Genomic DNA, 144,179 nt, shown 5'->3' with positions numbered 1-144,179 from the left:
AGTACTATTTCCTTAACTAATTGGGTTTGGCAATATATAAAAATTAACAATGTATGCTTACATGTATTAGAACATTACTGCTTTAAGAGCTAGTATTATAGATTGCCACAAGGGGGAGCCAGTAGAGTGATTCTCCCTTTCTTGGCTATTCTCTGCTATTTCTGTTTTGTTGTTGTGACTATGCTGTAGTAAGAACTGTGTGTTCAAATGATGGTTTATCATTTGAACACACAGAGTTGGCCTTCTCCGGGTCCTGTCGACCAAACAATGTCGTTTGGCGGGCCCCAGGGGAAGAGCCCTCTCTGTGGCAGCCCCGGCCTTCTGGAATCAACTTCCCCCAAAGATTAGAACAGCCCCACCCTCCTTGTCTTTCGCAAATTACTCAAAACCCACCTTTTATCGCCAAGCATGGGGGAGTTAAGATATTCTTTCCCCCTAGGCCATTACAAGTTATGCATGGTATGTTTGTGTGTATGTTTGGTTTTACTATAAGGGTTTTTAATTGTTTTATTAATTGGATTGTTACATGCTGTTTTTTTATCATTGTTGTTAGCCGTCCCGAGTCTGCGGAGAGGGGCAGCATACAAATCCAATTAATAATAATAATAATAATAATAATAATAATAATAATAATAATAATAATAATTTGTAAGCTGCACAAGTAAGCTTATAGTATTGTATATGTATTGAGAGTTATTGACTGATTTAACTGTATATGACTAGGACATTGGGATTAGGTTGCATAGAAGTTGGAAGGAAGGAAGGAAGGAAGGAAGGAAGGAAGGAAGGAAGGAAGGAAGGAAGGAAGGAAGAAAGAAAGAAAGAAAGTCCTCAGAGAGAGGTGGCATAGAGATCCAATTAATACATTGTTCCACTGATAAATTGTCCCCACCATCAGGTAATTTCTCCTTAGTTCTAGGTTGGATCTGTCCTGATCCCCACAGTGATTCCATCCCAGTCATTTTAAAAAATAGCACTAGCAATAGCACTTACTGTATATACCTCATCATATCCTTTAAAGCAGGGCTCTCCAAGCTTGGCCCCTTTAAGACTTGTGTTGCTGGCTGAGGAATTCTGGGAGTTGAAGTCCACAAGTCTTAAAGGGGCCAAGCTTGGAGATCCCTGCTTTACAATCCCTTCCCCCACACCCATGCGCGTGCACACCTTCTGCCCCTGCACTTGTGCACAATCCTCCCTTTCATCCCTGCACATGCGCGCATGCCTCACTCAAGCCTGGGATGTGAAAAAAACCCAGCCAAATGGGCAAACCGGAAGTTTGGAAAACACACTTTCCGGTTTGCCCATTGTGTGTTTTTTTTTGCACTCCGGGGGCTTCCTGAAGCCTCGGAGTGCAAAAAAACAGCACAATGGGGAAACCGGAAGTGCATATTCCAAACTTCCAGGTTTCCCATTTGTCCGTTTTTGGCATTTCCGGGGTTGCAAGGAAGATTCCCTGAAATGTCCCGAGGGCGAAAATCAGCTGGCTAGTGTGCCCATGTGTGCTGGCACTGTGCCACCTTTGCCACGCATGCCATAGGTTCGCCATCACGGGCCTGGTGCCTCCAATAACCCGAGTCCTCATTTTACCAACCTAGAAAGGATGGAAGGCCGAGTCTTTTTGCCCCTGCTTTGGAGTTCTCAATTTAGTATAGCCATCTTTCAGCTGTGGCGAGGGGGGCATTTGCCCAGGTTCGCCTGGTGCACCAGTTGCGGCCCTATCTGGACCGGGACTCACTGCTCACAGTCACTCATGCCCTCATCACCTCGAAGTTCGACTACTGTAACGCTCTCTACATGGGGCTACCTTTGAAGAGTGTTCGGAAACTTCAGATCGTGCAGAATGCAGCTGCGAGAGCCATCGTGGGCTTTCCCAAATATGCCCATGTTACACCAACACTCCACAGTCTGCATTGGTTGCCGATCAGTTTCCGGTCACAATTCAAATTGTTGGTTATAACCTATAAAGCCCTTCATGGCATCGGACCAGAATATCTCCGGGACCGCCTTCTACTGCACGAATCCCAGCTACTGATTGGGTCCCACAGAGTTGGCCTTCTCCGGGTCCTGTCAACTAAACAATGCCGTTTGGCGGGACCCAGGGAAAGAGCCTTCTCTGTGGCGGCCCCAACCCTCTGGAATCAGCTCCCCCCAGAGATTAGAACTGCCCCCACCCTCCTCGCCTTTCATAAACTCCTTAAAACCCACCTTTGTCGTCAGGCATGGGGGAACTGAAACATCTCCCCCGGGCCTATACAGTTATGTATGGTATGCTTGTATGTATGTTTGCTTTTAATAATGGGGTTTTTAGTGTTTTTTTTAATTATTAGAGTTGTTGTATATTGTTTATTATTGCTGTGAGCCGCTCCGAGTCTACGGAGAGGGGCGGCATACAAATCTAATAAATAAATAAATAAATAAATCCTCAGATATCCTAGTTACAGCGACTTCTAAACCAGTGACAGCAAACATTTTTTTCCTTGGGTGCCGAAAGAGTGTGGACGAACACTATCGCACATGCGCGAGTGCCCACACCCATAATTCAATGCCTGGGGAGGGTGAAAACAGCTTTCCCCATCCCCCAGAGGACCTCTGGAGGCTGGAAATGGCCTGTTTCCCAACTTCTGGTGGGCCCAGTAGGCTGGTGTTTTGCCCTCCCAAGGCTCCAAAGGCTTTCCTGGAGCCAGGAGGGTAAAAATGCCCTCCCATATCCCCTGGAGGCTTTTTGCAAGCCAAAAATCAGCTGGCTGGCACACACATGCGCACTGGAGCTGAGCTAGGGCAACAGATCCCAGCGACCGGTTAGGTCCCACAGAGTCGGCCTTCTCCGGATTCCGTTGACAAAACAATGTCGCTTGGCGGGACCCAGGGGAAAAGCCTTCTCTGTGGCGGCCCCGGCTCTCTGGAATCAACTCCCCCCAGAGATTAGGACTGCCCCCACCCTCCTTGCCTTACGCAAACTCTTGAAAACCCACCTATGTCGCCAGGCATGGGGAAATTGATTCCCCCAGCTGTCCCGCATTAGGTATTGTTTTCTGAATTGTGTGGTTGTTTTTAATAAGTTTCTTAATATGTTCTGGTTTTTATATTGGATTTATAAATTGTACTGTTGTTGGAAGCCGCTCCGAGTCCTTGGAGAAGGGCGGCAATCAAATCAAATCAAATCAAATCAAATCAAATCAAATCAAATCAAATCACATCACATCACATCACATCACATCACATCAATCAGCTCATGTGCCACCTGTGCCATAGGTTCACCCTTCACTGTCCTAAACCATTGGTTGAATACCCGTTCTAAGTTAATGGCCCAGAAAAAAGCGACCTACGACCGTTGTTCACCCTTGTGATTGTTGCATCACCCTCTTGGTCACGTGATCAAAATTTGGATGTTTGGCAACTGACTGGTATTTATGCCAGTTGAAGGCTTTCGAGTCAAATGATAATCTTTTATCTGATGAGCAAAATCAATGGGAAAGCTAGATTCACTTAACCTTGTTACTAACGTAACAACTGAAGCGATCCACTTAACAGTTACAGCCAGAAACACAATAAAATGTGGCCAAATTCACTTAACTTTTGAACTTTTGGGCTACCTCTATGGTCTATCTATCTGTCTATCTGTCTGTCTATCTGTCTGTCTATCTATCTATCTATCTATCTATCTATCTATCTATCTATCTATCTATCTATCTATCGACCTACCTACCTACCTACCTACCTACCTACCTACCTACCTACCCACCTACCTACATCTATCAATCAATATCATCTCTCTATATTATCTATCTAACCTATCATTTTTCTATCATTTACCTACCTACCTACCATCTTTCAATCAATCAATCATTATCATCTATATCCTTATATATTATCTATCATCTATCATTTTTCTATCATTTACCTACCTACCTACCTACCTACCCACCTACCTATCTACCTACCCACCTACCTACATCTATCAATATCATCTCTCTATATTATCTATCTATCATTTTTCTATCATTTACCTACCTACCTACCATCTTTCAATCAATCAATCATTATCATCTCTATATATTATCTACCATCTATCATTTTTCTTTTTTCTATCTACCTACCTACCATTTATCAATCAATCAATCATTATCTATCATCTCTATATTATTTATCTATCATTTATCTACCTATCTACATCTATCAATCATTATCATCTCTATCCTTATATAATATCTATCATCTATCATTTTTCTTTTTTTCTACCTGCCTACCTACCATCTAGCACTCATTATCATCTCTATATATTATCTATCATTTTTCTATCACCTATCCATTTGTCTGCCTACATACCTACCTACCTACCATCAATAATTATCTATCATCTCTATCTTTATATATTATCTATCATGCACCGTATTCATTTTTCTATCATCCATCCATCCATCTATGTATCTATCTATCTATCCATCCATCCATCCATGTATCCCTCCCTACCTACCACCTATCAACCAAATCATTATGTATCATCTATCTTTATATATTATCTACTATCTATTCATTTTTCTATCACCTATCTATCATCTACCTACCTACCTATTTACGTACCTATCTATCATCTATCAATCAATCAATATTTATCTCTATATGTTATTTAACATCTATCATTTTTCTTTCTATCTTCTACCATCATCATCATCATCATCTCTCTCAATTGTGGTTAAAGTCGAGGACTGCATTGACCAGGTTAATCTATCACCTCTATATATTATCTATCATCCATCATTTTTCTATCTTTTACCTATCTATCTGTCTATCTCTACCTACCACTTAGGTTTCAAAACATTGGCCAAGCTGAGTGTGTCAATAGTGCTTGAATATCCCTCTGACACGGTTCCACGCAAACACGTCCCAATTTTAAAATTTATTTTATTTTTTTTTCAAACTTCAGTCCATAGGAGCTTCTCTAAAGCAAAAAAAAAAAAAAAAATCCATATAAAATTGAACGCGTATCTAAATACAAGGCATCTCTCAAAGCCCTTTGCAGGAACCTTAGTTCATTCCAACTATAAAACTTTTTTTTTTTAATCAGCTACAAATCACAGTTACCATATCAAATAAAACAGCGTCTTATCAAATCCAAATTAAACACACACAGAAAAAATAATCGGTGGAAAGAGCACGAAATATATTTCGTCCTGCTGGGATCCGTCATTCCTCAAACGTCCTTGGGTCAAAAGCCGGTGATTGCGTCATCGTGTGTCTCCCCCCCCCCCACCCCCAAAAAAATCCCCTGCAAAAACCCTTGGCGTATTCAAATAACCCTGAGTATCTAGTGCAATATAGTACAAAGGTCGGATTCCTCCTAGTTGTAGAAGGAGGAGGGAGAGAGAGGAGAAATATATATATAAATCCAGGATTGGCATTTTATTGCGGCTGGGCAAGGGAAAAAAAGTTTCTTTGGAAGAAAGCGAAAGTTAACGGCGGTGTCCTGGGGGGGGGGAGTGAGGAAGCCCCCAATGGGGGAAAAAGTGAAAGTTCGGAAAAGACTTTAGAAAGTTTGCGTCTTTCTTTTCGCCTTCCTCTTCTTCTTCTTCTTCTTCCTCCTCTTCCTCCGTGCGATCCGAACGAACCAAATCCGCCCCCCCGGCTCGAAATAAAAGGGGAGGAAGGGAAAGTGGGGTGGGGGTTTTGGGGGGGGGGGCAGAAGCCAGCGCAGTCTCGGCCCTTTTAAAGTGCATCGCCCCGGTGTCTTTAAATATATATATATACCGTATATATATCTACTGTATATCTATTTTTTTTAATAAAAGGGGATCCGCCCCGCCCGTCCAGCTCCCCCCCCTCAAAAAAACGGGTCTTGTAAATAGCTGGAAACACGGGTCTCCTCGAAATGGAGCTTTCGAGGTTGTGAGTTCGATCCTGGGTAGAGGCAGATGTAAAAGATTTCCCCCGCTTGGGCAGGGGCGGGCGGGGTTGGACTAGATGACCCGCGAGGTCCCTTCCGACTCTTGTCAATCTGAAGTCTTCCGAAGGGGGAGGACGAGTCTGACAATCTCGAGGTTGTGAATTCGAGTCTAGGCAAAGGCAGATCCGGGGTCGAGGCGGATGTAAAAGACTCTCCCGCTTGGGCAGGGGTGGGGTTGGACTAGATGACCCGCAAGGTCCCTCCAACCTTGCCCACTGAGGTCTTCCAAAGGGGGAGGACGAGCCCGACAATCCCGAAGTTGTGAGTTCGATCCTGGGTCGAGACAGATCCTGGGTGGAGGCAGATGTAAAAGACTCCTCCGCTTGGGCAAAGGGGGGTTGGACTAGATGACCCGCGAGGTCCTTCCCGACTCTGTCCATCTGAGGTCTTCCGAAGGGGGAAGGCGAGCCTGACAATCCCGAGGTTGTGAGTTCGATCCTAGGTAAAGGCAGATGTTGCTTGGACAGGGGGGGTTGGACTAGATGACCCTGCGAGGTCCCTTCCAACTCCGAGGTGTCTTCCGAAGCAGGAGGCCGAGGCGATCCTCAAGGGCAGGCCGGTACCTGGATGCGGCGCAACCTCACCACGGGCGACAGGTTGACCCGCCAGAGGTTTTGGGCGCGGCGCCGGGCGGCTTCCAAGCAGCGCCGCTTCCAGATGTCGCCGCGCACCTTGAGCGGAGGGAAGGCGGCCAGCGGGGCGGCGGGGCATCCCGTCAGGATCGGGCCGGGATCGCAAGCAGAGAGCTCCGGGGAAGACGGGTCCGCCTTGCGCCTCTTGGCCGCCCTTCCTCCTCCTCCTCCTCGGCGGCCCTTAGGGCGCTTCTTCCCCGGGCGGGTGGCGGTTCCTCCTCTTCCTCTCCTGCCGCCGGTGCTGCTGCTACCACCGGCCCGGGCTTCTTCTTCTTCTTCCTCCTCCTCCTCCTCCGCCGCCCATCCCCGGGGCGCCTCGGGCACGAGAGCCCGGCACGAGGCGTAGCCGTAGACGTCCTTGCTGCGGAGGATGACCGGCGAGAGCTCGTGCCGGAGGCTGCAGAGGAAGTCCCAGAGCTCGGCCTCCGAGTGCAGGAAGGCCGTCGAGCGCGGCACCAGCGCCTTCAAGGCGTCGCCCAGGGCGGGGGGGGCCGCCGCGAGAAAGCGCCTGCGAGCGCGAGTGCACCACTTTCTCCGACGGCCCCGGGGCCCCCGCCTGCATCCTCGCTCCGGCGCCACGGCGGCGGCGGCGGGCGTTGCTGTTGCTGCTGCGGCCGCTGCTTCGGGCTCGCGTCCTCGCCAGCGCCGCCCCGGGCCGCCCGGCAGCTCCGTCAATGTCAGCTCTGCCCTTCCTCCTCTTTCTCTTTCTCCCCCTCTTCCTTTTTTCCTCTTTCTCCTCTTCCTCTTCTTTTCTCCTCCTCCTCCCCCTCTTTATCTTCCTCCTCTTCCTCTTTTCCCCTCCTCCTTTTTCTTACTCCTCCTCTTTATCTTTCTCCTCCCCTTTTTTCTCCTCCACCTCCTCCCCTTCTTCCCCCCTTCCTCCTCCTCCTTTTTCCTTTCTCCTCCTCCTCCTCTTTATCTTTCTCAACCTCCTTTTTTCTCCTCCTCCTTTTTTTCTTCCTCTTCTTCCTCTTCTTTTCTCTTCCTCCCTCTCTTTATCTTTCTCCTCTTCTCCTTCCCCTCCCTCCTTCTCCTCTTTTTCCCTCCTCCTCTTCCTCTTTCCCCCTCCTCCTTTTTCTTACTCCTCCTCTTTATCTTTCTCCTCCCCCTTTTTTCTCCTCCCCCTCCTCCTCTTCTTCCCCCCTTCCTCCTCCTCCTTTTTTCTCCTCCTGCTGCTCTTTTCTCCTCCTTCTTCTTTTTTCTCCTCCTCCTCCTCTTCTTCCCCTTCCTCCTCCTCCTCCTCTTTTTCTTTCTCCTCTTCCTCTTTTTCCCCCCTCCTCCTCTTCCCCGTTCTCTTCCTCCTCCTCTTCTTCTTCTCCTTCTTTCTCCTCCCCAGCGAAAGTCACTTTCTTTTTACCTCTTTCGCTTTCCCTTGCCAGGCGCAACTTAAAGCGCTACCGACAGGGCGACTCTCTGTGTGTGTGTGTTTGTGTGTCGGCTGGGCCGATCGCTGCACACACACGCACCTTCCCCTCCCCTCTATCTCTCCCCCACCCTTCACGAACGCCCGCCCCAAAATGGAGCTCTTATTTAAAGCCCCCTGCGGGGAGGTGCCTTTCATCGCACGCCTCTCCGAAGTCTTGGCTGGAGGGGATTGGCCCGTTTGAATTGCGTCACGGGCGAGAAGCCCCGCCCCCTGGAGGGGCAGCTCCCCCCCTCGGAAACTCCCGAGGAGTAGGTTGCTTGGAGGAGGATCCGGATTTGTTTATTCCTTGTTTACTCAGTCTGTCTTCTCCCTCTCCAAAGAAGCCACCAGGAAGGGAAGGTGGGGTTATGGAGTGGCTTCTCTCTTGGGTTCCATCCACAATCAGTAGTAGGTGCCTACCAGAATGGTAAAGGACGCCACACCAGTAGTAAAACTTGAGTTGCGCATGCACGGAAGCAAAAATAAAAAGCCAAAATCTGCCCCTGTCCACAATGTTGGGGAGATCTGGTTGGGGAAACCCATAAGGCTCTTTTTGCTCAGCTTGGAATCCGATCCACGATTTCTAGGAAGTTGGAAATATTGGCTTAAGTCAAACTTGAGGTTTGATGCTCGGAACCTATGAGGCCTACTCTTCACTCCACTCTGGAGTCTCCAAACTTGGAATTTTAAGACACGTGGACTTCAACTCCCAGAATTCCCTAACTTAGGTCTCTAGACTTGGTGACTTTAAGATTTATGGACCTCAACTCCCAGAATTCCCTAGCTTAGGTCTCCAGACTTGGCGACTTTAAGATTTGTGGACTTCAATTCCCAGAATTTCCAAACTTAGATCTCTAGACTTGGTGACTTTAGATTTATGGACCTCAACTCCCAGAATTCCCTAACTTAGGTCTCCAGACTTGGTGACTTTAAGATTTGTGGACTTCAATTCCCAGAATTCCCTAGCTTAGGTCTCTAGACTTGGTGACTTTAAGATTTATGGACTTGAACTCCCAGAATCCACCAGCTAGGTCTTTAGACTTGGTGACTTTAAGATTTATGGACCTCAACTCCCAGAATTCCCTAGCTAGATCTCTAGACTTGTCCCAAAGGTGCTTTTTCAAGAGGCAACTGGACTTCCTGGTTTTTCTTTGAAGACGTTTCACTTCTCATCCACGATGCTTCTTCAGCTCTGAAGATTTCTCCAGACTTGGCAACTTTTAAGATTGGCGAACTTCAACTCCCAGAATCCCCCAGGGGATTAAACATGCCTGGGATAAACATAGGTCCATCCTAAGATCAAATACAGGAAATAGTATAAGGGCAGACTAGGTGGACCATGAGGTCATTTTCTGCCGTCAATCTTCTATGTTTCTATGAAGTCCACAAGTCTTAAAGTGGCCAAGTCTGGAGATCTAGCTGGGGAATTCTGGGAATTGAAGTCCACCAATCTTAGTTGCCAAGTTTAGAGACCTAAGCTAGGGAATTCTGGGAGTTAAAGTCCACAAATCTTCAAGACCCCCTGCTCTACTCCATGACACTTTCTAAGACTTGAGGGGCAACCAATCCAATGTAAACTTTGGATGTCCAGCTAATTCACATAGAAGACCCAACCTGGTTAAATGGGGTTATTTCAGAGAATGCAGCAAACCTTTGTTTCGAAAGGTTCTGGCACGGGACGTAGGTACAACGTGTCCTTAGGATTACAACAAAGGCTTATCAATTCCGACAGCTCTTTGGCGGGTTATAATTTAACTCCTGGACTTTAAGAGAGAGTAGTCTGTCTACAATTTCAAATTGGGGCTGTGGAACTGCAAACCATGATATTAAAATGTAGCATTTTCCTTCCCAGATAACTCAACATTTCAGTTTGGGGGACATTTGAGGATACCGTATTTTTTTGGAGTATAAGATGCACAGGAGTATAAGAGGCACCTTAGTTTTGGGGGAGGAAAATAGGAAAAAGAGTCTGCTTACCAGGTATTCATCTGGCTAGCATCCTTAGTCTGGTCAGCTTCAGAACATTATTTTATCCCCTGGTTAAGGGCTTTAAAAAAACCTTATTTGTAGAGAGTAACAATGAAAGAGCTTGCAAGCCAGTAAGAGCTGGGAACATCATTAGCATCTGGAAAGAAACAGTCAGAGCAAGTAGAGCAATGGAAAAAACCCTACAAAGACTTAGGGCTTGGAAAACATTCTTCTTTACAGAGAGTTGACAATGAAAGAGCTTGCAAGCCAGCAAGAGCTGGGAACATTGTTAGCACCTGGTTAAGGCTGGAAAGAAATATTTGGATCAAGTAAGGCTCAGGGAAATCCCAACGCAGCGGAAGTCTGGAGGCAGGCCATCCCGGCGGCAGCGGCTCGGGTTCGTAACGTGAAAATAGTTCGGAAGAAGAGGCAAAAAAATCTTAAACACCAGGTTCGTATCACGAAAAGTTCATATGAAGAGGGGTTCGCAAGACGAGGTATCACTGTAGTTGTAAATTAAGTAGGGGGTTTGTTCGAAATAGTATATACAGTGATACCTCATCTTACAAACACCTCGTCATACAAACTTTTCGAGATACAAACCCGGGGTTTAAGATTTTTTTGCCTCTTCTTACAAACTATTTTCACCTTACAAACCCACCGCCGTCACTGGGATGCCCCGCCTCCGGACTTCCATTGCCAGCAAAGCACCCGTTTTTGTGCTGCTGGGATTTCCCTGAGGCTCCCCTCCATGGGAAACCCCACCTCTAGACTTCCATGTTTTTGTGATGCTGCAGGGGAATCCCAGCAGGGGAGCCTCAGTGAAATCGCAGCATCGCAAAAACACAAAGGTCCGAAGGTGGGGTTTCGAGGACTTCGGTGTTTTTGCGATGTTGCAATTTCACTGATGCTCCCTTCGCTGGGAAACCCCACCTCTGGACTTCTGTTGCCAGCGAAGCGCTCATTTTTGCGCTGCTGGGATTCCCCTGCAGCATCGCAAAAACACAGAAGTCCAGAGGTGGGGTTTCCCATGGAAGGGAGCCTCATGGGAATCCCAGTAGCGCAAAAATGGGCGCTTCGGCTGGCAAAAGGGGTGAATTTTAAGTTAAGTTATCAAAGCAATCAAAATGTGACCGGTTTTGCGAGCAACTGTAGCAAACTTTGGCTCTCTTTATAGAAATGAATCATCCTGGTTTGAGAATAAGTTAATAACAACAACAACAACAATACGGATTCTACGGAGAGAGGCGGCATACAAATCTAATAAATAAAAATAAATAAATAAATAGATAATAATAATAATAATAATAATATATTAGATTTGTATGCCGCCCCTCTCCGAAGACTCGTTGAACGTACACTGCTCAAAAAAAAAATAAGGGGAACACTTAAAAAACAGAATATAACTTCAAGTAAATCAAACTTCCGTGAAATCAAACTGTCTACTTAGGAAGCAACACTGATTGACAGTCAATTTCACATGCTGTTATGCAAATGGAATAGTTGTGCAAATGAAATATTCAATGAGAATATTTCATTCAGATCTAGGATGTGTTATTTGAGTGTTCCCTTTATTTTTTTGAGCAGTATAGAATGAATTGTCTGGGTACTTGCTTAAATAAGGAGTTACAAGGCAGATCCTTGCATCCTTATAAACTTATGGATTCAAAAAAACAGAAAGAAAGGAAGGAAGGAAGGAAGGAAGGAAAGAAAGGAGAAAGAAGGAAGGAAGGAAAGAAAGAAATAAGGAAGGAAGGAAGGAAGGAAGGAAAGAAATAAGGAAGGAAGGAAGGAATGAAAGAGAGAGAGAGAGAGAGAAAGAAAGAAGGAAAGAAAGAAAGAAAGAAAGAAGGAAAGAGAGAGAAAAAGAAAGAAAGAAAAAAAGAAGGAAGGAAGGAAAGAGAGAGAGAGAGAGAGAAAGAAAGAAGGAAGGAAGGAAAGAGAGAGAGAGAGAGAAAGAAAGAAGGAAAGAAAGAAGGAAGGGAGGAAAGAGAGAGAGAGAGAAAGAAAGAAAGAAGGAAAGAAGGAAAGAAAGAAAGAAGGAAAGAAGGAAAGAAAGAAAGAAGGAAAGAAGGAAAGAGAGAGAGAGAAAGCAAGGAGGAAAGAAAGAAGGAAGGAAGGAAGGAAGGAAAGAAAGAAAGAAAGAAAGAAAGGGGAGATAAAATAATGGCCTACAAATTTCTTTTTAAAAGGCAGTGTAACCTGTTGAACTTATTCTCAGTTAAAAATAATAGTAAAAATGTTTAAATTTAAAAAATGAAAATTCAGGCTGGGAATTACTTCTTGCATGAGCTGTTAAGCAGTGGAACTTTCTGTCTGGTTCATTGGTGGCCTCTCAGGAATTGTAGATTCTCAAAGGGGTTGGGAGGTCACCTATCAGGATTGGGTTTAGTCGATTTTTGCAGAGACCAGAAGTTTGGACTAGATAGGTAGCCTACAGTTCATCCCTTCTATTATCTCTGGGGCCCAACAATGAAAAATTACTAAGGACGGTCTAATCTAGACCAACAAGTGGATTGATAACGATAACAAAAGTATGGTTGGCATGGAATTATTGCCTTAAAAAGGCAGAACATGACGGTTGGTCCAAGATAAAGGAACTGCCATTTCATTATGCAATCAATTAATTCTTTGGAAATTAATTCTTTTGTGCTGAATTTCTGGAAACAGCCATTAATTTTTGAAAATTGCAGTTAATTTCTGGAAATTACAATTGGTTTTTGAAAATTACAATTAACTTATGGAAGAATGATTTTCAAAAAGAATTAACTAAATTTCTGGAGGATGGGATCTTTGGCCAATTGCAATCGATATCCACACATAAACAATGTACAACACAATACTTGATAATATATAGAAATATAATCTTAAAGAACGTACAACAAATTAAACCTATATTCAGCATTGTTACCCAACAAGGCATTTGGGTAGACAGAAATATCTCTTAGAAATTACTTTGGAAATAATTGGAAAATAGAGACTAAATGTAAATAAAACAATCCTTTGATTTCAAATATGGAGATTTCCTCCAACTCTGTATCTACATCTATTGTATTCAGACATTTTAATGTGCTCAATTCTTAAACTCAATCAGGAGTTAAAGATGAATTCCTCATCCTTATCTTATCTGATTTTGCATGGAAACCATTGGGACTTATGGACCCTAAGGGTTAACCTATGACTCATTCTTCAGCAAATCTTTAATCCTATCAAAGGATTAGTGGACATTTACAGAGAAACATTTTGGCTTTTTGCATTAAAAAAAACTCCCCAAGGTCCATCAAATCAAACTCAAGGCCAATATCTTAATCTCTCTGACATTTTCCTTTTTTTTAAAATGAAAAGTTTTTTATTTATAAAACAAATAAAAAATAGACAAGACATACTTATAATGTAGAAACAAATATATAATGGATATTCTAGTATACACGTTTAAATTCCATTAGTTCTCTGATATTTTCTTGAGAATAGCATAGAAATGATTCACCATTGTCGTCTTCTTCCACAAAGTTTGTTAAACATCTGAAATATTCCTGGTATTTCTTGGCAAGTCGTCTTCTACTCAAATGTTAACCAGGTTTGACTTGGCTTAGATGATTATTTTTTTTTTTAACTCCACCAACATCAAATATGTCCTGGCTTCTAGTTGTGTTCTTGGTAGGTTTAGGGAGTGATTGATTATATTGGAGGCTCTGCCAAAGTTTGTTAGGAAGAAATTGTTGCAATTCCCTAGGATAATTTGAAATTGTTGCAATTTCCTAAGATAATTTGAATACATACAATTATAGTTTTAAGAACTTATTTCCATATTAATCTCCCCCTTCCTTTTGAGGAAATTTAAAAAACAGACCTTGCAATTATTACAAATTTATTATTAGGTACAAATTTTGATTCATTTATTTTCCTCTTTAACCAACTCCACTACAATTGCTTGAAAAATAACTGCACATTTTAAAAATCGGTTAACTCATTACAAAAATAACGTAACCACTAAAGACTTGGATTTGAAAAATAAACAATAAACACCAAAACGTAAAGTTACTGTTACAGTACTAATTAATTAATTTAATTCTACAAAGGGGGTGGCTTTTTTTAATTAAGAATACAATATTTTGGGAAATATTTTGGGAAGTATTATACTGCTCGCTAGAGCTTACAAAACATTTGTTAGGCCAATGTTAGAATATTGCCCAAATGCTTGGAATCCTTACCGCATATTGGACATTAATACAATCCAGTGAGTTCAAAACTATTTGTCAAGAGAAGTTTTGCACTCTCCTGTGCAAAATTTGTAGATGACCTTATGCTATTCGGCTTGAAATTCTTGGTTTGCATAACTTAAAACAACAACACTTGCACTCAGACTGTTGTTATATACAAAGCTGTACAAAGTGTTCGGAAACTTCAGATCGTGCAGAATGCAGCTGCGAGAGCAATCATGGGCTTTCCCAGATATGCCCATATTTCACCAACACTCCGCAGTCTGCACTGGTTGCCGATCAGTTTCCGGTCACAATTCAAAGTGTTGGTTATGACCTATAAAGCCCTTCATGGCATCGGACCAGAATATCTCCGGGACTGCCTTCTGCCGCACGAATCCCAGCGACCGGTTAGGTCCCACAGAGTTGGCCTTCTCCGGGTCCCGTCGACTAAACAATGTCATTTGGCGGGCCCCAGGGGAAGAGCCTTCTCTGTGGCAGCCCTGGCCTTCTGGAACCAACTCCCCCCAGAGATCAGAATTGCCCCCACCCTCCTTGCCTTTCGTAAACTTCTCAAGACCCACCTCTGCCGTCAGGCATGGGGGAATTGAAATATCTTCCCCAGGCCTATATAATTTATGTATGGTGTGTTGTGTGCATGTTTTTTAAATTATGGGTTTTTAACTTCGTATTATTAGATTTGTATTGTACATTGTTTCTATCACTGCTGTGAGCCGCCCCGAGTCTACAGAGAGGGGCGGCATACAAATTTAATAAGTACGGTAGGTAAGTAAGTAAGTAAGTAAGTAAGTAAGTAAGTAAATAAATAAACAAGTAAGTAAATAAACAAACAAATAAATAAATAAATAAACAAACAAATAAATAAATAAATAGCAGTGCTTTGCCTGTAAATGACTTATTTTAGTTTTAATCATAATGTAATGTGCAAACAACTGCTTTAAACTCGATGGTAAAAAAATAATAATCCAATTTTTTGTTAACAGAGTTGTTAAAAAGTTTGGAATATATTACCCAATTGAATTGTCTCACTTGCTAACTTTCCCAGTTTTCATTTTAACTTCATTTCTAAAAAAACTTCACTCCATATTTAAGAGGTCCTAGGACATAAGTGTTCTAAGCTGCCAATTGTCCCTGTCACATTTTTTCTTTTTTCTTTTCTTTTTTTAAAGTTTAGAAGATAGACTTTATTAAACAATTAAAATAAAACAAAGTTGACAAACATGCTTCACATTGGTTAAAGTTTTTAGGCTTACATTTCAGTAGTTTACCATTCTTTTTTTCTATATAGATTAAATACTGTATATTTTTTTAATAAATTTATCACAAAGGCCTAAGCTGAATTTTCACATGATAAAGAAAAGGGAAAAGGAAAGGAAAGGAAAGAAAGAAAGAAAGAAAGAAAGAAAGAAAGAAAGGGAAAGATAGAAAAAGAAAGAGAAAAGGGGAAGAGATATTATTGGTCAACTGTTTCCATTGATTAACGTATTTAAGCGAACTGTTTCCAAATAGATTTATGCTATCATTGAATTCTTAATTTGTATAGACATAGTTTTTGTACAGTAAGATACAATTATAGAATAGAATAGAAAAGAATAGAATAGAATAGAATTTTATTGGCCAGGTGTGATTGGACACACAAGGAATTTGTCTTGGTGCAGATGCTCTCAGTGTACATAAAAGAAATTTAGAGTAATATATACATATAGATAAAAGCAGAGGTGATATGTAGTCAGCTGGTTATTAATATAGTACAGTACAGTATTTGTTAGTTTCTGTATTTGAAGTAAGAGGTTTATTTCTATCGGTTAGTGTCCTGGTCTATTTTTTTTTTTCATTTTGTTTGCTTGGGTTTGTAATCTTGATATGACAAATAAATTTAAAATAAAATAAAATAAAAAATTATTTATTTATTTATTGGATTTGTATGCTGTCCCTCTCCGTAGACTCGGGGCGGCTAACAACAATGATAAAAACAGCATGTAACAATCCAATACTAAATCAACTAAAAACCCTTATTATAAAACAAAACATACACACAAACATACCATGCATAACTTGTAATGGCCTAGGGGGAAGGAATATCTCAACTCCCCCATGCCTGGCGGTATAAGTTAGTCTTGAGTAGTTTACGAAAGACAGGGAGGGTGGGGACAGTTCTAATCTACGGGGGGAGTTGGTTCCAGAGGGCCGGGGCCGCCACAGAGAAGGCTCTTCCCCTGGGGTCCGCCAAACGACATTGTTTAGCTGGATATTGATACACATTTTTTTTTACATTCTGACAGATATGATAGTTAAATAGGACTCATTTATTTTCTACCAGTAACCTCTCCAGCAGATGTCACTGTCTGATGATTTTTAATTTAAAAAGTCAGAGCCGACCTCTGTACTCATAATTTTAGGCCCACAAAATGCCAAATACAGAGTTGGAAAGGTCCAAAATCATTATCCTTGTCCTTACTAAAGAAGACAGTCACTAAACAAGGACTACTTCTAGAGATTGCTTCCTTACAAAGGAAACAGAGGTGATGCACTTATGAGCAAACACTCTTTTGCATATGCAAAAGAAACAATCAATCAGCGCAAAAGAGAATAAAAAGACCCCAGGCGCTTTCCACCCAGGAAACTGCACCCAGATCAGCATAGATAAGTGTTTCCCAACCTTTTTTGAGCCGCGGCACATTATTCATGTTTTCAAAATTCTGGGGAACACTGAAGGGGGGGGGGGGGCTAAAGAAAAGTTTGGACAAAAAAAATATCTCTTCCTCCATTTCACTCTATTTCTCCCTCCCTCTTTCTCTCCCTTCCTTCCCTTCTTTCTCTCCATCCCTCTTTCTTTCTTTCTTCCTCTCTTTTTTGCTCTCTTTCTCTCTCCCTCCTTCCCTCCCTCTATGTCTTTCCCTCTCCCTCCTTCCCCCCTTTCTTTCTCTCTCTCTCTTGCTTTCTTTCCCTCTCTTTCTCTTGCTTTTTCTCTCATTCTCTCTCCCCTCCTTTTTCTCTCTCTCTCTTTCTCTCTCGTTCACCACGCCAGCAACAGAGAGAAAAAGAAAGAGCGAGAGAGAGCCGGAGAGAGAGTGGAGTGCGCAGCAGCCATCAGCCTCCTCGCCATCCCAGACGTCCCCAGCGCCCGGCCTCGCGCCGCCTCCCATTAGCCCGGCCGAAAGCCACACAGTCCCGGACTCCCGGATCGCTCGCTTCTCCGGCCAGCGCGGCGCTTTCCTGGGCAGATGGCTTTGCTGACCGGAGAAGCGAGCGATCCGGGAGTCCGGGACTGTGTGGCTTTGCGCCATGAAGAGAAAACGGCAGCAGGGAAAAGTCGGCCGTTTTCTCTTCATGGCGCAAAGCCACACAGTCCCGGACTCCCGGATTGCTCGCCCCAAGGCAGGAGGCAGTGGAGGAGGAGAGTGGGCGGATCGGGCGGGCAATGGGGCAGGGCGGAGAAGCCAGGGGCGCGTTTGGCCGGAGGCACCGTGGGGAGGCAGGGGCAGGGAGGTGCGGCAGTAGGTGCCTCCGGCCAAACGCGCCCCTGGCTTCTCCGCCCTGCCCCATTGCCCGCCCGATCCGCCCACTCTCCTCCGCCGCCTCTCGCCGCGGCACACCTGACGTTGTCTCGCGGCACACTAGTGTGCCGCGGCACACCGGTTGGGAAACACTGGCATAGATTAACTCCAAGATCAACTGCAGACCAACAATCAAGTAAATAATCCCCCAGTCAAGAAACTGCCAAAATGCCATCATTAAATGACACAAACAAAGAATCCCTAAGACTACTTTACTGAAAGAGTAGTAGATGCTTGGAACAAACTTCCAACTGTAACTGAATTCAATCTTCTATGTTTCTATGTTTCTATGCAGCTATTTCGACCACTGTAATAGCTTGAGTGCATTTTTCCTATGGGCAATGCAATTATAATTGGGGTGGCCCAGCAGTTAGAATGCTGTATTGCAGATAAATTCTGACCACTGCCAAGAGTTTGATCCTGACTGGCTCAAGGTTGATTCAGCCTTCTGTCCTTCCGAGGTCAGTCAAATGAGGACCCAGATTGAGTGGGATCGAGATCAAATCTTTATTGTTGCTTTCAAAATACAGTACATACTTTCTTTTTCCCCGGCAGGAATTTGGTGGTTTCTATAGCAGCTCAATACCTCCATCTCTTGTTAGAAAAAATTGGCAGCTTACCACTTTATGACAACAATGTCAAAAGTGAAGCTGCAAAGAAACTGGAAAAACTTTAAAAAAAAAAGCAGCTCTGACTCTAAGATAAAAACACTGTTGAAAAGTAATTGTTAACGACGGTGGAAATCACAACGTCATTTTCCATTGATTCAGTGTTTTTGTTTAACATGTAATTACTTTTCAGAAGTCAGCAAAAAAATACCCTGTTATATTTCCTGTGCTTTATATTAACGAATGCCTTTTTTTTTGCATGGCTAAATTTGATTAATCTGTGACACTATCGTGCATTTCAATAACGATCTTTAATCTTTGCTGTTGTTTTATTTAAATTCCGATGCGGTGGACGGTCATTATAAGCTCAAAATCCAATAGAAATTTGAAGCATAGAAACATAGAAACATAGAAGACTGACGGCAGAAAAGGACCTCATGATCCATCTACTCTGCCCTTATATAATTTTTTTATATTTTATCTTAGGATAGATCTATGTTTATCCCAGGCATGTTTAAATTCAGTTACTGTGGATTTACCAACCAAGTCTGCTGGAAGTTTGTTCCAAGCATCTACTACTCTTTCAGTAAAATAATATTTTCTCATGTTGCTTTTAATCCTTCCCCCAACTAACTTCAGATTGTGTCCCCTTGTTCTTGTGTTCACTTTCCTATTAAAAACACTTCCCTCCTGAACCTTATTTAACCCTTTGACATATTTAAATGTTTCGATCATGTCCCCCCTTTTCCTTCTGTCCTCCAGACTATACAGATTGAGTTCGTGAAGTCTTTCCTGATACGTTTTATGCTTAAGACCTTCCACCATTCTTGTAGCCCGTCTTTGGACCCGTTCAATTTTGTCAATATCTTTTTGTAGGTGAGGTCTCCAGAACTGAACACAGTATTATTCCAAATGTGATCTCACCAGCGCTCTATATAGCGGGATCACAATCTCCCTCTTCCTGCTTGTTATACCTCTAGCTATGCAGCCTATTTGCTTTCCCTACCGCCTGACTGCACTGTTCACCCATTTTGAGACTGTCAGAAATCACGACCCCTAAATCGTTTTCTTCTGAAGTTTTTGCTAACACAGAACTGCCAATACAATGCTCAGATTGAGGATTCCTTTTCCCCAAGTGCAACACTATACAGATTTGTAAGAAGTTGATAAGAGAAAATAGCCTTTCTTTTGTCGCCTGTTGATGGATACGTTCATAGTAGAAGCGGGATTCGCTTCCCTTGCCTGCCGGTTTGTAAATGTGAGCACATGCGCACGGCCTTCTGAGCATGCGCAGTGCTCATGCATTAGGACAGGGTGGGTTTATGGAGCCTCCCCCAGTCGCCGCTACCGGTTTGCACAATCTGGAGAAAACCACCTGAATCCCACTATTTCATGCAACACGTTAGAGCCAAAAGGAAGCAAACACACTACTAGTCCATCAAGACAGCACATCAACTAAAAAGAAAAGAGAGGAGCGCACCATTAACATTGTGAAATTTGAAACAGTAATTTAAGTTACTTGACTACTGCAATGCTCTCTACATGGGACTATCTTTGAAGAGTGTTCGGAAACTTCAAATCGTCCAAAATGCAGCTGCGCGAGCAGTTTTGGGCCTTCCAAAATGTGCCCACATCTCTCCATCACTCCGCGGACTGCATTGGCTGCCGATTGGTTTCCGGACACAATTCAAAGTGTTGGTTATGACCTATAAAGCCGTACATGGCGTAGGACCAGATTATCTCCGAGACCGCCTTCTGCCGCACGAATCCCAGCGTCCGGTTAGGTCCCATAGAGTTGGTTTCCTTAGGGTCCCATCAGCCAGACAATGCCGGCTGGCGGGACCTAGGGGAAGAGCCTTCTCTGGGGGAGCCCCGGCCCTTTGGAATCAGCTCCCCCCGGAAATTTGCATTGCCCCCACCCTCCTTGCCTTCCGTAAGAATTTGAAAACACATTTATGTCGCCAGGCTGGGGGTCCTTAGACCCCAACCTTTGCCCAATGAATGTATTTGGTGTGATAGTACGTATGTGTTTCTTTGATTTTAAATGTTCAGTTTTTATGAAAAATTTGAATTAATTATTATATTAATTGGCCTAGAAATGTTTTATTTCCTCGCCTTCTGAAAGACCTTAAAAACTCATCTTTGCCACCAGGCTTGGGACTTTTAGATCTTCCCCCTGATCAATGAATGTTTCAAGTATGAGTGTTGAATGATTGGTTTGATAGGTTTTACTTTCTTTTCTTTTTTAAATTTATTTATTAAATTATAAAAGGTAACAAAAAGGAAAAGGGTAAGAACCAAAGGAGGGGTACACAAAATCAAAAGGATATGGGAGCATAGAAAAGTTATTGCATAGTAATACGTAAAAATTTACATCTCAATATTATATTTCTTAAACTATTCAAATAAAAGTTGTCATTGTCATTAGAGTATATATCTTAATGTTCTATATATAATTCATAACATTTAGATTCAAATACATATATATATATTAGTTAATAAGAGGTAAATAAAAGTGATTTCTTTTAATTGAATTTAATGGTTGTTTTTAATGTAGCATTAATTGGATTTATATTATTGTTCTGTTTTTGTATATGCTGTGAGCCGCCCCGAGTCCTCGGAGAGGGGCGGCATACAAATCCAATAAAAAAAAAATAAAAAAAAATAAATAAAAATATATATATTTATTGTATTTTTACTAAAATGTTGTGAGCCGCCCCGAGTCCACAGAGAGGGGTGGCATATAAGTCCAATCAATCAATCAATCAATCAATCAATAAGCAACAGAGTTGGAAGGGACATTGGAGGTCATCCAGTCCACTCGCTTAACCACCGGGTTCCTAAATTAACAACTGCTGGGACTCACGTAACAACTGCGGCAAGAAAGGTGGCAACACAAAATGTGGGCTCAGTTGTAATCGTAAGTCGAGGACTACCGGCAGTTATGGGCTGCTGCTCCCATGGGGGGCGCAATGGGGCTAGTAGGTTTATGCACTATTTATTGAATACTTAATAGTTTTTTATTGTCCTTCCTTCTCTAGGACCTTAGTATGATCCTTCATTATTTTTAAAATAGGAAATAATTAGTTTGTTTTTACCCATAAACGCTTTAATCGTTTTCTAGAACTGAACTTTTACAGCAATTGAAGAAAACTGAGCTACTTGCCTAATCTGTTATCATACTGAACCTTGTGGGTTCAGTACAAAACCTTAAAAGGTGACTGTGCTCCTCAACTAATAATGCTGTCTATCATTTGTCCTTTTTGTGGCTATTCAAATAATGAGACTTAATCAAGTGTAAAAGAGTCCAGGCACTTGTTTGAAAACTTAACTTGGTCGGTAAGCCACTCCCAACCAGTCACATGATCTTTAAGCCACACCTGGTCACATGACTGTCAAGCCACTCCCACCCAGTCACATGGCTGGAAGCCGCTCCTAGCCAGTCACATGACCACCAAGCCACACCCACACAACAACCACGCCCACAGTGTGGCAGTAAAAATCTTAGCAGCCCATCACTGACTACTTGTAGTTCTCGACTTACCACCTCTTGTTTAGTGACCGTTTGAAGTTACAACAGCAATGAAAAATACGATGGGTGAACATATTTCACACTTACAACCTTTGCAGGTGACAAGGAAGCAAGTTCAGGTTTTAATCGTCAGGAGGAAGTTCGTGAGCAATCAGCCAGCAGAACCCTCTGCCCCAAGAAGTGTTGAGTTCACCTTTACTGTTTTCTTAAAAATGCCTTTGAGTCATTGCTGACATCTGGTGGCCACCTGGGCTAATCCCTGTTGGGGAAAATTAGCCTTGCTTGTTTTTGACAGCTGAGCGTGACTGATCCCAAGTTCACCCAACTGGTTCCATTCCAAGTCCAAGTTTCCTGGTTTCTAACGTGACCATTACACCAAACTGCTTTTTCGATCTTCGGGAGATGTCCTTCCAAGGAGGATTCATGTATCAAAATCTATAGGTCGATCAGATTGACCGCCTGTCAGAATTGGCCTGGTAACTTCTGAACATTTAAACAGGGTGGGTGGAGTAGATGACCTCAAGGATCCCTTCCCTTCTGATTCCAAGCCATAAATTAACAACAATTTTTTTTAAAAAAAAACCACTAATGCTTTTTTTTTGTTTTGCAAGTTTCCATATCTGTATGTGGGGTTTTTTTCACCAGAATTTTGTGTTTCTGACATTTCCTGTATTGTAATTTCCCTCAAAGTTTCACTGCTTGAATGCATAAATATCGAGTGGAGGAAAAAAAATCCCTAAGGGCATAGATGTAAACCGAGGACTATCTGCCTTGGACTTACAACCATTTTACAGGCAGTCCTCGACTTGCGACGGTTTGCATGGTTGACCGTTCAAAGTTACATTGCATCATCCCCGCAGTCCTGTGATATTTACATTTGGCTGCTTGGCAACCATCTCACATTTATGAGGGTTGCAGTGTCTGATGATTCGCTTTTGCGATCTTCTGACTGGCAAAGCCCAATGGGGATTCACTTAACAACCGTGTTACGAATTGAATTACAGCCGTCGATTCCCTTAAGAACGGTGGCAAGAAAAGTGCTCAGCTAACAGATGTCTCTCTTAGTCACGGAAATTGGGGGTGTAGTCGGTGTCGTAAGTTGAGGACTACCTGTCCTAGATCCAAACCAGTTTGAAGTCCAACGGGTAAACCCAATTCACTTAACGCCCATGTTTGTTTCAATTTGTATGCCCCCCAACTTCCAAGGAGCTCTAGGTGGTTGTGTTACTTACAATGGTGTTGATTTCCTTAAGAAGGTGGCAAGAAAAGTCATCCCCTAAGAAATGTCTCACTTACCAACGGACTTAGCCCTCTGCCTCCCTCAAGGTTATACGTTGAGAATCGCCTGTCCCAGATTCAAACCAGTTTGAAGCTGACGGGGAAACCCAATTCACTTAACGACCGTATTACTCAACAATGGCGTCCATCCCCTTAAGAAGGGTGGGCAAGAAAAGTCTTACAACTTACAACGGTGTTAATTTCCTTAAGAAGGTGGCAAGAAAAGTCCTCTCCTAAGAAATAATAATAATAATAATAATAATAATAATAATAATAATAATAATAAATAATGAAATCCAGCATAGTGATCTCGTTTGCTGTGTTGTATTGACATAATAATAATATTAATAATATTAATAATAATAATAATAATAATAATAATAATAATAATGTATGGATCATCGACATCGCAATCCCAGGGGACAGCAGAATTGAGGAGAAGCAGCTAGATAAATTAGTGAAATACGAAGATCTAAAAATCGAGCTGCAACGACTCTGGCATAAGCCCGTGAAAGTGGCCCCAGTGGTACTTGGCACGCTGGGCGCAGGGCCAAAGGATCTCAGTGGACATTTGAAAACCATCAGAATTGACAACATCTCCACCTGTCAATTGCAAAAGGCCCCTTTACTGGGATCGGCAAACATAATTCGTCGCTACAACACGCAGTCCTAGGTGCTTGGGAAGCGCCCAACTGGTGATGAAATACGAAATCCAGCATAGTGATCTCGTTTGCTGTGTTGCACTGACATAATAATAATAATAATAATAATAATAATAATAATTTATTAGATTTGTATGCTGCCCCTCTCTGTGGACTCTTGACTGACTAACTAACTAATAACAACAACAACAACAACAACAACAATATACGTATTAGATTTGTATGCTGCCCCACCCCGAAGACTAGGAGTCTTAGCAACGGCCCTGGCCTCCCTTGAGGTCGTAAATCGAGGACTGCCTCTCCTAAATCTGGGTTAAAGTTGGATTTGGTCGCTGAGGTAAAATTTCGGAAAGTCCGAGATTGCCTGCCAACAAAAGCAGCAAATCTCGCCCCTCCGCCCACCTAGCCCAGCCCAGCCCCGGCTGCTCCGCCTGGGCCTCCTCCCGGCTGGGCGAGGCCTGCAAGCAGTCAGCTGTCGGGGCAGGTGCCGAGGCCGGGAAGCCCGAGCCGGGGAAAAGCCCTTCGCGGAGGACTTCGGACCTCCGGGGGTCGCCAGACGCCTTTGCTCGTCCTTTGGACGGGTCAGTCAGCCAGCCAGCCAGCCAGTCAGAAGCCCGGCCGGCCTAATCAGGCTTCGACTCGGATTCCTGTCAGGAGAGCGACGCCTCCTCAGGAAAGAGCAGCTCCTCCGCCGCTCCGCTTGGACGTAAGTCTGAGGCGAGGGGGGGGAGACGGTTTTTGGACGGGCTTTCCAACCGCACGCAGGAGAAGTTTATTTTATTTTATTTATTAGACTTCTATGCCGCTCTTCTCGAAGCGACTAGTTTGCTTTCCGAAGTGTGTGAGGTAAAAAAAACCCACAAAACACGCGTGTGTGTGTGTGGGGGGGAGGTTTCCTCAACTTTCTCGGAAGGCGCAACTCGGCTTTGTTCCTTCTCTTTAATAACCGGGGCGGGGCGTGTGTGTGTTTTTGTGTGTGTATTGTGTGGACGCGCGTGGGGGCTTCCGTGGGATTGCCGCCCGCGGAGACATTGAATGGCGTTGGTGTGTGTGAATGTGTGTGTGTGTGCAGGTGGGCCCGTCCTTAGCAGCTGCGGCCGGTGGTTTTGGGTGTGGAGAACGGGGCGGCTTTTTAGTGGGGAGGGGAGCTGTAAAAGTTTAGGTGGGCCACCCAGGCGTTAAAGTTACTCTGCAGTAAGTTTGCGGGGAAGGTTAATGAAATAGGTACATAGATAGGTAGGTAGATATGGTAGGTAGGTTGTTGGCTGAGTGGATGGATAGATAGGTAGGTAGGTAGGTAGATTGGATTAGGATTAGGATAGGATAAGGATACGCTTTTCAAATATTCTATTGTTGAACCTATCCTTCTTGTGAGCTACCCTGAATCTATCTACCCTGAATCTATGGGTAGGTGGATAGGTAGATATAATAGGTAGGTAAGTAAGTAGACAAACAGATAGATGGATGGATACAATAGATGATGGATGGATGATAGAAAGACAGATTAAGGAGATAGATAGGTAGGTAGGGTGATAGGTAGGTAGGTAGGGTAGGTAGGTAGGTAGATAGGGTAGGTAGGTAGATAGATTATAGATAGATAGATACAATAGATGATGGATGGAGGGATGATAGACATAGCTTAAGGAGATAGGTAGGTAGGTAGGTAGATAGATATGATAGGTAGACAAACAGACAGACAGACAGACAGATATGGTAGATAGATAGATAGGTAGAGAGATAAATTTTATAGACATAGATAGATAGACAGACATAGATGATAGATATAAGTTTGATAGACATAAATTTGATAGATATAAATTTGATAGCGATAGATAGATAGATAGATAGATAGATAGATAGATAGATAGATAGATAGATAGATAGAAAGAATTTTGAGATATAAATGTGATGGAGATAAATTTGATAGACAGATATAAATTTGATAGATAAATTTGATAGATCTAAATAGACAGATAGATATAGACAGACAGACAGACATAGATGATAGACAGATAGATAAGATATATGATAGAGATAAATTTGATAGATATAAATTTCACAGGACAGACAGACAAATAAATAAGACGTGCACGCTTCCATAATGTTGCCATAAAGATTTACAAGTGAGTGCAAGTTTAGACAACTGCCCTTTGCATGCAGGTGCATGCACACAGTTGTGTACGTGTGTATGTGTGTGTTATATAAGAACGAGACAAAACAAAAATACTGGAGTGAACGATTTATTTCCACTGGGTTGCAGTAACTCCCTGACATTCCAAAATTCTTTTTTAAATGAATACATGTAATAAATTAATAAGTAAATAATCCATTTATCGCTGTCCTGTTAGTATTCAAACCATTTCTCATATCCAGGAAGATGTTTTAGGGTCCAGGGCTTTGAATCCTCTTTAACTACACCCATCTTTGTACCCTGAAAGACAGTCTCTGTCCTACTTTGCAGGGATGTCGCTGAGAAAATAAACAGGGAAACGGTCAATAATTGATACTGAGGAATAATAACTGAGCATTATAGGATTGTTTTTATGCATCTGTCCTTGGAAAAGGAAGAGGATAGCAGTCCCTGCTTTGCTTACCGTTGTGAAAAGTGGTATTATCTGGTGAAATTAAATAATAGGTGACTCACCACAGGCAAATTAGCTGTAGAATTGGCCTTGGTAGGCTGATATCTTTAAAAGAAGAAATTTGAAAAATACATGGAGGAAAGAGGCTGTCGGTATAAGTTGGCCATATGTTTAAACATCCACGATTTGGACATTTGGGCGTTATATCTGGATTGTGGACTTTATTGGCAGCTGTCTGATGACAGTGATAGAACGTCTAGGTAGGCCATTGATCCTTACGTTACATGAATATGACTTACACCAGTTCATTTCGTGACCTTTGGTAGTTACTTCAGCACTGAAAAAAAGTGATTCATGACTATTTTACTTAATAACCGTATGACTAATTTAGCAAGGGTAGGGATTAAAAACCATGGCGAGAAAAGACAAAGTGAAGCAAAACTTACTTGACCAACACTGAACAGCAGAAATGTTGTGCTCATTTGTGGTCGTAAGTCAAGGACTCCCTCAGGGTGTTCAGCAAACCTGGAAAACAGGGAAATCAAGGAATTATTAAGGAAATGGGCGGTTCAGGAAATATCAGGGAATTACAGTGGAACCCCGACATAAGAGCTGCTCTACTTAAGAGCAACTCGAGATAAGAGCTGGGAGGGGAGAGATATTTTTGTTCTACTTACAAGCCCAAATTCGAGATACAAGCGCCAAGGAGCTGTCTCCTGAAGCCAAACGCTAACTTCCGCGTTCGGCTTCAGGAGACAGCTGCGAAGCGGCGCGCGTGTTTTAAAAGGTTGCAGCCGGCCTGGGGGGCTCGGGGGGGTGCTTGCAGCTTTCTTTCTTGCTCTTTTTCTTTCTCTCTTTTACCTTCCCTTCCTCTATTTCTTCTTTTCTTTCTCCTTCCCACCTTCTTCCCTCCCTCCCTCCCTTCACTCATTCCTCTCTTACTCTCCCCTTTCATAAGTTTCCTTGCTTCCTTCCTCTGTTCCTGTCCCTTCCCTCTTTCCTTCCTTCCTTCCCACCCTCCGTCCATTCCTTCACCCATTCCTCTCTTGATCGCTTAAAGCCGGTCCCTGGTGCAAAAAGGGTTGGGGACCTCTGTCCTACAGGATTGGGTGGCAGACAAGTTGAACATGTGTAAATTTAAAAGTTTAAGAAAGTTTACAAGTTAAGTGAAAGAAACTTCATTATTCATTTATATGTACATGTACATTTCTTCATTAAAAACATGTCTTTCTGCATAATTTAGACTAACTTTGTGAGTTTTTTGAGGGCTGGAACCAATTAAAATTATTTACATTAATTCCTATGGGGAAAAGTCGTTCGAGATAAGAGCTGCTCGACTTAAGAGCCCAGGTCCGGAACGAATTAAACTCGTATCTCGAGGTACCACTGTATAAGGGAATTCATGAAAAAAATGGAATAAATCAGAGGAAAAAACCAAACTGTATTAAAATGTTTAAAAGTCAGGGGAAAATCATGTAAAAAAACCAAACAAACGGATCATGCTGCCTGGCAGAGTCAAGCAAAAATGAGCATAACTGTGGCCACAACTTGCTTCCTCAGCTGCTGATATTTCTCCACGGCTTAGCCGTTTGGTATGATGTCATCTACAACAGCGCCTTAACTAGATCTCAAGTTATAGGGAAATGTCAGGGAAATATCAGGGAATTTCAAAATGCTTTCCCACTAAACATTCTGCTCCCTGTATTTTGTATGAATGTTGTGGGGCGTGTGTGTTATTTTTACCGCTGACCCTGGAAATGGCTTCAATCCTCTTTTTTCTCCTCACCTGGGATGTGAATATTGTTCCTTTGGCCTAGCAAAGAGACCCACATAATTTTATTTTGCAGATTGGAGGAAACTAACCATCAATAGTTGAAGAAGAATTCAGAAGCGTATTCGTTTTATTGATTTTATTGTTGAAACCAGACTTAGTGTGTGGATAATAACACTCCAGAAGTGGATTGCTCTTGATGCGTGAATTGTGTTCACAGACAGTATTTGCCATGCAAAATTGTCCACTGTTTGATCTCGGTAGGAGACCTCCTTACTTAGGACGCCAGAGGTGCTCCACCGAGGTGCTAAAGAGACTCTTGTGGTACAGCCCTGTCCTGAATTCCAATCCAAACAAACTTTCCTGCTGTGCATTTAAATTTGTTTTCTCTGCTTTTTATTATTTAAAAAAACCCCAAAAGCATTGGATTTGCTTTATCTGTCTGCCCATGCTACTTAATTTGTCTCTGCAGTTCTTGTGTAACTAAGAGGTGTAAGCAACCCTGAAGGTTACGATAAGAGATATACATCTTTAAATAAATAAAGAGGGAAGGCAGGGATAAGAGGCTAGTCATCAACGAGTGGGGGGGAGGCAAGCAGAGAGGAATAATGATGACCTAACCTTTGTGTTATTTGGGTAGGGTTAAACTCTAAACAAGGTGATGTTGGCTTTTGTCGAATCTAACCTGGATGATTAGATCGGGTTGTTATTTGAATGGAAGACTTCCAAAACTTTACCAAGGGTGCAGGATGCAATTCCACAAGTGCATATTAAATGAGCGCTCTTTTTGTTCTGGCAATTATAGGTGATGAAAAAGGAGAACTACTGATTACAGGCCCTGTTGTTTAATCTTCACTTAGGAAAAATGAGTCCAAGTTAATGTTGCTGCTGCTATGCAAGGGAGCCCCACTAGGTGGCAACCCTGAGCTGATTTTGGCTAATCTGTGAAAGCTCAGCAGATATGATTTTGGAGTGGAGGCCACCAGGCAATTCCACGGCTGTAGCTTCAGACAAATAATCTGGAAGGTTACAGTGGCTAAATACTTTCCTAGAACATAAGAAGAGCCATGCTGAATCAGGCCAAAGCCCATCGAGTCCAGCATTCTGTGTCACACAGTGGCCCACCAATTGCCTTGGGGATCTTGAGAAGAAAGAGAAGGCAAGACCCTACCTTTCCCCTGACCACCAACAAATAGTACCCAAGGGAATCCTGCCTGCCTCAACCAACATAGAGGCGGCACATGGACATCCGTTTTAATAACCACCAATACACTTGGCATCCATGAATCTGTCTAATCCTGCCTTGAAGCTATCAAGGCTGACAGCTCTCACGACCTCTTCCTAGTGAGGCCAAGAAGGCTGCGTGGCTATAGTGGTGATTCTAGGCCACTGTGACTTTCTAAACTGGTTTTCAGATCTTCCAGTAGCATCAACTCTAAGGAAAGGGAGCAGAAATGGTGGGGAGAGAGACCTTAGCAGAATCTTTACTCCAGAACTTATAGAACCAGTAGTAACTTGGCCTGGATTATTAAAATCAGCAGCGACCCAAATCTGCCATACCCCCGAACCGATGTCGCCATCTTGTTTTTGGCTTCTGCACATGCGCAGAAGTTGTTTTTTGCTTCTGCGATACACAGAAACTGTGTTGTAAGCCCTGCACCAGTGTGCCCACATGTCCTTTTGGCGCATCACTGAGGAACTGGCAGCGAAGAAAACTGGAACCCAACCCTCATGTGAATCCTTGTGTGTTAAGCTGGACAACAAGAACTCGTGAGACATCCTGCTACTGTGTCATCCAACCAAATGCTTTGGTAGAGTCTATTTCTGAAATTTGGGGACTTGTTGCTAGGTATATGGGTGTATAGGAGAAGAGCAGGCAGCACTGGGGAGGGAGTTAAGCGAGTCAGCAGCCTAGAATTCTTGTGTCGCCACAAAGGTTTAAATCCACCCCTCTTGAATTCTACAGACCCTAATCTGGAGCCAATTTAGTGTTGAATTTTAGTTTTTTATTTTTATTTATTTATTCATTTGTCCAATACACAAATACATGGGAAGAGAATAGACATGAAGTAATATACATGTATAGAGAGATAAATGAAAAAATAGAGAAGATATATGAAAGGAAGAAAATATATATGATATATGAGATAAAGGAAAGACAATTGGACAGGGGACGAAAGGCACACTAGTGCACTTATGTACACCCCTTACTGGCCTCTTAGGAACCTGGAGAGGTCAATCGTGGATAGTCTGAGGGAGAAATGTTGGGGGTTAGGGGTTGACACTATTGAGTCTGGTAATGAGTTCCACGCTTCGACGACTCGATTGTTAAAGTCATATTTTTTACAGTCAAGTTTGGAGCGGTTAGTGTTGAGTTTGAATCTGTTGCGTGCTCTTGTGTTATTGCGATTGAAGCTGAAGTAGTCATTGACCGGTAGAACATTGCAGCATATGATCTTGTGGGCAATATTTAATCGTGTTTTAGGCGCCGTAGTTATACGCTTTCTAGACCCAGGATTGTTAGTCAATTTTCTTAGGGTATTCTGTTTCGAGTGGAGGAGTGAAGGGCTCTTCTGGTGAAATATCTTCGGACGTTTTCAAAGGTGTTGATGTTCGAGATGTGGTATGGGTTACAGACAGATGAGCTGTATTCGAGGATGGGTCTGGCAAAAGTTTTGTAGGCTCTGGTGAGTAGCGTGAGATTGCCGGAGCAGAAGCTACGTAGGATCAGGTTAACAACTCTAGAAGCTTTTTTGGCGATATTGTTGCAGTGAGTTGCATTTAGTTGATTAAATTTAGTCTACATTAGATATTAGATATAGGCTGGAGCAAGAAATCTTCTGAATTACAATTTAACAACGGGAGCTTTTCCAAGGCTCCTTGGTCTGGGGAACATCAGCCTCAGGAATTCATACCCTCCACGACAGCTGTGAACCTGTGGCAATTTTTGGCCCAACATATTTAGTTGGGCGAGCCTTAGACCTTTGTTTTTGCTTTGGAGCAGCTGATATTTTCTGGATGTCAAGGAGACAGGACTGAAACATTTAGTGTGGTCAGATTAGTTCCCCATTTCCCCTATTTTTATGAAAGTTTATTATAAGACAAACTACAAATAGAAACAAACATTTAAGGAAATTCAAAAAAGAATAAAATCCCAGAAAGAAGTTAAAAAAAAACCAAGCAACAAAAAAGTAGTGAGCCAACATCACTACCACCACCACCATATCGCAGGGTGTCGCACATTGGCAGTTGTGAACAGTGAAGGACTGCCGTCTTCGGCGCTACCGGTGTGCCCTCCTGGGCTATTGCGGGTGCACGCGAGATTTTGCTTCTGTGAATGCACAGCAAGCAAAATCTTGTGCGAGGATGTGCGTACAAGCGAACGAGATTTTGGAAATTTTTGCCAATATTTTTGCTTCCGCGCATGTGCAGAAGCAAAAAACCAGTGAAAATTGCCCAAATCTCATTTGCACGAGTATCTTCACCCAAGATTTCACTTGCTGCGTGTTCTGTCTGGGTCACTCCGGAAGCTATAACCAACCCAAACAGATAAGCCAGACACACCGATAAAATTCAAATACAGTTTTATAATGTTCAAGGAAAACGAAGCTAACAGAAAATGTCCTTACAAAGCAGGAAAACACTGGAACTCCAAATATGTACACGAAGGTAATTGTCCATACACCAATATAGGATTCTTGCTGCCAAGACGAGGCTGTAGATAACAGAGATACACCTCCCACAGTTCTTCAAGACTGCTGGGCCACAAGCCAGGAACAGAGACGCCGAGAAACAATGCAGGTTACAGGAACTCCAAACTGATAACACTCCACATGGCTTCAAGAGCTTGCCTGCCTTATAAACCCTTCCCTGCTAATGAGGACCACACCCAAACCCTGGTGTTCCTTATTCAATGCTGATAATATTTCCTCAATTGATCCTTCCTTTGATCTAAACGTCTCTGTCGCATGTCAATGACAGCTTGTGCCTCGTCACCTAATGACTCCAAGCTACTGGCTGGGGAGAGCCCCTCCCCGGGGCTCCCATGCTGTTCTTCCTCGTCACATTCCTGACTGGACCCTCCCCCGTCCGACTGCTCAGCCCCCTCCCCTTCGCTGTCAGCCTCCTCCGGGCATGGAGCCAGCAGAGACGCAGATGGCCTTTGATCTGCCTCAGGCTGAACCACAACACTGCGCATGCACAGAAGTGAAATCTCGTGCAGGGGCGCTCGTGCATGCGCTGGGAACATGCAGCTTCCCGAAAATCACTAGCAAAATGTAGCACCTGACCACTAGCAAAATGTAGCACCTGGTTGTGATGCATATTTGGAGCAACAGGGAGCCGCAGCAGAGAGATGAAAGAGCTGCATGCGGCTTCAGAGCCGCAGGTTGCTGACCCCTGGTATAGGGTCTCCTGCTTAAGCAGAGGGTTGGATTAGAAGACCTCCAGGGTCCCTTCCGACTCTATTCTGATTTATTGTGTCTGGGGAATCGCTTCTGAGCTTGCCCCTTGCTCTGAGTAGGTCTGAGGTGCTGCAAAGTCCCTGATCAAGACAATGTCTTCAGGGGGGCTAAGAGCAACCCAGCCAAGTGGGGTCATTCACGAACGCGAATCCTAGAAAGAAGAAGACTTGGACACATTTTCTCTCTGGGTGATGTGACACAGTATGGAGCTGTGTACCTCTTTTTATTTGGGAGCATAAGCAGATGGGGATAATTACACGTACATGTCAAGTGATATACAAACATCCAATAACATAACTTCAAACATGACATATCTTTGAGTCCTTCCTTTCCCCAGATATCACAAACCAATTTCCTTGAAACATTTCCTTTGAGCAAATGTTTCTCACACCTAATTTCTCTGAAGCCTTCTGCCTCATCACAACCAATCTCCTTTATCACAGTCTCGTCCCGTTTTGCTTCAGGCAATGTAAATTTTCCCCTTTGATCGTATAACGTCCTGTTTGGAGTGATGTATATTTGTTTATCAGTGAGATGTTTATTGAACCCTTTTATGGTCAGTTGTCTTCCTGTTGCAAATTCACCAGAAATGCAGACTTAAGCAAGTTAATACCGTCCTATCCTGGCTATAATAGAATCAGGGTAAGCAGAGCATTTTTATGCTAGAGGTCCAGATATATATAATATGATATACAGTAATACCTCATGATACGAACTTAATTGGTGCAAGGAGGAGGTTCGTATGACGAAAGGTTCGTAAGATGAAACATTGTTTCCCATAGGAAACAATGTAAAGTCAATTAATCCGTGCAACCAAAAAACCCCCCGCAAAAAAACGGCTTTCGGCGACTGCTGGGAAGCCTGCTGACAGCCGGCCTGGGGGGCTTCCCAGCACCCCCAGAACCCGGGTTCGGGGTTCGGGGGGGTGCTGGGAAGCCCCCCAGGCCGGCTGCGACCTTTTAAAACAGCCGCGCGGCTTCCCAGCTGTCTCCGAACGCCGAACGCGGAAGTTCGGCTTTGGCATTCGGCTTCGGGAGACAGCTGGGAAGCGGCGCGGCTGTTTTAAAAGGTCGCAGCCGGCCTGGGGGGCTTCCCAGCACCCCCCCCGAACCCCGAACCCGGGGTTCAGAAAATTTTTGCCTCTTCTTACGAACTTTGTTCGAGTTACGAACCGGCGTTCGGGAGGCTTCTGGGAAGCCCTGCCACCCGGCTGTCACCTTTTAAAACAGCCGCGCGGCTTCCCAGCAGTCTCCGAACGCCGGTTCGTAACTCGAAAAAAGTTCGTAAGAAGAGGCAAAATTTTTCTGAACCCCGGGTTCGTATCACGAGTTGTTCGTAAGACGAGGGGTTCGTATCTTGAGGTACCACTGTATTCCTATTCTAACATTTATGCTATACTGCAACATAGGTCCTGGGAATCTTAGAAACATAGAAACGTAGAAGTCTGACGGCAGAAAAAGACCTTATGGTCCATCTAGTCTGCCCTTATACTATTTTCTGTATTTTATCTTAGGATGGATATATGTTTATCCCAGGCATGTTTAAATTCAGTTACTGTGGATTTATCTACCACGTCTGCTGGAAGTTTGTTCCAAGCATCTACTACTCTTTCAGTAAAATAATATTTTCTCATGTTGCTTTTGATCTTTCCCCCAACTAACTTCAGATTGTGTCCCCTTGTTCTTGTGTTCACTTTCCTATTAAAAACACTTCCCTCCTGGACCTTATTTAACCCTTTAACATATTTAAATGTTTCGATCATGTCCCCCCTTTTCCTTCTGTCCTCCAGACTATACAGATTGAGTTCATTAAGTCTTTCCTGATATGTTTTATGCTTAAGACCTTCCACCATTCTTGTAGCCCGTCTTTGGACCCGTTCAATTTTGTCAATATCTTTTTGTAGGTGAGGTCTCCAGAACTGAACACAGTATTCAAAATGTGGTCTCACCAGCATTCTATATAGCGGGATCATAATCTCCCTCTTCCTGCTTGTTATACCTCTAGCTATGCAGCCAAGCCTCCTACTTGCTTTCGCTACCGCCTGACTGCACTGTTCACCCATTTTGAGACTGTCAGAAATCACTACCCCTAAATCCTTCTCTTCTGATGTTTTTGCTAACACAGAACTGCCAATACAATACTCGGATTGAGGATTCCTTTTCCCCAAGTGCATTATTTTACATTTGGAAACATTAAACTGCAGTTTCCATTGCTTTGACCATTTATCTAGTAAAGCTAAACCATTTACCATATTACAGATGCCTCCAGGAATATCAACCCTATTGCACACTTTAGAGTCATCGGCAATCTTATCGATTGAACAAGGGATTCTGGAGAAGAAGTGACACAAGAGAAACCTGGCGGGTGGGTGGAGAAAGATGGGGAGGAGAGAATATCTCCAAGCATGGAATGAGCTCATCTTCAAGCCAACACATACTGCCAATAAGAAATGATGAAATCTTCTCGGTTCTCCACCCTTGCTGTGTCAGTTTGTTGCCGTCTGGCAATTTTGTTTAAGGCTCATTTGGAAAGCAAAACATTAAAAAAGGGGCAATTGCAAACCACTTCCGTCCAGCTGTTTTAAAAAAATCTGATATATACGTAGATCATAGCCTCCAGTAGAGTCATTAATCTCAAGGACATTTCACTCTTTTTGCAGAATGTGGCACAGCAACCTACTTTGCTTCAGCCTTTTGAAAATCGGGTTATATTAATGACAATCTGGGTTGAGAGGAATATTCAGAGTGAGCCTTTGGGTTAGCATCCCATCTCAAGTCCTGCCAACCCAGGTCCTCTTGGTGCTATCTATCGCCTTCTGAACTTTTTCCAACTTCTGGAGGGTTGTTGTGATCTGTTTTGACAACACAATTGCAACACTCTGATCATTTAGCTCTTGCTCAACTTAAGTTTGTCCTGGGCTTTCCAGATTAATTGAGACATCGTAATGTACAAATGATTTGTGCCTTCCTTTGCTCACAATACCGATACGGAGAAAGTATCTGAGATACTTCCTAGGAAATGGGGCAGTCGTGAAATGCAACATTTGTTTACTACTAGTTTGATAGCGGTGGCAGGGGAAGGATACTGCAAAATCCCCATTCCCTCCCCACTCCTGGGGAAAAGATATTGCAAAATCCCCAATCCCACCCTATTCCTGGGGGAAGGATTACTGCCAAATCCCCATTCCCTCCCCACTCGTGAGGGAAAGATACTGCCAAATCCCCATTCCCTCCCCACTTGTGAGGGAAGGATACTGCAAAATCTCCATTTCCAACCCACCCCAGGGGAAGGATACTGCAAAATCCCCATTCCCTTCCCACTCCTGAGGGAAGAATATTGCAAAATCCTCATTCCCTTTCCACTCCTGAGGGAAGAATAATGCAAAATTTCCATTTCCTTCCCATTCCTGAGGGAAGAATATTGCAAAATCCCCATTCTCTTCCCACTCCTGAGGGAAGAATACTGCAAAATCCCCATTCCCTTCCCACTCCTGAGGGAAGAATACTGCAAAATCTCCATTCCCTTCCCACTCCTGAGGGAAGAATACTGCAAAATCTCCCTTCCCTTCCCACTCCTGAGGGAAGAATATTTCAAAATCTCCATTCGCTTCCCACTCCTGAGGGAAGAACACTGCAAAATCTCCATTCCCTTCCCACTCCTGAGGGAAGAATACTGCAAAATCTTCATTCCCTTCCCACTCATGAGGGAAGAATACTGCAAAATCCCCATTCCCTTCCCACTCCTGAGGGAAGAATACTGCAAAATCCCCATTCCCTTCCCACTCCTGAGGGAAGAATACTGCAAAATCTCCATTCCCTTCCCACTCCTGAGGGAAGAATACTGCAAAATCTCCATTCCCTTCCCACTCCTGAGGGAAGAATATTTCAAAATCTCCATTCGCTTCCCACTCCTGAGGAAAGAACACTGCAAAATCTCCATTCCCTTCCCACTCCTGAGGGAAGAACACTGCAAAATCTCCATTCCCTTCCCACTCCTGAGGGAAGAACACTGCAAAATCTCCATTCCCTTCCCACTCCTGAGGGAAGAACACTGCAAAATCTCCATTCCCTTTCCACTCCTGAGGGAAGAATACTGCAAAATCTGCATTCCCTTCCCACTCCTGAGGGAAAAATACTGCAAAATCTCCATTCCCACCCCACTCCAGGGCCAGTCAGAGGTGGTATTTGCCGGTTCTCCAACCTACTCAAAATTTCCGCTATCGGTTCTCTAGAACCTGTCAGAACCTCTCGGATTTCACCCTAGAAGTGAGGGTTGGAATGCTTTTGCAGATTGGTTTGGTAGTCCCTGACTCCTAGTGTTGTACATTGAGTTTCTGATTTTCTAGCACTCTTCCAGATGTTCCACCACTGTATTTTAAAAAAAGCTTTGTGTGCATTGCAATCTACCACAGTTTCTGAAACATTCTTTGTCTTGCAAAGTCTGACCATGGAGGAAGCTTGTACAGGATTTTACAATGAAAGCTTTGATTAGCTGAATCACAACATTTAAGAATCAGAACTTGTTCTGCCTAACCCCCCGGGAAGAAGTGTCAGGTACAAGTGTCAGGTAGGACGTACGTCTCGTGGTGGGGTGCAATTTGGGGATTATTTACAATCAGGACAGAGAGTCGGCGCATGAATTGTTTACTTCTTCCTGGGGGAGGCATTACGGAAAATAATTGAGACGCACTGACTTAAGTGAACATGTATCAAGGCTAAAATGTAAATTTGGGTACATTTTTCGTTTTTCATCCAGATTCATTCTCTGGACTACTGGGCTACAGTACAACACAGATAAAAATAGGTAAAACAGGTAAAATTTTAATCATGACATCCCTTTTCCCTTTTGCCCATACCTTGTAGACCCTCTCTTTTATCTTATTATAATAAGAAATAAACTGTTTCTTTTTTTCAGGATGAGCAAATAAACATCTTTTATTCCTCCCCAAAGCCCACGCAATGAGGAATGGTTAACCTCCAAGTTTAGTTCAATGCGATTACTCACTATTCCGTTTTATAGATCCATCAACTGAAAATTAATTGGATGAACAGCTCAAACTCTTAAAGAAACACTAGAGTTGAGCTCCAGATGGGTTAAATTTGATGTAAAACAGCTCAGCATTTAAAAGGCGCTGGTGAGAAAAGCATAAATTTTGCTTTTAGTCCATGAATGCTTAACTGTTGTAATTTTTTGAACTTTGCTCTATTGTTCATCCTTCATCCAAGGACAAATACTGCAGATGGGGTTTTTTTTTTTTACATATCCAGAATAATGTGCGGCTTGAAAGTGGTAAACATTTCAATATTCAAAACTGGCACAAATTGGAGATTGGATTTCCTTCCCCCCCCCCCAAAAGACACTGAAAATTTGGGTGTTTCTCATGCTCTGAATGTAGCTTTTTTGAAGCTTTTTTCCAACTTGCAGGCTTGTTTTCATTGTTACTTCCTCTGAAAAAGGTTTTTTCAGCCCTAACAAGGTGCTTGCAGGATATTTTCATTCCTACTCCATCCAAAGAAGTTCTCTTCCAGCCCTAAATCTCTGCAGGATTGTTTTCATTGCTACTCCCCCTGAAAATGTTTTTTCAGCCCTAACCAGGGGATAAAACAATGTGCTGAAGCTGACCAGGCTAAGGACCTTAGCTAGATGAATACCTGATAGGTAGATCCTCCCCCAATTTCCTTCCCAAAAACTAAGGTGCATCTTATACTCTGGTGTGTCTTAAACTCTGAAAAATACAGTTTATATTATAACACCTTAAAATCTGGGACTCGTGAAAAAAGTCAAAATTTTGAGTAGTTCGGAGAACCAGTAGCGAAAATTTCAAGTAGTTGGAGAACCAGTAGTGGAAATTTTGAGTAGTTCGGAGAACTAGTATCGAAAATTTTGAGTAGTTTGAAGATAGTGGAAACTTTGAGTAGTTCAGATAACCGGTAGTGGAAATTTTGAGTAGTTTAGAGAACTGGTAGTGGAAATTTCGAGTAGTTCAGAGAACCGGTAGAGAAAATTTTGAGCAGTTTGGAGAACTGGTAATGGAAATTTTGAGTAGTTTGGAGAACCAGTAATGGAAATTTTGAGTAATTCGAAGAACCAGCAGCGGAAACTTTGATTAATTCAGAGAAGTGATAGCAGAAATTTTGATTAATTCAGAGAAGCGATAGCAGAAATTTTGAGTATTTCAGAGAACAGGTAAATAACATCTCCAAATAGCCCCACCCCATCTATTCTTTGCCTCTCGAGTCCCAGCTGATTGGGAGTAAATGGAGATTTTACAATATCCTTCCCCTACTACACCCACCAAGCCATGCCCACCAAGTCACACCACACCCACCAAGCCACGCCCACAGAACCGGTAGTGAAAAAAATTGAATCCCACCACTGGCTGGAAAGGGCCTCAAAGGCTTTCTAGTCCAATCCCCCACCTCAAAGTAGAAGAAAGAGGCAGAAGAGGTCTGGGTTGGAAATGATTTTTGGATTATAATTTCCTGCAAAAGGTTTATTAGTGAAAAATTTGGATTTCCAAGCCACCTTTGGCGTTTACGTTTCTTTGGAGAAGCCAAAGTTGACATTCTTAGCAGGTTACATTTGTTAGCTGAGTTTTGCCTCATCCTAGCAAAAGTTCTTCTTTTTTTTAATGGTTGCAACTACGGCCGGGTTCTGTTTGACAGTTCTAACAGGAAAAGCATTTTTAAAAAAACAAAACAAAAAAAGTCCCACGCACAATTTTAAAGCCAACGTTCTTGTTTATAGCCGAGTGGCTTAAAGCTTCCTTCCTGGTTACCAGAAGACTTCCGTTTGCCTCGACAGATGAAAGGAAGTCAGCAAAACAGAAGATCTCACCCTTGAAGGAGCCAATTTCCATGTTGTGAATTGTTTGCCATTTTAAAATAGAGCAGGATTCGAAACTACACCAATGAGGTTTCCACAGAAATTCAGGTCCTGCTTCCCAATCAGGTAAAAAAATCTCTCATTCAACAGTTCACCGGTTGCTTTCGTGGATCGTGGGGGGAAATTTTAACAATTCTACTCAATTGTTGTCGGTCATATGTATCTGAAACTTTCCTGAGATAAAATATGGGTGGGAAATTTTGTTAGAAAAAAGCATCGCGCTATCGAAAGGTTTTTTGGAGGAAGTTAACCCCCAGTGAGCAGCGTAATCCTTATTAATGAAGGAGGAAGAAATTGAATAGCGTGTATCCGTTTAGCCTTCATTTCATCTCTAGGTATAATGGGGAAAATGGAAAAATTACAAGACAATTTTTAAACACTTGTCGTTGGTGATCTAAAATGTATTTTATGTTGTTTGAAACACACTGGAAAGTATTTTTCTTGCGGGCGTACTGGAGTGGATGAGTTTCGATTTAATCTAGGAAGACAACTGTTAATTGTTTTCATTATATAAAAATATTCTTGTTATCCCCCTTCAGTTCCCCACTTCCCCCCCAAATACTTTTTCTCCTTTGCAAAATGTCAAAGATGCTGGCTTTGAAATTGTGTTCAAAAATCAATAAAAATAAAAGGCATAACATGTATAGAGCAAGTGATGGGTTAAACGTTAATTATTTAAATACCAATGCTTTAAAACGCTTCAGATTTTAAACAGAAACAGTGTCTATTTAGTATTTGGAAATGGAGGAGGAAAATGACAAAAGATTACACCGACATCCTAAAATATGAAAAACAACCTGTCCTTCTGGGTTATCATGAATCTCTGAGTTAAACCCAGATTTAAGGGCATATGATTGGATTCTGTAAAATAGATTTCTAAACATTCTTCCTTTTCTATAAGAAACGTCTAGTTTCCCAAAATGCTACAGAGAAAAATGTGGAATTAAAAAAATAAAATAGAGAAATGACATTTATCGAGCAAATGGCATGTTAAACCCAAATAGTTTTTAAAGTGCTTCAGATTTTAAACATACCTCCGCAAAACAGCATCTACTTAAACATTTGGAAACAATTGTTGATGATTATTATAATAATAGATTAAACACGGCTTCGTCCCTCCAGTTATCGTGAATCTATGAGTTGAATCTAGATTGAAGCGCACGCAGTTGGGTTTAGTAGAACAGATTTTTTATTTTATTTTTTTTAAAAAGCTTTATTTTGTTTGACAGACTGCGGAGAAAAATATAGACAATTTTCACAAATTGCTTGGACTGTGGTACAAACATAAAATTGAGGGAAGCATCTAGTGTGCGCACAGGAAGTCCAATTGTAAGCTGCCTAGAGTCACCTCTAGGTAAGAAGGGTGCCATATGAGTTTAATAAGTCAATAAATTCATTTCATTTGGTAATGAACTGTTTGCAGCAAAACAACCTGTAGAGAAAACTAACAGGCACAGATCAACGTGCCACTGTTCTCACTTTAGCCATTGCACTTCGGGGGCAGTTAAGCTATGCTTAATACAGAATGTATTTGGATTGCTCTTAGCTTAGAATTTGCTATTATCTTTATTATCATTAATGGAAGGAAATCAAAAGGATTCAAAAAGGGCTTCCATTCTGTTCAACTCACTTTTATTACAAGTGTGCAACCTACCCCACCCCTCCCCGGATTTTCGAGATTGTATTTAACATAAACTCAGCACTTTTGTTTGTTTGTACAGTGTTCCCTCAATTTTTGCAGGGGATGCGTTCCGAGACTCCCCGCGAAAGTTGAATTTCCGTGAAGTAGAGATGCGGAAGTAAATACACTATTTTGGCTATTAACAGTATCACAAGCCTCCCCTAACACTTTAAACCCTTAAATTACAATTTCCGATTCCCTTAGCAACCATTTAGATTATTACTCACCATGTTTATTTATGAAAGTTTATTAAAAAAATATTTATTAAAGGTGGACGAAAGTTTGGTGATGACATATTACCTCATCGGGCGGGGAAAACCGTGGTATAGGGGGGGAAACCGCAAAGTATTTTTTAATTAATATTTTTGAAAAACCATGGTATAGATTTTTTTCGAAGTTCGAACCCGCAAAAATCGAGGGAACACTGTATATCTATTTATTAATTTAATTTTATCAAGCATGTTTAGATAACTGATATAAGTATGAACATAATTATGAATATATAAAATGGATACGAATAAAAGGGAACATTAGGACAGGGACAATAGGCACTATACCTATATTATATTTTAATTATATTGTATTATATTATATTATATTATAAATTATATTATATTATATTTATTTATTAATTAAATTTGTATGACGCCCCTCTCCGTAGACTCGGGGCGGCTCACAGCAGTAATAGAAAACAATGTAGAATGCAAATCTAATATTTAAAAAAACTAAAAACGCATAATTTAAAAAACATACACACAACATACCATACATAAACTATATAGGCCTGGGGAAGATATCTCAGTTCCCCCATGCCTGACGGCAGAGGTGGGTTTTAAGAAGTTTATGAAGGGAAAAGAGGGTGGGGGCAATCCTAATATCCGGGGGGAGCTGGTTCCAGAGGGTTGGGGCCGCCACAGAGAAGGCTCTTCCCCTGGGTCCCGCCAGATGACATTGTTTAGTCGACGGGACCCGGAGAAGGCCATGTTATATCATATCATATTTACCCGGACCCGGAGAAGGCATTGATAGGTATATAAGTCAATTGACATTGACTTCTCGGTCCATGGGAAAAGAAATAATCTGGCATTGTGTTGGATTTTCCTAGACTGCCTGTGGCATGGAGTTGGAGAGCAGCGATCAAGCTGTGGTTATGAGAGATGACAACAAGCGACGCAGGAGGAGGAGGATGAAGCCCTACTGTACAGCCAACACATTGTCCTCAACAGAGCTCATCTCTATTGAGTTTGTTTTCCCCACAACCAGCATCGTACTCGACATCCCTACCAACTGCACGGTGGAGCAGATGAAAGCCCAGATCTGGATGCGGGCAGTGGAAGGCCACCAGACCTCAGACCTCTTCCGCAAGATCACGCCGGATAAATTTCTCCTCCTGTATCAGAAGAAGGGCCAGTGGTACGAAATCTATGACAAGCACCAGATCATACAGACCTTGGATTGTATCTTATACTGGAAAGTCTTGCAGAAGAAAGTGGGCAAGATTCACGTGGTTGAGAAGCCCAACCCCTCCGAGGAAGTGCAAGAGTTCCAAAAACAGCTCAATTATTTGATTGGCTATGACGTCACCGACGTGAGCAATGTGCACGACGACGAACTCGAGTTTGCCCGCCGTAGGCTGGTCACTCCGCGGACGATTGAAGTGTCCTGCCGGGATCCAAAATTGTACTCCATGCCCGCTTGGACTACATCCAAGCCACTTCCGGAATATTTGCTAAGTAGAATTGTCCAGAATAATATTTTTCTCAACATCCACAGAGGAACCACCAGCCAGAAGATTAAAGTGGCGGTGGATGATACGCCAGAAATCATCCTCCAGAGCTTCTTCACGAAAATGGCGAAGAAGAAGTCGTTGATGAACATTCCTGAAGATTACAGCGAGCGCGATTTTGTTCTGCGAGTGAGTGGCAGAGACGAGTACATCGTAGGCGAGACACCCATCAAAAACTTCCTCTGGATAAGACAGTGTCTGAAAAAGGGGGACGAAATCCATTTGGTTTTAGATGAACCACCGGACCCGAATCAGGAAGAAGTTCAGAAAGAAGAATGGCCATTGGTTGACGATTGCACTGGAGTTTCGGGATATCACGAGCAGCTCACCATCCACGGGAAAGACCATGAGAGGGTCTTCACCATATCTTTGTGGGATTGCAACCGTAAGTTCAGGGTCAAAATCATCGGCATTGATATCCCTGTATTACCGAGAAACACGGACCTGACGGTCTTTGTGGAGGCTAACATTCAACACAGCCAACAGCTCCTTTCCCAGAGGAGAACAACCGCTAAGCCCTTCACTGAAGAGGTTCTGTGGAATGTTTGGCTTGAGTTTGACATCAAGATCAAGGACCTCCCGAAAGGAGCGTTGCTCACCCTGCAGATCTATTGTGGCAAAACCCCCGCCCCATCCGCCAAAGGCAACCTCTACCCTCACGACTCGTCCCCTTCCGACCCCAAGTACAAAACTCAGCTTCTCTACTACGTCAACCTTTTGCTGATAGACCACCGCTCCCTGCTCAGAACGGGGGACTACGTCCTTCACATGTGGAAAATCCCAGGCAAGGGGGAAGAGCAAGGAAGCATCAGCGCGGATAAATTGACTTCGGCCACCAATCCGGATAAAGAAAATTCAATGGCTATTTCGATCGTTTTGGACAAGTACTGTCACCCCATCGCCTTGCCCAAACACAAGATAGCGTCCGAGGCCCAGGGGAACAGGGCCCGAGTTGAAATGCCAAACCAGCTGCGGAAACAGCTGGAGGAGATCATAGCTACCGACCTGCTCAACCCGCTCACCCCCGAAGACAAGGAATTATTGTGGCATTTCAGGTACGAAAGCATAAAGCACCCCAAAGCGTACCCTAAGTTGCTTGGCTCAGTCAAGTGGGGGCAGCAGGAACTGGTCGCCGAAGCTTACCAACTGCTAGCGAAAAGAGAGGCGTGGGACCTGAGTGCTTTGGATGTCGGCTTGCCCATCCAACTTCTGGATTGCAACTTTTCGGATGAAACCGTGAGAACGATGGCGGTGCAGAAGTTGGAAGGCTTAGAAGACGACGATGTCCTTCACTACCTCTTGCAGATGGTTCAGGTAAGCTAGAGGGACGTTTCTGGTGTTTTTAGAGGACCCCCCTCTTGATTAGTACCTGGATGGGAGTCCATCAAGTGTTGCCACAGCTGATTATCTGGGATTTGTTTTTCTAAAGAGGGAAATAAAAAAGATAGATGAAGTCTATAGATCAGTGATGGCAAACCTTTTTTTCCTCGGGTGCCGAAAGAGCATGTGAGCACTCTATCGCGCATGCCGAAGTGCCCACACTCATAATTCGAGTACAAGTGCACTAGAGTGCCTTCCGTCCCCTGTCCTATTGCTCTCCTATATCTCCTATACCTTTCTTCTATTCCTATATCTCTTCTATTCTTTCATTGATATGTTTTATTACTATGCCTTCTTTTCTATTCTTTCTTAGATATATTTTACTATGAGTATCTCCTCTATAACGTTCATCATGTATTTTACTATGTGTATATACATATATATCCCCACTAAAACCCTCATTGTGTATTGGACAAAATAAATAAATAAAATAAAATAAATAATTCAATGCTTGGTGAGGGCAAAAACAGCTGCTCCTGCCCTCTCCCCAGGAAGCCCTCTGTAGGCTGGAAATGGCCTGTTTCCTAAATTCTAGTGGGCTCAGTAGGCTCGTATTTTGCCCTCCCCAGGTTCCAAAGGCTTTCTGGGAGTTAGGGGAGGATACAAATGCCCTCTCCCATCCTCCCGGAGGCTCCCTGGAAGCCAAAAATGCCCTCCAGAGCTTCTATCTAAGCTAAAAATCAGCTGGCCGGCAGACACATGCACACTGGAGCTGAACTAGGGGAACAGCTTGCGTGCCAGCAGATATAGCACCATATTCCACCTGTGGCACCCGTGCCATAGGTTTGTCATCACTGCTATAGATGAAGCAAGAAGACACATGAATGTGCACATGGAACTTGTTGTGGGCCCGCCAGTGGAGCTGGCAACAGATTCAGACAGTGAGGAGGTTGGGGAGGAACCTGAGCAGTGACGGGCTGCTACCGGAACGGTAAGGTCCTCCGTTCCGGTAGCGATTTTGGGGATGTGTGCGCAGCTGCGGGCCCCTGACGCTCGCATGGGTGCCCTGTGTGAGGTTTTGCTTCTGTACATGTGCAGCAAATGAAATCTTATGTGAAGACGCTTCTATGAGCGAGATTGCGGTGGTGTTTGCCAATTTTTTGCTTCTGTGCGTGCGATTGAGACTCAATCCCTTGAATATAGAACTGGATAAATAATAGTGATTGTTTAAATTAAAATAGTAATATTGTGAAGTGTAAATATGTTTGGATATGAAATAGCTGTAAAAGTGGTTATCTTTTATCATGTTCGCTTGTATTTTATGTATTTATATATTTTTTGTATATTTTGTTTATATGTTGTTTTTTAACTAGAAAACTTAATAAAGATTTTTTTTTTTTAAAAAGAGAGATACATAAGCCTCTCTGGGACAGTCATTTTAAGAGGAAAATATATGTGTATCTAATCTGAAGTTGTCTAAAATTCATACAAAATGTGCCACTTAAATCTCCTGGGGCTTAACAGCTACATGGTGTTTCAAGGCTGAAGCGATGAAGTTTTACCCTTTTCTTCAGGTGTTTCGCTAGCCCACATTCCTTCCGACTGAATTTCTTTGTTTGCCCAAAGCTTTAAAAAAGAAACCCCAACAGGCAGAAAATTAAAAATTAATCCTATTGTGTGTTAGGAGAAATTCCAGATAAGAACCCAAAAGTAAAGTGTGTTTGTATTTATTTTTCTTTTTTCCTTTATCTCAGGCAGTCAAATTTGAGCCATACCATGACAGTGCCTTAGCTCGGTTTCTTCTGAAGCGTGGTTTGAGAGTAAGTATTGGAAAAGATTTTGTTAGTACAATGTACAAGCAGTTGGGTTGGTAATATATAAACAAGCCAACACGGTATGGTTGTATGGATTAATGTGATATAGCTTTAAAATATATGCTATGTTCTGATTGACTGTAGTATTGCACGTAGCCATAAGAGGGAGCTAGAGATCATGGTTTATTGCTCTCTGATGTTTCATTCTGTTTGGACTTGGTAGTAATCTGTGTGTTATGCTCTGATATTCTAATGTGTTTGTAAGATGTAATATTTTTGTTGAATGCATATGACAAAGACAACCGGTGAGAAGATTATTGTACTAGAGATTGATCGATTTCTCTTCATTTTCTCACTGTTGTGCTAAAGCAATTCTCACTGCTGTTAAGACAGGTAAAATCAAACATGTATTCCTTTTATTGTACTCTTCTGGTAAAAAATATCCAACCAGACTTTCTGGGTTTACATCTAATCTAGATCAGATCGCTTAAGGCAGTGTTTTTCAATCAGTGTGCTGTGGCACACTAGTGTGCCGTGAGACATGGTCAGGTGTGCCGCGAAGCTCAGAGAGAGAAAGAGAACAAGAGAGAGAAAGCGAGAAAGAAAGCAAGAGAGAGAAAGAGCGAGAGAGAGAAAGAGAACAAGAGAGAGAAAGCGAGAAAGAAAGCAAGAGAGAGAGAGAAAGAGAGGGAGGGAAGGAGAGAGAGAGAAAGACATAGAGGGAGGTAGGGAGGGAGAGAGAAAGAGCAAAAAAGAGAGGAAGGACAGAAGAAAAAGAAAGAGGGATGGAGAGAGAAAGAAGGGAGAGAAAGAGAGAGGGAGAGAGAAATACAGCGAAAGGGAGGAAGAGAGAGAGAATTTTTTTGTCCAAACTTTTTTTAGCCCCCACCCTCCCCCCGATCAATGTGCCCCAGGGTTTCGTAAATGTAAAAAATGTGCCGCGGCTCAAAAAAGGTTGAAAATCACTGGCTTAAGGAACCTGTCTTAGATGTTACCCTTTCCTTAAAAAAAAAATACAATTTAAAAAGACAGTACATAATCTATAGAATTTGCTTCATACTTCTTTAAACTAATAATAGATTGTACATTGTCTTAAAATGAACGAACAAACATCTACACAGACATAGAAGCAAAAAACAAATAAGAAAAAGGAAAGAAAAACTCATAGAAACATGTAACAACCTCCCCCCGTTGCTATCTATCTTGACAGCTATTTCTTACATCTTATACAGCAGTGGTCCCCAATGTTTTTTCCACCAGGGACCAGTTTCAGCAAGACAATTTTTCTATGGCCCAGTGGGGGCGGAAAGGGGCGTGGTTGGGGGCGGGATTAAGCATGGGGGTGCTGATCCTCCCCGCCCCTCTTTCCCACCATCGTCCTGTGGCCGGCAGAACCTGCCTCCCAAGCCCTCTTGCCCAGGGGGAGCTAAGCGCTGGAGAGAGGGGGTCAGGCTGGCCCTCCTGCCTCCCCCCAGCCAAAAACGAAAAGCGCCCCACGGCAGAAGCCAAAAGAGGCTTGAGCCTCTCGGTCCTTCCCGCCCCTCTGTCCCATCCATCGTCCTGTGGCTGGCAGAACCTGCCTCCCGAGGCCTCTTGCCCGGCGGGAGGTGAAGCGCTGGAGGGAGGGGGTGGCGGCATGAGGGCCGGCAGCTGCTGACTCCACGGACCGGTGCAACATGCCCCGCGGCCCGGTACTGGTCCGCGGCCCGGTGGTTGGGGGCCCCTGTTATACAGTATATTATTTTACAACACTCGATACCAACAGTTTCATTCAGCTTTATGTAAAGCCTCCCCCCCCTTTTGGTATGTGTATATATTCTTATGCTTAATTTCAACAATAGCCATCTTGTATTTTTATAGTTATTTAACATAAGTATAGCTTTATTTCTGCTTCCTTTTTTCTACCCAACTATAGCATCCCTTCCATACTTCATAGTATTTCAATTCATCTTTATCTTTCAGTTCTTGTGTCATTTTGTCCAGTTTTGCACAATCATATATATTTTTTGATAATAGATCTTTCTGTTGGTGGTTCCTCTTTCTTTCAATTTTGGGCAATACAAATCCTGGTCGCTGTAATTACGTGTTGTATCAGGTAGTAGCGTTCCAGACAAATTATCTCGCAAGAACTCAAAATGAAACCTGAAATCTTCCTGTTAGGCATAACTGATCAGAAAATGAAAAAAATAAATAAAAAATAGACGCTACCCTTTCCATTCATAGAACAAGCGGATCGGACACTTCCTGTTCTGGTTTTTGAGAAGTGAGATTGCTCAATCCATGCACTACCAGCAAAGGTTTGCCGTGATCTTAGAAGCGTATCTGAGAGGTTGTGGCAAAGCGATGCTGAAGGACTTCCTCAGGCAGGTCCAAGTGACGGAGGTGCTACACAAGGTCACCAGGGAGATCAAAGCCATTTCCGCCGAGAAGTACGATGTCACCCCTCAAGGTAGGCAAAAGTCTTAAGAAGCACCGTTTCAGATGTCATGCATTCGTCCCCCTCAGTTTTTGGTCCCAGGCAGCAAAGTCCGTGGTATCTTTGCATAACAGTTGCAGTTTCCAGATGAGTCAGTTGCAAACCGGAATTTAAAAAAAAAACACAAGCCCCCCAAAATACTGTATTTTTCAGAGTATAAGATGCACCTAGATTTTAAGTTTAGGTTTGTTGGATTTATATGCCGCCCCTCTCCGAGGACTCGGGGCAGCTTACAACATATAAAAAAGACAATATATATCAAAATCCAAATAATTAAAATTCAGTTACAACTAAAAAACTAAAGAACCAATTAAAATAAAACTTCAAGTGTTCGGAAACTTCAGATCGTGCAGAATGCAGCTGCGAGAGCAATCATGGGCTTTTCCAAATATGCCTAAGTTACAACAACACTCCGCAGTCTGCATTGGTTGCCGATCAGTTTCCGGTCACAATTCAAAGTGTTGGTTATGACCTATAAGCCCTTCATGGCACCGGACCAGATTATCTCAGGGACTGCCTTCTGCTGCACAAATCCCAGCAGCCAGTTAGGTCCCACAGAGTTGGCCTTCTCCGGGTCCCGTCAACTAAACAATGCCGCTTGGCGGGACCCAGGGGAAGAGCCTTCTCTGTGGCGGCCCCGGCCCTCTGGAACCAGCTCCCCCCAGATATCAGAGTTGCCCCCACCCTCCTTGCCTTTCGTAAGCTATTTAAAACCCACCTCTGCTGCCAGGCATGGGGGAATTGAGATACCCTTTCTCCCTAGGCCTTTACAATTTTATGCATGATATGTCTGTATGTATGTTTTTTTAATTATTATAATGGGTTTTTAATTGTTTTTAGTATTGGATTATTGTTATACGCTGTCTTATTATTGCTGTTAGCCGCCCCGAGTCTCCGGAGAGGGGCGGCATACAAATCCAATAAATAATAATAATAATAATAATAATAATAATAATAATAATAATAATAATAATAATAATAATAAAAAATACATACATACATAAGCATTCAATCAACAAACACACTATACATTCATCGGCCGGGGGGAGAATCTAATGACCCCAAGCTTGGTGGCTTAGGTGAGTCTTTAGACTCTTATGAAAGGCGAGGAGGGTAGGGCAATGTGAATCTCTGTGGGGGAGCTGATTCCAGAGGGCCGGGGCCCCCACAGAGAAGACCCTTTCCTAGGTCCCGTCAAACGACATTGTCTAGTTGATGGGACCTGTAGAAGGCCGACTCTGTGGGACTTAACTTGTCGCTGGGATTCATGCGGCAAGAGATGGTCCTGTAACTAATCTGGTCCCATGCCATGTAGGGCTTTATAGGTAGAAAAGAAGGAAAAAACTATTCTGAACCAAATGGTGTAGTAATATATCATTTAATAAAATACCAGTGTAGCAGAATACCTTTTTACAAACGTGTACTTTTTACAACAATGTACACTTTTTAGAAACTTAAAACTTGACAGCTTTAAGACTTGTGGTATTCAACTCCCAGAATTCTTCCTCCAGTCATGCTAGCTCAGGAATGGGAGTTAAAGTCCACAAGTCTTAAACCTGTCAAGTTTGAAGACCCTTGCACCCTGAGTCCTTAACCTAGGGGGTCTTCAAACTTGTCAACTTTAAGACTAGTGGACTTCAACTCCCAGAATTCCTCCTCCAGTCATGCTAGATGGGGTAATTAGAAGGCAAAAACAGCCCCATTTTTGTGAAAAGGGCTGTTTTTCACTCATTTTTTCCGCAAAAATTGGGGCTTTTTTGCCATCTCCCAGCACCCAAGAGCTCTCTGCAGGCGGGGCATGAGGCTTTGGGACAGGAAAAATGGCTGCATTTGGTGTATAAGGTGCACTGACATTTCCACCCTCTTTTAGGGCGGAAAATGGTGCGCCTTATACTCTGAAAAATATGGTACTCTTGGATTGAACTCTTGGGCCCTTGGTGCTCTCTGAGCTGGGTGGGTTTCTCGCAGACATTTTGTTCTGATTAAGAGGGGTGACTGGTGGGCGCACGCACATGTCGGAGTGAGATTTGGATTCTGCGCATGCGTAGGAAGCAAAATCTCACGAGAGGACATGCAGGAGTGTGAGATTTTGGCGATATTCGGCGATTTTTTTTTCTGTGCATGCACTGAAGCAAAAGAAATCACCGAAATCTCACGCACCCATGCGTCTTCTTGTGAGATTTGCTTCCTGCGCATGCGCAGAAGCCAAATGTTGCTCTGGTGTGTGGTCGTGCCCGACAGCCTCCCGGAGCTGCGTGCGCATCAGCAGCGGTAGCGGAAATAAGTTGCAACCTCCGTCCGGCAGCGGCCTACTGCCGGCTGTGGCCTTTTTGCAACTGGCCTGCTGCCTCCAACACTCGCAGCCCTAAGGGCTTCACTCTTGAATGAGTTGGAGCTGCAGGTTCATGCGCAGACTGATTGCCTCTCTCCTTCCCCTGCCGGTTCGCAAACCCAGAGAGATTTGAGAACAGTGTCCTATAAAGAAGAAATGGAGATGTACCAGCAATTCCTCATTCCATATCATTCTAGCTGAATTTTGTTTCTGTTTTTTTTTTTAAAAAAATCTTTCTTTCCCCCCCTTAATTTTTTTTAGTCATCGCGCAGCTCAAACAAAAACTCGAGAGGCTCCAGGACAACAAGTTTCCAGAATGTTTTAGAGTTCCTTATGACCCTGGACTGAGAGCAGGAGCGCTGGTGGTAAATAAAATTTATTTAGATTCACTTAACAACTAACATATCGACTGCAGTGTTTTAGTTAGTGCCACAAGGGTCTGTTCTGGGTCCTATTCTTTTTAATATGTTTGTGAGTGACATAGGGGAAGGTTTGGTAGGGAAGGTTTGCCTATTTGCCGATGACTCTAAAGTGTGCAATAGGGTTGATATTCCTGGAGGGGTCTGTAATATGGTAAATGATTTAGCTTTACTAAATAAATGGTCAAAGCAATGGAAACTGCAGTTTAATGTTTCCAAATGTAAAATAATGCACTTGGGGAAAAGGAATCCTCAATCTGAGTATTGTATTAGCAGTTCTGTGTTAGCAAAAACTTCAGAAGAGGAGGATTTAGGGGTAGTGATTTCTGACAGTCTCAAAATGGGTGAGCAGTGTGGTTGGGCAGTAGGAAAAGCAAGTAGGATGCTTGGCTGCATAGCTAGAGGTATAACAAGCAGGAAGAGGGAGATTGTGATCTTGCTATATAGAGCGCTGGTGAGACCACATTTGGAATACTGTGTCCAGTTCTGGAGACCTCACCTACAAAAAGATATTGACAAAATTGAACGGGTTCCAAAGACGGTGGAAGGTCTTAAGCATAAAACGTATCAGGAAAGACTTCATGAACTCAATCTGTATAGTCTGGAGGACAGAAGGAAAAGGGGGGACATGATCGAAACATTTAAATATGTCAAAGGGTTAAATAAGGTTCAGGAGGGAAGTGTTTTTAATAGGAAAGTGAACACAAGAACAAGGGGACACAATCTGAAGTTAGTTGGGGGAAAGATCAGAAGCAACGTGAGAAAATATTATTTCACTGAAAGAGTAGTAGATCCTTGGAACAAACTTCCAGCAGACGTAGTTGGTAAATCCACAGGAACTGAATTGAAACATGCCTGGGATAAACATACATCCATTGTAAGATAAAATACAGGAAATAATATAAGGGCAGACTAGATGGACCATGAGGTCTTTTTCTGCCGTCAGACTTCTATGTTTCTATGTTAGCAACTTGGGCAAGGAATGTCATAAAATTGTCCGAGTCCTTGGAGAGGGGCAGCATGTAAGTCCAATTAATAAAATAAATCATAAAATAAAATGGGGAAACACTCAGTTAAGTCTCTCACTTAGCCACATAAATTTGGGGCTCAGTTGTGGCCAACGCCGGTGGGTGAATGGTGCGTTTATTATAAGTCTCCCTCTTTTTGCACAGATCGAGAAATGCAAAGTAATGGCGTCCAAGAAAAAACCTCTGTGGCTAGAATTCAAATGCGCAGACCCGACCTCTCTGTCCAGCGAAACCATTGGCATCATCTTCAAACACGGCGATGATTTGAGACAGGATATGCTCATTTTACAGGTAATGTGTCTACAACTGTGACGGGCTGCCAAAATTTTTTACTGCGGCACTGTGGGCGTGGTTTAATTTTGTGGATGTGGCTTGAGGGTCATGTGACCGGGTAGGAGGGGCTTGCCGGCCATATGACCAGGCGGGAGTGGCTTGACAATCATGTGACCAGGGGTGGCTTAAAGGTCATGTGACTGGGTGGGAGGGGCTTACCGACCAGGGTAAGTTTTCAAATAGGTTTTTCGACTCTTTTTCAGTTCATTAAGTCCCATTATTTGAATAGCCACAAAAAGGACAAATTTATTTATTTATTTATTTTGTCCAATACACAATGAGGGTTTTAGTGGGTATATGTCTATATACACATAGAAAAATACATGATGACGGTTATAGAGGAGATACTCATAGTAAAATATATCTAAGAAAGAATAGAAAAGAAGATATAGTAATAGAACATATCAATGAAAGAATAGAAGAAGAGATACAGGAATAGAAGAAAGGAATAGGAGATATAGGAGAGCAATAGGACAGGGGACGGAAGGCACTCTAGTGCACTTGTACTCGCCCCTTACTGACCTCTTAGGAATCTGGATAGGTCAACTGTAGATAGACAGCATTATTGGTTGAGGAGCACAGTCACATTTTAAGGTTTGTACCGAAGCCACAAGGTTCAGTATGATAACAGATTAGGCAAGTAGCTCGATTTTCTTGAATTGCTATAAAAGTTCAGATCTAGATCAGGATTAAAGCGTTTATGGGTAAAAACAGACTATTTCATTATTTCCTTTGGACCTGTTCTGTAGAGCTGATAGCAGGAAACCCCCCCCCCCCCCCGCTTGCTGAACGGCAGCGATGGCCAGCTGGACACGCCCCCAAGCCAGCTTTCGTCTGGTCACATCCATAAAACACGATTTAAGTATTGCCCACAAGATCATATGCTGCAACGTCCTGCCGGTCAATGACTACTTCAGCTTCAACTGCAACAACACAAGAGCACGCAACAGATTCAAACTTAGTATTAACCGCTCCAAACTTGACTGTAAAAAATATGACTTTAACAATCGAGTTGTCGAAGCATGGAACTCATCACCAGACTCAATAGTGTCAACCCCTAACCCCCAACATTTCTCCCTTAGACTATCCACGATTGACCTCTCCAGGTTCCTAAGAGGTCAGTAAGGGGCGTACATAAGTGCACTAGTGTGCCTTTCGTCCCCTGTCCAATTGTCTTTCCTTTATCTCATATATCTATTTTCTTCCTTTCATATATCTTCTCCTCTACTTTTACATATTATCTTTATATATACTATTACTTCAGGTCTATTCTCTTCCATATGTATTGTGTATTGGACAAGTGAATAAATAAATAAAATAATAAAATATCAGGGGTCAGTTCTGACTTACCTCGCTGCCAGTTTGCTTCCTCATGCCCTGTCGGCGCGTGGGCGCATGCCTGCATAGTGCTAAAAACCCGGTTATTTATTATTTATTTATTTATTTTGTCCAATACACAATGAGAGTTTTAGTGGGTATATATATACACATACATAATAAAATACATGATGAAGGTTATAGAGGAGATACTCACAGTAAAATATATCTAAGAAATAATAGAAAAGAAGATACTGTATAGTAATAGAACATATCAATGAAAGAATAGAAGAAGAGATATAGGAGTAGAAGAAAGTTATAGGAGATATAGGAGAGCAATAGGACAGGGGACGGAAGGCACTCTAGTGCACTTGTACTCGCCCCTTATTGACCTCTTAGGAATCTGGATAGGTCAACCGTGGATAATCTAAGGGTAAAGTGTTGGGGGTTTGGGGATGACACTATGGAGTCCGGTAATGAGTTCCATGCTTCAACAACTCGGTTACTGAAGTCATATTTTTTACAGTCAAGTTTGGAGCGGTTAATATTAAGTTTAAATCTGTTGTGTGCTCTTGTGTTGTTGCGGTTGAAGCTGAAGTAGTCGCCAACAGGCAGGACGTTGCAGCATATGATCTTGTAGGCAACACTTAGATCTTGTTTAAAGGCGTCTTAGTTCTAACAACCGTGCATGTCCTCTCAAAAATATTGCTTCCTGCGCATGCGCAGAAGCTGGGTTTTTAGCACTGCACACACATGCGCCCAGATGCCCATGAGGTATGAGGAAGTGAACCGGCAGCGAGGTAAGTCAGAACCCACCCCTGATACGGATGTGACCAGCTGTTCAAGCTTAATGATAAAAAGCACATGTCATCTCTTCCTGTGTCACTTGACAAATGTTTTATCTCATTCACCGAGCTGAAGGTGATGGAAACGAGCATAGGAGAGACAGGATGTTTATACGTTTTAGTCAACTGGATTATTACTTTTTTCCTTTTTGAATTCTGCTCCGCAAGCTGCTTCTGTTATTCGTCCTGTCAGGATTGTTTTGCAACATTTATATAGTATAATTTGGAGCCCAGGGCCTTCCAGATGTTTGGACTGCCTCAAACTAACTCCCTGATCATCCCCATGCTAACTGAAGCTGTCATTTTCATTCCGCCTGAAGGAACGTTATTTACTCACTTTATATTTATATTGTTTATTATTTAAATTTCCTTGTTTCTTAACCGCCCGTCTACCTTAGACAGGGGCTCTGCGCAGGGTCATAACGAAACAACTTGCTTGTTTGCTTTTGTGCGATCTGTTTTGCAACTCAACTCTCTAGCTTTTGTTTAGTAAAATTTACTGAGTCCATGTCACTATCCTGTGTTGTGAGTGGTCCACAACCGGGTCAGTTAGTGACAAATTCTGAGAAGGTTGAACCGGGCCCGTCTTGGTACCCTAAACCAGCGTTTTTTGCCAGCTGAATCAGAGAGTGAGAGAGAGATGGAGCCTGAGGAACCTCCAGAGACTGTAGAAACCCCAAGAACAGTAATGTCTGACTCAGAGGAGGATGAGGACATTGAGGATCAGGAGCCCCTATTAGATGCTCCGGTCAGAAGGTTTAGAAGCAGACAAGAACAGCTTTAGGGGAAAAGTGAGCCTATGAAAGAAGTCTAGTCAGTTATAGATCTGGGAAACAGTGACCACATCCAGACAATATAAAACGATTTCAGGCATGGTGTGACAGGTGTCTACTCCTGTTCAGTTTGGGGATTTTGCAGATTCTGATTTGGAAAGTGGTTATGAATTAGTAATACGGCCTGATTTACAGGCAGAAGAAGTAGGAGACCAACCACAGGATGTTTCTATGGGTTCAGATTCAAGCGAAGGAGAAGCAGATGCTAGATGGGTAAATCCTTATTTCAGACACTTGCAGAGTCGAAGAGAGCAAGTGTCAGGGAAGAAATATTAAGGAGAGGAACGGGTTAATTAATTAATTAAGTAATTAATTCATTACGTCCGCGTGTCAGCAGATGAGAAAGGTTGAGTTGTCAATCTGCTATTAAGAAATATGGAGGTTTCTTCAAGCGGTTCCGAAAGTAAGCTTTTCCTTGTGTGCTTTTAATTGCAGTTTGTATTATCCTGAGCTAACTCTGACTAGCCATAAATCTTAGAATGACTTGGGGAATGGTTTGATGATTTTGATGTTGCCTTGCCTACTTAGTTTAAGATAAGAGAGTGCTGCGTGCCGAGATGACGCAGTATGGAACAGAGGAAAGAAAAATAAAGATGATGTTTTGTTTTACAAATCTATGCATTTAGAAATCCTTTATCCCAATTAACAGTGGCCTTAGCCGGAGATCAGAACAACAACGAGTCGTAATGGTGGCAGTGCTAGATCTGGAGTTCCAGAAATTCAATTCAATTTATTAGATTTGTATGCCGCCCCTCTCCGAAGACTCGCTGGCTGTTGCCAGCGAGTCATCATCGCACAGAAATATAATTCTTTGAGAAACTCTGAAGATTAATAGGGTGTGTTTTGAAAATGCACGTAATCACTGTGGAATATTTTAATTAGACTGGCCTCCCGGCCCGCAGTCAGCTCCGTTATCTTTTGACTTAATTTGACCAGGAACGTCACCGGCAGAAATTACAAGAACGACTCTGCTTTGTAACGTTCATTTCTAAAATACAATTTTGTTCTGGTTTGAACTTTTTGCCTGTGGGTGGTTCATTGTTCCAATTCATTCAGGCCCAAAGCAGAACATCCTGTAATAAAGAATCTGATTTGAAAGAAATGATTGGATTCATATGAATGTTTCTAAGATTTTTTAAAAAGACAAAAATAGCCCCTGTCAGACCAGCTTGGGCATTTAGGAAAGGAAAACCCTTTGCTCCATACATAGTGAAAGGTATATTTTTACTAAAGCCAAGTGGTTACAGCCGGAAGAGGTATTCATCCGGTTCGGACTGGTTCGGTCAAACTGGTAGCAATGACTTCAGATGGGCCCGCTTACCTGCTTGGATGGAATGCCGTCCTATTTAGCTGTTTTTGAGGCTGGGCACAGGCGTGGAAGGTGCTCGCACAAGTAAAGTGTTGGTTATGACCTATAAAGCCCTTCATGGCACCGGACCAGATTATCTCAGGGACCGCCTTCTGCTGCACGAATCCCTGCGACCAATTAGGTCTCACAGAGTGGGTCTTCTCCGGGTCCCGTCAACTAAACAATGCCGCTTGGTGGGACCCAGGGTAAGAGCCTTCTCTGTGGTGGCCCCGGCCCTCTGGAACCAACTCCCCCCAGAAATTAGAATTGCCCCCACCCTCCTTGCCTTTCCTAAGCTACTTAAAACCCACCTCTGCCGCCAGGCACGGGGGAATTGAGATACTTTCCCCCCCTAGGCCTTTACAATTTTATGCATGGTATGTCTGTATGTATGTTTGGTTTTTATATTAATGGGTTTTTAATTGTTTTTAGTATTGTATTATTATTGTATGCTGTCTTGTTATTGCTGTTAGCCGCCTCGAGTCTCTGGAGAGGGGCGGCATACAAATCCAATTAAAAATAAAATAAAATAAAGTAAAATAAAATAAAATAAAATAAAATAAATAAAATAAAATAAAATAAAATAAAATAAAATAATAAAATAAAATAAAATAAAATAAAATAAAATAAAATAAATAAAATAAAATAAAATAAAATAAAAATAATAATACGCATACGCAGGAGGCGGTGCGCATGTGCGATGTAGTGTGCTCACATTTGCGAACCGTAGGGAAGGTACTGTATTTTTTAGAGTGTAAGATGGACCTTTTTCCTCCCTAAAAAATTCAGGTGCATATTATACGCTGAATGTAGCTTTTCCCCCAGCCCTAACTAGGTGCTAATGAACTTCCCAGCTCTTACCTTGCAGATTCTCTCATTGTTACTCTCTGCAAAGAATGTTTTCCAAGCCCTAAGTCTTTGCAAGGTTTTTTTCATTGCTCTAACTTGTTTCAAATGTTTCTTTCCAGTCCTTACCAGGTGTTAACAATGTTCTCAGCTCTTCCCGGCTTGCAACCTCTTTCATTGTTACTCTCTGCAAAGAATGTTTTCCAAGCCCTAAGTCTTTGCAGGGTTTTTTTTTCATTGCTCTACTTGCTCCGAATATTTCTTTCCAGTCCTAACCAGGTGCGAATGATTTTCCCAGCTCTTACTGGCTTGCCAGCTCTCTCCAAATAAGGTTTTTTAAAGCCCTAACCAGGGGATAAAATAATGTGCTGAAGCTAACTAGACTAAGGACGCTAGCCAGGTGAACATCCCTTTTTCCCTCCCCCCAAAATAAAGTACGTCTTATACTCCGAAAAATACGATAAGTGAATACCACTGGTGATTACAGCGTAAGAAAAGCCAGATCTGAAAGTTCCACCCGTAAACTGAATAATTTTCCCTTCTCCTGGGTCTTCTTGCAATTATTTATTTATTTATTTATTCATTTGTCCAATACACAAATACATAGGAAGAAAAATAGACATGTGGTAATATATATGAGGGTGAAAGTTAACTTAGAGGAGAGGATATATGAAAGGAAGAGAATATATATGATAGGTGAAAGAAAGGAAAGACAATTGGACAGGGCATGAAAGGCACACCAGTGCACTTATGTACGCCCCTTACTGGCCTCTTAGGAACCTGGAGAGGTCAATTGTGGAGAGTCTAAGGGAGAAATGTTGGGGGTTAGGGGTTGACACAATTGAGTCCGGTAATGAGAATTGGGTGGACATTTTCCTCCTGTTGCATGTCTGCATCCTTGGACCATTCAGCTGTTGTCTCAGGTTGGCCCTTTTGGTTCCTGACATCTCCCCCCCACCCAGTATCCTTCCGTCCCCTCTCCCCATAGTTTATGACATCGAAGCGAAGTAGAGCTGATCGATGTAATGGCAGATCTGACAGTTCTCTGATGCTGTTTGCCTTTTCTTTCTGTTAGATACTTCGAATCATGGCATCAATATGGGAAGAAGAGTCATTAGATTTATGTCTGTTACCCTACGGATGTATTTCTACAGGAAATAAAATAGGTAATGTATTTGTCCAAAGGTCGTAAAATAGGGCAAAACTCACTGGAGAGATGTCTCACTTAATAACATAAATTTTGGGCTCAGTTGTTGTAAGTCAAGAACCATGGTGGGTACCCGCAGGTGTTGAAATCTTTTGGTGTGGTGATTTACCTCTGAAATATTTTCTTTTAAAGGAGTTTCACTGAACATTCTGAGTAATAGGTGGGTGTCTTTTTTTTCATTTTTGGGGTATCCCAAAGATTTTGAATCTGTGCATTGCCTACTAGTACAGGCTCACAACGATAGCCATCTCACAAAATAAGCGTTATACGGAGCTCTCTTCATTTATGCGAATATAAATAATGAGACATGACACATGACAGTCAATCTTGTCAGCTTCTCATTTGGCCTGAAATACACACTTGGGAGTATTTAAACCTCCCCCCCCAAAGCCAAATTTATTTATTTATTTATTGGACTTTTATGCTGCCCCTCTCCGAGGAGTCGGGGCGGCTCACAACATATAATAAAACAATACATAACATTTCGGGTCCAATTAATTAAATAACCCACCTCTGTCGTCAGGCATGGGGGAATTGAGATATTCCCTTCCCCCTAGGCTTACAAAATTTATGCATGGTATATCTGTATATATGATTGGTTTTTCTTAAATTGGGGTTTTTAAAATTACTTTTAATATTAGATTTGTTTATATTGCCTTTTTCACTGTTGTTAGCCGTCCCGAGTCTGCGGAGAGGGGCGGCATACAAATCTAATAAGTAAGTAAGTAAGTAAGTACCGGTAAGTAAGTAAGTAAGTAAGTAAGTAAGTAAGTAAGTAAGTAAGTAAGTAAGTAAGTAAGTAAGTAAGTAAGTAAGTAAGTAAGTAAAATCTAAAATTAAAACCCCTAAAAACCAGTCATTCCCATATACTCAATTTCTCTCAGTCCATTCATCGGCCAGGGGCCATCAATTAATTTGTTGGCTGACCACTTTATTTCTTATTGCTCTGGAGAAATTAAATCCTTCCTTCACTTCATGTCTCCATTTCTTTTCTTTTTTTTTCATTTCAGTATAACATGATGGCAGGGCTGGGCCACTATGGCCCCTTTATTTTATTTATTTATTTATTGCATTTCCTTGCCCCCCAACTCCCAAAGGACTCTGGGAGGCTTACAACAGGAAGTGACCTACAGACTTCATCTCCCAGAATTCCTGAGCCAGCATGGCTGGCTGGCTAGCTGAGGAATTCTGGGAGTTGAAGTCCACAGGTTGCAAAGGGATCATGGTTTCCATGGGATTAAGTACCATCGCTCATGCAATGAGTAATGAATTGTGACATATTCCCATCGCTTCCCCCTTCAGCAGGCTTGTTCTATTTCAGAGGTGGATATTTCAGCTATGGCCAAAGCTGTAGCAGAAGGATTTTGTCACATGCAACTTATTTATTTGTTATCAATTTATTTTGGGTTTTCAAGGCAGCTTGTCTAATGCTCTGTGAGTTGGATTGAGTTGAAAGAGAGTAATTGGCCCAAATTTACCTAGATAGCATCTTCCCTTGAGATAAAAATCTGTCAATCCATCCATCCGTCCGTCCGTCCATCCATCATCTCTCTCTCTCTCTCTCATACACACACATACACCTATCTGTCTATCTCTCTCTCTCTCTCTCTCTCTCTCTCTCTCTCTCTCTCTCTCTCTATCTATCTATCTATCTATATCTATACTTCCATCAATCCATCCATCTATCTATCATCTATCCATTGATTGATCTATCAATCTATGAAACTTCTATTCCGCTCACCTTGCCTACAAGGTGACACAGTACTGTACTTAAGATATAGTCTAGACAAGCATGGCCACGATCTTTATTATGAGGTTATAGTAATAGAAACTTGCAAAGCTGAACGTGCCCCTGCTACCCATCACTTACTTTCCCCCAAACCTCTGATTGTAAGTTAAGGCCATACCTATTTCACACCGGCCTATTTTATAAAACCGACAGTAGCAGATCTGGAGGTAAGGAAGAAGAAAGAGAAACAGTATGGCTCTTCCACCCTGGAATGACACTATTGGTTCAAGCCTTGTTTTGTTTTTGTTTTTAAAACAGGAATGATTGAAATTGTAAAGGATGCCAATACAATTGCTAAAATCCAGCAAAGCACAGTTGGGAACACTGGGGCCTTTAAAGATGAAATACTAAACCAGTGGCTTAAGGATAAGTGTGTAATTGAAGAAAAGGTATGTGTTCCTATTATTGCTATGGCTATTATTTCTGTTTGAAAAAGTATTATTTCTTAGTAAGCCATTACAGCGAACTTCAGAGGTATCCAGTGTTGGCAACTCTAAGACGTATGGACTTCAATTCCCAGAATTCCCCAGCCACCATAAGACAATTATCTGGAACTCGGGGGGGGGGGATGACAGGATGGATATAGGAACATTCACTTAAGAAGAAGGAGGGATAATAAATCAAAAACTTAAAAAAGACCACTATTATTTAATACAACATATGATATGATTACTGTAATTAGAATTACAATAGCACAAAATTGGAAAAAAGAAGAAACACCATCAGAAAGAGAAATGATTAAAAAAAACCCGAAATGGACAGATTAACCCAAAAACTTAAAAACAAAGAAGAATCAAAATACTATGAAATTTTGAAGAAATTCTATGACTGGGTCGATATAAGAAAAAAAAAATAATGGTAGTAAATAAACCAAATGTTCCTAAAATCAATCCGAGACACAAAATTAAGATCAAATCAATCTGAATGTAGCAAATAGATTGGGTGACTATGTTTTAATGATTTGATTGGTTGGTGGAATCACATTCAGTTGAAGGATTGACATGGTGATGATTATGATATGTTTTTTTGTTTAAGGCTGGTTTCCAAATCTCTGGTAGGCGGGACGTGTCATCTCGTTTGTTCATGCTGAGGGGGTGTTTTTCTATCTCTATGGCTTCCATGATAATTCTTTTGTATACATTTTCTGTTTTGGAAAGTAATTTAGTTTTTTCAAAGTCAGTTTCATGTCCTGTTTTTTTAATGTGCTGGAAAAGGGAGGAAGTTTTTTCTTCTTTTTTGACTGCATTCTTATTTTCTGCAATCCGTGCGTTTACTCTTCGATTATGAAAACACATACACACACACATATATATATATATAAAAGAACTGTGTGGCTAACAGTTCAACGGGGAGGGAGGGGGAATTAGGGGCAGCTCTGCATATATTGTAGAATGATACAACATCATATGCCTGCTCTTTTTAATCTTTGTATTATAATAAAAATTTATTTAAAAAAAAAAAAGGAGGAGGGAAGGAAGGAGAAAAAGAGAGCATGTGTCATTTTTAGAATACCAGACACCAGTATCTGTATGTTTCACAGCTCTGTTTTATATCAAGAGCGGTCACTAAATGAAGTGTTGTAAGCCAAGGATTAACCTGTGCTACAGTTTGGCACAAACCTGATAACCTGAACCATTTTCTTAACAGTTTCAGGCAGCCGTGGAACGGTTTGTGTATTCTTGTGCGGGATATTGTGTGGCAACCTTCGTACTCGGAATAGGTGACAGGCACAATGACAACATTATGATTACAGGATCAGGTAAGTGTTGACGAATGACTGACAGCATTGTCTAGTCTAGGTGTATCGAACGCGATTTCATTGAGGGACGCATCATGGTTCTGTTTGGCCCTTGGGGAGGCTGGAATGGGCGTGGCTAAGGTGGGCGTGGCCAGTTCAATGTCATTATTGTAGGGGGGTGGCTGTGGTGGCTTGAGTGCTGTGACAGCAAAAACAGGCTCTGTTTTGGGCTGTGACGGTCTTCTGCTACCCCCTTCCAGCGAAAACAGAGCTCTGTTTTCTCTCCCAAGCGCCATTTTCACTGGCAAAGGCACTACGGCCCAGTCCTTCGTTGTTTTCAGGGTAACTCCAAGGGCCAGATCTAAGCACCTCGCAGGCTGGAACTGGCCCCTGGCCCCTGAATTTGACACCCCTGGTCTAGTCTGTAACAAAAAGCCCGTTTGCCCCGCTCCATCAAGAAAGGCATCATTCCTTCTGAAGGAGAAGTCATTAAGAAAATCTTGGATTGTGCAGAGATGAACAGGTTGATGATGAAAATTAAGGATAAAGAAGAAACTGTCAAAGACTACTTCAGCTTCAACCACAACAACACTAAGAGCCCACATTAATATTAACCACTCCAAACTTGACTGTAAAAAATACGACTTTAGTAATCGAGTTGTTGAAGCGTGGAATTCACTACCGGACTGTAGCATCATCCCCTAACCCCCAACACTTTACCCTTAGACTATCCACAGTTGACCTCACCAAGTTCCTAAGAGGTCCGTAAGGGGCGTACATAAGTGCACCACAGTGCCTACCGTCCCCTGTCCTATTGTCTCTCCTATATCTTCTCTTCAATTCCTATATCTTTTTCTGCTTTTCTCTCATAGTTATATTTCACTCCTTTATTTTCTCCTCTATTCCCCCTTTAATACATTCCACCTGATTATATCCTCTGTAACCCTCATTGTGTATTATTGTGTATTGGACAAAACAAATTAAAAAATAAAAGAATATTATAATGCATGGGTGAAATTTTATGGCTGGATAGAAAATGAATAAATAAATATATATTTTATATATATATATATATATATATATATATATATATATATATATATATATATATATATACACACACACACACACACACACACACACACACACACACACACACACATACAGTATATAGAAATTAAATCAGAATGACTAAAAAAAAGAAGAAAATGGAGAATAAATGGTGGTAGACCCAGGTGACAAAATTTGATTTTGAGGAAGCAGCATTAAACCGCCCTTTTCAATACCGGTAGCAGCACAATACTGGTGCCCTCCCTATTGGTCATAAAACGTGAAAAACAGTCACCAGTCATTTTCCTCTGTGCCGTTGTAACTTTGAACGGTCATTAAATGAACTGTTTTAAGTCGAGAACTACCTGCAAGACAAACGAAGAGAAGGTGACAAGAAATGCAGTCATTTAATTATAGAAAAGCAGATTTTGACAAAAGTTATAAAAGGCAAACCTAATGACGGGAGGCCCAATAAAGACTTCTTTTGGTTAAAAAGTCATCCTGGTTGATGTGCTTTTAATTGCCTGGCATAATATTGATTTTTTTATCCACCCCATTTCTTTCCAAGGTAATCTCTTTCATATCGACTTTGGCCATATTCTTGGAAATTACAAAAGCTTTCTCGGCATTAATAAGGAAAGAGTTCCTTTTGTCCTGACGCCCGATTTCCTTTTCGTCATGGGGACATCTGGAAAGAAAACAAGTCTGCGCTTTCAGAATTTTCAGGTAAGCTGGCTGTTGTGGCCAGGGGCGGATGGCTACTGGCGCACGTCATGCACAGCATGTTTTTGCTTCTGCGCATGCACATACTGGTGCACCAGTTGCGGCCCTATTTGGACCGGGACTCACTGCTCACAGTCACTCATGCCCTCATCACCTTGAGGCTCGACTACTGTAACGCTCTCTACATGGGGCTACCTTTGAAAAGTGTTCGGAAACTTCAGATCGTGCAGCATGCAGCTGCGAGAGCAATCATGGGCTTCCCCAAATATGCCCATGTCAGACCAACACTCCGCAGTCTGCATTGGTTGCCGATCAGTTTCCGGTCACAATTCAAAGTGTTGGTTATGACCTATAAAGCCCTTCATGGCACCGGACCAGAATATCTCCAGGATCGCCTTCTGCCGCACAAATCCCAGCGACCAGTTAGGTCCCACAGAGTTGGCCTTCTCCGGGTCCCGTCAACTAAACAGTGTCGTTTGGCGGGACCCAGGGGAAGAGCCTTCTCTGTGGCGGCCCCGACCGTTTGGAACTAATTCCCCCCAGATATCAGAGTTGCCCCCACCCTCCTTGCCTTTCATAAGCTCCTTAAAACCCACCTCTGTCGTCAGGCATCGGGGAATTGAGACTTTCCCTCCCCCCAGGCTTATAAAATTTATGCATGGTATGTCAGTATGTATGATTGGTTTGTAAATTGGGTTTTTTTAAATTAACTTAAATATTCAATTTGTTTACATTGTATTATTATTGCTGTTAGCCGCCCCGAGTCTGCGGAGAGGGGTGGCATACAAATCTGATAAGTAAGTAAGTAAGTAAGTAAGTAAGTAAGTAAGTAAGTAAAGTAAGTAAGTAAGTAAGTAAGTAAGTAAAGTAAGTAAGTAAGTAAGTAAGTAAGTAAGTAAGTAAGTAAGTAAGTAAGTAAGTAAGTAATTAAATAAGAAAGAAAGAAAATCTCACGAGGGGACGCGTGTGTGTGAGATTTCGGTGATTTTTTTTTTGCTTCTGCACATGCGCAGCAGCAAAAAATATCCAAAATCTCTTTCGTGCGCATCCCCTTGCAAGATTTTGCTTCCTGTGCATGCACAGAAGCAAAAACATGCTGGGACACGCAGGCACGCAAGACACTCAAAGCTGCGCATGCAGCCCAACTTTTGCTAACGGTTCGGCGTTCTTTACTGTTCCGGTAGCAACCCACTACCATAGGTTGTAGCTCACCAGCTGCCAGAAGAGCTGACAGCAGAGTCTGACAGTGAGGAGATTGGGGAGGAACATGGGCCAGTTCTTGAGGCTGGGGAAAGCTCGGAGAGGGCTCTTGGTGGGAGGCAGAGAAAGGGCCAGGGCCATCTGGCAGTGATCAGCTGCCTCCGGAGCTAGACAGCAGTGAAGTAGAGGAACAGCTGGAACCAGTTCCCAGTATGTGCATGTGCAGAGCTGCCAGAAGAAAATAATAGTTAAGGAATCAGGGTCGACTTGGGAGTAAAGCCACATGATCAAAGTAGAGCTAGATGATCTCAGAGGTCCCTTCCAACTCTGTTCCATTCCATTCTATTCCAATTTGACTGGCATGTTTCGTTTGCTCTACAGGATATTTGCGTGCGGGCTTACCTTGGCCTTCGGAAACACACCAATCTTCTCATCATCCTATTCTCGATGATGCTAATGACAGGGATGCCCCAGCTGACCAGCAAGGAGGACATTGAATATATCCGCGATGCCCTGACGGTTGGCAAGCATGAAGAGGACGCAAAGAAGTATTTTCTAGATCAGATCGAAGTTTGCCGGGACAAAGGCTGGACGGTGCAGTTCAACTGGTTCCTCCATCTGGTGCTCGGAATCAAACAGGGCGTTGAGAAACATTCCGCTTAAATACGGTACTACAGTACAGGCCGTCCTCAATGTACGACCGCCATGGAGCCCAAAATTTCAGTTGTTAAGTGAGCTCCGCCCCATTGCACCGTCTTTTGTTCTGAGCCAGCTCCCCTAACACGACAAATCCTCTAAAGTTAAACTCAAAGTTTCCTTTATTAGGAGCACCGGTAAAAAGTTTCTCTCTCAGTGCCGGCTGATAAATCCATCCAGCAGGAAGGTGAATACCTATTCATCTCCGCTCCCTGCCTTTTATCCCCCGAGTTAGGGTGGGGCTTTGCTAGCAGCGGTGGCTCTTTCATCCCAAGGCCTGGCCCATAGATTTCCACTCCTCTGCTCTCCTCTGCCTTTTGTGCATCCATGCTTCAGGCACTGGACCCAACTGTTCGTCTTCCTCATCAGCCATCTCCACACCTGGGGGCTGTTGACTCTCCATCTGGGGGTGGTCCAGGCTCCGCCTCTCTCTCTCTCTGATAGTTTCTGTTCTGTCGCAGCGTCGAGCCCCCTAGAAATCAAATGCGTACCAGCAGCTTAACTAATAAAGGATTTATTTGTGAGCCGCCCCGAGTCTTCGGAAAGGGGTGGCATACAAATCTAATAATAATAATAATAATTTATTAGATTTGTATGCCGCCCCTCTCCGCAGACATTTTACTATACATAATGTATTTGCAATTAAAGTCTTTTTGATAGGAAAGTACAGTCTCACAACAGCTTCGCCGTACTGATTATAAAGTCTTATCAGCTGGCCAGAGTCCCATAAAGAGATAAACACAACAATAATTACCAGATTCAGTAGTATAGATGTTCAGAAGTTTGCTGGAAGTCTGGAGCTCATCAGAACTCCAAGAATGTGTTCTTTAAACTGCAAGCCAAAAGAACAAGAACTGAAAACTAGATTCTCGAACGAACTTCGTTGTTCTCTGCATCGAAGCGGGGTGTGACTCACTCTTAAATACCCTGAGGGGGTTGGCCCAGTAGCCAGCAGTGCTACTCACAAGTAAAGCTCCTCTTCATTAACCACTCTTGCCTCCTAGAGGCCCTGCGAACTCAAGCATCAAGAAGAGGCTCCTCCTCTTCCCCTGAGTCACTCATTCCTCCAGCAAGGGTGTGTATGTCCTGTCGGTACCACTCCTTGTTCTGGTCACGAAGCCATTTCTGCACTGTGGTGGCCTCACCCTCTGTGCCCAGCGACTAACCGTAGTTCTGTCGACTGCAGATTCTCCATAAACTGTACACAATCCTTTGTGAATGTTCCCAACAGTTTCTTTCCTGCAGTGAGAAATTCAATGACGACACGCTGCTTGTAACATGCTTCACTTACAGATGCCATTTCGAAACACTGCTGCAGCTACGCTATTTGTCCGAAGAAGCGCAAAATTTACACACGCACTCCTGACAATTCAAATAACGTATATCTAAAGTTTTGCATTCGTACCATTACTGTAGGCTGAGAAAAAAAAAGGTGGTGCATTACTTTCTGGGCGATCCTCGCAAGTTGAGGACAGAGCCTGTATATAAATCCTTTGCAGATGACCCTACATTGCACTAAGCCAGCATTGACTGTACAGGGTTGGACTAGAAGACCTCCAAGGTCCCTTCCAGCTTTATTATTATGTGTGTACCTGGCAACTTTAAGACTTGTGAATTCCCAGCATAGTTGGCTGAGGAATTCTGGGAGTTGGAAGTCCACAGATCTTAAAAGTTGTCATATTTAGAAACTCCGGTGTAGTAAATACAGTGGGAACTTTAAAAGATATTACAACAGAGATATTTGATCCGCAAAAGAAACACCATCTTATTCTTATTTTACCAGCTCTTTAAAAAGGTGAAAGTTATTTTTTTCTCCAGGAGTATTTTTAAAATAATTTTTCAAATAAATACTAATGCCATAATTCCTAGAGAAATGAGGAATACCTGACAGTTTGCCTTATTCATTGTATATATTTAGTTTTCAATGCCATCTTGCTATATCGCACACTTTTTACCTTCTTTTAATACTCAAAGTGGTCTATCGGGCCATTTAAAAATTAATGTTTGAAAAAGAAACAGGCTCAAAGATCCATTTGTTTATAGGGCCAAATTCAGGAAGCTTACATAACCATGGCAATATGGTGCTTTGGCTCTTTTTATGTTTTAGATATATATATTTTTAAAAGGTATATTTATTTTCTAAAATGAGTCAATTCCTCTTTTTACCTCCATCCTGGTAATTTCATCTTTGCATAATCTATTGTACTAACTAAATTTAATAATGTGTTCTCTTGGTGGTTAGAACAGTTAGAACAATTAATCAGTGGAACTACTTGCCTCCAGAAGTTGTGGGTGCTTCAACACTGGAAGTTTTTAAGAAGAGATTGGACAAAAAGACCTCCAAAGTCCGCTCCAACTGTGTTTATTCTGGTATGAATTTGACTGACTTGAATTACAACAACGATTATTATACCTTGTGTGTGTACTTGTTTCTCAAAAGCAAATATAACTTGAAGTATATTTATTTATATGTGTCATGCAACAAGTCTTCTCATTAATATGTCGCATAATTTTTTTTAAAAAGCAGTAACATTATATGAAAAATTTGCAGGGGTAACCTCTTTGGACATAGATAAGAGCTGAAAAGATTGCTGGGTATTCTAAACGCTTTTTCAAAACTTCCCCCTATTTTCTTGGGGAGTGTGTAACTACAAGTGAAACTCGAAAAATTAGAATGCCGTGCAAACGTTCATTTATTTCAGTAATTTAACTTAAAAGATGAAACTTAATATATGATATTCGTACCATGCAAGGCAAGGTAGCCCCGAGTTGTTTCAAGAAGGGCAGCATAGAAATCTAATAAATAAATAAAATAAATAATAAACAAATAAACAAATAAACAAATATATAACATCAGGAACCGCCTTCTGCTGCACGAATCCCAGCGACCAGTTAGGTCCCACAGAGTGGGCCTTCTCTGTGGTGGCCCCGGCCCTCTGGCTCTGGAACCAACTCCCCCCAAAGATTAGAACTTCCCCCACCCTCCTTGCCTTTTGTAAGCTTCTTAAAACCCATCTCTGCCGTCAGGCATGGGGGAACTGAGATATTCTTTCCCCCTAGGCCTTTACAATTTACGCATGGTATGTCTGTATGTATGTTTGGTTTTTATAATAAGGTTTTTTTAAGTTATTTTAGTATTGGATTGGATTGTTACATGTTGTTTTTATCATTGTTGTTAGCCGCCCCGAGTCTATGGAGGGGGGCGGCATACAAATCCAATCAATCAATCAATCAATCAATCAATCAACCCATACCATGCCGCATTGAAGCAGTAATTGCTGCAAAAGAAGCCCAAACGAAGTACCGAGTACATATGTATGCTTATACTTTTCAGAAGTCCGATATTGTTCTATATACAATCCTTTTTTTTAATTGATTGCATGTAATATTCCAATTTTCTGGGATGGGGGATTTGGAGTTTTTATGAGCTGTACCCCATAATCATCACAATTATGACAAATCACGGCTTGAGCTATCCTGCCTTGCATGCTATGAGTATTTCTCATATATTAAGTTTCACCTTTTAAGTTACATTACTGAAATAAATGGACGTTTGCACGATATTCTAATTTTTCAAATTTCACATGTATATAAATATTGGATTCCATCCAGGGATGGGATTCCAAATCTTTTCCTTTGGGTTCTACGTTTAGCTCAGCTGAGGCATGGCAGTGCGCTCTGCGGTGCGAATCAGCTGAGCTAAAAAGAACAAGGGAATATAGGACGTGGAATGGCGAGGGTGGGAGCCAGCAAGAGGTGGTATTTGCCCATTTTCCAAACTAAAAATTTCCGCTACCAGTTCACCCAAACTGGTCCAAATTGGCTAAATATCACCTCTGATTCCATCACCCCTAATCACAATCCACGCTGCAACGGATAGAAGCTAAATCCAAGATTGTTCCATCATTGTGTTGGGATCTCCTATAAGAAATTCTACATTAGAAAACCTGGTTTGCTGAACTTTTTACCTTTTCTAACAATAATGCCTTTTTAAAAACTCGGTTGTTTGCATTGTTTCTGATCTGCAATTTTTAAAAAGTGATGTATGTTTTATATGCTCTGGATTAAAAAAACTCATCTTAATATACTTTGTTATTCTATCATTTTTCTGTTGCATTTTTTTGTGGGGTGGGAAATTCAGTGATCGGTGCTGTCCTCAGTTTTCATAAGCTGCAAGTCAATAATAATAATAATAATAAAGCCCTTCACGGCATCAGACCAGAATATCTCCGGGACCGCCTTCTGCCGCACGAATCCCAGCGACCGGTTAGGTCCCACAGAGTTGGTCTTCTCCGGGTTCCGTCGGCTAAACAATGTCGTTTGGCGGGGCCCAGGGGAAGAGCCTTCTCTGTGGCGGTCCCGACCCTCTGGAACCAGCTCCCCCCGGAGATTAGAACTGCCCCCACCCTCCTTGCCTTTCGTAAAGTTCTTAAGACCCATCTCTGCCGTCAGGCATGGGGGAACTGAGACATCTCCCCCGGGCCTATACAGTTTATACATGGTATGTTTGTGTGTATGCTTGCTTTTAATAATGGGTTTTTTAGTGTTTTTTAAATTATTAGATTTGTTCTTCTTACATTGTCTTTGTTATTGTTGTGAGCCGCCCCGAGTCTATGGAGAGGGGCGGCATACAAATCTAATAAATATAAATATATATATAAATAAATAAATAAATAAATAAATAAATAAATAATAATAATAATAATAATAATTTATTAGATTTGTATGCCGCCTCTCTCCGAAAACTCGGGGTGGCTCACAACAATAATAAACATACATATCCAATATTTAAAAAGAAAATTTAAAAAACCCTTATAATAAAATAATCACACAACCCAATCAAACCATACATAAACCAAGATAGTTAGGGGATATGTCAATTTGCCCATGCTTGGCGACAAAGGTGAGTTTTCAACAACTTGCGAAAGGAGAGGAGGGTGGGGGCAGTTCTGATATCCGGGGGGAGTTGGTTCCAGAGGGCCGGGGCTGCCACAGAGAAGGCTCTTTCCCTGGGACCCGGAGAAGGCCAACTCTGTGGGACCTAATCGGGCACTGGGATTCGTGCGGCAGAATACTGTCCCAGAGGTATTCTGGTCTGATGCCATGAAAACAGATTAACTCCTCCACCATCCTGTTGGGATGTAAGCAGGAAGGATTATTCCTCCACCCCCCCAAAAAAAAATCAATTGGAAGGTTATTTTAATTTAACGCAGAAAATCTACATTAGCGCCTCAGCGTATCCCTTGTGAAATTGACAACTGCCACTTTTAAGGGATTTTTTAAAAAGTGAATTCATATTAGGAGAGTTGGTTTAATCGTTCATAATAGATCAACAGGGGTGCTGAAGTCCGCACATCTTAAAGGTATTAAAAAGATGGAAATGCAACCATAAAATTGCTTCTGGTTCTAATCTTGTCCCGCTACTGAAACTTTAGATAAAAAAAGTTTAGATTAAAAAAAAGTTTAGATAAAAAAAGATAAAGCGGCATAGGCTATCTCCTTTTTGGACAATATTATTTTTCCATGTTGATAACAGCTTTCTGTCCCGTTCCCCCTTTTTAATACCTACCTTTGGTGTTTTGGAATTGGGCGGCACAGAAGCCAAATTAATTAAATTTTAATTTTTTGGGTCAGAATTTTTTTTTAATGCATTTCAGTTGCTGCAAACAGCATCACAACACTGGAATCACAAGCTTAGAATGAATAGACAGACAAGTGACTATCTTCACTTAAGGTACCTCAATTTGGATCAGCAACTCCTAAGCGATGTGGTCCTTAAAGGGAACCACCCATGGTCATTACTCCGAGCGTCTCTATTGACTCTTTACAGTACAGCGGTACCTCTACTTACGAACTTTATTCGTTCTGTGACCAAGTTCTTAAGTAGAAAGGTTTGTAAGAAGCCATTTTTACTATAGGAATCAATGTAAAAGCAAATAATGTGTGTGATTGGGGAAACCACAGGGAGGGTGGAGGTCCTGTTTCCTCCCAGGAGAGTCCTAGAGAGGCCCCACGGAGGCTTCTCCCTGCCTTTTCCGGCCCTGTTTCCTCTCAGGAGATTCCTAGAGAGGCCCCACGGAGGCTTCTCCCTGCATTTTCCGGCTCTGTTTCCTCCCAGGAGATTCCTAGAGGGGCCCCACGGAAGCTTTTCCCTGCCTTTTCCGGCCCTATTTCCTCCCAGGAGATTCCTAGGGAGGCCCCACGGAGGCTTCTCCCTGCCTTTTCCGGCCCTGTTTCCTCTCAGGAGATTCCTAGAGGCCCCACGGAGGCTTCTCCCTGCCTTTTCCGCCCGTTTCCTCCCAGATTCCTAGGGAGGCCCCACGGAGGCTTTTCCCTGCCTTTTCTGGCCCTGTTTCCTCCCAGGAGATTCCTAGAGAGGCCCCACGGAGGCTTTTCCCTGCCTTTTCTGGCCCTGTTTCCTCCCAGGAGATTCCTAGAGAGGCCCCACAGAGGCTTCTCCCTGCATTTTCCGGCCCTGTTTCCTTCCAGGAGATTCCTAGAGAGGCCCCACGGAGGCTTCTCCCCGCCTTTTCCGGTTACAGTTTCGGAGGCTCGGGTTTGTAAGTGGAAAATGGTTCTTGAGAAGAGGCAAAAAAATCTTGAACACCCAGATGTCATCTAGAAAAGTTCGTAAGGAGTTCTTAGGTAGAGGTACCACTTTATTGGCCAAGTGTGATTGGAACACACAAGGAATTTGTCTTTGGTGCAGATGCTCTCAGTGTACATAAAAGAAAAGATGCATTTGTCAAGAATCACGAGGTGCCACACTTAATTATTGTCATAGGGACACATAAACAATGATGCAGGCATGGCTGGCATTGAAGCACATTATACATAGAGACAGATAATATCTACATTTCTGATGTTCTGGGTTGCCTCTGCAAACGCAGCATCAGCAGCAAAACACTGCACATGCTCAGAGGCAGCACTTTCCCTTCCGACCCGGTCTTCATTGCCTTTTCCACCTGCAAAGCAGCCAAGCACTCTGCACATGCTCTGAGGCCACACTTCCCTCCCAGCGTCTGCAAACACAGCTGCAGCAGCCAAGCACTCTGCACATGCTCAGAGGCCACGCTTCCCTCCCGGCTTCTGCAAACGCAGCATCAGCACCAAAGCACACTCTGCACATGCTCAGAGGCCACGCTTCCCTCCCGGCTTCTGCAAAGGCAGCATCAGCAGCAAAGCACACTCTACAGAGGATCAGAGGCCGCGCTTTCCCCTCCCGCGCCGGCTCATCGCTCTGCCTTTTTTTTTTTTTTGCCTTTGCAAACGCAGCAGCGCGAGGCATTCGGCGGGCGCACGCGCGGCGGCGGGTTGCCATGGTTTCCCCGGGTGTCTCTCTCTCTCTCTCTCTCTCAGACGCGTGCGCGCGCGAGGATTTTTTTCTCCTCCCCCCTCCCACCGAGGAAGGGGGGCGTGGCCGCGCCTTGCTGGCGTCACGGCCGGGCTCGGCTCTTTTCTTCGCTGGCCGGCTGCACAAAAAAAAAAAGAAAGGAAAGGAAAAAAAAAGAGCGCGCCGGGGAAGCCCGTGAGGGGACGAAATCGCCTCAGCCGCCGCCTCAGCCTCAGCCGCCCCCGCCGTGGGTCTCCGGGGCTGGCCGGGGGAGCCTGGTGGGCGCCGGGTTGCCTCGGCCGCCGCCCCGCCCCGCTCGCCCGGCATGAGCATCTCGGTCCCGGAGGGGCTGCGGGAGCTGCTGCAGAGCTTCACCCTGGAGGTGCTGCGGAGCCAGCCGGCCGACCTGCTCGACTTCGCCCTCCGCTACTTCACGCGCCTCAAGGCCGAGGCCGGCGGAGGGGGAGGAGGGGGGCTCCCTCGGGGCCCCGGGCCCCACTGCAACAACGCCGGCGCCCAGCTCGACGGCGGAGGCCCCGGCGAGGCCCGCGGGGTCAACTTCTCCCCCGAGCCGCTGCAGAGCCCCTCGGAGAGCAGCGAGGAGGAGGAGGAGGAGGAATTCGCCGGTGAGCCCGGGCGGATGGAGGGGAGGGGATGGGGGCTCCCCGCAAGGAGGGGAAGAGGAGGAATTGGAGAAGGAGAAATGGGAGGAGGAGAGGAAAGGAAAGGGGGAAGGAGCAATGGAAGGAGAAGGAGAAATTGGAGGAGGAGAAGCAATTAAAAAATGGAAATTGGAGGACGGAAAAAGGAAAGAAGGAGAAAATGGAGGAGAAGAAACGGGAGGAGGAGAGGAAAGGAAAGGGGGAAGGAGCAATGGAAGGATAAGGAGAAATGGGAGGAGGAGGAGCAATTAAAGAAGGAAAATTGGAGGACGGAAAAAGGAAAGAAGGAAAAAATGGAGGGGAAGAAATGGGAGAAGGAGAGGAAAGGGGGAAGGAGCAATGGAAGGAGAAGGAGAAATTGGAGGAGGAGAGGAAAGGAAAGGGGGAAGGAGCAATGGAAGGAGAAGGAGAAATGAGAGGAGGAGGAGCAAAGAAGGAAAATTGGAGGACGGAAAAAGGAAAGAAGGAAAAAATGGAGGGGAAGAAATGGGAGAAGGAGAGGAAAGGGGGAAGGAGCAATGGAAGGAGAAGGAGAAATTGGAGGAGGAGGAGCAATTAAAGAAGGAAAATTGGAGGACGGAAAAAGGAAAGAAGGAGAAAATGGAGGAGAAGAAATGGGAGGAGGAAAGGAAAGGGGGAAGGAGCAATGGAAGGAGAAGGAGAAATTGGAGGAGGGGGAGCAATTAAAGAAGGAAAATTGGAGGACGGAAAAAGGAAAGAAGGAGAAAATTGAGGGGAAGAAATGGGAGGAGGAGAAAGGAAAGGAGGAGCAACAGGTGAAGGAAAAGGAGAAAGAGGAAGGAGAAATTGGAGGAGAAGAAATGGGAGGAGGAGAAACGAAAGGAAGGAGGAGGAGGAATTGGAGGAGGAATTGAAGGGGAAGAAGGAGATATTGGAGGAGGAGGAGCAATTAAAGTAAGAAAAAAGGAGAAATTGGAGGAGGAGAAAGAAAAGGAAGGAGGAGCAATGGAAGGAGAAATTGGAGGAGGAGGAGGAGGATCAATGGAAGGAAAAGGAGAAAGAAGAAGGAAAAATAGGAGGAGGAATTAAAGACGAAGAAGGAGATATTAGAGGAGGAGCAATTAAAAAGGAGAAAGAGGAGAAATTGGAGGAGGAGGAAGAGGAGGAATTGAAGGAGGAGAAGAAATTGATGGAGGGGAAGAGAAATTGTAGGAGGAGGAGTGGAAGGGAAAGGAGAAATTGGTGGAGAAGGAGCAATTAAAGAAGGAAAAGGAGAAAGAGAAGAAGCAAAATTGGAGGAGGAGGAGGAATTGAAGGAGGAGAAATCAGAGAAGGCTGAGGAAGGAGAAGGGGAAGAAGGAGAGTTTGGAGGAGGAGGAGGAGGGGGAATTAAAGAAGGAAAAGGAGGAAGGAGAAGGAGAAATAGGAGGAGGAAAAATTGGAGCAGGAATGGAAGGAGGAGAGAAAGGAGAAGGAGAAATTGGAGGAGGAGGAGGAGAAGAAATTGGAGCAAGAGGGGTGGAAGGAGGGGAGGAAAAGGGGAAGGGGAAATTGAAGGAGGTGGAGGAGGAAGAGGCCACTCCCCCTCCATTGAGCAAAACCCATGCAAAACGGGGGGCCCTCATTCATCCCTCGTCCATTGAAGCTCGTAGGAGCTCAGCCCAGGATGGGGGTTCATACTGCCTTCCTCCGTAACCCCAAAGCAGGGCCAACCCAGGCCTTTGCAAAATTAACCAGGTTCCACCTTAACCAACAAAGCCAAGAGGTTCTCTGGATTTTAAGGTGCATCGGAGGAGGAGGATTGCAAGCGTTGGGTGGGTGGCAACCAAATCTTACTCGCAGGAACACGGGGCTGATATAGAGCAGGAAACAGGGGGAAAAAAGATGGATTTTCTTTTGGCGTCACAGCCCGGAGCTCCATCGAGGAAGCACGGGGACAGATGGCCATTCACAAATGTTGGCGAGAGCGGTCGTTCCCCCCCCCCCCTGTGTGAATGAAAATGCAGCTGTTGTTCTCCGTGCCTGAAGAAACACACCCCTGCCATGCCTCCGCTGAAGGGAACGGGCATTCCTTGCCTTTACGACCGCGATGGAGCCTCAGGATTTCTGCCGTTCAGCGAGAAATCTGTGTTCCGCCATGTTTTTACGACTTTCCTCGCCGGCGTCCGTTGAGGGAATAGCTGCCGTCGTTTCAACGAGCAGCGCGGTTGTTAAGCGAATCTGGCTTGGACAAATCATCGACGTGGTTTGTCAGAAAGGTCACAAAAAGGGGACCGGGGGAGGCCGGGACCGTCATAAATACAAATCGGTTGTGCTGAACACTTGAATTTTGATCGTGTGACGGTGGTGGGCATGCTGCTTCAGTCATAAGTGTGAAAAGCAATTACAGTGTTCCCTCAATTTTCACGGGGGATGTGTTTCGAGACCGCCCGCGAAAGTCGAATTTCCGCGAAGTAGAGATGCGGAAGTAAATACACTATTTTTATTTATTTATTTATTTATTTATTTAGATTTGTATGCCGCCCCTCTCCGCAGACTCGGCTATGAACAGTATCCCAAGTCTTCCCTTAACACTTTAAACCCCTAAATTACAATTTCCCATTCCCTTAGCAACCATTTAGATTATTACTCACCATGTTTATTTATTAAAGTTTATTTTTTAAAATATTTATTAAAGGTGGATGAAAGTTTGGCGATGACATATGACGTCATCGGGCGGGGAAAAACATGGTATAGAGAAAAAGTATTTTTTAATTAATATTTTTGAAAAACCGTGGTATAGACTTTCCTCGAAGTTCGAACCCGCGAAAATCGAGGGAACACTGTATAAGTCTTTTTTTTCAGTGGGCATGTGCACAAGCCGCACTGAAGTTTCCGGACTTTCAGTAGACCACTTGGGCCACCAAGTGTCGGAATTTTGGTGGCATGGCGTGGGAATGCTTCAATGGTCGTCCATGTGGAAAACGGTTATAAGTCAGTTTTTAATGAGGCAACTTTGAGCAGTCACTAAATGAACCGTGGTAAGCCGTGGACCACTTGTATTGAAGGACCACCTAATGGAGAAGGATGTGTTTATACAGTCAGTAAAAATTTGAATGTACATGAGGTTAGATTTTCTTGTGAGCAGTGGCATGTCGACATTGTGAAACTCTATGCCAGCATTCAACCAACGTTGGTTGATTTAAACACGATCAAACCTAGTTATTTTATTTATTTATTTATTAGATTTGTATGCCGCCCCTCTCTGTAGACTCGGGGCGGCTAACAACAGTAAAAAGGCAACATGAACAAATCTAATATTAAAATTAATGTAAAAAACCCCAATTTAAGAAACCAATCATATATACGGACATACCATGCATAAATTTTATAAGCCTAGTTAGTACACTAGTACTTTGGTAGTCATTGTTAATTTGTTCTGGAAGGTACAATGAATACCAGCAACGATAGTACCGAAGAAATTCTTTTCTCATAAAGAATAACATAATGAGTCACAAGGCAATCGAGAGAGAAAAGTTCTAAGCTTGTGTCTTGAGTATTAAGAATTGAGATACGCTTTCCCCCTAGGCCTTTACAATTTTATGCATGGTATGTCTGTACGTATGTTTGGTTTTATAATAAGGGTTTTTAACTGTTTTAGTATTGGATTATTATTATATGCTGTTTTATTGCTGTTGTTAGCCACCCCGAGTCTGCGGAGAGGGGCGGCATACAAATCCAATAAATAAATAAATAAATAACCTGCGGGAGCACCTTCTGCCGTATGAATCTCAGCGACCGGTTAGCTCTCACAGAGTTGGCCTTCTCCGGGTCCTGTCAACCAGACAATGTCGCTTGGCGGGACCAAGGGGAAGAGCCTTCTCTGGGGGGGCCCCGGCCCTCTGGAACCAGCTCCTCCCGGAGATTTGCACTGTCCCCATCCTCCTCGCCTTTCGCAAGAGTCTCAAGGCTCACTTATGTCGCCAGGCTTGGGATAATTAGATCTTGGCCCCCTGGCCAATAAATGTGATGTATGGCTGTGATTCGAATTTGTTTGATTGATTTTTAATGTATTGGGATTTTAGCTTACGTAGTTTTTAATTAATTAGATTTGTCTTTGTATTTATTGTTTTATATTATATGCTGTGATCCGCCCCGAGTCTTCGGAGAGGGGCGGCATACAAATCCAATAAATAATAGGTAATAAATAAAATCAAACAAATGATGAGTATCGGGGGAAAACGTTTGCTTCAAAATGAGTACCAAATTTGATGAAACTTCAAAGCAATTGTCAAGACAGAATAGAATAGAAACAGAAGACTGACGGCAGAAAAAGACCTCATGATCCATCTAGTCTGCCCTTATATTATTTTTGTATTTTATCTTAGGATGGATATATGTTTATCCCAGGCATGTTTAAATTCAGTTACTGTGGATTTACCAACCACGTCTGCTGGAAGTTTGTTCCAAGCATCTACTACACTTTCAGTAAAATAATATTTTCTCATGTTGCTTTTGATCTTTCCCCCAACTAACTTCAGATTGTGTCCCCTTATTCTTGTGTTCACTTTCCTATTAAAAACCCTTCCCTCCTGAACCTTATTTAACCCTTTAACATATTTAAATGTTTCGATCATGTCCCCCCTTTTCCTTCTGTCCTCCAAACTATACGGATTGAGTTCATTAAGTCTTTCCTGATACGTTTTATGCTTAAGACCTTCCACCATTCTTGCAGCCCGTCTTTGGACCCGTTCAATTTTGTCAATATCTTTTTGTAGGTGAGGTCTCCAGAACTGAACACAGTATTCCAAATGTGGTAGAATAGAATAGAATAGAATTTTATTGGCCAAGTATGATTGGACACACAAGGAATTTGTCTTGGTGCAGATGCTCTCAGCGTACAGGTACCACTGTAACATTAATAGACGTTCAGAAACATCCCCCAAAATACTGTTGTTCTCAAGAGTCCCCAGCTTACAACCACAATGGAACCCAAAATTTATGTTGCTAAGTGAGATTAGATTAGATTTATTGGATTTATATTGGAGACATTTCTTAAGTGAGTTTTGCCCTTCCTTGTGACAATTGTTCAGCGAATCCTTGCCATTGTTCAGTAACAATGCGTGTCTGCTTTACCCTTTGGCTTTGCTTGTCAAAAATGACCTCTTGGTAACGGTCATCAATTTGAGTCAGTTTGCTGAGCGCCTGGATTTTGATCCTGGGAGCTGTGCGGATGCTGCAGTGGTCGTAAGGGTGAAAAATGGTCATGAGTGATATCACTTTGAACTGTCACTAAATGAACTGTTGTAAGTCATGAGCCATGGTGGCGCAGTGGTTAGAGGGTAGCAGTGCAGGCTACTTCAGCTTACTGCTAGCAGTTCAAATCTCCCCACCGGCTCATGGTTGACTCAGCCTTCCATCCTTCCGAGGTGGGCAAAATTAGGACCCAGATTATTGGGGGCAATAGAAACAATGTCGGTTGGCGGGACCTCGGGGAAGAACCTTCTCTGTGGTGGCCCCAACCCTGTGGAATCAACTGCCTCCAGAGATTTGCATCATCTCCTCCTTACCGGTTTTCTGGAAAGCTGCTAAAACCTGGCTTTTCCAGCAGGCCTGGAATTAAGATTGAATGTTAGGCTGCATGATTTTTTTTATGATATATGTGATTTTAGTAATGTTTTTTACTGTTTTTACTTGTATTTATAACCCAGAGTCCGTTTCAGAGTGAGTGGAATATAAATACAACAAATACAGAAAATAGAAACATAGAAACATAGAAGACTGACGGCAGAAAAAGACCTCATGGTCCATCTAGTCTGCCCTTATACTATTTCCTGTATTTTATCTTAGGATGGATATATGTTTATCCCAGGCATGTTTAAATTCAGTTACTGTGGATTTACCAACCACGTCTGCTGGAAGTTTGTTCCAAGGATCTACTACTCTTTCAGTAAAATAATATTTTCTCATGTTGCCTTTGATCTTTCCCCCAACTAACGTCAGATTGTGTCCCCTTGTTCTTGTGTTCACTTTCCTATTAAAAACACTTCCCTCCTGAACCCTATTTAACCCTTTAACATATTTAAATGTTTCGATCATGTCCCCCCTTTTTCTTCTGTCCTCCAGACTATACAGATTGAGTTCATTAAGTCTTTCCTGATACGTTCTATACTTAAGACCTTCCACCATTCTTGTAGCCCGTATAATAAATATAAACAAACAAACAAACAAATAAATAAATAGGCTGACTCTGTAAACCACTTAGAGAGGGCTGTAAAAGCACTGAGAAGCGGTATATAAGTCTAAATGCTATTGCTAAGTTGAGGATTACCTCCCAATATGAAGTCACCAAGAGTGTAGACTGCAAGAAATTTTTACTTTTATTGATCTTTACACATTGCAGTGTAGAAATGATATTTTGGGGGTCTTCGGAGAGGGGCAGCATACAAATCTAATAAATTAAATAAATAAATAAATAAATAAATAAATGCTTTTGAGTATCCCATCAGGGGATGGGGTGGGATTTCATGATGGTCTTCTATTAAAACACAATGGCGCCTTGATGCTCAACTGCTTTGAAACTCATTGAGTTTGGTACTTGACACATTTGGACGCAAACATTTTAGTCCCGGTACTTATTGTTGGTTCAATACTCAACGCACAAGCTACAACTCGTCATTATGGCCTGCCTTGTGATTCATTACATTAGTCCAGCCTGGAGAAAAGAGACATTGGGGTGACATCGTAGCTGCATTCCAGTATTTGAGGGCCTGCTCCAAATAAGAGGAGGGTCAACCTATTTTCCAAAGCATCTGAAGGCAGTAGATGGAAATTAAGGAGAGAAGCAATTTAGAACTAAGGAGAAATTTCCTGACAGTTAGAACAATTAACCAGTGGAACAGCTTGCCTCCAGAAGTTGTGAATGCTCCAACACTGGAAATTTTAAAGAAGAGATTAGATAACCACTTGTCTGAAGTAGTAGTGTAGGATGAAAGCAAGTAGGATGCTTGGCTGCATAGCTAGAGGTATAACAAGCAGGAAGAGGGAGATTATGATCCCGCTATATAGAATGCTGGTGAGACCACATTTGGAATACTGTGTTCAGTTCTGGAGACCTCACCTACAAAAAGATATTGACAAAATTGAAGGGGTCCAAAGACGGGCTACAAGAATGGTGGAAGGTCTTAAGCATAAAACGTATCAGGAAAGACTTCATGACCTCAATCTGTATAGTCTGGAGGACAGAAGGAAAAGGGGGGACATGATCGAAACATTTAAATATATTAAAGGGTTAAATAAGGTCCAGGAGGGAAGTGTTTTTAATAGGAAAGTGAACACAAGAACAAGGGGACACAATCTGAAGTTAGTTGGGGGAAAGATCAAAAGCAACATGAGAAAATATTATTTTACTGAAAGAGTAGTAGATCCTTGGAACAAACTTCCAGCAGACGTGGTAGATAAATCCACAGTAACTGAATTTAAACATGCCTGGGATAAACATATATCCATCCTAAGATAAAATACAGAAAATAGTATAAGGGCAGACTAGATGGACCATGAGGTCTTTTTCTGCCGTCAGACTTCTATGTTTCTATGTTTCTATGTAGGGTTTCCTCCCCAAGCAAGGGGTTGGACTAGAAGACCTCCAAGGTCCCTTCCAACTCTATTCTGTTTGATTGATTCCTTACAGGAAACCCACTGTTTTTGGTACTCATCCTGCCTCCCAGAACCAATGAACAATGAGTACCAAGGCACACACTCTACTAAACCAGGTTTGATCATGTTTAGATCAAATAGCTAACCTCTCAATTGCAGCTTTGGAGTCAAGTAAGTGTTATCGACTATACGTCTGGCCGATAGCTGTGCTCTTTGCTAAGGTACATTCTGCTGTGTGGCGTGCCCTGTAGAATTCCTTAAGTTGATGCACGGTGCAAAGAATGACATACGGCAAATGCCGTCGGTTTGGAAATGCGGCGATCTTGATTGGACGTTCGCACCGCCGCTTTGGAAGCTGGCCGTAATAACAAGCATTGTTGAGAAGAAGGCAACCAGGCACGACCCTTCATGTAGAAGACAATTGCAAAGTGAAAAACAAGAAGAAATGGCTACGGATTGAAAATATTGCCTTGACACACAATGGCTGTCAAATTTGAAACTTTCCATAATGTTAAGAAACCGGTAGATTTCACTGTCGGTGAGTGAGGTTCTTTTAGATTGCATTTGTGGGCATTTCTGTATTTAGATTCCAGTGTTTGCCTTGCCAGAGGTTGTGGAAAGAGATTTTATAAGAATTGTAGGTGGGTATTAATTGAAGAGTTTCTGAGAGATGATGGACGCTGTCTTTCGAAAAATAATTTAAAAAGCTTTTTGCAAGTAATTGTTTTTACTATGGATATGTTAATGAAGGAGAGAGAAGTCAATCGCAGGAACGAATTTAAAACTGAAAAAGGATTTACATAGAAATAGGAAGTGGCTCAAGATGGATTAAGGGTTAAATCGTAACCCTGTACGTACCTGTCTGGGAATAAATCTTATTTAATTCAGTTGACCTTTTTTTTTCCTGGGAGATTAATGTGATTAAGTTGTTGATTCTGAACTTGTTGATTTTGTAGATGTTACCTGTTAAATAAGGCATTCATATTTGTGCATTAAAATTGGCTTGTTTTTAAGCTCTAATATATAATAATAATAATAATAATAATAATAATAATAATAATAATAATAATTTATTAGATTTGTACAGAATTAGCCGAGATGCCTCCAAGTCCTTTCTAAACCCATTATTCTATATTCTTTGATAGGCTTCCTATACAGGTTCTGATGATATATGATTTGTTTCTGGCTATTTGTTCTTGTTTTATTTTTTTGTAGTAGCAAATGTTACTGTATCTTTGTGTTTATATTGAACAAAGTTTTAAGAGATGGTTCCCGATAATTTTCTACATCTTTGTATATTCCCTGCTTGCTTCCCAAAATTGTTGTTTATATACTTTCTCTGCAAGTACGACATAATAAAAGAATACTTCCTTCCTTTATACCATATTCTAGAAGTCCCTGCATTAGTTTTTATGCAGAAATGAAGTGATGGCTGCCATGCCTATTTTTCCTTAAGTTTGTAAAATGAAAACAGTCGGAATGCAACATAGAAACATAGATGTCTGACGGCAGAAAAAGACCTCATGGTCCATCTAGTCTGCCCTTATACTATTTTCTGTATTTTATCTTACGATGGATATATGTTTATCCCAAGCATGTTTAAATTCAGTTACTGTGGATTTACCTACCACGTCTGCTGGAAGTTTGTTCCAAGGATCTACTACTCTTTCAGTGAAATAATATTTTCTCACGTTGCTTTTGGTCTTTCCCCCAACTAACCTCAGATTGTGGCCCCTTGTTCTTGTGTTCACTTTCCTATTAAAAACACTTCCCTCCTGGACCTTATTTAATCCTTTAATATATTTAAATGTTTCAATCATGTCCCCCCTTTTCCTTCTGTCCTCCAGACTGACAACATGACAACATGCATTATTATTAAAAGATGCAGTGATGGATGCTAAAGTTTGCATGGATTTTTTTTTTTTAAAGAAACTTCCCTTTTTATTCAGAAGTAAATTGTTAGTTGTGGCTGTATATTAATTTTGGTTAGGGCTATATATTTATTTTGTTTGTTAAAGTGCACCTACATGATAGTCTTAATTTATATAGGCATTGTAATAATATATGGGGTGGACATACAATAGAAATCTTTTTATTTCTGAACTATAGCACAGTATTTTTCTAAGCTGAATATCAATCGCTCTGGATGACATGCAGAAATCCTGCTGATGAAATGTCTTTTGACAAGAGGGTTCCAACCACCCATCGACCTGTCTGTTTATTTATTTCTCATTTGTAGACCTCACGTTCCTGGCAAAACTCAGGTTTGTTAAACAGGATGTCTCCTGCAGCTAACTTTGAATAAAACGATGACCTTCCTGGTTTTATATTTATACTTTCCCCGGTTTTTCTTGAGGCTTAAACATACCGGTCTTTGAGCGTCAAACAACCATCTCTCCCACTCCTAAAGCTGTTTAAATGAAATGTCTATACTGGGTTTGAATTCTGGAGCTCACTTGATCATATCCTGCTTTTGAATGCAGATTCGCATAGTAACACTAACCATGGTTTGTTTGTACAGTATACATAAACGAAAAAGCAAATGCATGTATTAGGAATCTCTTACACCTGAGTAAAAATATTATTGGATATTTTTATTGGATATTGGATACACAAGGAATTTGTCTTGGTGCATATGCTCTCAGTGTACATAAAAGGAAATATAGGTTTGTCAAGAATCAACACAATGATTGTCATAGTTGGTTATGACCTTTAAAGCCCTTCATGGCACTGGACCAGAATATCTCCGAGACCGCCTTATGCCGCACGAATCCCAGCGACCGATTAGGTCCCACAGAGTGGGCCTTCTCCGGGTCCCATTGACTAAACAATGTCGGTTGGCGGGCCCCAGGGGAAGAGCCTTCTCTGTGGCGGCCCTGACTCTCTGGAACCAACTCCCCCCAGAGATTAGAACTGCCCCTACTCTCCCTGCCTTCCGTAAACTCCTTAAAACCCACCTTTGCCGTCAGGCATGGGGGAACTGAAACACCTCCCCCGGGCATGTACAATTTATGCATGGTATGTTTGTGTGTGTGTTTGTTAGTAAATGGGGTTCTTTTTAAATCTTTTAAATTATATTTGGATTTGTCATGAATTGCTGTATCTTGCTGTGAGCCGCCCCAAGTCTGCGGAGAGGGGCGGCATACAAATCTAAAAAATAAATAAATAAATAAATGAATAAATAAATAAATAAATAAATAAATAAATAAATAGGGGTCAAATAAACAGTGAAGAGACAATATTAATAAAAAACTTAAAGATACAAGCAACAAGTTACAGTCATAAGTGGGAGGAGGAAATGGGTGATAGGAATGATGAGAAAAAACTAGTAGTAATAGTAGTGCAGACTTAGTAAATAGTTTGACAGTGTTGAGGGAATTATTTGTTTAGCAGAGTGATGGCGTTTGGGAAAGAACCCTATTCTTGTGTCTAGTTGTCTTGGTGTACAGTGCTCTGTAGCGACGTTTTGAGGGTAGGAGTTGAAATTTTCCCCGCCCTCTTTTTGACTCGTGCAGTATACAGGACCTCAATGGAAGGCAGGTTGGCAGCAATTGGTGGTTTTTTTTGCAGTTCTGCTATCAACATACAGCTTGTCTGCTTAAAACCGATGATCATTTTGCAGCGACACTGTTCGAGCATATCAGCTTAAAATATGTGATTATCCTTCGCCAAAGGTACCTTTGACCAGGTTCATTTTTGAAATCCGGTTTAAAAGAAAATGTTTAATCCAAATGATGGGTTGATCTGAGTTGTTTTCTTTTTAGATGTTTCATTACCCAGTTAGGTAATGACATCAGTGTTTGGTAGGGAGTGAGGTTTGGTCTCATTTTATATTCTGACGACTTTGCCTTATCAATGTGGATGGGACATAGTCTCGGTGGTCCCTTGGTTGAGCTGTTTATTTTTCCCAACCTTGCCAACTTGAAGATATTTGGACTTCAACTCCCAGAATTCCCCAGGCAGCGAATGCTGGCTGGTGAATTCTGGGAGTTGAAGTCCAAATATCTTCAAGTTGCCAAGGTTGGGAAACACTGGTTTATTGTTAGCTTGCTTGGGGTATTATTTCTTTCTCCATTGTTGGTCTAATGTTGGAGGTCTCCAAGAAAAACCCCCAAGCTCGGGAAGCACCAAGAACCACTTATTTCAACCCTGGTGTACAAGGTACCATCTTCAACCACTGGATCTCCCCATATTTGGTTACAGACATTCTAATTCCTCTAACTCAGATGTTCCCAACCTTTTCTATACTCCTAGAATGCTTCTGGCATATTCTCCCACCCCTTTAAATAATAATAATAATATGCATATAATTACATGGAATGGAAATCTTTATTGGCCAAGTGTGATTGGACACACAAGGAATTTGTCCTGGGTGCATATGCTCTCAGTGTACATAAAAGAAAAGATATCTTGAAACACAACACTTAATGATTGTCATCGGGTCAAATAAGCAACCAGGAAACAATATTAATAAAAATCTTAAGGATACAAGCAACAAGTTACAGTCATACAGTCAAAAGTGGGGAGGAAATGGGTGATGGGAATGATGAGAAAAAGCTAGTAGTAATAGTAATAGTAATAGTTTCTTCTGCACTCCTATATTTTTGCACGTAATCTCCGTCCCGTTCTATGGCCTTCCTCCAGCGAGACACAAGGCTGTGTATACCCTGTCAGTACCACTCCTTGTTCTAGTCACGAACCATTTCTACACTGCAATGGCCTCCCCCTCTGTGCTCAGCGACTAACCGTACTTCTGTCGACTGCAGATTCTCCATAAACTGTACACAAACATTTGTGAATGTTCCCAACAGTTTCTTTCTCTGCAGTGAGAAATTCAATGACGACACGCTGCTTGTAACGTACATCACTTACAGATGCCATTTCGAAACACTGTTGCAGCTACACTCTCTGTATGAAGAAACGCAAAATTTACACACGCACTCCTGACAATGTTTGTGAATGTTCCCAACAGTTTCTTTCTCCGCAGTGAGAAATTCAATGACGACACGCTGCTTGTAACGTACATCACTTACAGACACCATTTCGAAACACTGCTGCAGCCACGCTATCTGTCCGAAGAAACACAAAATTTACACACGCACTCCTGACAATTAAAATAATGTATATTTAAAGTTTCACATTTGTACCATTACTGTAGGCTGAGAAAAAAAATGTGGTGCATTACTTTCTGGTCTCGTACATGGAATAATAAAAAACACAGCTTCAATGCCAATATATACTGCTCAAAAAAATTAAGGGAACACTCAAGTAACACATCCTAGATCTGAATGAATGAAATATTCTACAAAGTTGAATGTGCACAACAGCACATAGCAATAGTACAGCAATAGTACAAAGTTGAATGTGCACAACAGCATGTGAAATTGACTGTCAATCAGTGTTGCTTCCTAAGTGGACAGTTTGATTTCACAGAAGTTTGATTTTCTTGGAGTTATATTGTGTTGTTTTAAGTGCTCCCTTTATTTTTTTGAGCAGTGCATAACATTTCCTTCTCAAGTAAAATATTTTAAGGAGCATCCTAAATTACGTTTTCCATTTAAACAGTTCTGTCTTCCTTTCTCAAATATTTAAAACTTAACTCAATATCAAAAACAATCTATAAAAATCAGGAACTAATATTTCTATCCATCCATCTCTGGAGCCGGGGAGTCGGCCTTTCTTATGGTCCCAACTTTCACAGCCATATATTGCAACTGGGAAGTTAAAAAATAATTATATATACTATAATTTTAAAACCGCACGTTTTTGCACCTGTTGGAATATTGTCTCATACACACACACACCAACCAGTTGAGACCCTCTCTTCTACCTTCTTGCAGAAGCTGTTGAAGCTAAGTCAATTTCCATAATCTAGGAGACAGGAAATGTTGTGTGTGCGGGTGTGTGGGAGAGAGATAGAGTTCTTACAACTAAGATCCTAAGGTTTGTAGTGTCAGCCAAGGCCCCTCATCTGTTTCTTCCTCTCTTGGTTAGAAAGAGAAAAAAGGCCCTTGACTTCCATTGTCATCCTGATCATTTCAGCGCATCTGTAAATTTTAACTGTGGAGGAATTAAATAACTCAGAATATTATGGGATTTGGATGCAATGGTATAATTGGATTGAAAAAAAAAGCAAATAACAGTGATATAGTGTGAAAGAAACCAAATAGACAAAATGTAAGAAAACGGGCTTAGTTCGGTACAAAATAGAAACATAGAAGACTGAGGGCAGAAAAAGACCTCATGGTCCACCTAGTCTGCCCTTATACTATTTCCTGTTTTTATCTTAGGATGGATATATGTTTATCCCAGGCATGTTTAAATTCAGTTACTGTGGATTTACCAACCACGTCTGCTGGAAGTTTGTTCCAAGCATCTACTACTCTTTCAGTAAAATAATATTTTCTCACGTTGCTTTTGATCTTTCCCACAACTAACTTCAGATTGTGTCCCCTTGTTCTTGTGTTCACTTTCCTATTAAAAACACTTCCCTCCTGAACCTTATTTAACCCTTTAACATATCTAAATGTTTCGATCCTGTCCCCCCTTTTCCTTCTATCCTCCAGACTATACAGATGGAGTTCATGAAGTCTTTCCTGATACGTTTGATGCTTAAGACCTTCCACCATTCTTGCAGCCCGTCTTTGGACCCGTTCAATTTTGTCAATATCTTTTTGTAGGTGAGGTCTCCAGAACAGAAAATTATAGTGATGTTTTGAAAGTTGAAAAACCAATAAATAAAACATTTTAATAAGAAAGAGAAAAAAAGGCAGCAAGAGCATCTAACAGGCAAACCAGGTTTGAAGGTAGTTAAAAGGTCTCCGCGACTTACAACAATTTGTTTAGTGACCATTCAGAATTACATATAGCACTGAAAAGACTCTTTTTCCTAGTTAACAACCATTGTAACATCCTCAGGGTCACGTGATCAAAATTCAAACGCTTGGCCAACTGACTCGCATTTATGACAGTTGCGGTGTTCTTAAGGGTTTATTATTATTATTATTATTATTATTATTATTATTATTATTATTATTATTATTTTTAATTGGATTTGTATGCCGCCCCTCTCCGTGGACTCGGGGCGGCTAACAACAGTGATAAAAACAGCATGTGACAATCCAATACTAAAACAGCTAAAAACCCTTATTATAAAAACCAGACATACATACTGACATACCATGCATAAACTATAGAGGCCCAGGGGGAAAGAATATCTCAGTTCTCCCATGCCTGACGGCAGAGGTGGGTTTTAAGGAGCTTACGAAAGGCGAGGAGGTTGGGGGCAATTCTAATCTCGGGGGGGAGCTGGTTCCAGAGGGCCGGGGCCTCCACAGAGAAGGCTCTTCCCCTGGGTTCCGCCAAACGACATTGTTTAGTTGACGGGACCCGGAGAAGGACCACTCTTTGGGATCTAACTGGTCGCTGGGATTCGTGCGGCAGAAGGCGGTCCCGGAGATAATCTGGCCCGGTGCCATGAAGGGCTTTGCAATGAATCCCCTTCTGCGACCTTCTGTCAGATTCACTTAACAACCAGATGACCAACTTACCAATTGCGGTGATTCCCTTCACGAGCGTGGTAAGAAAAGTCATTAAAACAGAGCAAAACTCAAATGTGAGAAATGTCTTGCTACTAACAAGCAGAAAAATTTGGGCTCTAATCATGGTCATAAGCCGGTGAACTTAATGTAGCGTTTGCCGATTTCACTCACTGGAGCCTAATTGATTTTTTTTTCTTTTGCTCTCGGAGGTAAAAAATAAAATAAACCAGGAGTCTGGCAAGTCCTTTTCCTAATTAACACATTTTATCAAAAAGCATGAGAGGCAGAGACTGATGTAAGGTTTAAATTTGGCCTAGCAGGAAAGAATTCCCTGTGAGACAGATTACAGTAGTAGCAATTTGTCACGCAATGCGTTGTGTTGGTTGACACTTTTTTTTAAAATGGTTTTTTAATTGTTTTTCTCCACAATACATCCATACATCATAACAAAATACACAGTCATACATTTCTATTTAATAGTACATGAACCAATAACTTAATTTATTCATTCATTCATTCATTCATTCATTCATTTATTATTATTATTATTTATTGGATTTGTATGCCGCCCCTCTCCGTGGACTCGGGGCGGCTAACAACAGTAATAAAAAACAGCATGTAAATCCAATACTAAAACAACTAAAAAACCCTTATTGTAAAAACCAAACATCCCTACAAACAAACATAACATGCATAAATTGTAAAGGCCTAGGGGGAAAGAATATCTCAGTCCCCCCATGCCTGACGGCAGAGGTGGATTTTAAGTTGCTTACGAAAGGCGAGGAGGGTGGGGGCAATTCTAATCTCTAGGAGGAGTTGGTTCCAGAGGGCCGGGGCCGCCACAGAGAAGGCTTTTCCCCTGGGTCCCGCCAAACGACATTGTTTTGTTGACGGGACCCGGAGAAGGCCCACTCTGTGGGACCTAACCGGTCACTGGGATTCATGCGGCAGAAGGCGGTCTCGTAGATACCCTGGTCCGGTGCTTTTTATGCGTTAATTCCAGGCCTGTTCCCCCTTTATATCATATCACTCCATTCCAGGCAGGGGTTGCCATTCCCGCCACTCTGGTGTGCTGCGCATGAAGCTCCGTGTCTCGGGCGCATGTGTATGTCCGAGCAAGATTTTGCTTCTGCACATTATTTCTGTAAGCGAATCTCTGAAGTTCATAAGTTAGTAACCTTGTTGTTAAGTAAATGTAGCTTCCCCATTGACTTTGCCTGTCCGAAGGTCGCAAAAGGGGAATCATGTGACGTTGGGACAGCAATGGTCATAACTATGAACCCGTTACTAGGCACCCAGAGGAAGAGCCTTCTCTGTGGCGGCCCCGGCCCTCTGGAACCAGTTCCCCCCAGATATTAGAATTGCCCCCACCCTCCTCGCCTTTCTTAAGCTCCTTAAAACCCACCTCTGCCGTCAGGCATGGGGGAACTGAGATATTCCTTCCCCCTAGGCCTTACAATTTATGCATGGTATGTTTGCGTGTATGTTTGGTTTTATAATAAGGTTTTTTTTTAGTTGTTTTAGTATTGGATTGTTACATGCTGTTTTTATCATTGTTGTTAGCCGCCCCGAGTCTACGGAGAGGGGCGGCATACAAATCCAATAAATAATAATAATAATAACAACAACAACAACAACAACAACAACAACAACAACAATAATAATAGAGAGGAGAGGGGCGGCATACAAATATAATAAAATTAATAATAATAATAATAATAATAATAATAATAATAATAATAATAAAATAAAAAAATAAACGTCTGATCCTAAAAAGTTGTAACTGTGGAAAGATGGTCCGAAGTCACATTTTTCTGCGCTGTTGCAACTTTGAATGGTCACTAAGTGAACTATTTAAGTCAGAGGTCTTCAAACTTGGCCACTTTTAAGATTTGTGGACTCCCAGAATTCTTTAATACAAATCTTAAAGTTGCCAAGTTTGGGGACACCCTGATTTAAGTCAAGGAGGAAGATGACAATAAAGAATAAAAAAAAATTTAAGCAAAATATAAAAATAATAAATACATTGAAAAGAAGAAAAAAAAACCAAGCTCAAAAGGGCAAAGTCAATGGTCCCTTAAGCCTTTTTTTCCTTTTTCAAAAAAATTGCCACCTGTTCTCAATGTTTCTGGGTTTCTATTTCCATCCCGTTTTCGTTCGTTGGGACACTTGGTGCTGGCATTGGAGTGGAAGACAATATCTTGAACTTTCTCCCGACGTGATTTGATATTTTTCAATAATTTAATTGTTCCCTCTTCTCCTCTAGTTCGTTACTCATAAAGAATGGGAGGGAACCCATAAATTATTTTTGATTGCTGTCCTTCTGTTCCTTCTCCAATTCTGCTTTCTTCCACCCAATTTGAAAGTCCAGATGTGGATGTTCAGTAGATCTCTACAAAAGCCTTATAATGTTGGTAGGTTTATTTTTGGATTCTTTCCACTAACCCCCCCTAGCATGGAATATGGCAATTTCACATCGTGTCACACTTGGCTAAGATTGTCGCTGAACTGTCCGTTATGTCCGCAAGATACTTTTATTTATTTTTTTCAGATTCAGTCACAGTCAGTTTAAATTAGGCCCTTTTCTGTAAAGTTTTGTGTAAAATGAGGCCCTCTTTGCTTCTGTGCATGTGCAGAAGGTAAAATCTTGCGAGGGGGCGTGTGTGTGAGAGATTTCAGCAATTTCATGTGCGTGTGTGTCCTCGTGTGAAATTTTGCTTCCTGCGCATGCACAGAAGCAAAATCTCGCCGGGATGCGCAAGCCCACCCGCCGGTTATCTGGAGTCGCACACACATCGCCTGTTTTACTACTGGTGCGCAGTGTGGCCTGTACCGGCTAGCAACCCAATACTGCTTACGACCAGGGACAGGTTGCTACCGTTTCGCACGAACTGGTGCCTGTAATTTGCAAAGGAAATGGATAAAAGTACTGTAGTAATTAATTAAAAATTCTGAGGTAAAATAATGCAGTAAAAAATAAAACATTCTGAGGTAAAATAATGCAGTAAAAAATAAAACATTCTGAGGTAAAATAATGCAGTAAAAAATAAAACATTCTGAGGTAAAATAATGCAGTAAAAAATAAAACATTCTGAGGTAAAATAATGCAGTAAAAAATAAAAAATTCTGAGGTAAAATAATGCAGTTAAAAAAAAAAGACATGTGGTCCTTGTTTTACAATGGTTCATTTAATGACCGTTCAAAGTTAACAATGGCACTGAAACAAGTGACTTGGGACTATTATTCTTGCCTCTTGTTTTATTAAATTGGATTGTTACATGTTGTTTTTTATCATTGTTGTTAGCCGCCCCGAGTCTGCGGAGAGGGGCGGCATACAAATCCAATAAATAATAATAATAATAATAATAATAATAATAATAATAATAATAATAATAATAATTCACACTTACGACTGTTGAGGCAACCCCATAGTCACATAATCAAAATTTAAACACTAGGCAACCAGCTTCTATTTATGACGGTTGCAGTCTCCTGGGATCACGTGGATCCCCTTTTGCAACCTTCTGACAAGCAAAGTCGACGGGGAAGCCAGATTCACTTAACAACCACGTGACTAACTTAACAACTGCAGTGATTCGCTTAATGACTGTGGCCCAAAAAGTAATAAAACAGGGCAAAACTCCCTTAACAAATGTCTCCCTTAGCGACAGAAATGTTGCCGTCAATTGTGGTCCTAAGTTGAGGACTAAAGATATGAGCCAGTTGCCGAGCCTTTGAATTTTGATCATGTGACTGCAGGGATCCTTACAACGGTCATAAGTGTGAAAAACAGACACCTAAATTCACCATCACTGTGCTGGGAGGTGGACAGTTTCACATCTGAGTTCCTTAAACATTTCATAGAAACCTAGAAGATTGACGGCAGAAAAAGATCTCATGGTCCATCTAGTCTGCCCTGATACTATTTCCTGTATTTTATCTTAGGATGGATCTATGTTTATCCCATGTTATAATTTCAGTTACTGTGGATTTACCAACCACGTCTGCTGGAAGTTTGTTCCAAGAATCTACTCTTTCAATAAAATAATATTTTCTCACGTTACGTCTAATCTTTCCCCCAACTAACTTCAGATTGTGCCACCTTGTTCTTGTGTTCACTTTCTATTAAAAACACTTCTCTCCTGAACCTTATTTAACCCTTTCACATATTTAAACGTTTCGATCATGTCCCCCCTTTCCCTTCTGTCCTCCAGACTATACAGATGGAGTTCATGAAGTCTTTCCTGATACGTTTTATGCTTAAGACCTTCCACCATTCTTGTAGCCCGTCTTTGGACCAGTTCAATTTGATCAATCTCTTTTTATAGGTGAGGTCTCCAGAACTGAACACAGTATTCCAAATGGGGTCTCACCAGCGTTCTATATAAGGGGATCACAATCTCCCTCTTCCTGCTTGTTATACCTCTATCTACGCAGCCAAGCATTCTACTTGCTTTCCCTACCGCCTGACTGCACTGTGGCACTAAAAGCAATTTGTAAGGAGCCCAATCTACAGTACTTATTTGAAACGCCCATCGAATATAAAAGACACAGAAGGTAACAAGATACTGTAATGCAGTGGTGGGCTGCAGCCCATTTAACAACGGGTTTGCGAGCATTCAAAAATCCAGCAATTTGAAGCTCAGCGGCTTATCTTCTGAGGCAGCCCCACCTGGTAAGTAGAACAGCTGATTGGCGTGGAAATCAGCTGTGCCGCAGCAATCAGGTGATCCAGAAAAAAAGAAATGTAGGACAGGATAGGACAAGGGTGAGTGGTCAGGGCCAGTTGATCATCGGAACTATTGGTTCGACCGAACTGGTCCAAACCATTAGCAGCTCACCACTATTACAATATCTTAATTTTGTGGATTTCCACTCCAGTCTTTGGAAAAGTTGGCAGTAAGCAGGGCAGAATGCTATTTTTCAATGCTAGTTAACTGCGAGCATTTTGACTTTGCATTTTTATAGCATGGAAATATCATAATCTCAAACTCTGCGGAATAACTTTATATTAACAGCATTCCTTTTTTAAAAAAAAGTAGAATATTTCACATTCCCAAGTTCTGAAAAATGGCTCCTTAAAAACTGCAAAGAGCTGTGAATAAAGTACAGTGGCTGGGAAACGTAACTCAAAATTATCTATATTATATGCATTTATATACTTGAAGGATTATCCGTGACTTTGAAAAGCATATTGGAATAAAATGGGCCAGGTTAAGAATCTGTTTATCAAATACCGTGTAAATAGCATAATGCTGGCATTTCTCATTAAGCAATCCCGTTGAATTTAATGCATCTTACTCCCAGTAAACCAACGACGGCGTTAAAAGCTCAAATTGTATTTTTGCTTGTCACAAAGTATGAGGCGCCCTTAATTCTGGGTACTGTGACGGTCACATTAATTTTGAGCAGTAGCCTCTACGTCAGGGGTGTCAAACTCGATTTCATGGAGGGCTGCATCAGGATTGTGTTTGACCTCGGGGGTGGGGGTGAGGTGGGCGTGGTCAAGATGGGTGTGGCCCGCTCAACATTAAATTGTGTCGGGGAGCGAGTGGTGGCCCGATCACCCTGCCGGTGAAAATGTATGCATGTATTTATTGATTTGATTTGATTTCTTTTCTTTTTTTTCAATACATTTTATTAATTTTCATAAAATAGACAAAACTGACAAACATAACATTTAACATAAAAATGGGGTTGTATCTTCCCCGCTTATTCTAAAAGTAAAAATTTCAATACAGAAAAAAGAATACTGTACTTTAAAAAAAATACTTAAAGTCAACTTATTATTATAAATGAAAAGAAGAAATTTGTTTGACCTTTTATAATAGGTCTTCATGCATGAACTAATTCTAACATAATTCTAAAATCTTATCCCTACTAATTCGAATATAACACTTAAATCATATCTCTACTAATACAATTCTCTTATTTATTTGTTTATTTTAACTTTTTATTATTTCTTCTTATTTATCCATATACTGTATACACTTTGTTCCATATTTCATAATATGATATGGATATGATGACAAGACGGTTAAAAGATCAAGAAGAAACAGAATTTTTTGATTTGATTTGATTTCTATGCAGTCCTTCTCAAGGTGACTCAGGGCGGCAACATTACAACATTATAAATGCAACAATATGTAAAGAAATCTAAATGACTATAAAAGAATTATACAAATTACGAAAAAGTTTTAAAAACCTCATATACAGTCATGCACATTCATCCAATTCAATCGTACATAGTATCGGCCGGAGACAGTCTCATCACTCGTGGCCCCCGTGCCCCCCGGCAGAGGTGGGTCTTGAGGGCTTTATGAAAGACAAGGAGGGAGGGGGTGGTACGTATCTCCGGAGGGAGTTCATTCCAGAGGGCCGGGCCACCACAGAGAAGGCTCTTCCCCTAGGCCCCGTCAGCCGACATTATCTGGCCGACGGGACCTGGAGAAGTCCGACTCTGTGGGACCTGACTGGCCGCTGGGATGCATGAGGCAGAATAAAAAAACGGGCTCCTGAGGTCCAGTTTCGGCTGTGACAGCCTCCTGCAAGACTGTGCTGGCGAAAATGGGGCTCACAAGGGCCACCCCATGGTGTCTCGCCCAGCGAAAACAGTTTAGGAGGGCCACGCGTCGTAAATAAACATTCCGTGGGCCACATCGGGCCCCCAGGCCTTGAGTTTGACACCTCTGCTAGATATGAAAATAGGCACGCTAAGTTTAACCCTGCTGCTGCTACACCTTTTACTCTTAAGAATTGAATGGGAAAACATTTTTGTACTGGGGAAAGAACGTAATGTTGTTGTTGTTACCAGCAAAAGTCACTGTGATGAAAAAGACAGGAGCGATTTTCAAAATCGCCCTTTAGCATTCCGGAATTGTACCTTAGCCTTTAGCTGCCTGCCGGTAGTACAGGGAAGGGCTGCATTTTTTTTTACCATTGTATTGTGGGCGTGGCTTATTTTGTGGGTGTAGTTTGCCAGCCATGTGACCAGGTGGGAGTGGCTTGATGATCATGTGACCAGAGGGTGGCTTAAAAGTCATGCGACTGGCTTAAAGGTGGCTAACTGTAAACCATAACTATCCACCAATAATTTACCCACCTGTCTGTCTGTCTGTCTGTCTGTCTATCTATCTATCTATATCATCTGTCTGTCTGTCTATCTGTATCTATATCATCTGTCTGTATCTATATCATCTATATCATCTGTGTCTGTATCTATATCATCTGTCTGTCTGTCTGTCTGTCTGTCTATCTGTCTATCTGTATCTATATCATCTGTCTGTCTATCTATATCATCTGTCTGTCTGTCTATATCATCTGTCTGTCTGTCTGTCTGTATCTATATCATCTGTCTGTATCTATATCATCTATATTATCTGTCTGTCTGTCTGTATCTATATCATCTGTCTATCTATATCATCTGTCTATCTATCTATCTATCTATCTATATCATCTGTCTGTCTGTCTATCTGTATCTATATCATCTGTCTGTATCTATATCATCTATATCATCTGTGTCTGTATCTATATCATCTGTCTGTCTGTCTGTCTGTCTATCTATCTATCTGTATCTATATCATCTGTCTGTCTATCTATATCATCTGTCTGTCTGTCTGTCTATCTATCTGTATCTATATCATCTGTCTGTCTATCTATCTATCTATTTATTTATTTATTTGTTTATTACTTAGATTTGTATGCCGCCCCTCTCCGAAGACTCGGGGCGGCTCACAACACGTGGAAACAAATCATAAATAATCTAAATTTTAAATTTTAAAGATTTAAAAAGACCCCATATACTAACAGACATAGACACAAGCATACCATATATAAATTAAACATGCCCAGGGGAAGATGTTTCAGTTCCCCCATGCCTGACGGCAAAGGTGGGTTTTAAGGAGTTTACGGAAGGCAGGAAGAGTAGGGGCAGTTCTAATCTCCGGGGGGAGTTGGTTCCAGAGGGCCGGTGCCGCCACAGAGAAGGCTCTTCCCCTGGGGCCCGCCAACTGACATTGTTTAGTTGACGGGACCTGGAGAAGGCCCACTCTGTGGGACCTAATCGGTCGCTGGGATTCGTGCGGCAGGAGGCGGTCTCGGAGATATTCTGGTCCAATGCCATGAAGGGCTTTAAAGGTCATAACCAACACTTTGAATTGTGACCGGAAACTGATCGGCAGCCAATGCAGACTGCGGAGTGTTGGTGTGACATGGGCATATTTAGGGAAGCCCATGATTGCTCTCGCAGCTGCATTCTGCACGATCTGAAGTTTCCGAACACTTTTCAAAGGTAGCCCCATGTAGAGAGCATTACAGTAGTCGAACCTCGAGGTGATGAGGGCATGAGTGACTGTGAGCAGTGAGTCCTGGTCCAGACAGGGCCGCAACTGGTGCACCAGGCGAACCTGGGCAAACGCCCCCCCTCGCCACAGCTGAAAGGTGTTTCTCTAATGTGAGCTGTGGATCGAGGAGGACGCCCAAGTTGCGGACCCTCTCTGAGGGGGTCAATAATTCCCCCCCCCAGGGTAATGGACGGACAGATGGAATTGTCCTTGGGAGGCAAAACCCACAGCCACTCCATCTTATCCAGGTTGAGCTTGAGTCTGTTGACACCCATCCAGGCCCCAACAGCCTCCAGGCACCGGCACATCACATCTATATCATCTGTCTGTCTGTCTGTCTGTCTGTCTGTCTGTCTGTCTGTCTGTCTGTCTGTCTGTCTATCTGTATCTATATCATCTGTCTGTCTATCTATATCATCTGTCTGTCTGTCTGTCTATATCATCTGTGTCTGTCTGTCTATATCATCTGTCTGTCTGTCTGTCTGTCTGTCTGTCTGTCTCTCTCTCTCTCTCTCTCTCTATCACATTTCTATGCTGCCCTTCTCTGCAGACTCAGGGCGGCTCACAAGAAGGACAGGTTCAAACAATAGAATATTTGAAAAGCGTATCCTTATCCCATCCTAATCCTAATGCAATCCCTTTCGTATCCTAATCCAATCCTCATCCCTCTCCCATCCTATATTCACGTAAACCCCTTTAATCTTCGGCCGCTGAGTCTGCCAAGGGGGTTGCAGTTCAGACTAGCCATTGCAAACCAGCAGGGGCTCCCCTAAACGTGCTCCCTCCCAAGGCTCCTCCAATAGGCCCGAAGGAGGAAAAAACTCCTCGATTCTGTCTGCCGCTTGGGTGGCTCGGTCTTTTTAAGACGGCGTGTTCCATAGGTGCTCAGCCCTTTCGATGACGCACATCGGTTGCTCCCTAGCAACCAAACAATAGCGCCCCACGGTCTCTCTCTCTCTCCCCCTCTCTTGTGTGAAAGAGTGAAAGCACACAACACACGGGGTTTTATAGCCGTAGTGATCAGACCTGTTAAAATTAAAACGAGAGGCCCCGTGCCCTCCATTTTATTTTCCTGTAAATCAAATTGTTGCGTTTTTTTGTTTTTTGTTTTGCTGTCGCAAACCCAGCTGGAGTGGTTGGCTCTTAAAATTACCTTTCCAGCAATAGAGCGATGGCATCGTTTTTCTGTCAGTCCTGCGATCAAAGTGGGTTCCTCCCCCCCCATTCTTTTTATTTATTTATTTATTTATTGGATTTGTATGCCGCCCCTCTCCGCAGACTTGGGGCGGCTAACAACAGTAATAAAACAGTGTATGACAGTAATCCAATACTAAAAACAGTTAAAAACCCATTATATAAAAACCAATCATACATACAGACATACCATGCATAAAATTGTAAAGGCCTAGGGGGAAAGTGTATCTCAGTTCCCCCATGCCTGGCGGCAGAGGTGGGTTTTAAGAAGCTTACGAAAGGCAAGGAGGGTGGGGGCAATTCTAATCTCTGGGGGGAGTTGGTTCCAGAGGGCCGGGGCCGCCACAGAGAAGGCTCTTCCCCTGGGTCCCGCCAAGCGACATTGTTTGGTTGACGGGACCCGGAGAAGACCCACTCTGTGGGACCTAACTGGTCGCTGGGATTCATGCAGCAGAAAGCAGTCCCGGAGATATTCTGGTCCGATGCCATGAAGAGATTTATAGGTGATGACCAACACTTTGAATTGTGACTGGAAACTGATCGGCAACCAGTGCAAACTGCGGAGTGTTGGTGTAACATGGGCATATTTGGGAAAGCCCATGATTGGTCTCGCAGCTGCATTCTGCACGATCTGAAGTTTCCGAACACTTTTCAAAGGTAGCCCCATGCAGAGAGCGTTACAGTAGTCGAACCTCGAGGTGATGAGGGCATGTTACTGTTACCGTTTCCCTCGGCGATACAGATTCCTCTCCTGGAACTCCAGCGAATGGCCTGGATTTCAATCTTATCTTCTTCTCATTAAGGGAATTTTAGGACCAGACGCTGCATTTCTGCGAAATTGATTTAACAGGAGCGTGGTTAGAAGAGATCTGGGGCAGGAAGCCAATCCCAGGAGTTTTACATTCATTGGGGGAAGGGCAGGCAATAAATGCAGTTTTTTTAAAAAAAAAATGCAAATCAAAGACTGAAACCATGGAGCACATCAGGGTTGGAATGAGTGGCTTTAAGCTGAGGTAGAAAATACACCTGTTGTTCAAACACACCTATTCTACAATCAGTACCACCTGACTTTATCAAAGTCACTATCAATACCAATCTTTTTTTTCATCCTTTCTTTCATCTTCCTTCCTTTCTTCCTTCCTTCCTTTCCTTCCTTCCTTCCTTCCTTCCTTCTTATCTGTCTGTGTCTGTCTGTCTCGTCTGTCTCGTCTGTCTGTCTGTCTGTCTGTCTGTCTGTCTGTCTGTCTATCTATCTATCTATCTATCTATCTATCTATCTATCTATCTATCTTATCCATCCATCTATCTATCCATCCAGTCAACCATCCATCCATCTGTATCTACCTACTTACCTACCTACATATCTATCTATATCTTTCTATACCTACCTTCAATTATCATATTTTCTTCTATTTTGCAATCTTCATCTTTTATTTATTTTATCATTTCATTTCTACATGTTATTCATACATATATATTTATCCTTATTACAATAAATAATTTATTCATACTTATATAATACTAGCAAACTTCCTAGTTCTTAACTTGCAGGTTCTTTCATTGTTATTCTCTGTGAATAATATTTTCCAAGCCCCAAGTCTTTGCAGGCTTTTTTTCATTGCTCTAACTTACTCTGAATGAGTTTCTTTGCAGCCCTAACCAGGTGCTATGTTCCCAGCTCTTACCAGCTTGCAAGCTCTTTCATTGTTACTCTTTGCGAAGAATATTTTCCAAGCCCTAAGTCTTTGCAGGTTTTTTTTCCTTTTTTCTTTTTAGAATTTTTTTTATTGATTTAAAATATATATACAGTACATATACACATTTACAAAACGTAACAAAAGGAAACAAAACAAAACACATACAAACATAAATAATAATAATAATAATAATAGTTGATTAATTATTTAAATCCAATAAACAATGTTAACTATAACAATAAACAAACCACATCATATATATTATTTGTATTCTCTTGTGAGGAGGAAAAAAATAAACCGTCTTTTCTGATATCAAATTATTTTCTGGTGAAAAATACAATTGGTACATACTGTTATTTCTTTTGGTTATCAATATCTTTTTAAATTGTTATTATTTTCTTAGCCGCTTTCATACACTCCTACTTGATTAATTTCATACAAATTTTATTTTAAAAATCACTGTATGTGTATTTTTTTTCATTGCTCTACTTGCTCCAAAAGTTTCTTTCCAGGTGCTAATGATGTTCTCAGCTCTTACTGGCTTGCAAGCTCTTTCATTGTTACTCTCTTCGAATAAAGTTTTTTAAAAGCCCTTAACCAGGGGATAAAATAATGTACTGAAGCTGACCAGACTAAGGATGCTAGCCAGATGAATACCTGGTAAGCAGGTTCTTTTCCCTATTCTCCTCCCCCAAAACTAAGGTACATCTTATACAGTGTTTTTCAACCAGTGTGCCGAGGCACACTAGTGTGCCGCGAGACATGGTCAGGCGTGCCGGGAAGAAGGAAGCTCAGGTTCCAATCTTGCAACTTTTTGCTGAGAGCAAGAGAGAGAGAAAGAGAGAGAGAAAGAAAGCAAGAGAGAGAGAGAGAGAAAAGGAGAGGAAGGGGGAGAGAGAGAAAGAGAGAGAGAAAAATGAGGAAAAAGGGGAGGAAAAAAGAGAAATGAGAAAATGATTGAGACAGAGAATGAGAGGAAAGAGAGAGAAACAAAAGAGAGAGAGAAGTGACTCTTGATTTAAAGCATATGATAAAAAGCACCCAAAGAATAAGAGAGAAAAAACCCCCCAGCCCTGACTTAATTTTGGGAATGGTTCAAGAGTGTGTACACACACACACACACACACACAAGGGGGGGAGGAGACAAGGATGGAAAAAGAGAGGAGAGTGTCTTAGAGTGTCATTTTGTGTCATTTTGGTTGGTGGTGTGCCCCAGGATTTTGTAAATGTAAAAAAATGTGCCGTGGCTCAAAAAAGGTTGAAAATCACTGATCTTATATTCCAGTGCGTCTTACACTCCGAAAAATGTGGCACCTTGAATTCTGCTGTTCCTTTTGCTGACTGTTAGTTAAGAAGATCAGGCCACGAATAGCAATAAATCAGTTTAATTTTACTTTGAAGTGTGGCCCTGATCTTTCACACCGACCAGCCTGGCTTACACAAATGGGTGAATTAAACAATCTGCCTTTTGTTTAGACACACTTTTATTATGTTTATTTTGATTGTTACCGCTTGCTAGTAGAGTCATCCTTAATAATGCAGGAAATGAGTCATTCCATTCAGGTCCATTTAGCTCTTTCGCTTTTTAAGATATAATTAATTTTACTATAGGGTTTTAGTTTCTACGATCCCATTAAGTCTCACACGCAATATCTGAATTATATTGGAATCGTGATTTTACTTTTGTCTTTGTGCTCAAGCAATTTAGCTCATTGTTGTTCTATGGAGGAGGCCTTAACATCCGTGATGGCAAACCTTTTTCCCCTCGAGTGCCGAAAGAGCGTGCGTATGGGGCCACCTTTGAAGAGTGTTCGGAAACTTCAGATCGTGCAGAATGCAGCTGCGAGAGCAATCATGGGCTTCCCTAAATATGCCCATGTTACACCAACACTCCGCAGTCTGCATTGGTTGCCGATCAATTTCCGGTCACAATTCACAAGTGTTGGTTATGACCTATAAAGCCCTTCATGGCATCGGGCCAGAATATCTCCGGGACCGCCTTCTGCCGCACGAATCCCAGCGGCCAGTTAGGTCCCACAGAGTTGGCCTTCTCCGGGTCCCGTCGACTAAGCAATGTCGTTTGGCAGGGCCCAGGGGAAGAGCCTTCTCTGTGGCGGCCCCGACCCTCTGGAACCAGCTCCCCCCGGATATCAGAGTTGCCCCCACCCTCCTTGCCTTTCGCAAGCTCCTTAAAACCCACCTCTGTCGTCAGGCATGGGGGAATTGAAATTTCTCTTCCCCCTAGGCTTATAGAATTTATACATGGTATGCTTGTATGTATGAGTGGTTTTTTTAAATTGGGGTTTTTTAGATTGTTTTTAATATTAGATTTGTTTGCATTGTCTTTTTATATTGTTGTTAGCCGCCCCGAGTCTTCGGAGAGGGGCGGCATACAAATCTAATAAATAATAAAATAATAATAAAATAATGAGTGCCCATACCCATAATTCAGTGCCTGGGGAGGGCAAAAACAGCTTCCCCCACCCCTCCCGGAGGCTCACTGGAGGCCGGAAATGGCTTGTTTCCCAATTTCTGGTGGGCTCAGTAGGCTCGTGTTTCACCCTCTCCAGGCCCCAAAGGCTTCCCTGGAGCCGGGGGAGGATAAAAACGCCCTCCCCCATCCCCCGGAGGCTCTCTGGAAGCCAAAAATGCCCTCCAAGAACCCCCGTGAGAGCAAAAACTCAGCTGGCCAGCACACACATGCATGTTGGAGCCAAGCTAGGGCAACGACTCGCGTGCCAGCAGATATGGTTCCGCGTACTACCTGTGGCCCCCGTGTCAGAGGTTCGCCATCACTGCCTTACATTATTGCTTCAAAGAGTGGTAATTTTACTTTTTATACCTTTTTGTTTTGCTGGCCAATGAGCAATATAAACAAACTTGAATTTGCCTTCAGGAATTAAGCACAGTGGTCTAATTCGGGTTGGGGTTATGCTAAACTCTGATTATTTCATCATTACTAGCCTTTCTATGTGGGACGAGAGCTTGACAATATTATGCTTGCCTTATTGGTAACATAAGAGTCCTAGGCAATGTTCCGTCTAATTTTTTTTCGGTGTGGGCGGAAAAGTATAGTGTCTGAGCGGCAGTCCCTTTGGGACTGGGCGGCATAGAAGTATAAACAAACAAACAAACAAACAAGAAAAAAAAATCCCTTCTTTTTTATTAAAAGAAATTAATAATAAAACAAAACCAAAATCTATTACTATTATTACTATCTTCTCTTTTTCCATCCCTTTCTCCTCCCCCCTTGTGTGTGTGTGAACTCTTGAACCATTTCCAATAACACGTGAGCTATTGGAAATGGTTCAAGAGTTCACACACACACACACACACACACACACACACACGGCTGGGGTTTTTTTTTCTCTGTTATTATTTGGGTGCTTTTTACCATATGCTTTAAATCAAGAGTCATTTCTCTCTTTCTCTCCCCCTCTTGCTCTCTCTCTCTTTTTCTCACTTTCTCTCTCCCTCTCTTTCTATCTCTCTCCCACTCTTGCTCTCTCTCTTTTCTTTCTCTCTTTCTATTGCTTTCTTTCTCTCTCACTTTTCTTTATCTCTCTCCTCTCTTGCTATCTCCCCCCCCGTTTCTCTCTCTCTCTTTCTCACTTACTTTCTCTCTCCCCCTCTCTCTCTGTCAGCGAGGGGGCTGCCAGAGTGCTTTCTCCGAGCGCTTCGGGAACGCCTGCCCTGCCTCTACTGCAGCCCCCTTGCTGAAAGTCCGGGACGAAAGCGCTCCCAGCGAAGGGGCTGCGAGAGGGGCGGGGCGGGCATTCCCGAAACGTGCAGAGAAAACCCTCTCTCGCAGCCCCCTGGCTGGGAGCGCAGAAGTGGAGAAGAAGCCGCAGCCACCGCCGCGGGAGAAGTCGCGCCCCAAGGCAGGAGGAGAGGGAGGAGGAGAGGGGGAGGATCGGGCGGGCAGAGGGCAGCGTCGAGAGGCTAGGGGCGCGAGGGGGCCAGAGGCACCGTGGGGAGGCAGGGGCGGCCGCAGCTCCCTTTCCTTCTACTGCCAGCGCCTCCCTGCCCCCGCCCTCCCCGCAGGCTGGCAAGGGGATGGGGAGCGCGCACCTGTGGAAAAGGATGCGCGGGGGGTATTTTGGGGGGCGTGCGTGCGCACGCGCGCAGCTTACAGGGAACACTGGTCCTAGGGCTAGAAGGAATCTTGGATGTCTTCTAGTCCAATGACCCCCAACCTTTTGGGCACCAGGGACCAGTTCCACGGAGCAAAGTTTTCCCCGGACCAGAGGGGGTGTGGTATTGCAAGCTTCCTGTATCTCATGTGTCAGTTCACAGACTGGGATTTGGGGGATCCCTGTTTCTAGTCCAATCCCTTGTTTAAGGCAGGTGTCTTTAATCCACCATGGACAAATGGTTGTCCAGTCATTTCTTGGAGTGATTTACTCCCAGGTTAAGTGGGTAGAACATCCTACCCCAGCCAATAGTTTGCTTGCAGCTTATAGTAAGTAAAATAACAAATATTAACACTAAAATTCCATTGGGGACCAGATTGGAGAGTTTGGGGGTGCGTGAAATGTTTACTTCTTCCTAGGGGGGGCCGTAACAGAAAATAACTGAGAAGCACTGGGCTGGGTGAACCCATCAGGCTCTATCCTAGTTGTTAGAAGTTTGGAAAAGATCTATTATTCCCGGGCTTCTGTTTTCACACAGCGCTCGAACTGCAGACCTTTTTCCTTTTGATGGTTTTAGCATCGAACGGGGCTTGTTTCAGAAGCCATGAATGCAGGGACTATCCTTCCTTCTTTTACGGTGTTTTTGTTTGCGGCTCTTCACAGTAGGACAGAAAGCAATTCCCCGTGAACCAAAATACTTCGCTTGTTTCTTCACAGCAAGTTGTTTTTTCTCTCCAGAGGCGCAACTCTCGCTTTAGGCCCTGCGTTGAGTTAGCTTACAAGGCGAATGCCGTTCCAGAAGAAAATAATACCGGCACTGCTGCAGTTTCTTGATTCATTTCAGATTATATTTGAAGCTGGCTGGGATTGGTTAATATCGAACGTCGTTTGTTACGATGGCGGCCTCAACCATCCTTCAAGAACCTCCAAAAGCCATAGGTCTGTTCAGGACACGGCTGTGGGTCAGACAGGGGTTCCATATCAAAGCCGCTACCGGTGTGAGTGCATGTGCAACTCCGGGTGACCAGTGGGTGCAGAGGCGCATGCGTGCATCCAAGCGATATTTAGCTTCTGTGCATGCGCAGGAAGTAATCTCATAAGAAGATGCATGAGATTTTGGCGAGTTTTTTGCTTCCATGCATGGGACCAGTTTTTGGTTCCAGGAGGCTGCAGGAAAACCTGCTAGGCCCAAAATTGGGTGTGGTGCCCCCTGCGGCCTGTTTTTGGTCCCAGGAGGCTGCAGGAAAACCTACTAGGCCCAAAATTGGGTGTGGTGCCCCCTGCGGCCTGTTTTTGGTCCCAGGAGGCTGCAGGAAAACCTACTAGGCCCAAAATTGGCTGTGGTGCCACCTGTGGCCTGTTTTTGGTCCCAGGAGGCTGCAGGAAAACCTGCTAGGCCCAAAATTGGGTGTGGTGCCCCCTGCGGCCTGTTTTTGGTCCCAGGAGGCTGCAGGAAAACCTACTAGGCCCAAAATTGGCTGTGGTGCCACCTGTGGCCTGTTTTTGGTCCCAGGAGGCTGCAGGAAAACCTGCTAGGCCCAAAATTGGGTACAGTGCCCCCTGTGGTCTGTTTTTGGTCCCAGGAGGCTGCAGGAAAACCTACTAGGCCCAAAATCGGGCATGGTGCCCCCTGCGGCCTGTTTTTGGTCCCAGAAGGCTGCAGGAAAACCTGCTAGACCCAAAATTGGGCGCGGTGCGGTGCGCTTTGTGGCCTGTTTTTGGTCCCAGGAGGCTGCAGGAAAACCTGCTAGGCCCAAAATTGGGTACGGTGCCCGCTGCGGCCTGGGATATCTCCGGGACCGCCTTCTGCCGCACGAATCCCAGCGACCGGTTAGGTCCCACAGAGTTGGCCTTCTCCGGGTCCCGTCGACTAAGCAATGTTGTTTGACGGGACCCAGGAGAAGGGCCTTCTCTGTGGCGGCCCCAACCCTCTGGAACCAGCTCCCCCCGGATATCAGAGTTGCCCCCACCCTCCTTGCCTTTCACAAGCTCCTTAAAACCCACCTCTGTCATCAGGCATGGGGGAATTGAAATTTCTCTTCCCCCTACGCTTATAGAATTTATACATGGTATGCTTGTATGTATGAGTGGGTTTTTAAATTGGGGTTTTTTTAGATTGTTTTTAATATTAGATTTGTTTACATTGTATTTTTATATTGTTGTTAGCTGCCCCGAGTCTTCGGAGAGGGGCGGCATACAAATCTAATAATCTCTACATGGGGCTACCTTTGAAAAGTGTTCGGAAACTTCAGATCGTGGGTCAGACAGGGGTTCCATATCAAAGCCACTATCGGTGTGAGTGCATGTGCAACTCCGGGTGACCAGTGGGGTGCGGAGGCGCATGTGTGCATCCAAGCGATATTTAACTTCTGTGCATGCGCAGGAAGTAATCTCACAAGAAGATGCACGGGTGCATGAGATTTTGGCGAGTTTTTTGCTTCCATGCATGGGACCAGTTTTTGGTTCCAGGAGGCTGCAGGAAAACCGGCTAGGCCCAAAATTGGGCGCTATGCGGTGCGCCTTGCGGCCTGTTTTTGGTCCCAGGAGGCTGCAGGAAAACCTACTAGGCCCAAAATCGGGTATGGTGCCCCTTGTGCCTTGTTTTTGGTCCCAGGAGGCTGCAGGAAAACCTGCTAGGCCCAAAATTGGGTACGGTGCCCCCTACGGCCTGTTTTTGGTTCCAGGAGCCTGCAGGAAAACCTACTAGGCCCAAAATCGGGCGTGGTGCCACCTGCGGCCTGTTTTTTGTCCCAGGAGGCTGCAGGAAAACCTACTAGGCCCAAAAATGGGTGTGGTGCCCCTTGCGGCCTGTTTTTGGTCCCAGGAGGCTGCAGGAAAACCTTCTAGGCCCAAAATTGGGTACAGTGCCCCCTGTGGTCTGTTTTTGGTCCCAGGAGGCTGCAGGAAAACCTGCTAGGCCCAAAATTGGGTACAGTGCCCCTTGCAGCCTGTTTTTGGTCCCAGGAGGCTGCAGGAAAACCTACTATGTCTAAAATTGGGTGCGGTGCCCCTGCGGCCTGTTTTTGGTCCCAGGAGGCTGCAGGAAAACCTACTAGGCCCAAAATTGGGTGCGGTGTCCCCTGCGGCCTGTTTTTGGTTCCAGGAGGCTGAAGAGATGGGTTTCGGTGTGTGTGTCACACGCACATGTGCAGGGGACAGTGGTCACGCATGCATATGGGGGGCAGGGCGCACGCAGAGGTGCTGTTGCATGCACATTGTGTCATAGGGACAGGCGCGCGGACTATCACACACATGCACACTTTCGGCACGCAACAAAAAGGTTAGTCATCCCTGAGCTAGTGTCGAGACAGCGCTTCTGTTTGCGACTAGTGTGTGTCTGCCGTTTTGAATTTCTGATACAGCTGCTAGAAGTGGCCTGATTTGTGAAGAGACACGCACTGTTGATGTGAGCCGAGATTAGCAAAAAAGGAAAAGTGCGCTTATAGCCGAATTTCCGCAAATGGTGCTTGGTCTGGTTGTTTCCATTCTTCCACAGGAAATAGATCTGCTTTGCCCTAATTGGATATTGCAAGGATTTTTCAGCTATCTGTGTCACCCACAGACCTCATGGAGAGGCAGAACCGCTGTTTTAATCACAGTGCGGATAGTGCTTGACTTACAACGCTTTGCTTAGCGACCGTTCGAAGTTACAACTGGAAAAAAAAGTAATGACCATTTTTCACATTATGACCTTTGCAGCATCCAGATGGTCAAAATTCAGAGGCTTGGCAACCGATTCGTATTTATGGTGGTCATAGAGTCCCGGTGTCTTGTGACCCCCCCGACCCCTTTGCTGACCCCTGACCCGCCAAGTCAATAGGGAATCCAGATTCACTTAACGACTGAGTTACTAATTTAACAAGAATAGCTTGACTCCCTCTTCTTTGTGGCAACCCCTGATATATTGGAAGACTGCTATCAGGTCTCCCCTGTCCTTCTTTCCATTAGACAAGACATACCCAGTTCCTGCAACCGTTCTTCATATCTTTTACCCTCCAATCCCCTAATCTTTGTTGCTCTTCTCTGCTCTCTTTCCAGAGTCTCCACATCTTTTTTTGCAGATAAATTATAATTTATGCAGGTAAAAGTGAGGGGAAATGACATTTTCAAATAGAGTGAAGTAAGAAGGTTTTGAAAAACAGGAACTGTTACTTGGAGAGATAAAAGAGAAGTGGACATCAAAGTGGAATTTCACATTTGAGCTTCTGTTTTGCCCAACACCCCCCAAACCCTATTAGTTGTTTCTCATTCTCTTTGAATTTCATAAAGTTATCCCCCACCCAAGAAAACAGTTCCAACAATTGCATTCCAGGCAGAATTTTAAATTTTAGCCGACCTTTATGTAAATTAGTTGTAATAATTTATCTACCTAAAATTAAATTAAAAATGGCAGTGGATTAAAAAAACTGCATTCACATCCTTTAGAAAAACCGTTCGTGTATATTTTACTTGGCTAACACAACCTTTTCCCCCCCTTTGTTTTGTTCAGCTCCAGTGATTAACCGGTTCACGAGACGAGCATCAGGTGAGTTCCTAAATTTAAATATTCATGCATCGGTTGATTGTTGAAATATTGTTATTTGTAATTTGATGTAATGTTCTTATCTCTCCCTATATAAACGCCTAACATACCACTCACTCATCATGAAATCTCCTACATATAAAGCATACAAATTTGAAACTGGGCTTCTAGGTGCTCGCTAAGAAAGAATATTTCAAAATGACTACCAGCTCATTAGTATTTCTTATACAGTATTATATTAACACGCTCTGATACTAAGGAGTTAGATGTTCTACTCCCCCTTCCCACCTGACAAGAACTCTGTTCCAACTGCCAGTTGCCTTATAATAACATGCTCTGATACTACCCTTTTGCTAAACCGAGTGTGGGTGTAGCCAGCATGTGACTAATCTGGTCTGCGGGCTGGAGTTTAGACAGTCTACTCCCCCTCCCCGCCTGAAAAGAACTCTGTTCCAACTGCCAGTTGCCTTATATTAATATGCTTTGATGCTATGGAGTTACATATTCTACATAAACTTTCAAGCTTTTAAGTGTCAGTGTATGAAACCCGATCTGTAACGACTCATTAATTTTCAAGTTTTAACTGCCAATTTATCAAGTCCGATCACATATATCAACTCTAGCACACATATACAGTGATCTCTCGGTTAGCGCGGGGGTTACGTTCCAAGACCTCCCGCGCTAACCGATTTCCGCGTTATACTGGATGCGGAAGTAAAAACCACCATCTGCGCATGTGCGCCATTTTTTTCATGGCCGCACATGCGCAGATGGTGGAGTTTGCGTGTGGGCGGCGGGGAAGACCAAGGGAAGGTTCCTTCAGCCGCCCAACAGCTGATCTGCTCCGCAGCGCGGAAGCAGCGAGGAGCCGAAGATGGGGTAAAGGCAAAGGAGAAACCCCATCTTCGGCTCCTCGCTGCCGCCGCGCTGTGGAGCGGATCAGGTGTTGGGCGGCTGAAGGAACCTTCCCTTGGTCTTCCCGCCGCCCAGGCAAAGGGGAAACCCCAAGATCGCTTGCCGCTTGCCGCTTGCCGTATTGCAGCTTGGAGCCTTGCTTCGCCTCCTTCGCTGCAATACGGCAAGCGGCAAGCGATCTTGGGGTTTCCCCTTTGCCTGGGCAGCGCTGGGGCCATGCGGAGCCGCTCATCTAGGGGGGCGTGGACCGGCAAGGTGCCCTCCGCTCTCTCTCTTTCTCTCCCTGTTACCGGTGTGGTATAAGAGAGAGAAAGAAAGAGAAAGGAGGGCGACTTGCCAGTCCACGCCCCCCTGGATGAGCGGCCCCGCATGGCCCCAGCGCCGGACTCCGCCGTTGCCTCCGCCTCTGCAGCTGAGAGGCCACGTCCACCCCCCTCCTCGGTGTCCCCGGCACCCAGCGTCCCCACGCCGCCTCCACCTCCCGGTAATGCGCCCGACCTCTGCCTCTCTCTTTCTCTCTCATATACCACGCCGGCAACAGGGAGAGAAAGAGAGAGAGAACTAGCGTGGACTTATTTTTTATTTTTTAATATTTTATTTTTTTAATTAATATTTTTTTAAAAACCGCGTTGCAGCGTTTCGCACTAATCGAGACCGTGCTAATCGAGGGATCACTGTACATGCATATAATAATAATTAATAATAATTTATTGGATTTGTATGCCGCCCCTCTCCGTAGACTCGGGGCGGTTAACAACAATAATAAACACAACATGTACAATCCAATAATAAAAATAACTACAAACCCCTATTATAAAACCAAACATACACACAAACATACCATGCATAACTTGTAATGGCCTAGGGGGAAGAGCTATCTCAACTCCCCCATGCCTGGCGGTATAAATGAGTCTTGAGTAGTTTACGAAAGACAGGGAGGGTGGGGGCAGTTCTAATCTCCGGGGGGAGTTGGTTCCTGAGGGCCGGGGCCGCCACAGAGAAGGCTCTTCCCCTGGGTCCCGCCAAACGACATTATTTAGTCGACGGGACCCGGAGAAGGCCAACTCTGTGGGACCTTATGGGTCGCTGGGATTCGTGCGGTAGCAGGCGGTTCCGGAGGTAATCTGGTCCCATGAAGCTGACTTAGAACTTGGATATTTCTGTTAGTACTATGTACATAACTGGTTGGGTTTGGCAATATATAAACAAACGATCAATGTATGTTTAAATGAATTATAATACTATAGCTTTAAGAGTTAATTTTGCAGTTAGCCATAAGAGGGAGCCAGAGGCCAGCCAGCCTGCTTCTCTCTCTCTCTCTCTCTCTCTCTTCCTTTCTTCCTCTCTCCCTCTCCCCTCTCTCTTCCTCCCTCTCTCTGATTACTCTTTGCTATTTCTGGTTTGTCTGTGTGACTATGCTGTAGAACTGTGTGTTCAAATGATGATTTAATGTATTTTGTAAGCTGAGTACGTAAGGCTTATAGTATTGTATATGTATTGAGAGTAAATAGATTATTTATACACTTAATGCATCTAGTTAGCTGAATTACTACTTGTATCTCTGGGCTATCAGCTGGATGTCTGCCACCTCCACGTTTCCTCTGTGCATCTTGGTAACTCAAGGGTTACTCTACACACTCCTTAACACTTAACAGTTTCTTCAACCAGTTCTATACCAGCTTGCAATTGTTGTATGGCAATCAACCTTTAGCATAATGGTTTCCAACTTGGTAACTTTTTAAGATGTGTCGACATCAACTCCCAGAATTCCCCAACACAACAGGTCTGGCTGGGAAATTTATTTATTTTATTTTATTTATTTATTTTGTCCAATACACAATGAGGGTTTTAGTGAGTATATCGCTATATACACATAGTAAAATACATGATGAAGGTTATAGAGGAGATACTCATAGTAAAATATATCTAAGAAATAATAGAAAAGAAGGTATAGTAATAGAACATATCAATGAAAGAATAGAAGAAGAGATATAGGAATAGAAGAAAGGTATAGGAGATATAGGAGAGCAATAGGACAGGGGACGGAAGGCATTCTAGTGCACTTGTACTCGCCCCTTACTGACCTCTTAGGAATCTGGAGAGGTCAACCGTGGATAATCTAAGGGTAAAGTCTTGGGGGTTTGGGGATGACACTATGGAGTCCGGTAATGAGTTCCACGCTTCGACAACTCCGTTACTGAAGTCATATTTTTTACAGTCACGTTTGGAGCGGTTAATATTAAGTTTAAATCTCTTGTGTGCTCTTGTGTTGCTGTGGTTGAAGCTGGGAGTGGTGGCAAAATTCATATATCTTAAAATTACCAGTGCTGCTCTAGGGCCTCCAATGTTTTCTAACCCATAGGCCAGAATTTTCTTCAGTGGAGAAACCTTGCCACCCAATAAATATTAAAGGTTTTGTATTCAAATCCCGCAAAACCTCACCTTGTCATTTGCTGTGAGGCTCGTCGCTGAAAATGCCCCCGCCAAACAGGCAGCTGCGTGAGGGATTATCTTGAAAGGAAGTTCATATTTTATTTATCTGTGTCATTTAATCACGTTCATCGTGCATTCCAGTCTTTCCATAGCAAGCCAGTTTAACAGAGCAGTTGATCACCCAGCAACTTTTAATACTACGAACCCTTAAAATAATGTAACAAATGACATTAAATAATGCTAGGATGATAGCAGAAGATAAACCCATGAACAGAATTCTCTGCTGCTGTAAAATCAGCCGGAAACATTTCTTGTAAAGGATGGCGACGAATCCCAGCGACCAGTTAGGTCCCACAGAGTGGGTCTTCTCCGGGTCCCGTCAACCAAAGAATGTCGCTTGGCGGGACCCAGAGGAAGAGCCTTCTCTGTGGCGGCCCCGACCCTCTGGAACCAACTCCCCCCAAAGATTAGAATTGCCCCCACCCTCCTTGCCTTTCGTAAGCTGCTTAAAACCCACCTCTGCCGCCAGGCATGGGGGAACTAAGATACACTTTCCCCCTAGGCCGTCACAATTTTATGTATGGTATGTTTGTATGTACGATTGGTTTTTATATAATGGGTTTTTAACTGGTTTTTTTTAGTATTGGATTTTGTTGTACTGTTTTACTGCTGTTGTTAGCCGCCCCGAGTCTGCGGAGAGGGGCGGCATACAAATCCAATAAATAGTAATAAATAATAGTAATAATGGCATACACAGTTAGCTATTCTCTTTTAGAAACATAGAAGATTGAAGGCCTCATGGTCCATCTAGTCTGCCCTTATACTATTTCCTGTATTTTATCTTAGGATGGGTTAGGGTTAGGGCTAGGCAGCCGAAAGACATTCCTTGGTTCTAATTTGTGCTTCTCACAACAAACCTTATTGTAAATGGACTCTTTCATGTGTTAAAGGGTCTTTTCATATGTAAATGGACTCTTTTCATATGTCAAAGGGTTAAATAAGGTTCAGGAGGGAAGTGTTTTTAATAGGAAAGTGAACACAAGAACAAGGGGACACAATCTGAAGTTAGTTGGGGGAAAGATCAAAAGCAACGTGAGAAAATATTATTTGACTGAAAGAGCAGTAGATCCTTGGAACAAACTTCCAGCAGACGTGGTTGGTCAATCCACAGTAACTGAATTTAAACATGCCTGGGATAAACACATATCCATTGTAAGATAAAATACAGGAAATAGTATAAGGGCAGACTAGATGGACCATGAGGTCTTTTTCTGCCGTCAGTCTTCTATGTTTCTATGTTCATTTGGAAACCTTGTGTCCAAGCCTTAATTGGAGGTTAATTGCTGGTCGGTTGCCGTGTGAGACAGAACAGTTAGGAATAGAGATAGTCCTTAATTTAAGACCACAATTGAGCCCGAAATCTCTGTGGCTGAAATGAGACCTTTGTTTAAGTGAGTTTTGTCCCGTTTTACAATCTCGCTCTGCCTTCAAAAATTTATTCCTCACCGTCGTTATTCTTACGATCGGGTGGTTCCGGTGGGCCAGAATCTTTCTTTTCCTCTATTGGATTCGTGGATGAGGATGGCCTGGGCTTCATCTTGGCGTAAATTCACCAATTAAATAGCCAGAGGTTAATTGTAGAAGCCCCTGCTGACAACAATATGGGGCTTTAATTATTTAGCAGATAATCCAGCCAACACGCTGTGACTATTAACAGAGGGTTTTTTAACCAAAAAAAAAAAATTCTATACAAGCCATAAGCCATAATTGTGCACAGCTGTGTGATGGGACAGTTCCACGCAAATCTATCCTGACCACATCCTTAACTTTCATCCAGGCTGTGTCCATTTCGGCAGCACACTTGCCATCCTCCTTCCCCACCTACCCATGCTTATTAAATTCAGGGTGGCATTAAATAGCCACTTCCCCCTAGGCCTTTAAAATTTTATGCATGGTATGTCTGTATGTATGATTGGTTTTTATATAATGGCTTTTTAACTGTTTTTAGTATTGGATTATTGTTATATACTGTTTTATTACTGTTGTTAGCCGCCCCGAGTCTGCGGAGAGGGGCGGCAAATAAATAAATAAATAAATAAATAAAGAAAGAAAGAAAGAAAGAAAGAAAGAAAGAAAGTGGGGAAAGGGACAGTGGGAATTGGTCAGTAGAGAAGAGTTTCAAATTGAATGAACTACCGCATTTTTCAGAGTATAAGACGCACCTTTTTCCTTCCTAAAAGAGGCTGAAAAATCAGGTGCGTCTTATACTCTGAATATGGCTTTTTTTTAAAGTCCCCCGCCCTCTCTAGGTGCTAACAATCTTCCCAGCTCTTACCTTTCAGGCTCTTTCACTGTTACTCTCTGCAAAGAATGTTTTCCAAGCCCGAAGTTTTTGCAGGTTTTTTTTTCATTGCTCTAACTTGCTCCAAATGTTTCTTTCCAGCCCTAACCAGGTGCTAACAATGTCCCCAGCTCTTACCTGCTTGCAAGCACTTTCATTGTTACTCTCTGTCAAGAATGTTTCCCAAAACCTGTCTTTCTAGTTTTTTTATTGCTCTACTTGCTCTGAATGTTTCTTTCCAGCCCTAACCAGGTGCTAACAATGTTCCCACCTCTTACCTGCTTGCAAGCTCTTCATTGTTACTCTCTTCGAAGAATGTTTTCCAAGCCTAAAGTCTTTGTAGTGGGTTTTTTTATTGCTCTACTTGCTCCCAATGTTTCTTTCCAGCCCTAACCAGGTGCTAACAATGTCCCCAGCTCTTACCTGCTTGCTAACAATGTTCCCAGCTCTTACCGGCTTGCAAGCTCTTTCATTGTTACTCTCTGTCAAGAATGTTTTCCAAGCCTGAAGTCTTTGTAGTGGAGTTTTTTTAATTGCTCTACTTGCTCCGAATGTTTCTTTCCAGCCCTAACCAGGTGCTAACAATGTTCCCAGCTCTTAACAGCTTGCAAACTCTTTCATTGTTACTCTCTCCAACTATGGTTTTATTTAAAGCCCCTAACCAGGTGATAAAATAAAGTGCTGAAACTGACCAGACTAAGGATGCTAGGCCAATGAATATCTGGTAAGCAGATTCTTTTCCTTATTTTCCTCCCCCAAAACTAAGGTACTTCTTATACAGTGGTACCTCATGATACGAACTTAATTGGTTCCAGGAGGAGGTTTGTAAGGTGAAAAGTTCGTAAGATGAAACAATGTTTCCATAGAAATCAATGTAAAAGCAAATAATGTGTGCAAATCCTTCAGGAAAATCCAAACTTTAGAAGGGAGGCGAACAGAGGGCAGGGAGGAGCAGTTAAAGGGGGCGGGTGGAAGAAGCAAGGCTAGGCTAAAGGGTGAGTGGGAAGGAAGAAAGGCAAGGGGGGGCGGCCCTCCCTTTTCTTTCTTCAAAAGACACCGTTTCAGTTCCTTTGCAAGCACGTTGTTCTCTGCAAAATTTTTCCTCCCCCAAGCTGCCCCTCCCTCCTTCCTTCTCTTTCTTAAAAGACACCCTTTCAGTTCCTTTGCAAGCACGTTGTTCTCTGCAAAATATTTCCTCCCCCAAGCTGCCCCTCCTTCCTCCCTTTTCTTTCTTAAAAAGACACCCTTTCAGTTCCTTTGCAAGCACGTTGTTCTCTGCAAAATATTTCCTCCCCCAAGCTGCCCCTCCCCACTCCCTTTTCTTTCTTAAAAAGACACCCTTTCAGTGCCTTTGCAAGCACGTTGTTCTCTGCAAAAATTTTCCTCCCCCAAGCTGCCCCTCCCTCCTCCCTTTTCTTTCTTAAAAAGACACCCTTTCAGTTCCTTTGCAAGCACGTTGTTCTCTGCAGAATATTTCCTCCCCCAAGCTGCCCCTCCCTCCTCCCTTTTCTTTCTTAAAAAGACACCCTTTCAGTTCCTTTGCAAGCACGTTGTTCTCTGCAAAATGTTTCCTACTCCAAGCAGCCCCTCCCTTTTCTTTCTTCAAAAAAGGGGAAAAAAAGAAACCCCTTCATCCCAGCAGCAGCTGCTTGGGTTCGTAAGGTGAAAATAGTTCGGAAGAAGAGGCAAAAAAATCTTAAACACCAGGTTCGTATCTTGAAAAGTTCGTTAGAAGAGGCGTTCGTAAGATGAGGTACCACTGTACTCCGAAAAATACAGTATGTTAAATTAAGGACTATCTGTACCAATAGTTTTGGCCACATTTGTGATGTGGCCTTGTTATGTATATTTGGACTGTTGATACCCATCAGTGGTGTGCTTGAGATTTATTAAAAATAAAAGTCATGTTTCCCTTGGAAATTGTTCAATTTCCTCTCTCTTTCTCTGGTTTCAGTCCTTTATTGCATAAATGAAAAGAGGCTAATATGAAAAATTGGGTTTTTTGACACCCTGTGCAGACAGAAGACACAAGAAACCCACTAGAAATCTGTTATTTTTCAAAAGCCGGCTCTGGTTTGGAACACCTGGAAATTGTAAAGTTTCATTTATAGACACATCCTGGAAGAGATACATGGGCAGGGCGAAAAGGAAAAACGTGTGAGAAACAAACTAGACATCCATATATCTCTTTCCTCGTAAATACAGTAAATAAAAAAGGTCTTTTTAATGCGATAATGCCAGGCATGCATGGTTTAATCAGACACAGCCTCACCTACCATATTTTACGGACTATAGGATGCACCAGAGTATAAGATGCACCTTAGTTTTTTGGGAGGAAAATAGGGAAAAGAATCTGCTTATTAGATATTCATCTGGCCAGCGTCCTTAGCCAGCACATTATTTTATCCCCTGGTTAGGGCTTTGAAAAAACTTTATTTGGAGAGAGTAACAATGAAAGAGCTTGCAAGCCAGTAAGAGCTGGGAACATCATTAGCAGCTGGAAAGAAACATTCAGAGCCAGTAGAGCAATGGGAAAAAACCTGCAAAGACTTAGGGCTTGGAAAACATTCTTTGCAGAGAGTAACAATGAAAGAGCTTGCAAGCCGGTAAGAGCTGGGAACATTGTTAGCACCTGGTTAGGGCTGGAAAGAAACTTACTCAGAGCAAGTTAGAGCAATGAAAAAACCCTGCGAAGACTTAGAGCTCGGAAACATTCTTCAACAGAGAAACAATGAAAGAGCCTGCAAGGTAAGAGCTGGGAAGATTGTTAGCACCTAGTTAGGGGCTGCATTCAGAGTATAAGATGCACCCAAATTATCAGCCTCTTTTAGGGAGGAAAAAGGTGCATCTTATTATCTGGGGTGGCGCAGCAGGTAGAGTGCTGTACTGCAGGCCACTGAAGCTGACTGTAGATCTGTAGGTCAGCGGTTCAAATCTCATCACCGGCTCTAGGTTGACTCAGCCTTCCATCCTTCCGAGGTGGGTCAAATGAGGAACCGGATTGTGGGGGCAATAGGTTAACTCTGTTAAAAAATGCTATTGCTAACATGTTGTAAGCCGCCCTGAGTCTAAGGAGAAGGGCGGCATAAAAATCGAATAAATAAATAAATAAATCCAATCAATCAATCAATCAATCATAAAACGTATCAGGAAACACTTAATGAACTCTATCTGTATAGTCTGGAGGACAGAAGGAAAAGGGGGGACATGATCGAAACATTTAAATATGTTAAAGGGTTAAATAAGGTTCAGGAGAGAAGTGTTTTTAATAGGAAAGTGAACACAAGAACAAGGGGACACAATCTGAAGTTAGTTGGGGGAAAGAAGCAACGTGAGGAAATATTATTTCACTGAAAGAGTAGTAGATCCTTGGAACAAACTTCCAGCAGACGTGGTTGGTAAATCCACAGTAACTGAATTTAAACATGCCTGGGATAAACATAGATCCATTGTAAGATAAAATACAGGAAATAGTATAAGGGCAGACTAGATGGACCATGAGGTCTTTTTCTGCCGTCAGTCTTCTATGTTTCTATGTTTCTATCTATCTATCAATCAATCAATCAATCAATCAATCAATCTGAAAAATATGGTAAGTACCATATTTTTCAAAGTATAAGAAGCACCTTTTTACCACCCCAAAGAAGATGAAAACCTGGGTGCATCTTATACACCAAATGTAGCTCCAGCCAGCCACTTCCTACCCTTTGGCCTCTGCCAGTAATTTACCTCCTAGCAGCAAACAGCAGCAGGGCCTAATTAGCACAAGGTACTGATTGATTTGCCTCCCGACCCTCAGTTGATTGATTGAAGCCACGTGCTAAAATGAAAGTGAAACTTGGCAACACATAAAAAGAAATCACTACCTCTCTAATCCCAAAATAGATATCCCCATCGGAAACGATTATTTATCCCAATGCCCTTTCCCCAGATAAAATAATAGCTTATGAGCAATTGTTAGATAACAATAATGATTTAATCTCTAAGCAGATGCCTTTAAAAAAAGGAATTAAACTTGACTGGCTACAATATTTACAAATTAAATCAAAATACAATGAACATAAAAATAAATTTGGCTTTCAAAAAAACATATACATTTTAGCCTTTAATTTAATGAACAGAAAGACTAGGGGAGACATGATAGCAGCATTCCACTATCTCAGGGGCTGCTCCAAAAGAAGAGGGAGTCAAGCTATTCTCCAAAACACTAGAAGGAAAGAGAAGAAGCAATGGATGGGAACTAATCAAGGAGAGAAGCAACCCAAAATTAAGGAGGAATTTCCTGACAGTGAGAACAATTAATCGGTGGTCATCTTAGAAACATAGAAACATAGAAGACTGACGGCAGAAAAAGACCTCATGGTCCATCTAGTCTGCCCTTATACTATTTCCTGTATTTTATCTTACAATGGATATATGTTTATCCCAGGCATGTTTAAATTCAGCTGCTGTGGATTTACCAACCACGTCTGCTGGAAGTTTGTTCCAAGCATCTACTACTCTTTCAGTGAAATAATATTTTCTCACGTTGCTTTTGATCTTTCCCCCAACTAACTTCAGATTGTGCCCCCTTGTTCTTGTGTTCACTTTCCTATTAAAAACACTTCCCTCCTGAACCTTATTTAACCCTTTAACATATTTAAATGTCTCGATCATGTCCCCCCTTTTCCTTCTGTCCTCCAGACTCTACAGATGGAGTTCATGAAGTCTTTCCTGATATGTTTTATGCTTCAGACCTTCCACCATTCTTGTAGCCCGTCTTTGGACCCGTTCAATTTTGTCAATATCTTTTTGTAGCTGAGGTCTCCAGAACTGGACACAGTATTCCAAATGTGGTCTCATCAGCGCTCTATATAAGGGGATCACAATCTCCCTCCTCCTGCTTGTTATACCTCTAGCTATGCAGCCAAGCCTCCTACTTGCTTTTCCTACCGCCCGACCACACTGCTCACCCATTTTGAGACGGTCAGAAATCACGACCCCCTAAATCCTTCTCTTCCGAAGTTTTTGCTCACACACAACTGCCAATGCAATACTCAGATTGAGGATTCCTTTTCCCCAAGTGCATCATTTTACGTTTGGAAACATTAAAATGCATTTCAGTGCTTATGTTAAACTCTCCTGTTTTAAAGTTCTTATTGAAGAATTTACCGTTTGCCTGTACTCGAACTTAACAGTGTACTCAGAACTAGAAATACGTAGCATTTCTTTGTATTTCCATCCTGATGGCTCTTCTGCTTTTATAAGTGATTTCATGCATTATTTATCGTCCATTGAAATTACCTTGATTTTTCTTTCCACAAAGGGAAAATGATTTAGTGGATGAATAAGTTTACCTTTCGTCTGACCTTTCCAGCCATTTACTTCCATCTTCGCTCTAAAATAATCCGATTTCCATTTGTTCCTGCAGAATGAGCCTATTGTGTTACCCCGACTGATACTGTTGTTCCTGAATTCCACTTTATTCAAGGAGCGTAATGGCCTTAAGAGGCCTGTTCTCTACCTTCCTGCTCCTCAGGGTTAGAGACAGTTTGTAAACATGGGCTCCGTTACACGACTGCTGTGCTTGAAGAGATATTCGGTTCTTTGAATTGGGTTCAAATGTTTATATTTTCTGAAATGAAATGCTGACAAAAGGAAAGGGACTTATTTTGCATCGAGGCAACCCACCCTTCAATAGATTCCCTTCAGTGATGGGTTTAAAAAAAAATTCACTACCAATTCTGTGGGTGTGGCTTGGTGGGTGGGGCAGGGGAAGGATATTGCAAAATCCCCATTCCTTCCCCACTCCAGGGGAAGGATACTGCAAAATCCCCATTCTCTCCCCACTCCAGGGGAAGGGTACTGCAAAATCTCCATTCCCTCCCCACTCCAGGGGAAGGATACTGCAAAATCCCCATTCCCTCCCCACTCCAGGGGAAGGATACTGCAAAATCTCTATTCCCACTCCAGGGGAAGGATACTGCAAAATCCCCATTCCCTCCCCACTCCAGGGGAAGGATACTGCAAAATCCCCATTCCCTCCCCACTCCAGGGGAAGGATACTGCAAAATCCCCATTCCCTCCCCACTCCAGGGGAAGGATACTGCAAAATCCCCATTCCCTCCCCACTCCAGGGGAAGGATACTGCAAAATCTCTATTCCCTCCCCACTCCAGGGGAAGGGTACTGCAAAATCTCCATTCCCTCCCCACTCCAGGGGAAGGATACTGCAAAATCCCCATTCCCTCCCCACTCCAGGGGAAGGATACTGCAAAATCTCTATTCCCACTCCAGGGGAAGGATACTGCAAAATCCCCATTCCCTCCCCACTCCAGGGGAAGGATACTGCAAAATCCCCATTCCCTCCCCACTCCAGGGGAAGGATACTGCAAAATCTCTATTCCCACTCCAGGGGAAGGGTACTGCAAAATCTCCATTCCCTCCCCACTCCAGGAGAAGGGTACTGCAAAATCCCCATTCCCTCCCCACTCCAGGGGAAGGATACTGCAAAATCTCCATTCCCTCCCCACTCCAGGGGAAGGATACTGCAAAATCTCTATTCCCACTCCAGGGGGAAGGATACTGCAAAATCTCTATTCCCTCCCCACTCCAGGGGAAGAATATTGCAAAATCTCCATTCCCTCCCCACTCCAGGGGAAGGATACTGCAAAATCTCTATTCCCTCCCCACTCCAGGGGAAGGATACTGCAAAATCTCTATTCCCTCCCCACTCCAGGGGAAGGATATTGCAAAATCTCCATTCCCTCCCCACTCCAGGGGAAGAATACTGTACTGCAAAATCTCCATTGCTCTTCTAAATTCATAAATACAGTGAACCCTCGATCATCGCGAGGGTTCCGTTCCAGGACCCCACGCGATGATCGATTTTTAGCGAAGTAGCGGTGCGGAAGTAAAAACACCATCTGCGCGTGCGCAGATGGTGTTTTTGCTTCCACTGCCGCCCGCCCTTCGCCCGCCCACCCCGTTGCTCGCGCCCGCCCACCCCGTTGCTCACGCTGTTGCTGGGGCCGCTTCCCAGCTGGGGAGCCGAGCTAGGGAGTCCCCACCGCGCGCGCGTTGCTGGGGAAAGCGCGCGCGCTTGGGGACATCGCAGCTCCGCTCCCCAGCTGGGAAGCGGAGCTAGGGAGTCCCCAAGCGCGCGCGCTTTCCCCAGCAACGCGCGCGCGGTGGGGACTCCCTAGCTCGGCTCCCCAGCTGGGGAGCGGAGCTGCGATGTCCCCAAGCGCGCGCGCTTTCCCCAGCAACGCGCGCGCGGTGGGGACTCCCTAGCTCGGCTCCCCAGCTGGGGAGCGGAGCTGCGATGTCCCCAAGCGCGCGGGCACCGCCCGCCCGCCCACGCTGTTGCTGGGTCCGCTTCCCAGCTGGGGAGCCGAGCTGGGGTGTCCCCGTGCGTGCCGCCCGCCCGCCCACGCCGTTGCTCGCGCCGCCGCTGGGGTCTTACGGGGGCAAGAGGGGGAAGACCCAGGGAAGCCTCTGCCCGGCGGGGAAACTCCACCATCTACGCATGCGTGGAAGGGCACGCATGCGCAGATGGTGGAGTTTACTTCCGGGTTGAAAACTCGCGAAATAGCCCTTTCGCGATCCTTGAGGACGCGAAACTCGAGGGTTCACTGTATTCCAATTCTTGTTTGTGATCTACCAAGGAATGAATTTGAATTCTGGAAGAGATTTATGTCTGGAAGGGTTAAAACTAGCCTCACCAAAAGGCCTATCAATTGTGGAGCTGACAGGAAAACCCGCCCCTTGCCATAGAGTCTCCTCCTGGCACGCCCTGCTTCCCCCCTCCTTTCCAACCGGAAGCGCCTCTCAAAATCGTGGTGCCAACTGGTGACGGAGCCACAGCAGAGCCATAGGCGGCTCTTGAGCCACAGGTTGCTGATCCATGATTTAGTGACCGAACAACAACAAATGTTGAGAAAGCTCATAGAGCATTCATTTTCCTTAGATATACTGTACATTAAGGGAGGATTATATTTAAGAATTAAAAAACATTGGAAATGTAAAAATGAAATAGGTTCTTATTATCATCAATGGTGGACATGCAATAAAGTTCGGACATATTGGAGAATGATAGAAAAAATGATAAAAGAGATTACATTATATGAAATAGAAAAATCCCCTGAATTTTACCTCCTAGGCATAGCTAAACAGAAATATAAAAAAGATATTTCTTTTCTGGTTGTACATATTTTAACAGCCGCTAGGATAGTTTATGCACAAAATTGGAAAGGGGAAGATATCCCCCAAAAAGAGGATGTAGTTAAAAAAATATTGGACTGTGCAGAGATGGATATGATGACGAGAAGGCTGAATGATCAAGAAGAATCTGATTTTTATATTATTTGGGATAAACTTTATACATGGATAGATAAGAATAAGTTGAAAATAAGGTAATGAAAACGGTATGAATATAATTAAATGTTATTGACATTTTTTGCTGTTGTTAGTGTTGTTGGCTTCTTCTTTTTTTATCAATTTAACTTTATGTTTATTAGAATATATAAACAAAGTTCTTTTCAATTAGAATCTTACTTTGATTTAAAGATTTAAGATTTTATCCTTTTTTTCTATATTAAAAATTGACTTCAAGAAAAGAGGGGTAATTGTAACCCCTAATATGTGTTTAAATGTTTGTAAGTTTGTATGTCTTTTTTACTGAAAATCAATAAAGTTTATTTAAAAAAAACACAGTTTATGAATCCCTAGGTGTAGGGTTATTTCTGTTTATTCTCAAGTATTTGAATAAGCGGAAGTGTAGCATTTCTGGAGCAAGGAACTCAGTTAACTAAACCGAGTTTGTCTTAATTTAGGACTTCCAAGATTGATAGAAAAATATGATCCATGTGGAAAATTATTGGCCGAACGTTTGTGTTACAATAAACTGTGAACTGAACTCTTGTGTTATGATAGCAGTCAGCTACCAGATGTGGGATATAAGCAAAAGATGACATCTGGAATAAATTCAGAGACCACAGGTCATAAAACAGTAAGATTGAGACAGCTTTGAAACAAACGATGTGGCTACGGTTCTAACAAGCAAATAATTCATTAGCTAGAATAAACCATGAGGTTTTCAAAGAAAACAATCCCTTTTCAATTAATTAGTTTAGGTCCGTGATGGCGAACCCATGGCACGCGGAGCCATATCAGAGGGCACGTGAGATGCTGCCCTATGTCAGCTCCAGCACACGTATGTGCGCTGGCCAGCTGGTTTTCCGCATTGGGGAAGGCCGTTTCGCCCTCCGGATGCTTCAGGGAAGCCCTGGAGTGCAAAAAAAAACGCCCAACGGGCAAACCGGAAGTTTGGAAAAGCACACTTCCGGTTTATCCGTTGTGCTGGTTTTTTTCACAAGAGCAAGGTTGAAAAATCACCAGATCTCTCTCCCCCTCCCTCTCCCTCTCCCTTTCTGTCTTCCTTTCTTTATCTCTCCTTCCTGCCTCCCTCTTTCTCCCCCACTCCCTCTCTTTCTCCCTCCCTCTCCCTGTTTCTCTCCATCTTTCCCCTCTCCCTCCCCTCCCTCTCTCCTCTCTGCCTCTCTCCTCTTTTCCTCTCCCCCTTTCTTTCTCCCTCCTCCCTCCCTTTCTCTCCCATCCTCCCTCTCTCTCCCCTCTTTTTCCCTCCCCCCCTTGCTCCCTCCCTCTTCCTCTCCATCTTTCCCCCTCTCCTTCCCTCCTTCTCATTCCCTCTCCCTATGCCTCCCCCCCTCTCCCTCTCCCCCTTCCCTCTCTCCCTCTCCCTTTGCCTCCCTCCCTCTCACTCTTCCTCCCCATTTCCCTCTCTCCTCCCTCCCTCTCTTCCTCGTTTCCCTCTCCTTCCGTCCCTCTCTACCTCTCTCTCCATCCCCTTTCCCTCTCTCTTTCCCTATCCTTCTCTTCCTCTTCCCCCCTCTCCACCTTTCCCCCTCACTCTCCTTTCCCTCCCTTTTCCCTCCCCCTCTCTCCTTCCTCCTCTCCCCCTTCCTTCCCCCTCTCTCCGTGTCCCCTTTCCTTTCTCCTTCCCTCTCCTCCCTCCCTTTCTTCCCCTCTGTTTCCCTCTCCTTCCCCCTCTCTCTACCTCTATCTCTCCATCCCCTCTCCCCTCTCTCTCTTCCCCCTCCACCGACTTCTCTCCCCTTCTTTCTCCCTCCCTCCTTCTCTCTCCCTTTCTCCACCTTTCTCCCTCTCTCCCTCCTCCTTCCTCCTCCTCGCCCCCTCCCTTCCTTCCTTCCCTCTCCATCCCTCCCCTCCTCTCCTCCACCCTCCTGTGCAAGAATGCTAGCAAGAGGCAGAGGGATTTGTCAGGTGACATTTTTCCTTGCCATTTCTGCTCTTGTAAAGGCCTTGTGGATTTTATATTTCCCCCTCTAGATTACAGGTTGCTGTTTATTTAGCAGTGGGGGGAAGAAAAAGACTTGGGCTGAAGTGCCCACTTATAGTTTTAATCACCCGCGAAGCTTTTATCATGCAGACAGGGGAAGGGAGCCGAAAGGGAGGTGGACCACAGTTGGGCTAAAAGCTTTCTAATTGGAGTCGTCAGGTTGCAGATCAAGAATCAAGAATGTTTTGGCCTGATCAGAGCGGCCCCAGGCCCTCTCCAAAAATGGTAGCATTGGACTAGCGTGGTAGAAATCATTGGGGCCCCAATGGGGGAGGGAGTAGCTGGGGGTGGTTGGTGGATGGCAGGTCCCCCTTCCCTCCTGTTGCATCCTGCTCCCTCCCCTCCCCCGTCTTTTAATAATAAGTTGTATTTCCGTTGCTATTGGACACACGTAGTTTTAATGATTTTGTTGCTTTTAACATTGTAAGCAGTCCAAAATTGCTTTGCAGACAGCAATCAAATCAAATAGGTAGGTAGGTAGGTAGGTAGTTAGGTAGATTGATAAGACTCAACAGGTTCAGACTCAATCCAGACAAGACAGAGTGGCTGTGGGTACTGCCTCCCAAGGATACGTCCATCTGTCCGTCCATCACCCTGGGGGGGGGGAGAATTATTGACCCCCTCAGAGAGGGTCCGCAACTTGGGCGTCCTCCTCGATCCACAGCTAACTTTAGAACACCATCTTTCAGCTGTGACAAGGGGGGTGTTCGCCCGGGTTCGCCTGGTGCACCAGTTGCGGCCCTATTTGGACACGGAGTCTTTGCTCACGGTCACTCATACCCTCATCACCTCGAGGTTCGACTACTGCAATGCTCTCTACATGGGGCTACCTCCGAAGAGTGTTTGGAAACTTCAATTTGTCCAAAATGCAGCCGCGTGAGCCGTCTTGGGCCTTCCAAGAAATGCCCACATCTCTCCATCGCTCCGTGGACTGCATTGGCTACCAATCAGTTTCTGGGCACAATTCAAAGTGTTGATTATGACCTATAAAGCCGTACACGGCACAGGGCCAGATTATCTCCGAGACCGCCTTCTGCCGCACGAATCTCAGCGACCGGTGAGGTCCCACAGAGTTGGCTTCCTTGGGGTCCCGTCAACCAAACAATGTCGGTTGGCGGGACCTAGGGGAAGAGCCTTCTCTGTGGGAGCCCCGGCCCTCTGGAATCAACTCCCCCCAGAGATTCGCACTGCCCCCTCCCTCCTTGCCTTCCGAAAGAGCTTAAAAACTCATCTTTGCCGCCAGGCTTGGGACTCTTAGATCTTCCCCTGATCACCGAATGCCTTAAGTGTGATTGCTGAATGTTTGGTTAATAAGTTAATTTTTTAAGTTAATCTTCTCTTTTTAATTGTTTTTAATATTGTAGTACTAATTGGATTATATTATTGTTCTGTTTTTTATATATGCTGTGAGCTGCCCCGAGTCCTCGGAGAGGGGTGGCATACAAATCCAATTAAATAAATAAATAAATAAATAGATAGATAGATATGACAGATGGATGGATGGAGATATAGCTATAGATAAAGAGATATAGAGATAGATAGATATAGATAGGTAGGTAGGTAGGTTGATTGATATTGATAAGATAGATATGATGTATGTATGTATAGCTATAGATAAAGAGATATAGAGATAGATAGATAGAGTCTTCGGAGAGGGGCGGCATACAAATCTAATAAATAATAATAATAATAATAATAATAATAATAATAATAATAGGTAGGTAGGTAGATATAGATATATAGACAGACAGATAGGTGGGTAGGTGCATGTGAGAGAGAAGGTGGGGGAGAGATGATATATGGATGGATGGACAAACAGATCTTGCCCCAGGGAAGATGCTATCTAGATGACCTTGGGCCAATTACTCTCTTTCAACTCAATCTAGCTCACAGAATATTAGATAAGCTGCCTTGAAAACCCAAAATAAATTGATAATAAATAAATATGCTGTCTGTGAAAATTAGATTACATACTGTATATCGATATAGACAGATAGAATTAGACAGGTGGATGGTTAGGTAGGTTAAGTAGGTAGATTTAGATGATAGGTAGATAGATGACAGATGATAGCTGGGTATAAATTGATCAATAAAGATAGACACAGAGATCACAGATGGATGAATAGATAGATATAGAAAGAGATGGATGAATAGATAGATATAGAAAGAGATGGATGGATGGATGGATGGATGGATGGATGGATGGATAGAGATACTATTAGCATTTAGAGTTATATACCGCTTCACAGTGCTTTGCAGAGAGAGAGAGAGAGAGAGAGAGAGAGGAAGGATGGATGGATACCTTGTAGTGAAAGAATTATGATTTTGTTGGAGCTGGAATATGGCTGTCGGTAGAATTCAGGATGTTCTTCAATATATGCATGAATGCCAAGCCAAGTCAGATGTCAAAGTTAGTCTTCTAAGGCCTCTGCTATTAAGTTTGACATCTGGGCAGTGTGCAGAATCCCCTCTGCCTTCCAAACTATTTTCAAATTATTTTGTTTATTTATTTCATATCCGTTTTTTTCCTCTTTCAAGATACTCCTCAAAGAGATTATAAAAGCAAAAGCTAAGCAACTTTTCATTTGCAGAAAAGCAAAACAAACGTCAGCGGGCAATATTATATTAGTTGTAACTCAAAAACAAAAAGATGAAAATAAATTAGCATTTATGAATAAACTTGCGCTTTTATTTTCATTTTTAGTGTGTGCAGAAGCTTATAATCCCGATGAAGAAGAAGACGACACTGAATTGAGGGTATGTACACCCAGGAAATAAATTTATCCTTCAGAAAAATATGTTTAAGGCTAGCATATTGTTTCATTCGGGTTCTTTGTCCAGTGGTACCTGTACCTACAAGCGGCTCTACTTACGAACTTTTCTAGATAAGAACCGGGGGTTCAAGATTTTTTTGCCTCTTCTCAAGAACCATTTTCCACTTAAAAACCCGAGCCTCCGAAACTGTAACCGGAAAAGGCAGGGAGAAGCCTCCGTGGGGCCTCCCTCGGAATCTCCTGGGAGGAAACAGGGCCAGAAAAGGCAGGGAGAAGCCTCTGTGGGGCCTCTCTAGAAATCTCTTGGGAGGAAACAGGGCCGGAAAAGGCAGGGAGAAGCCTCCGTGGGGCCTCTCTAGGAATCTCTTGGGAGGAAACAGGGCCGGAAAAGGCAGGGAGAAGCCTCGTGGGGCCTCTCTAGGAATCTCCTGGGAGGAAACAGGGCTGGAAAAGGCAGGGAGAAGCCTCCGTGGGGCCTCCCTCGGAATCTCCTGGGAGGAAACAGGGCCAGAAAAGGCAGGGAGAAGCCTCTGTGGGGCCTCTCTAGAAATCTCTTGGGAGGAAACAGGGCCGGAAAAGGCAGGGAGAAGCCTCCGTGGGGCCTCTCTAGGAATCTCTTGGGAGGAAACAGGGCTGGAAAAGGTGGGGAGAAGCCTCTGTGGGGCCTCTCTAGGAATCTCTTGGGAGGAAACAGGGCCGTAAAAGGCAGGGAGAAGCCTCCGTGGGGCCTCTCTAGGAATCTCTTGGGAGGAAACAGGGCTGGAAAAGGTGGGGAGAAGCCTCTGTGGGGCCTCTCTAGGAATCTCTTGGGAGGAAACAGGGCCTCCGCCCTCCCTGTGTTTTCCCCAATCGCACGCCTTATTTGCTTTTACGTTGATTTCTATGGGAAAAATTACTTCTTCTTACAAACTTTTCTACTTAAGAACCTGGTCACGGAACGAATTAAGTTCATAAGTAGAGGTACCGCTGTATTTGTAATAATGAGAATTTAAAAATCTTTCTCGTTTTGTTCACAAAACAAACACATCAGTATTAAATTGGATTATGCCCGGTCCTTTGGAAGTCAACCTCTCCCAAAAGTACCGGTAGTCTCAAGAAAATCTAATTTATAATGATTTCTTCCAGGTTATTCATCCCAAAACAGATGATCAAAGAAACAGATTGCAGGAAGCTTGCAAAGACATTCTCCTGTTTAAGAACTTAGACCAGGTAAAAATGATTTTTTATGCAGTGAAGTTATCTATAACTACATCTGTCTGCCTATATATCTATATCTATCTATCTATCTATCTATCTATCTATCTATCTATCTATCTTTCTTTCTTTCTGTCTATCTATCTTTGTCTGTCTGTCTGTCTGTCTATCATCTATTATCTATCATCTATATATTCTATCTATCTATTTATCTATCCGTCCGTCCGTCCATCCATCCATCCATCCATCCATCCATCCATCCATCCATCCATCTTCTATCTATATCTTCTGTCTATTATCTATCATATATCTATCTCTATCTTATCTAGTCTGTCTATCATCTGTTTATCATCATCTATCTATTCTATCATCTATCTATTTTATCTATCTAATCTGTTTACCATCTATTATCTATCATCCCTCCTTCAACTTTTGCATTCTCGATGAGCGTCAAAGAGGATGATTTAATTTGCTGCAATTAATCAAATCGATGGATTAACAGGAACAGATGTCTCAGGTCCTGGATGCCATGTTTGAAAAGCTGGTTGAAGGAGGAGAGCACGTCATCGATCAAGGAGATGACGGGGACAACTTCTACGTAATTGATGAGTAAGTATCCATAGGGCCGTGATGGCGGAATCTATGGCACAGGTGGCACAGGGAGCCATATCGGAGGGAACGCAAGGCGTTGCCCTATATCAGCTCCAGCTTACATGCGTGCGCTAGCAAGCTGATTTTTCAGCCTTGGGGAAGGCCGTTTCACCCTCCAGAGGCTTCAGGGAGGCTTTCCTAAAGCCCTGGAGTGTGAAAAACTGTCCAACAGGCAAACCGGAAGTTCAGAAAATGGACTTCCGGTTTCCCCGTTGTGCAGTTTTTCGCACTCCGGGAAAGAGGGGAAAAACAGCACAACGGGCAAATTGGAAGTCCGTTTTTCCGAACTTCTGGTTTGGCATGTTTTTTCACCATCCCAGGCTTCATTGAGGCCTGTGCGCAGGAGGAGGGGGGGGGGGGACAGGGGAATGGGGGATTGTGTGCATACACAGGGGCAGCGCAGGGGGCTGTACATGCGTGGAGGGAGGGAATGGGTGTAATCATGAGCACGCATGCTAGCACACACACGCACCATCCCTGCTACAGGGTATTGGTTTGCAAAAGGCTGAAATTGCAATATGCTCTTGTGCAATACAGGTGACCATTGACTTACAACGGTTTTGCTTAGCGGTCATCTGAAATTTCTGAAAAAAGTAACTTAGGACCACTCCTCATGGTCGCGTGGTTTATATTTGGACCACTTAGCACCGACTCACATTTATGACGGTCACAGTGTCCCGGGGTCACACGATCCCCTTTTGTGACGTTACAACAAGCGTAGCCAACGGGGACACTAGATTTACCTAACAACCAGATTGCTAATTTTAACAACGGCAGTGATTCACTTAATCGGGCAAGAAAAACGGGCCGAAAGTCACTTAACAAACGTCTTAACTTAGCAAACAAAAAATTGGTCGTAACTGACAAACAAAAAGTTTCAGGTCATAAGTTGAGGTCTACCTGTCCAGCTTGATTGCATAATAATGCAGAACCAAAAAAATCAAATGTGAAAAATATGGTAAACACAATCTGGTGGGTTTAATACATATAGTTTGGCCAATATACAAAAACCTTTTTGCCTTTTTTTCCCAATGCTGGCTGTAACAGCTGGATTTTCATTTTTGCGCTTTTCAGAGGGACCTACAATATTGTTGTGAAATGCGACGGTGTCGGAAGATGCGTTGGCACCTACGACAACCGAGGGAGTTTTGGCGAATTGGCTTTAATGTACAACACGTCCCGAGCGGCTACTATCATTGCTACCTCTCCTGGCACGATTTGGGGTTTGGTGAGATTATTATTATTAATTTTGAGGTTCTTTGGGGGGGGGGGGGGTTCGTTACCAAACTATGTAACGTCATCAGCACCTCCATAAACAGTTCAAAGCAAGTGGAAGATTTTCGGAATCAGTACCTCCGGAACCGCCTGCTACTGCACGAATACCAGCGGCTGATAAGGTCCCACAGAGTTGGCCTTCTCCAGGTCCTGTCGATTAAGCAATGTTGTCTGGTGGGCCCCAGGGGAAGAGCCTTCTCTGTGGCGGCCCCGGCCCTCTGGAATCAACTCCCCCCGGAGATTAGAACTGCTCCCACCCTCCTTGTCTTCTGTAAACTACTTAAGACCCACCTATACCGCCAGGCATGGGGGATTTGAGACATCTTTCCCTCAGGCTTATTATAATTTATGTTTGGTATGTATGTGCTGTTTGGTTGGTTATTTGTTTGTTTGTTTGTTTGTATGCCCCCCCTTTTAGTTTTTTAATATTAGATTTGTGCCATTATAATATTGTTTTTATCGTTGTTGTGAGCCGCCCCGAGTCTTCAGAGAGGGGCGGCATACAAATCTAATAAATTATTAATATTATTATTATTATTATTATTATTATTATTATTATTATTATTATTATTATTATCATCTTCATTTAATGACCCCATAATCCCTTGCGCGCTGTTCTGTCTGGATAGGTCACTGATCAGAATAAAAGTCACACACACACACACACACTCAGAGGATCGTATATAAAAGCCCATTGCTATTAGACATCCAGCTACAAAATGGTCAATAGTTTCAACTCAAAATTAGTCCATTCTGGCAGTGTTCCCAGCTTCATTGTCTCTGAGATAAGAACAGGTCTCTAGGCTGGAAGCCAAACTCCTTTGAAGCGATACTGTCAATCAACTGGACTTACAGTTTCTCCATAGTCTTTTCAGAAGATGCAGATCTTATGAGTTAGAGCGATCTGAAAGCATAAAGTGCTCCCGAAGCTCACACAGGGCCATAATTTTACAAAAGTTTGCCACGCCCACTTATCCCCAGACTGTCCCTTATATAGTGACAAAGTGTGGCCAAATGTTCCCTAGAGCTACTAATGTCAAGAGCCCAAGACCCCATTCTTTTCAGATACTCTTGTCTGGACGTAACTCTCCTCACTCTGGTGTCTAACATGAGCTCGTCCTCTAATTCAGGACCGGGAGTCACTGCTCACAGTCACTCATGCCCTCATCACCTCGAGGCTTGACTACTGTAATGCTCTCTACATGGGGCTACCTTTGAAAAGTGTTCAGAAACTTCAGATCGTGCAGAATGCAGCTGCGAGAGCAATCATGGGCTTCCCCAGGTATGCCCATGTCACACCAACACTCCGCAGTCTGCATTGGTTGCCGATCAATTTCCGGTCCCAATTCAAAGTGTTGGTTATGACCTATAAAGCCCTTCATGGCACCGGACCAGATTATCTCCGGGACCGCCTTCTGCCGCACGAATCCCAGCGGCCAGTTAGGTCCTACAGAGTGGGTCTTCTCCGGGTCCCGTCGACTAAACAATGTCGTTTGGCGGGACCCAGGGGAAGAGCCTTCTCTGTGGTGGCCCTGGCCCTCTGGAACCAACTCCCCCCAGAGATTAGAATTGCCACCCACCCATTGTATCTCGGTTTTTGGAGCTTGACACTTAACTGAGAATTAAAACAGTCCACTGAACATGGTTAGGCTTACACTTGTGTAAATACACATCAGATTCTTGGCTGACTGCACCAGAGAATGTACCATTCTCTGCCAATGAAAAGACAGCTTGCATTGTTGTGAATATCACACCCTTTAACTATTATTTATGTGGGGTTTTTCTTTTTTAGGACAGGGTAACATTTCGAAGGATCATTGTGAAAAACAACGCAAAAAAGAGAAGAATGTATGAGAACTTCATTGAGTCGCTGCCCTTCCTTAAATCTTTAGAAGTAAGTATGGCTCACTACAGTCATTTCAACCACTTTGTGCAGAATGTGCTGACTGATGTCACACAATAGTGTCATATGGGCGTTTACAGATTTTTCTAATGTAACTGACCTTCATATAGTTCAGTTGTGGCGTTTGTGAAGGAAAAGGAAGTTGCATTTTGTAAATTATGTCTGGTTTTTAAAATGTGTTTGTGTGTGTATTTACAAAATCTGTTTTATTTCCTGTTCAAGCTTTCCGAACGTTTGAAAGTGGTGGACGTCATAGGTACCAAAATATATAAAGACGGAGAGCAGATAATAGCTCAGGTATTTACTTAATTGTTCTATATGTGTTTATTATTCTGGTGCTCTTTGGTTATTTAAAAGCGTGATGACTTGTTTGACTATAAAGGATTGTCTGAGACAAAACCAGTGGGATTGAACAAAAAATACATAACTGAAGATGAGTTGGCGAGATCATCCAATGATACCCAGTTGTACATCTCCACTCCATGTCCAGTCAATGAAGCAGTGGATGTGATGTGCCGGTGCCTGGAGGCTGTTGGGGTCTGGATGGGTGTCAACAGACTCAAATTCAACCCTGATAAGACAGAATGGCTGTGGGTTTTGCCTCCCAAGAATAATTCCATCTGTCCATCCATCACCCTGAAGGGGGGGGGGGAATCATTGACCCCCTCAGAGAGGGTCCGCAACTTGGGCATCCTCCTCGATCCACAGCTCACATTAGAGAAACATCTTTCAGCTGTGGCGAGGGAGGCGTTTGCCCAGGTTCGCCAATGTCGTCTGGCGGGACCCAGGGGGAGAGCCTTCTCTGTGGTGGCCCCACCCCTCTGGAACCAGCTCCCCCCAGAGATCAGAATTGCCCCCACCCTCCTCACCTTTCGTAAGCTCCTTAAAACCCACCTCTGTCGTCAGGCATGGGGGAATTGAGATATTCCTTTCCCCTAGGCCTATACAATTTATGCCTGGTATGTTTGTGTGTATGTTTGGTTTTTAATAAGGGTTTTTAAATTATTTTAAATATTAGATTTGTCATATGCTGCTTTATTATTGTTGTTAGCTGCCCCGAGTCTACGGAGAGGGGCGGCATACAAATCTAATAAATAAATAAATAAATAAAAATGAATAAATAAGTTGCTTTCAGGATTGAAATTTTGCATAATTATAAGTAGGCTTTAGAGAGGGCGAAAACAGCGCCGCCGCCCCCCCCCCCGGGAGGTTCTCCAGAGGACAGAAATGGCCCATTACCCAACTTGAAGAAGTTAGCAAACAGAACGTTTCTGGTAGCGAAGGGCTGACAAAACTTTTACTACTACACTGTGGGCGTAGCTTATTTTGTGGGTGTGGCGTGATGGTCATGTGACTGGGTAGGAGTGGCTTGCCGGCCATGTCACCAGGTGGGAGTGGCTTGACAATAATGTGACTTGACCAAGGATTTTCCAAGAACCTCAAAACATAATTAATTAATTAATTAATTAATTAATTCACTCATTAATCAATTAATGAATTAATTTTGCCCTCCCTAGGCTCCTAGAAAGGCTCTGAGGCCTGGGGAGAGCGAAAAAATGGCTTTGCCATCACATGCCGGGAACGGGAGGGGGTCATCATGCACGCATGCGCCAGGGGACCCCCATGGGTTTATCGGTGTGGGCACAAGCCCTCCACCCCCTTTTTTGACATGCAAACCAAACAATATTACCATTATTTTATTTATATCATTTCTGAAATTGACCAGTCGATGAATTTATTTGGTGATTTTTTTAAAAAAAAATTCTACTTAAAAACAACAACTCTGGAATTCCTAAACAACTGTCTTCAATTATTATTATTATTGTTATTATTGTTATTGTTTTATTTATTTATTTATTCATTCAATCATTCATTTATCATTTATTTATTTATTGAATTTGTATGCCGCCCCTCTCCACGGACTCAGGGCGGCTAACAACAGTGACAAAAAACAGAATGTAAAAAATCCAATACTACAACAGCTAAAAACCCTTGTTATGAAAACCAATCATACATACAAACATACCATGCATAAATTGTAGAAGCCTAGGGGGAAAGATTATCTTAGTTCCCCCATGCCTGACGACACAGGTGGGTTTTGAGGAGCTTACGAAAGGCAAGGAGGGTGGGGTCTATTCTAATCTCCGGGGGGAGCTGGTTCCAGAGGGCCGGGGCCGCCACAGAGAAGGCTCTTCCCCTGGGCCCCGCCAACCGACATTGTTTAGTTGACGGGACCCGGAGAAGGCCCACTCTGTGGGACCTAACTGGTCGCTGGGATTCATGTGGCAGAAGGCGGTCCCTGAGATAATCTGGCCCGGTGCCATGAAGGGCTTTATATGTCATATTATTATTATTATTCTCATTTGTAGGGCGACATGGCGGAGAGCTTCTTTATTGTCGAATCTGGAGAAGTGAAAATCACAATGAAACGAAAGGTATCTCTTTCTCTCAAGAAGTACGAAAACAAGTTTTCAGTCGGCTCCGTTAGATCAATACTAAGTAAAAATAATGCGTCAATAATAAATGCATTAATTTATTGATAAAATCATTCATTTATTATTATTTAATAAAATGGAATTTAGCTTGGCTTTGACTGAGGTGTAAATGTTTGGATGCTTTTTTTAAAAAAAATTACTTCCCAGGGCAAACAAGACATAGATGGAAACGAAGCGGTGGAAATCGCCCGCTATACCAGAGGGCAATATTTTGGCGAATTGGCGCTTGTAACGAACAAACCTCGAGCCGCCTCAGCCTACGCGCTTGGCACAGTGAAGTGCTTAGGTAAGGCAGAGTGCTTGCATTTTGGAACATAAGCTTGTTTGTCGTTTTTTGGGTAGCGTACAGTGGTACCTCATCTTACGAACGCCTCTTCTAACGAACTTTTCAAGATATGAATCCGGCGGTGTTTAAGATTTTTTTGCCTCTTCTTCCGAACTATTTTCACCTTATGAACCCAAGCAGCTGCTGCTGGGATGAAGGGGTTTCTTTCCCCCCCCTTTTTTGAAGAAAGAAAAGGGAGGGGCAGCTTGGAGGAGTAAAGATTTTGCATGCTTGCAAAGGCACTGAAACGGTGTCTTTTGAAGAAAGAAAAGGGAGGGGCAGCTTGGAGGAGTAAAGATTTTGCATGCTTGCAAAGGCACTGAAACGGTGTCTTTTGAAGAAAGAAAAGGGAGGGGCAGCTTGGAGGAGTAAAGATTTTGCATGCTTGCAAAGGCACTGAAACGGTGTCTTTTGAAGAAAGAAAAGGGAGGGGCAGCTTGGAGGAGTAAAGATTTTGCATGCTTGCAAAGGCACTGAAACGGTGTCTTTTGAAGAAAGAAAAGGGAGGGGCAGCTTGGAGGAGTAAAGATTTTGCATGCTTGCAAAGGCACTGAAACGGTGTCTTTTGAAGAAAGAAAAGGGAGGGGCAGCTTGGAGGAGTAAAGATTTTGCATGCTTGCAAAGGCACTGAAACGGTGTCTTTTGAAGAAAGAAAAGGGAGGGGCGGCTTGGAGGAGGAAAGATTTTGCATGCTTGCAAAGGCACTGAAACGGTGTCTTTTGAAGAAAGAAAAGGGAGGGGCAGCTTGGAGGAGTAAAGATTTTGCATGCTTGCAAAGGCACTGAAACGGTGTCTTTTGAAGAAAGAAAAGGGAGGGGCGGCTTGGAGGAGGAAAGATTTTGCAGAGAACAACGTGCTTGCAGAGGCACTGAAAGGGTGTCTTTTGAAGAAAGAAAAGGGAGGGGCGCCCCCCTTGCCTTTCTTCCTTCCCACTCACCCTTTAGCCTAGCCTTGCTTCTTCCACCCGCCCCCTTTAGCTGCTCCTCCCTGCCCTCTGTTCGCCTCCCTTCTAAAGTTTGGGATTTTCCTGAAGGATTTGCACGCATTATTTGCTTTTACATTGACTCCTATGGGAAACATTGTTTCATCTTACGAACTTTTCACCTTACGAACCTCCTCCTGGAACCAATTAAGTTCGTATCATGAGGTACCACTGTACTTCCTGCCGTTACCGTGGTGTATCTGCATGTAATTTCTCTCTCTCTCTCTCTTTTAATATTTCAGTTATGGATGTACAAGCTTTTGAAAGGCTATTGGGACCTTGCATGGAAATTATGAAGAGGAACATCGCAAACTATGAAGAGCAACTGGTTGCGCTGTTCGGAACAAACATGGATATTTCTGAGCCCAGTGCATGAAGAACGGAGCCACGCAGCCTGTGTACGGCAAATAGCACAGTAGTGGTTAGTCCACTGAACATAACGTCTTATCTTCCTATAGATGCTAAGCATTGTTCTTGATTTTACAGGGGTTCGATTCCTTTGCGCCCCTCTCTCGATTCTTTTTATTTGCCTTTCCCCCCCCTTTTGTACAAAAGTCATTCGGATGTATCGGTACATGAAGTAGACAGATTATTAAATGGGCCCTTCCATAAAATCATTTGGTCCACCAGCATTTCAGTTTTCCAAGAACGTCAGGTTCAAAAGCCTTCGGTGGCAATGCACAAACTTCTACAGGTAGTCTCCAACTTACCACGATCAGTTAGTGACCGTTCAGAGTTACGACGGCACTGGAAAAAAGTAACTTGGGACCAGGGAAGGCCTGCCATCTTTGGCGCTACCAGTGGATCCTCCGATGCTGTCGCGCTTGCTCCTGCGGTAGCGCCCCTGGCGGGTGAGCACGCTCCCATCGGCACAAGATTGCGCTTCTGCGCGTGTGCACCAAGTGAAATCGTGGGTGAAGACACGCGAGTGAGGTTTTGGTGATTTTCGACAATATTTTTGCTTTCGTGCATGTGTAGAAGTAAAAAAATCGGCGAAAATCGCTGAAACCTCACTCACGCAAGCAAGCGCATACATCTTCAAAATCACTACCGGAACGGAACACCTTACCGTTCCGGTAGCAGTCCGTCACTACTTAGGACCATTTTTTCACACTTCTGACCATTGCTGCCTCCCCATGGTCACATGATTGAAATTTGGATGCTTGACAACTGACTCACCGTTATGACGGTTGCAGGGTCCCGGGGTCATGTGGTCAATTTGTATGACCACCTGACATGCAAAAGTCAATTTATTTAACAATGGTGTTACTAATATTTAACAGCTGCAGTGATTTGCTTAACCCAGGGGCCAGCAACCCACGGCTCTGGAGCCACGTGTGGCTCTTTCATCCCTCTGCTGCGGCTCCCTGTCGCTCAAAATATGCGTCACAACCGCCAATGTGTGACACACACTGGCACGCGATTTATTGAGCTTTTCGACCCCTGCTAGGCCAACCATGGATAAATGCAAGAAAAGAAAAATTTCAGAAGAAAACAGAGTAGTTAATTCAACTACATATACTAGTTCTGTGGCCGATCAGGAAATAGTCAGACTTTTGTGGCTCCTGGTGTTTTCTTTTTTTGTGGGAAACGGATCCAAACAGCTCTTTGAGTGTTTAAGGTTGCCGATCCCTGGTCTAACCAGTGTGGCCAGAAAAGCCATAAAACTTGACAAAATTCTCACTTAACAACATAAATTTTGGGCCTATAATGTTATAGATTTGGATTTTTTCACTTGTAAAAAATTTAACAGCTTTTGTAAACCACTTATAAAGTCTTTCAAGTGTCTGTGAAGATTCTCGGTCATCCAAGTTGTCCCAACTGTGCTTTTTTTTCAAAAGGCAACTGGACTTCCTTTATTTTTATTTATTTTTAATTTTATTAATTAAATTTATAGGCCGTCCTTCTCCTCGCGGACTCAGGGCAGCTCTCAAGAATAAAAATAAATACAATGATAATAAATACTATTAAAACATTGAAAATACTAAAACCAACAATAAAACAATCATTCCTCATTCATACAAGCGGCCGGAGCGAACCATCGCTCACGGTTCCCAGACCTGCCGGCATAGATGTGTTTTTAATACCTTTCGAAAGGCAAGGAGAGTGTGCGTGTTGCGGATCTCTACAGGGAATTGATTCCAGAGGACCGGGGCCACAACAGAGAAGGCTCTCTCCCCCGTGGACCCGCCAGTCGGCATGGTTTGGCTGATGAGGCCCGGAGTAGGCCGACTCTGTGCGACCTGATTGGTTGCTGGGATGGGTGAGGCAGAAGACAGTCCCATAAAATAACACCTTCTTGAAGGTGTTTCGCTTCTTATCCGAGACGTTTCTTTGGTTCATAAAGCTTCTTGGATGAGAAGCGAAACATCTTCAAGGAAAATGCCATCCTGAGACTATCGGGATCAGGGGGCATAGATGTCGAATAAACCCGACTTGTTGGAAATGCAATGAAGAAATAGGCACCTTCTTTCATTTGTGGTGGACGTGCCCTAAAGTAAAACGATTCTGAAAAAAAATTCATAAGTGGATATTGGAGATAACTGAAACAGATATAGAATTTACCCTGCAATGTACAGTAGTCCCTCGCTATTCCGCGCTTCACCTACTGCGGCTTCACTTCATTGCGGGTTTTCAAGAAATATTAATGAGAAAAATCATTCGCGGATCTTCGCTGGTTCGCGGGTTTCTGAGGAAGTCGATCGGCAGATTTAAACAGCCCGCCAAACTCGATCGGCAGGTTTTTCAAAAAAAATATATCTAAAATTGTAAATACTGTATTTAAATACTGTATCTAAAATAAATACTGTGTGGGAAGGGTTTATAAACACTTAAAACAATGAAAACTTACCAAACAATTACAATATAAATACTTAAATAAGTACTATCAGTCGATAAATTCCCCATCGCGGATTTCACCTATCGCGGCCGGGTCTGGAACGTAACACCAGCGATAGGTGAGGGACTACTGTATTATTTTAGGAATAAGGACAACCCCCCCCCCCCAAAAAAAAATACAATATTTAATTGCTCACATAATCAATGGCTGCACAATTCACAATTCTGGAAAAACAAAGAGATCCCGCCAGAAATTTATACCATAGATAAAATTTATAGATTTGCAGAAATGGATAGGATGACTCCGGAGATTAAGGGAACTTAGTAACTCAGAGTGTTATGAGATTTGGAATAATTGGTACGATTGGATTGATAACAAAGGCAAAGGCAGGGATAAAATGTGAAAGGATGTATTAAAAGGAATATATACTGCTCAAAGAAACAAAGGGAACACTCAAACAACGCATCGTAGGTCTGAATGAAATATTCTCATTGAATACTTGGAGTTATGTTCTGTTGTTTAAGTGTTCCCTTTATTCCTTTGAGCATGTAATGTAGCATATGTAATTATAGAGGTGATATAAGAAATGTAAACAAACATAAGTTTGTTGGTTATGACCTTTAAAGCCCTTCATGGCACTGGACCAGAATATCTCCGAGACCGCCTGCTGCCGCACGAATCCCAGCGACCGATTAGGTCCCACAGAGTGGGCCTTCTCCGGGTCCCGTCAACTAAACAATGTCGGTTGGCGGGCCCCAGGGGAAGAGCCTTCTCTGTGGCGGCCCCGACCCTCTGGAACCAACTCCCCCCGGAGATTAGAACTGCCCCTACTCTCCTTGCCTTTCGTAAGCTCCTTAAGACCCACCTGTGTCGTCAGGCATGGGGGAACTGAGACATCTCCCCCGGGCATATACAATTTATGAATGGTATGTGTGTATGTATGTGTGTTTAGAAAATGGGGTTTTTAAAATGTTTTTTAGTAGAAATTTAGATTTGTTATAAATTGTTTTTCACTTTGTTGTGAGCCGCCCCGAGTCTGCGGAGAGGGGCGGCATACAAATCTAAATAAATAAATAAATAAGAAATCGGGCACAGATCTGTATTAAGCTATAGAAATGTTTTTAAAAACTTGGAAAAATGAATAAACATTATTTTGAGAGAAACAAGTCATCAAATAAAATAAATAAATAAAATAAAATAAAATAAAACAAAGGTCCAGCTGCCTTTTGAAAAAAAAGCCCCTTTGGGATATTTCATATAAGAAGTCCAAGATAACCCAGTCTAAACATCTAAACGTGTGTGCGATCGAAACTTGTGCAAACCGACAATGTCTTTTTATTTTAACTTGTTTAATTGCGAGTCTCTTTTTTGAAATTTAACAGGGTTTGGGAGTAAATCTCCCTTTCTTTTAGCAAACAGCCGTTAACCGTTTTCAGAAATAAACTCCTGATTCATCATCGGACGGTCCCTTAGCACAACATTGCAGGAGTTTTGTTGGTCAAACCTGTTCCGGGGGTTTTTTTTTGTATAAATTATCAGAAACTCCTTTGGAAGGTATGACAGAAACGGATTTCATTTTTTTGGTCTACATTGTCCAATGAATGTGATAGCTTAAAGGTTGTTTAGGGTACCCAAGTGCACGAACGCTGTCTAGGAGAGATTAGATTGTATGTATTTTGATTTGGATCAGTATTCCAGGTGGCATTTATAAAGATTTTTAAAAAATTGTATTTGGGGAGGGGGAAACCCACGATAAAGCATGGCCTTGTGTTGTGGGTAGATTTTATGACCTCCGTCTGGTCTCACGTCCGTCCGATTATTATTAGTCCTTTTTTTACACCAAGAATGTTTTATAAGATGTCTTGTCTTTGATGAAGGACGCTTGTATACGCCTTCCAGAATGTGGGAGGTTTATCACCATGCTGTATAGTTTCTTCGCTGTTGTGCTTCACTGTGTTATGTACTGTTTTCACACCTCCGAACAATTGTTACCTGTGCACTGCTGAAAAAAGGCAAACATTTGATTTAATCACAGGCTCATTGTTGCGATTTTTAAACAGGCAGGGTCTCCCTTGAATTGAGCAAAACCCCTAAGCAGGGAGTTGGACTAGATCTGTGTTCAGTTCTGGAGACCTCACCTACAAAAAGATATTGATAAAATTGAAGGGGTCCAAAGACGGGCTACAAAAACGGTGGAAGGTCTGAAGCATAAAACGTATCAGGAAAGACTCCATGAACTGAATCTGTATAGTCTGGAGGACAGAAGGAAAAGGGGGGACATGATTGAAACATTTAAATATGTGAAAGGGTTAAACAAGGTTCAGGAGGGAAGTGAACACAAGAACAAGGGGGCACAATCTGAGGTTAGTTGGCGGAAAGATCAGAAGCAATGTGAGAAAATATTATTTGACTGAAGAGTAGTAATAGATGCTTGAAACAAACTTCCAGCAGATGTGGTTGGTAGATCCACAGTCACTGAATTTAAACATGCCTGGGATAAACACAGATCCATCCTAAGATAAAATACAGGAAATAGCATAAGGGCAGACTAGATGGACCATGAGGTCTTTTTCTGCCGTCAACTTCTAGGTTTCTAGGTTTCTACCTCCAAGGTTTCTTCCAATTTTGTTATTCTCAATTCCTAATTCACAGATACACATAGAAATTATTATTTCACGGACACTCACCCTGTAGCCATATGGAAGGTTTGATCTCGGTTGCCTTTTGGGGGGTAGTTCTTTACTTTCTTTAGCCTACAACCCTGGTTCTTCCTGGCGGGTTCCCGTCCAAATACAAGCAGTCCTCTACTTACGACAGTTGGCTTCGTGACTGCTTCGAAGTTACAGCGGCACAGAAAAAAGTAACTTGTGACCATTTTCCCCCCACACTCTGATGGCCGTTGCAGCCTCCTCACGTCCATGTGAATAAAATTGGGATGCTTTTCAACTGACCCGTATTTATGATGGTCGCAGTGTCCCGATCTCCTCTGGCGACCTTCTGACAAGTCTTGGAAAACCGGATTCACTTAACAACCCTGTTGATAACTTAATAACCGCAGGCAAATTGTAAAAGGGGTCAAAACTCATTTAACAAATGTCTTGTTAACAACGTGAATTGGGGGCTCACTTGTGGTCGTAAGTTGAGGACCACCGGTATTACGTCCTAGGCTCTTTCCTAATTTAAATTTCTGATGTTAGTTAAGTGCCATGATCCAGGGAAGGGGCTTCCTTCTACTGGCATATAGGTACAGTTGGTCCTTGACTTACAACACTTCATTTAGCGACCTTTCAAAGTTGCAGCGGCCTGCATAGTAATTATCATGTCTTAATGTTCACTGTTGACTCTGGCAATCCGACCTGTCATACCAAAATTTGAACTAGATTGGTTCAGAATTACCCTGAAGAAAGAACTTATTTCAGCCTTCCTTAGGGAACAAATGCATTAAGTTGTATTCTTTCAGCAAAATATACCACTCAGAAAAATAAAGGGAACACTCAAATAACACATCCTAGAGCTGAATGAATGAAATATTTCATTTGCACAACTATTCCATTTGCACAACCGCATGTGAAATTGATTGTCAATCAGAATTGCTTCCTTAATGGACAGTTTAATTTCATAGAAGTTTGATTTACCGTACTTGGGAGTTATATTGTGTTGTTTAAGTGTTCACTTTGTTTTGTTTTTTTTAAAAAAAATTTAATTTTTTTTTTACAAATGTCACATACAGGACAAAAGAAAAAACATACATAAAAACATTTGGGAAATGAAAGTTTCTCCACTTTTTTTTTGGATGTTTGATCAGAGAATTACACTTCTTTTACATAATATTAATTTTTGAATTCTTTTATTTGACGGGCTGCTTTGCATACATTTTTATTTATTTCTTTATTGTTCTTTTCTTTAGCCAATCATAAAATTTTGCCCATGTTTTATAGTAATCTGATTCTTCTTTTCCCTCTAATCTTTTGTTTTTTTGAGCAGCATATAATGTTGTTTAAAACAGATGGTAAGGGGTTTCTTCCTTCTCGGCTAGAAGAGAAAATGATTTTTGCTATCAAATACAATGGATGGTAATGTAATAGAATAACATAGCATAGTTGGAAGGGACCTTGGAGATCTTCTAGTCCAACCCTCTGCTTAGGCAGGAAATCGTACACCACTTCAGATAAATGGTTGTCCAACGTCTTCTTAAAAACTTCCAGTGTTGGAGCATTCACAACTTCTGGAGACAAGCTGTTCCACTGGTTAATTGTTCTCACTTTCAGGAAATTCCTCCTTAATTCCAGGTTGCTTCTCTCCTTGTTTAGTCTCCCTCTACTTTATGGTGACCCCATAGATATTGGTGCACTGCTGTCATGTCATCCTTGGTCCTTCTTTCCGTTAAA

The 144,179-nt window shown here is 42.9% G+C and overlaps 3 protein-coding genes across 4 annotated transcripts; 2 read left to right on the top strand and 1 right to left on the bottom strand.

Moving 5' to 3' along the window:
* Positions 1-4,884: 4,884 nt before the first annotated feature.
* Positions 4,885-7,229, bottom strand: CCDC71L (coiled-coil domain containing 71 like). Its single transcript, XM_070754681.1, is given in 2 exon segments — positions 4,885-7,074; positions 7,076-7,229. Coding segments are annotated over 2 exon segments (648 nt in total). The 5' UTR covers positions 7,136-7,229; the 3' UTR covers positions 4,885-6,486.
* A 17,210-nt stretch (positions 7,230-24,439) lies between these two features.
* On the top strand, positions 24,440-70,372 carry PIK3CG (phosphatidylinositol-4,5-bisphosphate 3-kinase catalytic subunit gamma). 2 transcript variants are annotated; one of them, XM_070755109.1, is made up of 11 exons: positions 24,440-24,509; positions 42,291-44,285; positions 46,046-46,111; positions 48,329-48,554; positions 51,175-51,278; positions 52,505-52,651; positions 58,958-59,048; positions 61,137-61,267; positions 62,526-62,637; positions 64,235-64,392; positions 65,971-70,372. In XM_070755109.1, the coding sequence occupies exons 2-11, from the start codon at positions 42,303-42,305 to the stop codon at positions 66,250-66,252; spliced, it is 3,300 nt and encodes a 1,099-aa protein (XP_070611210.1). In that variant the 5' UTR covers positions 24,440-24,509; positions 42,291-42,302; the 3' UTR covers positions 66,253-70,372. The 2 variants fall into 2 exon arrangements, with proteins under 2 accessions (XP_070611210.1, XP_070611211.1); XM_070755110.1 differs by lacking the exon at positions 24,440-24,509 and adding an exon at positions 39,496-39,570.
* A 3,481-nt stretch (positions 70,373-73,853) lies between these two features.
* On the top strand, positions 73,854-139,049 carry PRKAR2B (protein kinase cAMP-dependent type II regulatory subunit beta). The gene is made up of 11 exons (XM_070755108.1): positions 73,854-74,244; positions 109,273-109,308; positions 128,058-128,110; positions 129,253-129,336; positions 129,824-129,930; positions 131,047-131,200; positions 133,040-133,141; positions 133,373-133,447; positions 135,520-135,585; positions 135,793-135,931; positions 137,195-139,049. Exons 1-11 carry the CDS (start codon positions 73,944-73,946, stop codon positions 137,326-137,328), a joined length of 1,251 nt encoding a protein of 416 aa, XP_070611209.1. The 5' UTR covers positions 73,854-73,943; the 3' UTR covers positions 137,329-139,049.
* The last annotated feature ends 5,130 nt before the right edge of the window (positions 139,050-144,179 follow it).

The sequence above is a fragment of the Erythrolamprus reginae genome, chromosome 6 (assembly GCF_031021105.1).
Source record: "Erythrolamprus reginae isolate rEryReg1 chromosome 6, rEryReg1.hap1, whole genome shotgun sequence".
NCBI lineage: Eukaryota > Metazoa > Chordata > Lepidosauria > Squamata > Dipsadidae > Erythrolamprus > Erythrolamprus reginae.
The sequence above is the reverse complement of the archived record's forward strand: the minus strand, read 5'-3'. Positions and strand labels throughout refer to the sequence as shown.

Bases quoted from the DNA above. Each gene is read 5' to 3' on its own strand.
- PIK3CG (XM_070755109.1), top strand. From the start codon at position 42,303: ATGGAGTTGGAGAGCAGCGATCAAGCTGTGGTTATGAGAGATGACAAC. The intron at 59,049-61,136 runs GTAATGTATTTG...TTTTTAAAACAG, and splicing joins TTCTACAGGAAATAAAATAG to GAATGATTGAAATTGTAAAG. The intron at 64,393-65,970 runs GTAAGCTGGCTG...TTTGCTCTACAG, and splicing joins TGCGCTTTCAGAATTTTCAG to GATATTTGCGTGCGGGCTTA.
- PRKAR2B (XM_070755108.1), top strand. From the start codon at position 73,944: ATGAGCATCTCGGTCCCGGAGGGGCTGCGGGAGCTGCTGCAGAGCTTC. The intron at 74,245-109,272 runs GTGAGCCCGGGC...TGTTTTGTTCAG, and splicing joins GGAGGAGGAGGAATTCGCCG to CTCCAGTGATTAACCGGTTC. The intron at 109,309-128,057 runs GTGAGTTCCTAA...TTTCATTTTTAG, and splicing joins GTTCACGAGACGAGCATCAG to TGTGTGCAGAAGCTTATAAT.